Consider the following 108,013-nt stretch of genomic DNA (forward strand, 5'->3'; position numbering starts at 1 on the left):
GAAAGAGAGAGAGAGAGAGAGAGAGAGAGAGAGAGAGAGAGAGGAGGGTCTAGCCTGTCTGTGGTTTTTATATCCCTGATTTAGCTGCACACCATGAATCACATGATCACGCTGACATCTAAAGAGCCGTATTCAGCTCTCATCCTGAAACAAAGAGTTGAACTCCAGATGAATTCTCCTGTTGAAACACGTTTGAATCCTTTTTTCTTTCAGGTTTTCTTCCTCCTCTTCCTCCTCTTCCTCCTCTTCCTCCTCTTCCTCCTCTTCCTCCTCCTCCTCTGAGGCTCACACACATAAACACATCAGAAGCAGAGGTCAGAACAAAAGAGCAGAAGCCTGAGACCACCCAGTTATGAAATGAAGTGTCCCATATGCATGTCACCCAATCCAAACAAGTCCCAACAGTGATAGATCTGAAGTTAGGATTCACCGCAGTCACTCGTGAGAGGGTTCTGTGTTGATTTTGGCGCCTCCTGTGGACAGATGGTAACATCATCTCTGTGCTGGTTTTTGCTGTACACGTGGAAACATGTCAGCAGATGAAGCCTGTGTCTGCAGCATGTTGTTAATCACTTCTGTCCGGTCATTGTTTGACATTTTTTAAAAATTGCACTAACCTCAGACCTTTCTGGAGTCCCTGAGCTCCCTTGTCTCGTAGGTTCCTCTGGATCTCTGCTGCTGTGGACGTGGTCCAGACTCCAGCTGCTACAACTACTACTATCCGTCTCCCCACTATCATCTCTCTCTCTCTCTTCATCTCCCTCTATCCCTCTCTCCAACACGGTCTCAGATTCAGATGTGTGTCTAACATGAGTCTGGTCCTGCTGGAGGTTTCTGCCTGTTAAAGGAAGTTTGTCCTTGCCACTGTAACTTGCTAAATGCTGCAAAGTGCTCTGCTCATGGTGGATTAAGATGAGATCAGACTGAGTCCTGTCTGGAAGATGGGACTGGATGTGATCCGGTCTTGATGTTGGGTCTTTGTTAATAATAGAACATAGAGTACGGTCTAGACCGGCTCTGTTTGGAAAGAGTCTGAGGAGGACATTTGTTGTGATTTGGCGCTTTATAAATAAAGATTGATTGATTGATTGAGCAGGAGGTTAGGAGTATTTTCTGTCAGATATTGAACTTTTTATGACTCAGTTGTTCTTCTCACTTGTTAAATGTATTTTTCAAACTTTATTAAAATGTTTTTTTTTTTCTAACTCACCTTTTTTCAGTCCTGAGTAAACTTCAGATTGAAAACAGATGCAGGGACCGTATGCTGACAGCAAGCAGAACTTAAACACCTGAGCGATCCAGAGTTTCACAGAGGAGAGCTGAACACCTGCAGCAGCAGCAGGTGAGCAGGAGGTCTCTTCAATCAGTCTAAGTCCATGCATGTCAAAAAGGTGTGTGTACTTTAATAAGAGTGTGTGAGAGAGGAGAAAGGTAACAGTAATATTACTTTCCTTTTCTTCAGCTTTTCTTTGGATTGCACGTCAGAGATCACATGCATATCGTGTTGCTGCTGCTCGAGCAGAGAGCTGAACTTTAAAGATAAATCACCTTTTGAAGTGAAAATGACTGGAGGGAGAAAGACAAGAACCCACTGAGCCTTTCTCTTCTTCTTCTGCAGAGCATCAATCAGCAGCAGAGTGAGTCCGTGCATCTGGACCACAGATCACATTCATCTACATGTACTGCCAAACGTCTGAGGAGCTGAACCAGTTCACACCAGCGTGAAGTAGAAACTCTGCGAGTATGGGAATCATTTAGACTGTAAGTACGTCCAGTTAAAACATACTCATAAAGTTCAGGTAAAATCAGGGAGTTAAGATAAATGATAGAAGAGAAAATGTACATTAAGGCGTCTGACATCGTCCATAAAATAGTGCAAAGAGAATGAAACAGATTATACACATACTTAAAATAAATGTTTGTATATTCTGCAAGGCATACAACTCCCAGATATACTGTGTATACCAGATGACTCAAAAACAAAAATAAGTAGATAAGTGAATAAAATTGATTTGGGGAAAAAAAATATATATATAATATTTTCAAATAGAAAATAAATAAATAGAAAGAGAAGAGAAACAAAGAAACAATAATGTAAATAGAATAAAATGAAGAATGTAGCGTTACAAAAAGTAAAAATTAATAAATAAGAAAAGTAAAATTAATAATAGTTACCATCATTTCAAATACAAATAAATAAATAAAAAGAAAGAGAAGAAAAAATAAAGAATGATAATGAAAATAACATGTAAAATAAATGAGTTGGTATTCAATAATTATGTATAGTATGGACAAAGTTTGGCAAGTGGACCGGTGGCTGGAGAGGTGCTAGTTCACTTGCCTGGGCACTGCCGAGGTGCTCTTGAGCAAGGCATCGAACCCCCAACTGCTCGGGGTGCGCTGGTTGATGGCAGAAGTGCAAGTCCACTGCATGTTTGTAAAATTGCATGTTGAAACACCAAACTGTGTGTGTAGCATGACCACAAAAATAACACGAGTGGAAAAAATGTAATTTCCCCCATGGGGATTAATAAAGTACATTTCTTCTTCTTCTCTCTTTATATAAATAAATAAATAAATAAATAAATATATATATAAATAAATGAATAAATAAATATATAAATAAATAAATAAATATATAAATAAATATATAAATAAATAAATAAATAAATAAATAAATAAATAAATAAATACAGAAGGTAAAAATAATAATAATAATAACAATACTTCTGATAACTTGTGAGCTGTTTTATTTTTCTTGCTAACCTGTCTTTGTTATATAACACCCACAGATTGATATCTGAGTTTTCATCATTATAAACCTGATTTTTATGACGAGCTGTCGATACCTTTGAGATTATTCTTAATGTTGAAACTGGAGAAAACATTAAAATGAAGTCTCGAGAGCTGCGTTTCCTTCACGATGTTATTCTTGGAGTCTGCCATGCTGCTTAAAAACACATCTGCATGAGGTAACATTAAACATCTGCACAGAGACTAATGGATACTTAAATGTAATCGTGTTGGCTGGGTGTAAAATGTTTGGAGGAACTGCTGAGTTGGACTGTCGCTGCTGCTCTTTATAAAAGGAAAGCACACAAAGTTAAAATATATATATCAGAATTAAACCAACCCAGAAGTCAAAGATAAATGAGAACTTTTCTTCCATTGAGACCAAAAGGCAGATTTTGACTGTTAATGTGAGTTTCCCAGCTGTAAATCTCATGTAACTGGAAGACGAGCACAACATTTTCACTCTTGACTGCACATGAATCAGCTCTTCAGCCTCAACATTGACTCATAGGTCTTAATGTGGAGATGAGCTCATGTTTGCTTTAGTGATATCTGGAAAACCCCGGCACATCTGCGGATGGATCCAACATCGTGTCGTATTAACACAACTGTAATTACACAACCCTGTCATTTACACAGGGAGCGTTATATAAACTCAGACTGTGTGAATGGATAAGTTTGGTGTTCTCAGCAAACTTTCATGAACTGATCAGATTTTAGTTTGGGGATTTTTGGAATAAATTGAAGGAGAACTTGTTGTGATGATATCACTGAACCTGATGAAATATCAGGGTGTGTTTGGAGTTGCCAGTTTTGTGGGACAGGTGTTAGATAGGTGGAGTAATGCTGCAGGCTTTGTCAAGCTCCGTTTTAACCAACACATTTGCCTGCTCTGTAGGGTGGCTGGGAAATTCAGTCAATCCATCAATCTTAATTTATAAAGCACCAAATCCCAACAAACGTTCTCCTCAGACTCTTTCCAAACAGAGCCAGTCTAGACCGTCCTCTATGTTCTACTATTAACAAAGACCCAACATCAAGACCGGATCAGATCCAGTCCCCTCTTACAGACAGGACTCAGTCTGACCTCATCTTAATCCACCATGAGCAGAGCACTTTGCAGCATTTAGCAAGTTACAGTGGCAAGGACAAACTTCCTTTAACAGGCAGAAACCTCCAGCAGGACCAGACTCATGTTAGACACACATCTGCTGAGACCGAGTTATTCACTTACCAGCTCTTTAGACATCCTTTCTTTGAATTCTGGAGAGCTATTCCGGTCTGATTCGCTTTGAATTACATCTTTCAACCCCAACACGGTCTGTGCAGATGTGTGTCTAACATGAGTCTGGTCCTACTTGAGGTTTCTGCCTGTTAAAGGAACATTGCTGAGACCGTGAGAGAGGGATAGAGGGAGATGAAGAGAGAGAGAGAGATGATAGTGGGGAGACGGATAGTAGTAGTTGTAGCAGCTGGAGTCTGGCACGTCCACAGCAGCAGAGATCCAGAGGAACCTACGAGACAAGGGAGCTCAGGGACTCCAGAAAGGTCTATGGTTAGTAACTTTAATGGGACAGGAAGAGTTAAAGTGAGAGACAGGCAGAGAGAGGAGAGAGAGGGAAAGACAGGATCCCAGTGTGTCTCATCACTTTCTCACTTCTCACCCTTCACCTGCTACAGTTGCTTCATTGTTCTGCTCTCATTAGAAAGTCGTCATCACCAAATCAGGATCTCAACACAGTTCGACGTCTGTTTGTCATTTCTTTAACTCGTGCTTTAATCTCTCTGGGTTTATTCTTCTGAAATAAGCACATATAGGGCAGATATATCAATGTCAGTGACCTCACCACGCTCACTCTGTAGTTTAATGGTTGAGTCAGGCTTGTGTGGTATCCCATCATGCATCTGACACAGCAGCTCGGTACAGTAGTTCTCATACTCGGAGGCCAGCGGGCTGCCTGCCTGCCAATGACTGCACTTGTTTGCTTGGTGTTCCCATGGTTATCATTCCTGGGCGTGTGTGTGGGGGTGTGTGTTAGCGAGAGACTGCATGTGTTTTTATCCATGCACGTGTGTTTATGTCTTTACATGAACATGGCAGCTATATGTATGCAGATGCATGTGTGTGCATGCAGCGTGGGCTTGTCCTCATGCCTGTCCTGTCTGACCCACTGTGGATCCATTCACTGGCTCGTTAATCTGAAATCCCAATGACTCAATGCTTTCTGGTCGGTTCTGTTTGTCTATAAAGAGAACCACTGTGGTCGTTCATTTGTGATTCAGGCAGGGAATCAACCATGAACAGTTAGAACAGCTGGCAAAGCTTTAAGGCCATTTGTCAAAACATTCAGAGAGTAAAGTTGACTTCAGTGTTTTTGACTAACTTAGAGATTCTTTCAGGATTCATGGGCAGTGTCAACTTAACTTTCTGTTATTTATACAGCACCTCTCTTAAAAGCATGCAGCTCAAAGTACTTTAGAGCAAACAATTATGAAACTAAAGCCACAAGCAGCATGACCGGGCCTCTGCACCCTCTCGCATGTCAAGGCGTGGTAAAAGTCAGGGTGCAGAGCAGTCACAGTTTGCTGTCTTTAAGAGACTGATCAGCTGTTTCTGAAGTGTATCACTGTGCTTCTCTTCAGCACCATGGACAGTGATACGCGTGACCACTTTATCATTCAGTCGTCACTGTTCAGAGGAAAGAGGATCGCAAAGAGAGGAGGAGAATGGAGGGGGAAGATGCAGGGATACTGCAGGGAACTTTACACCATCACCAGAGTTTAATAACTGAGTATAGATCTGTGTTACCTCTTTTCAACCAATGTGAACCGGGTTGTATTTCTGGGCTGGTGCTCATGCTGGTTCGGAGCTGGTTGAACTCACGAACCAACACGGCAAGCCCGAGGAAGAGGCGCGTCATGACGTCAGATTTACATCACCGCTTTTCCCAGCAGCGCTAGCGCGAACTCTCCCTCACAACAACAACGATGGTGGACAACGACAGCTTGTCTCCTCGGCAGACTGCTGCTTTGCCTTGGAATCCATTAGTCTCTTTAATTTTTTCACTGCAGGCGGAAACACGTTTTTCCCGGCTGGGAGCCGGTTCACTAACAGTCGAAAAACTGGTTCTCAATTGAGTGCCAGCTCCAAACCGGCCCTGAAACTGCCTCGGTCAAAAAGGGGTATGAGGTCCTTTGGTCAGGGTTTTCTTTTCACATTTGTCCTCCTGGTTTCTCCAGCCCATCTCATCATGCAACTCAATGCACTTGAGCACATATAAGTATAGGTTTAAAAAGGGGTCTTACATGCCCTACCCTGTGGCAGGGGGTAGGGGTCTTACATGCCCTACCCTGTGGCAGGGGGTAGGGGTCTTACATGCCCTACCCTGTGGAAGGGGTAGGGGTCTTACATGCCCTACCCTGTGGAAGGGGTAGGGGTCTTACATGCCCTACCCTGTGGAAGGGGTAGGGGTCTTACATGCCCTACCCTGTGGAAGGGGTAGGGGTCTTACATGCCCTACCCTGCCCGTACCATGAGTCAAGGGTGAGAGGAAGCAGTCAGTAAGAAAGGGCAGGACATTTTTTTGATAGTTCTTTTAAATATCTTGCTTCCTGTCGACAACATTAATAGACCTTTTTAAGGATCTAGGAGACGGATTTGTGTACAAAAAGAATCATCTTACTCGGTTAAACTGCTTGCCTCACGCAGCCCATTAGGGGGAGCTATTGAGCCACATTCTCCCCGCCCATATCTGACATGGCAGCTCAGGCCATAATAAGGATACAAACAACCAACAATGATAAATAATTCTGTGATAATAAAGTATAACAATATTTAAAACATTAAAATGTTACAGATCAATAAATACAAATCGGTGAAAGTTGAACGAGACAAAGTGAAGTTAAATAAACCTTTTGTTATAACTTGAGGTAAAACTGGGACCTTGGCTGTAACGTGACTCCAAATTCAAAGCCACATCAAAAAGATTGGTCTTGTATTTCATTGCCTTTCTTTCCTTATCACTAAGTTTTATTATATTAAGCACTCACAGGCATTTCCCCTCTAAGTGCCTCTTAAATGGGTGTATCAGGGTGTTCACCTCCTTCAGCCGACCAAGGAGCCTTTGTCTGGAGATAAGAGTCTTCATTGTCTCAGTGACCCTGAGATTCTCACTGACATGAAGCCCGCTACTGTTCATTCCTAGAGTGAGTGAAACGACATTCATAAAAGAGTTCAAACACCTTGACCCTTAATTGACGTGTTTCCAATTGAGAACAAACTCCCAGCCGCCGTGTGAGAAGGTTCAGGAGACGCCCGGCCGGTATGGATTAGTGGGAAAGTTTCAGTTAATGAAGATACACTGCTCAAGGAAACTTGTTGCCACAACCTTGGCTCATGATGCAGCCATTGTTTGAAAAGTAGTTATGTGATGGTATCTGCTGCACTTGGACCTCTGATTTCATTAATATGTGATAGGGAGGGATTGTTGAGCTGTTGCTATACAAACATAACAACAAGAATGAACCTAAAAAGGGACTTTTTTCAGTTTGACAGGTGTCAAAGGAGGTAAACCAGAGACTCTAGTGTTTCAACAATAGCCCTTTATGTTGTTGGTGCACTCGTCTCCCTCTACTGGCAGTTTTATTACTGTATAGGGATAAAGGTGATGTAATCCTTTAGGACAATCATATCAGAAATATTATCACATACAACCTTTTCCCTGAGAAATAAAGCTCTAACAAACAAATCATTATTAATATTTTTAAAACAAGTATCAGGAATGCACCATGTGATCAACAATTAACTCACACTGTGATAACCTCTCAACACCACAAAGAGGAATAGGGATGCTTTTTATTTATTCATTTATTTATTTATTTATTCATTTATATATTTCCCTTTATGTTTATTTTCTGTGTCTTTCTGTATATTTACACTCCTTGTTATTATTTACCTTGTTTTCTTATGTTTATCTTCCTTTTTGTTTGACTGTTTATTTATTTATTTTCATTATTTGTATTTATTTATTTATTTTTTCTTTTCTTCTCATTCTTGTTTTTGTTTAACTTACATATAATTTGCGAATTTGTGGTGTACAAAGAACTACTGAAAAAAACGAAATAAAAAGTTGAATTACATTTTTTTTTTTAAAAGAAAATTAACTCACAATTTTTATTGTAATTTTTTAATAAAGGTTTCTACATATATATAATTATTGCGATAAGATACAAGGGTATTTTAATCTATTGACAAATATTTAAAACATAAAACGCACATAACTCATTGGAATTGTATTCCCGCGATATTTGACACTCTCGCGAGATCTTGGCAGAGCTAACGGCTCAGACCTAACGGCTCAGACCGGTCTTCACCTCTCTCACCTGTCTCTCACCTGGACCTACAGAGATGGAGGTAGTGTCGGTCGACAGCTCCAGGTAAGACATGTTAAAGTTACTGAACTGTTTTAGAAGTTGTAATTATGCTAACTGTTACATGTTACTATAAAAGTTAAGCTAACATGTTCAGTTTTCAGTTAGACTGCTAGCTTGAGTGCTATGATGAGTGACTCAGCTAATTAATGAGTTTTGGCTTAACTGCTGTTTTTATTTTATTAAACTAAATATGAATCTTCAAAATTTAAATACGACCACCCTTTATTCTGTTTACAAACTAACCCTTCACTGTATAAGTCCAAGTGTGATTAATTACACTGGAGATGCTAACTGACCATCATTAGCACAGTGAGGTAGACTGTCCACCTCCAGCTTAGACAGGCTGATAGAATGATCCACACAGCCTGCTGATGTTTTTCACCTGTTGAACAGTTTCCTGCTTTCAGACATTTTAATCTTTACATTTAAAAAAAATACTTTTTGAAATGTAAACTGAATTTAATTAATTTGACCTTGTTTTATTTTAATTTAATCTGCCAAAGTATCCCATGCCGTTCTTTAATAAAATATAATACAAAAAAATAAATATCAATGACAAAAAATAATAATAATGATAACAATAAAAGTAATAATAAAAATAATAGGAATAATAATAATGCAAACAATAAAATAATAATAATAATAAATAATAAATAGGAATAATGTTAACAATACAAAATAAATAAAATAATAATTAAAAAAAATGATGATGATATCAATTAAAATAATAATAAATATGATGATGCTATCAATTCAATTATAATAACAACCAAAAAATTTAATATAAATAGAAAATAATAATAATAATAATGATAATAATAATAATAATGATAAACAAAATAATAATGATAAAAATAATAACTATGACACATGAGGTTAAACATTAAAAATTAGAGTAAAATAATGAAATAAAAGCCTTATTATAAAGGTGTGTCTTGAGTAGCAGAATCAAATTAGGGACTGATTCTGCAAGTCTGATCTCCTCTGCAGGCTGTTCCACAGTCTGGGGTCTCTGACAGCAAACGGCCTTGCCAACCTTGGAACAGCTAGCAGAGCACTGCCAGAGGATCTCAGACTGGATCCTGGTTCAGACAGGGATACAAGCTCAGAGAGTATATGGAGGGGCAAGTCTCAAATATTAGAATCAATACTAAAAACAACAGGGAGACCATGTAGGGATGATAAAATTGGGGTGATGGGAAAATGAAGAGGCATCCAGTGCTTTGATAAACTATAATGAAGAAATCAGTCTTAACACATACTGATTTATATTTGGGACATTGTCTTGTCTTTTAATCTCCAACTGTGACATATTTAACTTCCTTTTTGGACTTAAAAACTAAAGTTGAGAGTTTAGACTTGAGCTTATTAAACCAACAGGAGATGGTTTTTGTCCACTCCAGATGCCAAAGTGATCAGAATATAATGTCCCTTATGGTAAAGAGTGAGAGAGGACCATATTGCTTTCTGAATGTGGGTCAGTATATTAACGCTCAGGCTGTGTTCCACTCTCTCACCTGGCTACCTGCCAGACCTATACAGTGAAATCCTGAGTCTGAATGGAGGATAAAAGCTACAGCTGTGGGAGCAGCAGGCGGTCCCACAGAGTCAATGGAGTCATTCTCTAAATCAAGGCCGACTCTTTGGACTGCTGCAGTCTCAACCCGCTTATTCCCAGGCTACATGTTCTGAATGCAGGGGTGTGAGAGGAAGGGGGAAGCCCTCCTTCTCTCCCAGAGAGAGAGAGAGAGAGAGAGAGGGGGGGGGAGAGAGTCATAACTGTTGTTCCATATGACCTAAGCCAGTTTCCAGTGTTGTGGCTGTAGGTTACGGTTGACATTTATTGTGCTACGCTGCTAATGGAAAGACAGATGGTGAACTGAGGAATGTGGGGTTTGGAGCATTGACAGCAGAGTAAATATTCAGGACTGAGTTTCCTGGTTTATGTTTCAGGCTTTTGTTTATTTTATGTCATTTAATGATTTAAGACTGTGAAAATAACTATACTCTGGAAGAGCAAGTTATATTTCTGGATGTTTCTGCCTCTATTAGATTAGATTGGAAAGCTGATGCGAGACAGGAAGTGTGGGGAGTAGAGAGCCAGGGAAGATGTGCAGCAAAGGGTTAAAGCCAGTGGTCTGTTGCAGCAGCTCTGCATAAGTTAAGCTTTAAGTTAGAGTGTAAAGTCGTCACTGAACCAAACCTTAAACGAGTCAGTTTGTAACTTCAGTTGTGTCGTTGTTTGATTTCACCACAGAGACGTACGGTGCATCTTAACGAGCAGACCATAATGTCCAAACTCATCTAAATATATGATTAGACAGCTAGGCTGACCGATTTTCAGTTTATCAATTCAATTGTAAAGGATGTTAAATCGCACAGTTAAAGACACAGTGTAAGAGAGATGATCAGCTGACAGAGATAGCAGACAATCCAGTGGAGCTGCTGTAGTCATCATGTGCTGCTGTGTTGCAGAAGAAGGATGTGGTTTGCACTAACGTGTACATTACAGAGTAATTAATGATCTGTGAGAGAGTAGATGTTACAGAGTTTACAGTCCTCTCCTTCTCTCCCTCAGTTCCTCCTCCGGGTCAAAGAGTGGAAGCTGTTTCTTCCATGAAGCTGAAGAAGTGAGGTCTTCTTGACGCTGCAGATGAGGTGAGTTTGAAAAAAAAACCCACATTTAGATCAGAATCAGAAGCCTTTATTGTCATTGTAGGAATACAATTAAATTAATATTGACACTCAAACCACATGATGCATTCCCAGACATAAACAAACATACATGCAAACGCTAAGAAACGTATGACATGATTCCTATTTAGACCTAACTTATTTCTTGTAACTAAAAGAGCTCTGTCAATGAACAAATGATTTCTGCATTAAAGAACCTTTAAAAAACTTTAAATCAAATTAAAAGGCTTTCAGAGGAGTCTAAAATACAAAATATTTCCTGTATGGGATTTTTTGGCATGTGGGTTCCACTGAATGAAGCCTTAGTTTTACCTGGAACCGTGTGGCTCCTCTCTCTCCTTGCCTAACTGCCACCTCATTAATACAAAAACCAAATCTTCTGCAGAGATTGAAGAACCTTAACAAGCATGCAATGATTCATCCACCCTTCCAACACATGACATTCTATGGCACCAATCCATATAAATGTAGATATTTATATGACTCCTTATAAATTAACTATATATGTAAATTATTACTTTGCACATGAACTTAAATTCTTACAGCATGATTATTGCATTTAGGCTCTTACGTAACATATTAAATAAAAACAGTTATTGCAAAAAAAATGTTTGAAAGTTATTGTCTGCATTTTTTTCTGTATAATCTGGTTCTTATAAAACACTCACAGCTCTCAACATAAAACATTCTGAATTAAAGCTAATGCCTCCAAAAAAATTTTTTTTGAATGTTATTGTCTGCATTTTTAAAATAAAAGAAATAAAGCTAATGCCTCAAAAAAAATTGAAGAAAATGTTTTAAAATTGAAATGGAAGCTCACAAAATCCAGAAAACAAATTTGAATGTCAGTAAAAGCAGCTTCAGTCCTGATTCTGAAGGACAAGTTAAATACTAAAGTTGGTAATTAAAGGCTGTTTTATGTTGACTATGATATCTATTTAATATTTGGGCTTGTGTTGTTGGCTGTGAATGATGCATCATTGTTCCTGATGTACAGATGTTTCTGAGGCCTGTGTTGACAGCAGTGTTTAGTTGTATGTTGTTGCCACCCTGTGGTCGAAGATTGAAAATCCATCCTGTATTTGCTCCCACTGTTTCACCCTTCCCTCTCTGTTTGCTTTAAGGAATCAGTTTATCACAAGGTTTCTCAGTTTTAGCCTCCACTTGTCACTAGAATATCCTTTTTGCAGGATTTAATTGTTTCTACATTATATGGACCTCATTATATGAAACCAATATAATAAAAAATTAATTAATTAAATTTCTAGCTTCGTTATGGTGAGTGACCGTAATAACACCTATCACCTATTTTTTATCTGCACGTCTTCATCGAGTCGTTTCACCTTTCTCTGACATTTTCTACTCGCAGCGTGGGTTTTCAGTCTACTCCTCTGGTGTTATTGTGGTTTTGAAGTCCAGGAAGTGGTTTCATTTTTCAGTTGAAGTGTTACCACGAAAAGAGGTATCTCTCATTCTTACGTTTGACCACGGTTAAAGAGAACTTCATCAACACTATGATTAATAGTAATCTTTATTTATGCTGCACTTTTCAAAACAGGGTTACAAAGAGCTTTACAGATAAGAAACTAAATACAATAAAAGAGCAATGTGAGGAAGAGGAATAAAAGGAGATAAAACAATGTTGGAAGAATAAAAACAACAAAAGATTAAAGATTAAAGCAATCAAATAATCGGAAATCAGAAATATATATAAAAAGAAATTAAACAAATAATATTTTTGTTTTGTTTTTTAGATATTTTTTATTCTTAAGAAATAAATTGATAAAAATCCTGTCAGGGATTCTGCCTGAAAAAGAATACTGAACGAATAAAAACAACAAAAAATAAAAGATTAAAACAATCAGAAATATAAAATATAAAAATGACCCTGAAATATAAAGATATAAAAATATAAAACTATTCAAATATGAAATATCTTACACAAATTATAATAATATTAAAGGATAAATCAAACTGATTAAATCCTGTCAGTGATACTCCCTGAAAAAGAATAAAAGCCTCTGGATTAAAAGATGCTCAGGTGACATCTCCTGTTAAAGCACATGTTTCAAAATGTGTTTTTAAAGGAGGATAAATATCTCTGATCTCCTCGGGGAGGTCGTTCCAGAGGGTCGGAGCTCTGACAGAAAAGGCCCTCTCACCTTTGGTCCTCAGCCTCGACTGTGTGACGGCGAGCAGAGCCTCTGGGCTGAGGACCTCAGGGTACCGGGCACGTTTGGAGGGAGGAGATCAGAAATGTACCTGAGCGTCTTTAAGAGTCAACAATAAAATCTTAAATTCTAAAATGTATCAGGAGCTGATGGAGGGAAGCTGAAACAGGAGGGATGTGGTCTCTGTTTTTGGATCTAGTGCAGAGTCTGGCTGCTGCGTTGAGGACGACCTGTATCTCTGTTTAAAGATGTGTACAGTGAGTTACAGTCATCCAGACGGGAGGTGATGAAAGTATGTATGACCGTCTCAGGGTCGGAGAGTCTCCTTAGTAGCATAAAACAAGTCTACACAACGAGGCTGACATGCATAGACTGGCTGTTTATTTTGGAAAGAGAAACCAGTATACTAAGATACATGTTTCATAAATTGTTTCCAGATTAACTTAATTTGAAAAGCATGTTTACGTCAGGAAATTACAGATTCAAAATAATAATAAGAAGAAGAAAGAAAAGAGTTTCCTGTTTAAACAGCCCATGACACAAAAACCCTTCAGCATTAGTTTTAAATGATTTCCTCCAAAGCCGGGGAAGAAAAGGAAGACACGGTCAGGCTTGTGACTGATACTGTTTCAGGAGGAGGTTCTGTAGAGTCCGGATCTGAGCCGGGTTCGGTTGTCCGTGTACGTTGGATCACTATGACGTCTGAGTAGATGATTTCCTCTTCGGGGTTTTCTGTAACAGCTGAAGGAAGAAGATGTTGATCAATGTAGATCTTTGTCCAATAAAAAGAACTCAAGACATGAAGACATCAGAGAAAGTCTTACCCTCGTTAGCCGGAGGGGATGCTGGTGTTTTAAGAAGGATGGTTAAACCACAGCCCAGAGCCACGAGGACGATAGCCAGGAAACTTGCTGTTACAGCCACAGCCACCACAGGAAAGGATGAGAACATAACTAGAAAGTAAAAGCATGCATCAAACCGAGGCAGGAAATGACACTGAGGTGTTCAAGATACAGAAACATCTACGGCTGAAGTTCATGTGTAAGCATCAAAAAATGTGACAGCAACATTTTACCAAAGGTAGTGGCACCAGATGTTTCTTCCCCAGATGTTTTTGCTTTGAAATAGAAGTTAAAAACCGGTAGTTAGAAAAGAAATCAAGCCTTGTCTTCTTTTTATGTTGCAGTAATCAAAATATACCCAGAGGTTTGTATGTTGTTACTTCTCTCATCTCTAATGTGAGGATGTTATGTTTCCAGAAAGGTTGTTAAAGATAAAACATTTCTAATAAACATGAGCTCCTTAGTTCACTTTCTTTGGATTAAAGAACAAATGTGAAGGAAATATGCTTCAATTAAGGAAATGTGGAGGTCTCATAGATTCATGGGTCTTATTCAATCAGAGTTAACATGCTGCAAGAGCTAGAAACAGTCGAAATGATTGCCGTGTTAGTTTTTGGGCCTGATTCATGAAGAGATTGTGCAACTTTTGTGCCATTAAACACGTGCAAGTGAGCCGAAAAGACGGCATCAAATTTACAAAGCATGCGCAGAGACAAACGGCCAAATTCCACTGGATCAATGTCCGGTCAGTCTCGGATCCATCACGGCACTGGATCCGTCAAGTCACTGGATCCGTCACAGCACTGGATCCATGTGTTAACTTCCACTGGATCCATGTGTTAACTTCCACTGGATCTGCTCCGTTGCGTTCCATCTGCGTCTCTGATCCAGCAGGTCAGAAGCCCCGGCTAAAACGCAACAACAGTTTTCTGTCTTCTGCTGAAAATATTTCTGTGTCCGGTCCGTGTCTGATCCATCACAGCACCAGATCTGATAGGTTTCTATTCTAGTCAATGTGTTAACTTGGATGCCGGAGCAGGAAGCATCAATCTCAACAGATGGATGAGGAGAGGAGGAGGAGAATCCTTGATTCAGTGATTACTGTGGGGAAATCTCGGTCACATGACTCCAGCTGCTCAGAGGTCCTGCTCTGTGCTGCGTTCTGAAAACACAACCAGTGGGTCTTGACGTCTTGACGGACGAGTGAGCATGGAGCCGGACCCCAGCAGATCTGAGACAGACCGGACACAGATAAGAGATTCCTTCATCTGATCATTATCTTGATCTGGTGGAAGTCCTGGTAAGAATCCCCACAAAGTGCAAGCAAATAGCTCCACTGTGTGTCAGTGTTGTTTGCCTACATTTCAATCAGCCACTATGCATTCATAGCAACTCATAGCAACATCATGGAAACTCTGCCATGATGCACGACGGACTGTTCCTTTGTTTGGTTTATCTGAACCAGCTCTGTTTTGCGGTCTCGCTCCAGGAAGGGGGCTTGAGTAATCTGTGTAATGAGTATCTAGTCCATCATGAATTGACTCCACCAATGATTAGGACTTCCTTCTGCATGTGTGTGGATAGGAGTCAGCGTTGTCAGGATGAGAGCACAGAGTGGAGATGCTCATCTCAGTCACAATCAGGTGCAAATCTTGAGCTAGCTGCAACAAGCTGCAGAGCTCTGAGTGTTTTTACTCTTGAAGGAGTGAAAACAGCTTTATGGATCAGACCTTGAGACAGAGCGGGCGCATTATGTGCATTTTGGTGCTATTAGCAAATCATTCCCAGTGAACTTCCCCCCTCAGAGTGAATCACTTTACCTTTGCAGATATTCAGGTGAATAACTGTTTCCTCCAAGCTGACGTTGTTCCAAACAGAACACGTCAAGTTTCCTGTCAGCTGACCAGGTAAGCCGATGGTGGCAATGTCTTGGTCTTGTTTAGTTTTAGTCCCCTGCATGTTTGCTGCCTTCCTGTTCAGGGACTGGCTTTGGTCTCTTGTATGCTTTAGTATCTCACCATCCAAAGTAAAAATAAACTCTACTTCCTCTCCTTCAGAGGAGCAGCTGATGCTCCTCTGCTCTGCTGATGAACACACCTGAGACACAGCTGGCTTTGACACTGGAGCTGGAAGACAAACACAACATGAACATACAGAACATTTAAACTTGTTCTTTTATCAGCCATGGATTTGTGTTTGCATTGTTGAACAAACATCTAAAAGCTTTTCTGGGTCAGAAAAAAAAGTTATTTAAAAAAAAAATTGAAATATGTAAAAAACTGAATGGAACAAACGCAAGAATCCTGCAACTTGCAAAATGAAAATAAGAATGAATAGCTTTTTTTGAATTTGGAAGTTGAACCCAGAAGAGTTTTTGAGTCAGAAAAATTAATAGTAATGAAAAAACATTTAAAACACGTATCAAACTGAAAGGCACAAACTGTAAACTTTTGCTTATTGTTAAAATAAATAAATATAACCTTATTTGTTTTACTCCAAACATACTAGTATTGCAAGAAACCTGAACAATGCAAAAAAATAATAAATTAAAATGTATATTTTATTTTATTTGGAAGTTGAACCTTGTGCAGGATTCTTGCAATTCTAATATCATGAGCTACTTCTCACTCCTCTCCTCCGCATATTGAACTTCTGATTGGTTAGCACAACTTATTCTGAATATTGTTCTGGATCAATGTTCTTCCAAAAGTCCAGTTAATAAACACTAAATAAGATCCTTACACTACAGGAGACACCTCACTAAAATACACAAAGTCTCTGTTTTGTCCAACCTACCTTGAATTTCTAGATGCAGGTTCACTGTTCTTATTAAAACCCCTCCTGACGTGTGTTCTTCCAACATGTAATCTCCAGAGTGGTTCTTTGTTGCTCTTCCCAGTATGAAGGATCCATTAGGGAAGACTTTCGCATCACTGGCATATTCTTTATGTTGGAACTCTATCTTCAGTTTTTTAATCCTTGTAATAACATATTTGTCGTCTTTCTTCAACCTCAGGTTTGAATCTGCTTTATCTGTGAGTTGAAAAATCAGCAGCCTCCCCTCAGCCCCGGAGCACTGCTGAGCTGCAGCAGCAGTAGACTCAGGGAACTTGCATTTATTAGGTCCTGAAACAAAACAAATGCATCACTTAGAAATGTGAACTCTATTTCTAAATGTGGTTAAGATAAACGGTTTCACTGTAAGGTCGAGGTTTACCTTGTGCCGCGCTGGCTGCTGCCAGAGCCGTGATGATCATGAGGACGGACTCCATTCTTTTTCCTGTTGTTACAAAAACATTACATTTATTTTGAATGTTTCGCCACTTTTATTGAAATATTTCTGAACTCTAGGTAGATTTTTAAACTGAAGTTAAGTTGTTAACTTTTCATTGAGTTTCATTGAAATGTAACATTAATTGAATTCATGAAGTCATGGGCCAAACTTTAAAATCATGAAAAGGTAAAGAAACACTTTGCTGTGCTTCCTTTCTTCATATAATATCAGCTGAAATGTTAAAAATCTTTAGTTCTCAGTCGTCACTTACCGACGTGTCAGTGGTGTGAAGTCTTCAAGAGGTGTTCCTTCACTGTCAGAGGACTAGCGTGCTCTCTTCTCATCATCTCGTTGTTTCGTTGCATGATAAGTCGAGGAAGTGGTTTTAGAGTTGTTACCCAACCTCGCCCTTTAACACAGCGCTCGGCTTCACAGCTTCCGCATCTGCAAACTCACTGAACCATCTCTGAGATTATTCAGACTGTGACCCATGTTAAAACTCCAACCCCTAATGAAGGTGTTCTTCATTATATCTGTCTCACCGTGTCTTATAAACGATGTTCCAGTATGAACAGCAACATTTCATACAACAATCTTTGTTGCAACAGGATGAAGCCAAACTTCAGGGCATGCTTTTGCACCAATTATCATGATTAATACATTTTTCATTCAGGTCACACATCTAAATGATGGTGATTGATTGTGCTTCTGCATTTATCCACCACCTGTACTTATTACCCCATTAGTAATAACACATGATAACCCCATCCTCATTATTATTATTATATCTACACATTTAAACCCTTTCAGCAAAAAGTAAGGTCACATTTCTGACTTTATGGGTTGTTTGAGTGGCAGCTGAAAGTGAACGCAGCGTCTCAACGTGTGAAAACTGAATATCACCTCTGGGTGACTTCATGTAGTTCTCGTGGTGATTGTTTCTGCCGTTATGAAATGTATGATAGTCGTCTGACACCTGTAGATGAATCATGAAGTTCAGCATGGTTGCTGCAAGTAAAGGTTATGCATCAGAATACTCAGGTAGACGATACCTGGTGGGCCTCTAATGTTAGCATTTGCCTCATTTTACATGCATTAGATTGCAATCTACCATCAGAAATAGATCAGTAAATAATATACTAGCCTTCTCTGTATTTCTTTTTTTCTCTCAACTCTTCTTTTTTTTTTAAACAATATGTTTATTGAGTTTTTTTTAAACATTTCCAAAGACACACAATTACAATTAAAGAAATTCAAAGGAAAAAAAAAAAAATTATATATACATACACATGCACATATATACACATATATAAAATAAAAACAAGCAAATAAACAAAAACAAAAATAAAAAAGAACTTAATTACAAAATTGTCTGTATTAACTAAAGATTCAACTCTTCTTCTTCTTCTTCTTCTTCTTCTTCTTCTTCTTATTATTATTATTATTATTATCATTATTACATTTTAATTTTAATTTAATACTAATTTATTTCTCTTTTTCTCTCAACTCTTATTATTATTCTTATTGTTATTATTATTATTTTTTTTTTTTACTATTATTATTTTTTTAATTTTAACTCTAATTCATATTTATATCTTATTGTATTCTTTCTTTCTATTAATATTTTCTTTCTTAAATCCTGTTTATAAGAGCATACTGTAATATAACTGAATTCCCCCCCAGGATATATAAAATATTTCTGATTCTGATAATAAATATACGTATCTTTCCTTTAAAAATAAATCAGGTGAAGTGAATGCAGCATTAATGTTTTTTTGCATCCCTCTTCATCAGTTAATGGTTAAACCAGGGTTGGTTATTGTACTCTTTACACAATTATGAACATAATGCCTCCGACTTCTGCAAACATCATGTTGAGAAAAAAATGATGCCATATGATTTAATAATTATTATCATGAACCTTATATTTTACTCTTAATACTCTTTCAACAAAGTGCATCATCTAGAGAAAGTCCAGTCACAGCAGCATATTTATTTAATGTTTATTTGACAGATGTTGCAGCTTCATGAGATCTTTACTTCATTTAAAAAGTTGTCTATTTATGAAGACCTGCTCACTGTAAGCCGGATGTGAGGGCATGTCGTCCTCTCTCACACACAGTATGGAAAATGTCACATATTAAAAGAAGCATGTACTTCGTATAACTAAGAACGCGCTGCACCTAAAAAAAACATTCTCACAAACAATTGAGGCGATGCAGAAATTAAACCTCTGAGAACCACTGTTTCAAACCACAGCCTCAGACTATTACTGTCGCTCTGTCACAGGGTCACCTCCTCTCTGCTGTGAACTCTGACGGCATCCAAAAATAAGATACGCAGATACACAACAGGATGATTTTATTCACTCTTACAAAGAAGAACAATGCAAAGATAACATTTTATCCACAAGAGCACAAAAAAAAACATTTTCAAGAAATTATGAGAAACAAAAAATTACATTTCCACAAATCTGAACGACATGATTTAGTTTTAAAGAACAATTACTGTAAGAAAGAAACCTTTGAGAGAACACTTATATACAAAAGTGCGTCCTTGAAAGTAACATAAATGGACTAAAGTCTTGCCTTTGGTGCTAGCTCTGCTATCCTTAGGTTTCTATGAATTTACAGGTATGTAGAAGTGGAAGGTAGTTAGCATAAAAGGCAAACCTCTCTACTCTGACCTTCAGCTAAATGTTTGATATTGTGCTGAACTGAAACACAGTTGTTGTACTTCTCCTTTAAATGTTTAATATGGGGCAAGATAAACATGTTCTATCAGTCGCAGCTTTAACAAATCTACATGCCTAGATTCACTCATGTCATAGTGCCACCTAGTGGTAAGACAAGGAAGCTTTTCCTTCTCACGTTGAGTCAAATTAAATTATATATTTCATATATTATAACATTGTAATATAACAGCATCTGCAGTGATGCGGACATTGTACCGGTCTGTCGTGGTGAAGAGAGAGCTGAGCCAGAAGGCAAAGCTCTCAGTGTACCGGTCAATCTACGTTCCAACCCTCACCTACGGTCACGAGCTGTGGGTAGTGACCGAAGGAACTACATCACAAATACAAGCGGCTGAAATGAGCTTTCTCTGCAGGGTGTCTGGGCTCAGCCTTAGAGAGAGGGGGTCAGTAACTCAGACTCAAAGTAGAGCTGCTGTGAGAGGAGCCAGATGAAGTGGTTCGGGCATCTGGTCAGGGTGCCTCCCGTACGTCTCCCTGGGGAGGTGTTTCGGGCAAGTCCGGAAGAACCCAGGACACGCTGGTGAGATTATATCTCTCAGCTGGCCTGGGAGCGCCTCGGTATCCTCCAAGAGGAGCTGGTGGAAGTGGCCGGGAGAGGAGTGTCTGGGCCTCCCTGCTGAGACTGCTGCCCCCGCGGCCTGGACCAGGATAAGTGGAGGAAGATGCATGGATGGAAGAATGGATATTTCATAATGAGCTGCTGACGTGATCTCGGATCATCTTCAGAGATTCAAATGTGAGTGCAGGGAGGCCTGCCACGAAGGGATTGCTGGAGTCAAAGCAGGATGTTGAGCTGCTCTGTCAGGTCGGGATCTCCTGGAGAAAGAGTTCGTTGGAAGCGTCTGCAAAAGAAAATGAGAAAAATGAAAATGTTCATCATAGTTGATATCTGATGCTCTGGAAGGACTAAGTTTACATCTCTGAAAGTTGTTTTATTCTGCTTTAACGTACGTAAGTTGGGTGATGTACATGACTTCATTAACTTCTCCATCCTCATAAAAGATGCAGAATAATCAAACCACCTGAACTCATCACTGACTTAAAGGGCTCTTAGTAACTTTTGCATTCAAGGAACCAAAAGAAAGACCATAAAAATAATTTCCTCTTACCTTCTGGAACACCAGTGCTCCTTGTTTTCCAATGCACAATGCAGACTGCAAGACACAAAGCCAGCAGAAGTACAGAACCCACACCATGTCTCACAGCCAAGAAACCAGGGTGGACGCCTGAAAGTTAAAAACATATCAGTCATCTTTGGATGCTACAAAGATGCACACATTCAATCATCAGACCTCAGAATCCACCGCAAAGACTGAACAAGAGCTGAGACTCAAGTTTGCATTAATCTGTCACTCGAGGTGAGCCCACACCTTTTCCTCCCGTGCAGCCCTGACACAGATCTGGTGAAGCTGATTTGGCAAAAGTCTGCAGCAAAATATTTCCCTATATAACCTGTAGTATTCCCTCAGGTGTTTCAGCTGCAAACACATCTACAGTTGCAGTTAGTGTGCCGTTATTAATAGAACATTTTACCTGAGGTATAGAAATAGTATTAGTGTAAACTCATTTACCTTTGCAGATATTCAGGTGAATAACTGTTTCCTCCCTGCTGACCTTGTTCCAAACAGAACACGTCAAGTTTCCTGTCAGCTGACCAGGTAAGCTGATGGTGGCAATGTCTTGGTCTTGTTTGGTTTTAGTCCCCTGCATGTTTGCTGCCTTCCTGTTCAGGGACTGGCTTTGGTCTCTTGTATGCTTCAGTGTCTCACCGTCCAAAGTAAAAGTAAACTTTACTTCCTCTCCCTCAGAGGAGCAGCTGATGCTCCTCTGCTCTGCTGATGAACACACCTGACACACAGCTGGCTTTGACACTAGAGCTGGAAGACAAACATAACATGTTATACTAAACAAAATGGAACAAACAATGAACTTTTACTTGTTAAAATAAAAAAAATGAATTAATAAATACAACTTTTTTTTTAAATCGAGACATTACAATTTAATAATCCTGTACACTGTCCAACTTGCAGAAAAAAAATATTAAATGGCTTTTATTTCATTTGGAAGTTGAACCCTTGAACAGTGTGCAGGATTATTGCAATGAGTCGCACCTGTCCTCTGAAGTAGATGTGTGGAGCCTTTTCTTCTCTCCAGACATATCAAACTTCTGATCTGTTAGCACAACTTGTTCTGCAAATTACCATTTTAAATTAGATCTTTAAGCTCACTGAAATACACAAAGTCTCTGTTTGTCCAACCTACCTTGAATTTCTAGGTGCAGGTTCACTCGTCTTAATAAAACCCCTCCTGTTGTGTGTTCTTCCAACATGTAATCTCCAGAGTGGTTCTTCGTTGCTTTTCCCAGTATGAAGGATCCATTAGGGAAGACTTTCGCATCTCTGGCATATTCTTTATGTTGGAACTCTATCTTCAGTTTTGTAATCCTTGCAATAACATATTTATCGTCTTTCTTCAACCTCAGGTTTGAATCTGCTTTATTTGTGAGTTGAAAAATCAGCAGCCTCCCCTCAGCCCTGGAGCACTGCTGAGCTGCAGCAGCAGACTCAGGGAATTTGCATTCAATAGGACCTGAAAACGAAACAAAAAAATCAACATTAAAGGATTTAAGCGATATACAATGGACATTTTTATAGGATAAGAAACAAGACCTTTGACCCATTTTCCATTATACTTTTATATTATATTTTGCTGCTGTTAAACTTTTTACACTTTTGTCTATGTCTATTGTATTTGTCCATTTATAAAAAGCAGGATGAGATCTTAAGCCAGAAATCACTCCTAGTTCGGGATACAATAAGCAAAGATATTTAAAGATATCACTTTGTCCACAAGAGGCGCTGAAGTTCCTCACTGTCGCTCAAACTGTTTTCAACCACTTTTATAAATGTGATTTTTTTTGGTAAACTTTGCTTCCCTTGCTTCAAATATTGAATAAATGTTTACAGAACTATTGCTTGAACCCTGTAACATACCTGTGCAATGAGCTGCGTTGGCCAGAAATGTGTTGATGATGATGAAGATAGACATCGCTTTTTTCCGTTGACCATGAAATCTTAATTCTAAGACTTCATGATTCAGCTGGCTTGTCAGGTCCTGCTCTCCACTGGTTCTCATCCTACATTAAAGAAAGCCAGTCTTACATTTCAATCGTCAATTTCAAATCTGCTGTGTTACAAGTTACCTCAGGGGTTCCACAAGGGTCAGTCCTTAGCCTGCTCCTCTTTAATTTAAACATGCTCCCGCTCAGTACAGTCATGAGAAAACACAACATTTCCTACCATTCATACACTGATGATGCAAAGTTTTATATCTCCCTCTCATCCAACGATCTTAGCCCTGTCAACATACTTTTGAACTGCATTCAGGATATCAACTGTTGGATGTCCTCAAACTTTTTAAAACTAAACTCAGACGGAACAGAAATACTTGTCATTGGCCCAAAAACCCAGAGGGAAAACATCCAATTACATCTGAGTTCAATTTCTGTAAAACACTGTGAGCAAGTCAGAAATCTTGGTGTAATTTCAGATTCTGAACTTCACTTTGAATACCACATTACCAATATAACAAGAACATAATTTTACCGTTCCATCCATCCATCCATTTTCTTCCGCTTATCCGGGGTCGGGTCGCGGGGGTAGCAGTCCAAGCAAATTGACCCAGACATCCCTCTCCCCGGCGACACTTTCCAGCTCCTCCTGGGGAATCCCGAGGTGTTCCCAGACCAGGCGGGAGATATAATCCCTCCACCGCGTTCTGGGTCTACCCCGGGGCCTTCTCCCAGTTGGACGTGCCCGGAACACCTCTAAAGGGAGGCGTCCGGGAGGCATCCTTATCAGATGCCCCAACCACCTCAGCTGACTCCTTTCGACGCGGAGGAGCAGCGGCTCTACTCCGAGCTCCCTCCGGATGTCCGAGCTCCTGACCCTCTCTCTAAGGCCGAGCCCAGACACCCTTCACAGAAAACTCATTTCAGCCGCTTGTATCCGCGATCTTATCCTTTCGGTCATGACCCACAGCTCATGACCATAGGTGAGGGTTGGAACGTAGACCGACTGGTAAATCGAAAGCTTTACCTTCCGGCTCAGCTCCCTCTTCACAACAATGGTCCGATACAACGTCCGCATCACTGCTGACGCCTCACCAATCCGCCTGTGGATCTCACGCTCCATTTTACCCCCACTCGCGAACAAGACCCTGAGATACTTAAACTCCCCCACTTGGAGCAAAGTCTCACTCCCCACCGAGAGAGAGCAATCCACCGTTTTCTGGCAGAGAACCATGGCCTCAGACTTGGAGGTGCTAACTCTCATCCCGGCCGCTTCGCACTCAGCTGCAAACCGCCCCAATGCCCGCTGGAGGTCCCCGCTCGAGGAAGCCAACAGAACCACATCGTCTGCAAAAAGCAGAGATGAGATTCCAAGCTCCCCGAACTGGAGACCCTCCTCCCCCCGGCTGCGCCTTGAGATCCTGTCCATAAAGATTACAAACAGGACCGGTGACAAAGGGCAACCCTGGCGGAGTCCAACACGCACCGAGAACGCGTCCGACTTTGTGCCAAGTATGCGGACACAACTCTCACTTTGGTCGTACAGGGACCGGATAGCTCGCAGTAGCGGCCCCCGAACCCCATACTCCCGCAGTACCCCCCACAAGAGCCCCCGTGGTACACGATCGTAGGCCTTCTCCAAGTCCACAAAACACATGTAGACTGGATGGGCAAACTCCCATGCCCCCTCCAGGAGCCTTGCAAGGGTAAAGAGCTGGTCCACTGTCCCGCGGCCAGGACGAAAACCACATTGTTCCTCCTGTATCCGAGGTTCGACCTCCAGCCGGAGCCTCCTTTCCAGCACCCTAGAGTACACTTTTCCCGGGAGGCTGAGAAGTGTGATACCCCTATAATTGGAGCACACTCTCCGGTCCCCCTTTTTGAAAATGGGAACCACCACCCCGGTCTGCCACTCCACAGGCACCGTCCCAGACCTCCACGCGACACTGAAGAGGCGTGTCAGCCAAGACAGCCCAACAATGTCCAGAGCCTTCAGCATCTCAGGGCGAATCTCATCCACCCCCGGCGCCTTGCCACTAGGGAGCTTTTTGACTACCTCAGTGACCTCTGCCAAGGAAATGGACAAGTCCTCCGCTGGGTCTTCAGACTCTGCCTCCTCCTCGAAGGACGTGTTGGCTGGATTTAGGAGATCCTCAAAGTGTTCCTTCCACCACCCGACGATATCCCCAGTCTGGGTCCGCAGTTCCCCACCCCCGTTTAAAAATCCAAACTATGATCATTCATATCCCAAACTGATGCAGAGAAATTAGTCCATGCATTCATATCGACCCGGTTCTCAAATCACTTCATTGGCTCACCGTTCAAACAGAATCACTTTCAAAATCCTATTATTAGTCCATAAAGCACTCACTGGTTCAGCTCCCCAGCACATCTCTGACTTGCTCACATTGTTTAACCTGACCCGGATCCTTAGGTCATCAGGTGGAAGACTTTTAAATGTACCCAGAGTACACTGAAAGTCCGGTGAAGGGGCCTTTAGTTTGTAACAAACTGCCTGCTGACCTCAGGTCCATCACAACTGTCTCCACTTTTAAAAGAACTCAAAACATATTTATTTTCTGAAGCGTATGAATGATGTAATGAGTGTTGTGACTGGCTGCATGTGTTTGTTTGCTGTATGCTGTGTTTAATGTATGTTGGGTGTATATATTTAGAATGATTGAATTTCTTTCATTTAAAAGAAATAACAACTGGATACAGTGATTGTAAGATTAAAGTGAAGATATTAAAATGTGACATCAGGTAACATTTGATTTTAATATAATGAACTTATATTAAAGGATTAATTATTTATTAAGAATTTTAAAGAGAAATATAAATGATGGTGTTTACCTGCTTCCTCTCTCCATCTCAGATCAGATAGATTTACACGCCGTCACTCAGCACCTTCACTCTGCTGTGAGATCTTCAAGACTGTTTCAGACTGACGTGATTTTCCCCTCAGAGGGCTGATTGTCTTCTTGTCTTCCACTTTTAATGATAACTCTACGAAGCACTTATTAAATTCTCCTCCACATATTTTGCTTTTAAGTGATCAGCAATCGATGAGCTTTACAACCATACTTGTGTAGATTTGGCGTCTCTTGTGCAAACCAGAAGCACGTTGCTAACGTGACTTCAGATGTTATGTTTCTAAAGAGTGTGAGAGAGAAAAACACTCATTTCACTTTCTGCCGTGTAGAGTAACAGCTCAGGTAAAAATAAACTGTGTGTGTGTGTGTGTGTGTGTGTGGGTGTGTGTGTGTGTGTGTGTGACTGAACCACAGTTTTATTCTGTCTCTGCAGCCGTTTCAGCCGCAGCGACTTAGCGAAGTTTCAGAAGCAGAGGAACTTATTATTTAAAGTTTCTTTGCTCATTAAGGGGAATTAAAAATAAATGTTTAATTTGATGTTACTGAGAACAAACAGAAGATTATAGTTAACAAGAGAAAGCCAAAGATATGTCATGTGTTTCAGGAAGGCTTTACTTCTGACTCTATTTTCATAATCACCTGGCGTCAGTCGTGTTAAATACAACCGAGCCTGATTGGAATTCTTCTTCTGTGACGTGAAAACAACATGCTGCTTATTAACCATGTGAAGCCACAATCCACAGATTTATTTAGCTGGTTTACACGGATCATAACATGTATGCAACTTTACTCCTGAACTACGTGAGTTTCGACCGGTGGACCCAGGGTCTAAATTTAGTTCAGGGGTAGATAATCTCCCCCCTAAAAAGCCCCTGCTAGGGGGGTAGTACTTTTCAAAGGTCCCGGGGCTTTCGGGGGCGGGGCCTGCAATGCTGAACGTGTCTGATTGGTAGATTAACCTCAGTGTTTTTATTCCTCCCTCCGTCCACAATAACATCACACACATCTGTGATTCACTTGATTTCTCTTTCTTTCATTAGTTTTTATTTGTTCTATCTTTTTTGTGTGTGTACAAAATTTTTTTTGTCAAAACAAATTTTTTTTTGTCAAAACAAATTTTTTTTTGTCAAAACAAATTTTTTTTTGTCAAAACAAAATTTTGTCAAAAAAAAAAATTGTCAAAATTTTTTTTGTCAAAAATTTTTTTGTCCAAAAACATTTTGTCAAAAAAAAAATTTCTCAAGAAAAATGTCAAAAATGTTTTTGTCAAAAAAAAAAATTCAAAGATTCAATTTTTTTTTTATTTTCAATTTTCCAAAAACCATTCACAGTCATTGTTTTTCCATCTGTGATTCTCTTGATTTCTCTTTCTTTCATTAGTTTTTATTTGTTCTATCTTTTTGTATGTGTGTGTACTTTTCAAAAGAAGAAGCTGTGATTCTCTTGATTTAGCAGCTTGTAACAGTAGTCTTCTTTCAGCCCACCGTGAATGCGTCTCTCCTCCCGGTGTTCCGGTTTTAAAAGTGACCCTGTAAACTGGAGACCTTCAGCTGAACGTGTCAGTGTTTGTGGAGTTTACACAGCTGTTGAAACACAGAGGGAATTCCTGGGAATGCAAACTAGTTTATTTTTTATTAAGATTTCAAAATATCCTCATCAGATATTTAATGATGGTCTAAAGACGTTTATGAGGGATGCATCTGGCTGAGAGTCTCCAGTTAACAGGGTCGCCATTTGAACCAAAACACCGGGCGATCTCTGCGATCACGGCTTTTTGAGTTCAAAAGGATTTTACAGCCGTGTTGAAACGTCTTTGCTACTCGCGCTTATCTCCTCTCACGTGTTGATTCAGTGAATCCATCTGTGATGAAATATAGCACCATCTAAAACAGACCAGCTGAGTCTCTTCATGCTAACAGGCTAAATTTTGGAGCACAATTTCTAATTTGAGGAAGATTATTTTTTTCGGCAGGCTCCAGGTCAACTTTTTGTCTATTTTTTTTGTCAAAACTTTTTTTTGTCAAAACTTTTTTTTGTCCAAACTTTTTTTTGTCAAAACTTTTTTTTCAAATTTTTTTTGTTTTTCCCCCCAAAAATTTTTTCAGATTTTTTTTTCAAATTTTCAATAAACCATTCACAGTCATTGTTTTTTCCATCTGTGATGAATGGCATTCATCTTTGTTTTATTGCCCTCTACTGGTCTGGTGGTGTAGTGCCAAAGGATTTTAAAGCCGTGTTGAAACGTCTTTGCTACTCGCGCTTATCTCCTCTCACGTGTTGATTCAGTGAATCCATCTGTGCTGAAATATAAACGCACACAGCAATGGGGGCACAGGAACCTTTTAGTTCCGGGTAAAGTAGTTCTGGGGGCTAAAAGACCCTGGAACTCTTGGTCGAAATACACCTTTGGTCTCAAAAAAGTAGCATTACAGTTGAGTGCTGCTCAGTGGAGCCCCCTGCTGGTTGAAGTCTCTATTTAAGGAGCACACTGAAGCAAAGTCACATTTGTCGTTTTCTTCTATATACTGCAGACCACAGCATCCAGGTTTGTCCGCTCCTCTGTGTTTCTGCCTTTCATTCATCCCCTCATCTTCCCCTCTCTGCCTCCTCTTCTCTCTGAATCCTCTCTCAGGGATCACGCCCGAGTCCTCCAGGGACGTTACTGCTCCGTCGTTTCCTTTGCAGCGCCGACCTGTGAACAAAACACCCAGCACATGGTAAGTTACTTATGAACAGTGACCACAAGGTGAGGAATCATCATTTGGCATACTTATATTGGTAAAGGTATTCTGACCTCCTCCCCGCCTGCACCACAGGGTCACCCTGGTGATGACATCATCAAGCGGCTGCAGAGACGTCAACCACACGGGAAGAAAAGTCCAGCTCTGCAGACCGTGCGGCAACCACTCAGGTCTGTGTGCCTGCATCATGTTTACCGCTGCACAGAACAAAATCACAGCAATGACTGGAACACCAACGCCGGTCATCACCTTCCACCCCGCCATGGAGAGCACGAACACGAGGGAGGGGAACAGCAGGAAGCAGAGGAGGAGGTACAGCACGGCAAACCAGCGATACCTGTGCACACGTGAGTCAGTTTAGTTAGTAGAAGTTGTGTTTTTACTGAAATAGTCCTTTAAAAAAAGAGACAGTGATGAGCGTACCTGGCAGTTTGTTTGCCGAGAGCGCGGGCCATATGTATGGGGAGGCGGGTGGCTGGTATGGGGAACCACAGCAGGATACCGAGGAGGTTAAAGAAGAAATGACACAAAGCGACCTGAGACAGGAGAACGAGGAGGTGAGGAACAATCATTTCAGCTTTAGGTGAGAGAAGGAAGAAACTACAGATACAGGTGCATAAACATGAAGAGGTTGGACTCCAGGGGGAGGTACCTGTGTGGCAGCAGCTAGCTTATCTCCGGGACTCGCTAAGGCTGCCAGTGTTGCTGTTGTAGTGGTTCCAAGGTTTGAGCCCAGGGTGAGAGGGTAGGCCCTTTCGATACTGATCACACCGATCCCTGACGGTTCATTAAATGAGGAACAAAAACAAAAATTTAAGAATTCATTCAATTAAACAAGTATTTGAAAACCACTCGATGGATGCATGAGTTGAAAGAGTTCTTGTGGGGCGTCTCGAATGTCGTGATTTATTCGTGCAAATTTGGAGATTTGAAAAATCGGAACTCCAGCGATTCATTCGGTTGTTTTAGGAAGTTAGCTCCGCCCCCTTTAGCATCACCGGCTTCCCCATTCACGTCGTCGAGCTCAACCTTGTTTGATGACGACAGACTGGAGTGGCGTTTGAAGTAGGGATGTCAATTTAAAGTATGCTCCGTGATCTACCTTTGGAAATTTTAGCAATCAATTATCAATTAATCATAAAAAAAAACAAACTTAGATGTGTGAACGTATTCCAATAATTGTATTTTATATAATACTATTTTGGCTTGAAACCTAAAACTCTGCCAAACCTTCTATCAAGGTTTTACACAGAGTAGAAGTCAAGAAACAAACTTTAACCCAAAAGCTTCTTAAAGTTTTACACAACACATTAAACTTATAATATATATCCATGATATTATGTTAAATACTAAAACATAGGGGTGCTGGTGGCCTACTGGTCTTAGCGCCCCACGTATAGAGGCTATAGTCCTCATCACAGAGGTCCCTGGTTCGACTCCTCGACCATTTCCTGCATGTGTCTGTCTCTCTTCAGCTGTCTTATCAATAAAGGCAAAAAAGCCCCAAAAATACAACTAAAAAAAAAAACTAAAAAACTAAAACATACTAAAATCAAACTGAAGAACAAACATTTGAAAATATTTTAAAACTACTTTTTCAGAAGTTTCCTGTATTGGCAAAATAATTCTGACACTTTTTTTAAACGCCAGGATGAATCTGAAAATGATCTAATCTGTCACACTCAGAGGATTTTAAACCAGCGTGTTTAATCTGTAACTCTCTGACTCCTGTTAATGCTGCACTGAGCTAACCTGAGGGGGATGTAACTATAAAAACACTCCTGTGGTCATTTATTCTCAGAGGAGAATGTGGCGAGAAGCTCTTTTTGGAGCTTATATTCAAGAGTGAAGATATCGGTGCAGATTCCGGCATCAGAATCAAGTGATGCTTACTATGTATGTGGGTGTGTGTGAGTGTGTGTGTAATACCTATGAGAGGAGTGATGGCAGAAGTGAAGACAGAACTGCTCTGAACCAAAAAGGTCATGCCTGCGCCGACCAGCAGAGCGAGGTAACCTGCCAGCCAGGTGAACGGGAAGGGGAAATCTACAGAGCACAGAAACGAGACCGTGCAGAAGACGAGAGGTTTTTAGAGACGTACTTTCTCCAGTCCCTGTCGGTGTTCAAGTTCAGATCAAGTCAAAGCATATTAGTACCTGTATTAACAACTTTATTGATCGCATTGGCCACTTGGCCCTTCAGGAGGGAGTTGAGCAGTTTAACCAGCAGTATCAGACAGCTGCACAGCACCAACAGAGAGCAACACAGCAGGATCAGACCAATGGCAAGGTCCGACAGAGAGCAGCCCACAAAAAGGTGCCGACCTGGGCAGAGACAGAGATGAAATATAGAGGACAAGACTGTTAGCGTGAGGAGGCAAGAAGCTGCAGCAAACATCAATCTATGTGATCACTTTGTTCCGTATGTGTGTGAATGATTGATTCGGAAGTTAGATGTCGTGATTTTAAATACACCTAGGAAAGAAAATAAATATTGATCAAAGGTGACTTAAGATAACATATCCTACATTTCTGTGTGTGATCTGAAAGGTTGTGTGTTCCCCAGGTGGTCTCATTGTCCTGTTAGCGATGATAAACAGGTAGAGACAAACATCCAAACAAAAGTTGTGTCACAGAGTAAGAGACACAGAAATGTGCAGTAATTTAACTTTAGTGTTTGGTACCGGGGCCTTCGTGGTCGTGGTTTGACACCATTGCTTCACCAGACTCTGGTTCCTCACACTCTGGTCTCCTGTAGCGATGGCTGTGATGACCGAGCGATCCAGCTGCACAGAGAGAATAAAGTAACGCTTTAAAAAGTAAAACTTAATATGTTTAATATTCTTATGGAAACTAGTGGACACAGCACCTGGATAATCATGTTTGTGAGAGGCTCTGTGAGGACTTTGAGGAGTTCAGGAGCTTCCTCTCCGGTGCTGAATTGAAGCGTTTCGACGACAGCTTGTGACGTTCGCCTCAGCAGCCCGCTCACAGCCTCCAGAGGGAGAAGCACCAAAACAGACAGCCAGTTAAAACAGTCGTGGACTGTCGCTCCAGCAAACGCCCTGAAGTAAACACAACAACCCATGAGTATATGTTAGATTGATGATTAGTATATTTTCATCAAATCATGTATACACTGCAAATATTGATCACAGCTCTACCTTTCAAACTCGTCCCTCTCTCCAGCCTGCATTAAAGCAACGATGGTGTTGGTGACGGATGTCCCGATGTTAGAGCCCATTATTATAGGAATAGCTGACTGAACATCCAGCACTGTGCAGAAATAACATTTAAAACAGGTTTATTATATATAATATTAAATATAATAACAGGTTTATAATATAATAATAATAATATATATAATTACAGGTTTATAATGTTATAATATATATAATAACAGGTGTATTATATCATAATAATAATATAATAAAGGTTTATAAAATATTAATAATATATAATTACAGGATTATAGTGTAAATAATATTTGTAATAACACATTTATTATATAATGATAATATGATAATAACAGATTGATAATATAGTAATAATAATATATATAACAGGTTTATAATTACATGATCATATATAAATTAGGTTTAAAATAAAATGATATATATGATAAAAGTTGTAATAAATTATATGTATTATAAAATGTTTATAATATAATAATACTATTGTAATAGCAGGTTTGTATATAATAAGAATATATAAAATAACAGTTTTATGATAATGATATAATAATAATAATAATAACAATAATAATGATGTAATAACAAGTTCATTATATAATAATAATAATAATATGGAATACTACATTTATGATATAATTATAATATATATAATAACAGGTGTATAATATAATTAAGATATGTGTAATAGCAGCTTTATAAAATATTAATAATATATAATAACAGGTTTATAATATGATAATGATATATTTAACAACAGGTTTATATAGGTTTCATTAGATTATTTATCGGTGCGCACATTAAAGTTAATTACATGTAACTTATTTATATTAAAAAAAACTGTTGAAACTTGAACTCACAGCCAGAGGAGACGAGGCTGACGATGATGGAGGTGGAGGTGGAGGAACTCTGAACTAACACCGTCACCAGTATTCCCACCACCAGCCCGGCCACAGGGTTCGACAGAAGAGCGTTTTCCTGAAAGATATCTCCCGCTACCCTGCCTGGAACAGAGAGCCAAAGACCCCGACCGCTTTCAGGCTTAGCATCGTGTAGAGCACTAGATATGACGCTGCTACCTACATTCAACCCTGTGAGGAATGCTTACCTCCAGCTAGCTGAAAGGCAGAGCTTAAGATGTCAAGTGAGCACACGAAGAAGTAGAGGAGCAGAAGGAGGAGAGGGACTCTGCAGAGAGCTGATACCACCGCTTTGAGCTGCATGGTCGGACCTGCAGGACATTACATATGAGTAAAACTAGAACTTCTATCAGTGCAGCTTCACAGACTCAGAGGAGATTATTTATCTTACCTGTGTGTTGGTGAACGATTCCTCTGCTTCAGATGGTGAAGGTGAGCAAAAGAAGAGAAAGAAGATATCATTTATACTTTTAAACAAATAAAAACAGATTTTATAAAGTTAAAGAGAGGGAAAAAGAAGTGTACCAGAGAGACGTGAGGCAGAAAAAGAAAGGGAGGAGTTTCTGTGAAGTGTAGATTAACTCAGGTAGTAGATCATAAACGACTGGAGCCTCAATGGAAAGTTAAATCTTTCCTTATTCTTTCTTTTCTTCAGTTCCTCTCCTCTTTATAAAACATTTCAACCAAATGATTTAACAGATTTCAGTTTGATAACTCTTTAATATTTAGGCGTCTGCAGAGCTGAAGTTAAAGTGAAAATTACAGAAACACTCTCAGCTGCTGCTCGAGTTAAATCTGCTGCCTTACATACAAGACAAACAGTGACATCTGGTGGTTCACCTGAGACTGTTCTCCATGTTTGCAGACTAAATCATCATCACTGCTTTTATTATACTGCATGTCTGATTTAACTCTTAGTTCATGCATGTCAGTGTTTAATTTATGGGTGCGTTCATGGACCTTGTGAATATATACACATCAGGTTTTACGATGTTCAAGGCTTTTTACCTGCTCAGGTCGTCTCCCATGGACAGAGTTCACCATCCTGGGGACAATGAAGTCTAAAGTCTAAAGTCTGTCTTTGTATCTGTCTCCCTTCTCATGTAGGAGATCATGACCTGCTGCAGCTTACTTTTTAAAGGACATGGAATCCGTCATCAGTGGCTCTGCCCGGCCTGCTCTACAGCCCCCTCTTGTGGTGAGTTCTCTTCACATCACACCTTCTTTATTTGGACTCTTGTTCTGTCTGTTTCTGGAGTCTCCTGAATGGTTGCTGTCTCAGGAGGCCGAGGCTGAAAGATTACAATGTGGGCTGAAAAAACAGGATTCAGGATCACACAAATAAAAAAAAAAATATATTTTATTATCATCATTTCTATAATTAATACTCTTTCTTTTAATGTTGCCCTTGAAATTAAGAGCCTGCACTAATCAATGAATGATCTAGATATCCTTTTCAATACTTGCACTTTTAATATCCCTTCATCCCTCACTTCCATTTTAAGTGAAGACAAAATTCCCAGTTATTTAATTTGAAAAGGAAAGTCTTATTAAAAAACACAGCTCAGTGCACTTTATGAAGGCGTCTTTTATTCCCAGAGTTAACATCATAAAGGGACAAAAGATAACACAAAGATATTTTTATGAATCAATTAAATGAAATGACTTCGGTCATGAAAGAACGACACAATCAGTAACATCAGAACCTTATCAGACAGTTTAACACACTTTTAATTACACACTGAATAACCAGTTATGGCCAAATTCCACCAGATCTGTCTCCGATCCGTCTCAGCACCGGATCTGATCGGTTTCTATTCTAGTCAATGTGTTAACTTCCACTGGATCCACTCCGTTGCGTTCCAGCTGCGTCTCTGATCCAGCAGGTCGGAGTCCTCCGGATCAGATACACAAGACTTCTATTTGTGCCGGATGCCGGAGCACGACGCATCAATCTCAACAGAGCAGATGGAGCGGGACAGGAAGTCAGGTTTCATCAAAACAAAATGAAAACATCCGGTTAATTTTCAGAATAAAACACTCTGTGTTATCACCAGATCGTATTTCACTTAACTACAACAACAAACCGTCACAAAAGCCATTTATCCTCAATATTAGATCATTTCCTGTTTTCTTTTTTTACCTAAAGGGTAAAAGAGAATAATCTCTTATTACATAATTAATAGACTATCTAGAACTCTGATGGGAGCGGGGTTCAGCTGTCCGTCTTCCTTGTGTCACCCTGACACTCGAATAGGTGATTTCCTCTTCCCGGTCACCTGAAACAACTACAGAGAGATGAGAAACGTTTGTATTCAATGAACCAAGAGGACTTCATGTCTTCTTTTTATTTAAAACAGTCTCTACAAAGTGCCTCTCATGGTATCTTAGACTCACCTTCATCAGCAGCCGTGGATGTCTGTTTGTTACGGAGAATGATGAAACCTAAGCCGAGAGCCACGAGGAAGAAGACCACAGCAGTTACTGTGACTGCCACAAGAGGGGGGGATGATTGAAGATCTGAAACAAACAAACAAACAAACAAACAAACAGACAAACAAACAAACAAACAAACAAACAAACAAACAAACAAACAAACAAACAAACAAACAAACAAACAAACAAACAAACAGACATTAACAAAGCTGTGGACAAGTACGTCAAATGTTTCTGTCTTCTTTCAGGTCTTCAGAAAACAGGTCAAACTTCAACAGTTTGAATTAAACGTGTGATAACTAAAACTATTTTTATTACTGCTTTGATTAATTAATATTTACTATTAATATTTCATGTTTTTTTGCTTCTTTAAAAAGAGGAACATGTGATATCAGTTCAGCCAAAAACAAGAAAGAAAACTTGATTCAAGTTGATTTTATTTAATAACTTCAGTAAAATATAATTTCATATGTAGAAAAGAAATGAAGTCTTCTTAAAGCTGAATCTTCTATAGATCAACAGCAGCAGTCTCTCTGACTGTTCTCTATTATTAACACAATTTAAATGAGAACATGTTCTTCCTCATGCAGTGAACATTAACCCTTTGTGTTTTGTTGTTTTGACGTGTAAACTCTCATCTCGTCGTGAGGAGAAGTGGAGGTCCTGTAGATTCAAAGGTGTTATTTAATCAGATAACGTGTTGTAAGAGCTGAAAACAGTCCTGGTAGTTTTACTGTAAACTTCTTTACCTTTGCAGCTGTTCAGGTGAATAACTGTTTCCTCCCTGCTGACGTTGTTCCAAACAGAACACTTCAAGTTTCCTGTCAGCTGACCAGGTAAGCTGATGGAGACAAAGTGCAGGTCTTGTTCACTTTTTGTCACCTCCATGTTTGCTGCCCCGGTATACAGGAACTGACTTTGGTCTCTCATCTGCACGAGTTTCACACTGCCCAAAGTAAAAATAAACTGTACTTCCTCTCCTTCAGAGGAGCAGTTGATGCTCATCTGCTCTGCTGATGAACACACCTGAGACACAGCTGGCTTTGAGACTGGAGCTGGAAGACAAACACACAGTGATATACCTTGTATTATATATGAATCACATAATGTAACTTAGATAATATGTCATGAAATCATGGATCAAAAGAAACACTTTAAGTTTGATGGTTGGAGCCCTACTCTCAAACAAGCCTGTAGTCGGCACTGTGCCAGTTCAGACTAAAAGTCTGAAAACACAGACTCAAATGAATTAGTTCATGTTCAGAGTTTATTTTAATTTTTATTTAAAATAAATTCTGTTACTAAAAAATGAAATAGTTCACGTTAAATATAGAAAGCTGTCTCTCTGCAGCTGTCTTATCCCTCTGGTTCTTTATTTCATTTTTTATTTGGTTATTTTAATTCAAATCCAAATTAAAAGTAGAAATGTTGAATTCTATAGAACATTTTCCATCAGTGATAACCAAACCATAACAACACAATGTCAACCTGTCCTAACTGCCTGTAGAATTACAACTATTACACCATGTGCAACATTTTATACACTTTTAAATTCTAATCTTATTTTATCTGTTTTTATTTCTAATTTATTAAACTTTTTTCTGTATTTGTGCTCTGTTATTTTACTCGTGCTGCTATGTCTGTGTTGCTACAACAACCGAATCCCCCCCCCAGGGATCATTAAAGTATTATCTCATCTTATCTTCAGGGTTAGTTAGACGGTTCAAACATTATAAACAATGACTTAAACCTGTATCCTTCAGTAGAGCCTCCTGAGCTTCAGTCCCTGACCCTCAATCATTCACATTTCCTAAACTACATGAATAACTGTATTCTACTAAAGATCATAGACAGATATTAAGTTTAAAAAACTGGAAAAAAATGCACTCCTTTAAAAACTTAGAAACATTTAACTCTACAATCTGTCAGCTGAACATTTGGCTAAAGGCTCCAACTTTAAAACAGAAAACATCTCCTAAATTAAAACAGCTTCGGGTAAGAATAAAGGTTTCATAAGATTCCTTCTAATGTTCACAACAGCTGGCTTCACAGGTACGCTCACTACATCTGGATAGCTAGACTCAGAACCTGAACACCCGTCGGGTGCTGTAAATCTGACTTCAGTAAATAATAATTAAATAAACATCTTACAGTTGAGGGGAAAATATCCAAACATGTTGGCACGCTTACTTATTGCTAAATAATGAAACCATTATATTTACTTATCAATCCATATTTGATATTTCAATGAATTAATAAAAAATTACACAAAATCTCTGTTTGTCCAACGTACCTTGAATAAATAGGTGCAGGTTCACTTTACTTTTTAAAACCCCGTCTGAGTTGTGTTCCTCCAACGTGTAATCTCCAGAGTGATTCTTAGATGCTGTTCCCAGAATGAATGATCCATTAGAGAGGAGTTTAGCATCACCGGCATATTCCTTATTCTGAACGGCTATCTTATTTTTCTTTATTGTTAAGATGATAACTTGGTTGTCTTTCCTCAGCTTTAAGTCAGTGTCTGCTGTGTTTCTCAGATGAAATCTTAATATTTGTCCCACGGCTCCAGAGCACTGCTGAGTTCCAGGCTCTTCAGAGAAAGTGCATTCAATAGAGCCTGAAAACAAAATAAAATAAAAATAACTTTTCTGTGTTTTTAGTGTTTTACTTCATTTTGTATTACAATGTATTTTGTTTTGCTGCCAAAGTAAAACTGAACGTTTGAAGTGCGTTTCTAAATTTGGTGAATTTACAGAATGATTGTCTGAACACCTCGACGTCTTTTTAAAGAAGCGTACCTTGAACTAGAGCAGTCGTTGCCAGAGCCATGATGATCAGGTAGATGGACGTCATTCTGTTCTGTTGTGACACATAAAATAAATGTGATTGATGAATTATCAGGTTATCAATATAATAACATAATGAAAGTTAAATTAATTGTTTGATCAAAGTTAAAGTAAAGCTATTTAAATGTAATTAAGCTTTAACACCTTCAGAAAAGGAACATTAAATACATCCTCAGATTAATGAACCTTCACAAAGTTTAAAATCATGTAAAATCCAAAAATAACCTTTACCTTCTTTCTTTCACCGCTCTCAGATTCTTTATTGTCACTTGTGCCTTCACAGTCGTGTGATGTCTTCAAAGTTATTTCAGACTGACGGGTGATTTTCCACTCAGGGTGGTCGTTGAAATCTCTTCCTGTGTTGCTGATGTCATTTTTGTGATAAACTCAAGGAAGCAGTTTGTTCAGTTAACAAACTGTAAAGATTCACACCTCCCCAAACAGTTAATGAATTCAATTCACATCATGAAGGATTAAATTATTAATTTCCACACTAAGTGCATTCTCAAAGGGTCAACACTTTCTGACCCTTCTTGTCAGTTCTACTGATTTTATTTTTAACATTTATATATAAACAAATGACTTTTCTCTGACATGTTGAACACATGCTTAAACGTACTCTGCATCAATGCTTGGCTGTCTTAAAATAAGTTAAGCCTGTGAGGTGAGTTTATCAATATTTGTATTAAATTCAGAGGTCTTTGTTCAAACTGGGGTTTACTGTATCTATGGTAGATATCTGGAGCACATCTAAATGTATGCTTTAAATAATAACTTCATCGTTAAACATTACGTCTTAAGTAAGGGAAAAGTACGGTTAGCAGGTGGTTATGGGAAATAGAATCCAAGGGGACTGAAGGAGACAAGACCCCTCCGCTTCACTAACCACACGTTATCCAGCTTATTACCCAGATACTAACTTAAGATACAAACACAGTAATGTTAATTAAAATATTATTTTATTGATTTAAAATTATTTATCTTTACAGTTTTTAAAAATAGTCCCAGAAGCTAAATGTGTCTGAACTCTTCTCTGTGGATTGATTTGACATGACGTGTGATCAGTTTGTCTCTGGTGTTGATCATGTTAGTGAAAGTTAATAACTGTAGTCAAGGGGTTTGACCAATCAGAATCAAGCATCTTACACAACCAGAAGATCAGACATTTTAACAAATAATTATTATTTGTATTTTATGTATGGATTTAAGAATAGTTATTAACCTTATTTAAAATAATAATTACCATCTGGAACTTTATCATTTTATTTAAAATAGTTACTCTCTTCTCTGAACACCGAGCTTCAGGAACATATTTTCAGTTAGACCGAGTCACCACAGTTTAATAAAATACATTTCCTTCACTTTGAGGTACGACTTTAAATTCAGCTACAGATATAACAACACTGGAACCTCCGGATGAACATGACACCCTTTGATTTTCTCCTTTGCTTCTCATTTTAAAAATGAACAGTTACAGGAATAACACACACCTGACCTGCCTTTGTTTGACTTCTGTAACAGTAGTGAATGCATATTGTAAACCTGATGAAGATAAAAAATACTACAAAGGTCACATGAGGACTCAACAGCTTCCTGTGTCTCACACATTGTATAGAAAATGTTTCATCTTAGAACCATGTGCGATTTGATTCTGAGTAAACTGGCGCCCTGCAAAACCCTCTCACAGTCCATCATGTGGTGTTAAAGCCACAGCCTGCACAGGGTTCTGACACCTTCTTAGCCACACTGCTCTCAAGTCCTGAAAGAGGTTCACCTCAACTCTGCTGTAGCATTAAAGACAGAATAAACAGAGTCTCAAAAACATTCAGGCAAAATAAATCACTTATACCATCAAAATACTTTCAGAGGCTGCAAACAAAGTAAAGAAATAAATGACATATTTCCATCGGCCTTTATAACATGGATCTGATACTGGTAATAAAAAAACTTTGGAATGGTTTTATATTCAAAAGAGCATCTTTATGATAAAACACTAACAGACCTCAGCCCACCTGAAAGCTCCTTTATTCTGAGCTCCAGCTTTTACTGTCAGTAATGACATATGCAGAAGTTTAGGAGGAACAACTCGGCTCAAAGACATGATGATGTGATTACTTACCTTAAACTAGCTGCAACGCAGAGTGCAAAATGTCAAGTGAGTACATGATGAAGAAGTAGAGGAGCAGAAGGAGGACAGAGACTCTGCAGAGAGCTGAGAGCTTTGAGCTGCATGGTCGGACCTGCAGGACATTACATATGAGTAAAACCAGAACTTCTATCAGTGCAGCTTCACAGACTCAGAGGAGATTATTTATCTTACCTGTGTGTCGGTGAACGGTTCCTCTGCTTCAGATGGTGAAGGTGAGCGAAAGAAGAGAAAGAAGATATCATTTATACTTTTAAACAAATAAAAACAGATTTTATAAAGTTAAAGAGAGGGAAAAAGAAGTGTGCCAGAGAGACGTGAGGCAGAAAAAGAAAGGGAGGAGTTTCTGTGAAGTGTAGATTAACTCAGGTAGTAGATCATAAACGACTGGAGCTTCAATGGAAAGTTAAATCTTTCCTTATTCTTTCTTTTCTTCAGTTCCTCTCCTCTTTATTAAACATTTCAACCAAATGATTTAACAGATTTCAGTTTGATAACTCTTTAATATTTAGGCGTCTGCAGAGCTGAAGTTAAAGTGAAAATTACAGAAACACTCTGCTGCTGCACAAGTTAAATCTGCTGCCTTACATACAAGACAAACAGTGACATCTGCTGGTTCACCTGAGACTGTTCTCCATGTTTGCAGACTAAATCATCATCACTGCTTTTATTATACTGCATGTCTGATTTAACTCTTAGTTCATGCATGTCAGTGTTTAATTTATGGGTTCATGGCCCTTGTGAATATATACAAATCAGGTTTTACGATGTTCAAGGCTTTTTACCTGCTCAGGTCGTCTCCCATGGACAGAGTTCACCATCCTGGGGACAATGAAGTCTAAAGTCTAAAGTCTGTCTTTGTATCTGTCTCCCTTCTCATGTAGGAGATCATGACCTGCTGCAGCTTACTTTTTAAAGGACTGGGAATCCTCCATCAGTGGCTCTGCCCGGCCTGCTCTACAGCCCCCTCTTGTGGTGAGTTCTCATCACATCACACCTTCTTTATCTGGACTCTTGTTCTGTCTGTTTCTGGAGTCTCCTGAATGGTTGCTGTCTCAGGAGGCCGAGGCTGAAAGATTACAGTGTGGGCTGAAAAAACAGGATTCAGGATCACACAAATAAAAAGATGGATATATTTTATACTAATGAATGAATGATCTAGATATTATTTTCAATACTTTCACTTTTAATATCCCTTCATCCCTCACTTCCATTTTAAGTGAAGACAAAATTCCCAGTTATTTAATTTAAAAAGGAAAGTCTTATTAAAAAACACAGCTCAGTGCACTTTATGAAGTCGTCTTTAATTTCCAGAGTTAACATCATAAAGGGACAAAAGATTACACAAAGATATTTTTATAAATCAATTAAATGAAATGACTTCAGTCATAAAAGGACGACACAATCTAACAAACATTTACTTTAATCTGAAGAGAACCAGTAACATCAGAACCGTATCAGAGAGTTTAACACACTTTTAATTACACACTGAATAACCAGTTACATTCATCACAGCACCGGATCTGATGGGTTTCTATTCTAGTCAATTTGTTAACTTCCACTGGATCCGCTCCGTTGCGTTCCGTCTGTGTCTCTGATCCAGCAGGTCGGAGTCCTCCGGATCAGATACACAAGACTTCTATTTGTGTCGGATGCCGGAGCACGACGCATCAATCTCAACAGAGCAGATGGAGCGGGACAGGAAGTCAGGTTTCACCAAAACAAAATGAAAACATCCGGTTAATTTTCAGAATAAAACACTCTGTGTTATCACCAGATCGTATTTCACTTAACTACAACAACAAACCAAAGTCATGATGAGCGGAGCCAGGCCTGGAGTCAACAGGTCAGAGGTTTTCAGAGGACCAGAAAGACAACATGGATGAGGAGAGGAGGAGGAGGAGAATCCTTGATTCAGGGATTACCAAGGGGAAACCTCGGTCACATGACTCCAGCTGTCCGGCGGTCCTGCTCCGTGCTGCGTTCTGAAAACACAACCAGTGAGTGTTGACAGACGAGAGCGCATGGAGCCGGACTGCAGCGGACCGGACATGGATCTGGTGGAAGTCCCGTGTGAGTCCTGTCTGTATAATGGAACTGGATCTTATCATGTCTTGATGTTGGGTCTTTGTTAATAATAGAACATAGGGGGAGAACATTTGTTCTGATTTGGTGCTAAATACATAAAGATTGATTGATTGATTAAGAGTCCTGTTGTGATGGGTGCACCCGGCATCTTTCAGTTTGATGTGAAACTAGTGGTGAGAAACGAACAGCGGAGTGACGTGTGCTACTTTGAGTTGCTGCTTCTGCATTCTGGATCATCTGCAGAGGTTCAAATGTGAGTGCAGGGAGGCCTGCCACGAGGGGATTGCAGGAGTCAAAGCAGGATGTTGAGCTGCTCTGTCAGGTCGTGATCTCCTGGAGAACGTATTCGTTAGAAGCGTCTGCAAAAGAAAATGAGCAAAATGAAAATGTTTTCAACATAGTTGATATCTAATGCTCTGGGAGGACTAAGTTGACATCTCTGTAAGCTTTGACAGATTGTTTTATTCTGCTTTAACGTACGTAAGTTGGGTGATGCACATGACTTCAATAACTTCTCCATCCTCATAAAAGATGCAGAATAATCAAACCACCTGAACTCAACACTGACTTAAAGGGCTCTTAGTAACTTTTGCATTTAGAAAACCAAAAGAAAGACCATAAAAATAATTTCCTCTTACCTTCTGGAACACTGGTGCTCCTTGTTTTCCAATGCACAATGCAGACTGCAAGACACAAAGCCAGCAGAAGTACAGAACCCACACCATGTCTCACCGCCATGACAGGGAAACCAGGGTGGACGCCTGAAAGTTAAAAACATATCAGTCATCTTTGGATGCTACAAAGATGCACACATTCAATCATCAGACCTCAGAATCCACTGCAAAGACTGAACAAGAGCTGAGACTCAAGTTTGCATTAATCTGTCACTCGAGGTGAGCCCACACCTTTTCCTCCCGTGCAGCCCTGACACAGATCTGGTGAAGCTGATTTGGCAAAAGTCTGCAGCAAAATATTTCCCTATATAACCTGTAGTATTCCCTCAGGTGTTTCAGTTGCAGACACATCTACAGTTGCAGTTAGTGTGCTGTTATTAAAAGAACATTTTGCCTGAGGTACATGGTGTTTCCTCCTCAGATGTTTGGACTGTGAAAGTGAAGCAAAAAGTTGCTATTTAGAAAAAGAATTGAGCTGTCGTGAAATATTCAAACTACTAGATTCAGTGGTGGCTGTTGAGGTCATTCTAAATTTGCACACAAATAAAAATCAGAATAAAATCTAACAGAAACAGTGTTTAGAGTAAACTCATTTACCTTTGCAGATATTCAGGTGAATAACTGTTTCCTCCCTGCTGACCTTGTTCCAAACAGAACACGTCAAGTTTCCTGTCAGCTGACCGGGTAAGCTGATGGTGGCATTGTGTTGGTCTTCTTCAGTTTTAGTACCCTCCATGTCCAGTGCACTGCTGTTCAGGGACTGGCTTTGGTCTCTTGTATGCTTCAGTGTCTCACCGTCCAAAGTAAAAATAAACTCTACTTCCTCTCCTTCAGAGGAGCAGCTGATGCTCCTCTGCTCTGCTGATGAACACACCTGAGACACAGCTGGCTTTGACACTGGAGCTGGAAGACAAACACAACATGAACATACAGAACATTTAAACTTGTTCTTTTATCAGCCATGGATTTGTGTTTGCATTGTTGAACAAACATCTAAAAGCTTTTCTGGGTCAGAAAAAATAATCGTAATCCTTTAAAAAAAAAAAAAAATCTATACTAAACCAAATCGAACAAACTGTGAACTTTTAGTTTTTGTTAAAATAAATAAATAAATAAATATATATATATATATTTTTTAATTTGGAAGTTGAACCTTGTGCAGGATTCTTGCAATTCTAACATCATGAGGTTTTTCTCTCCTCTCCTCCACATATTGAACTTCTGATTGGTTAGCACAACTTATTCTGAATATTGTTCTGGATCAAAAGTCCAGTTAATAAACACTAAATAAGATCCTTACACTACAGAAGACACCTCTCTAAAATACACAAAGTCTCTGTTTGTCCAACCTACCTTGAATTTCTAGGTGCAGGTTCACTTTTCTTATTAAAACCCCTCCTGACGTGTATTCTTCCAACATGTAATCTCCAGAGTGGTTCTTTGTTGCTCTTCCCAGTATGAAGGATCCATTAGGGAAGACTTACACATCACTGGCATATTCTTTATGTTGGAACTCTATCTTCAGTTTTTTAATCCTTGTAATAACAGATTTATCGTCTTTCTTTAACCTCATGGTTGAATCTGCTTTATCTGTGAGTTGAAAAATCAGCAGCCTCCCCTCAGCCCCGGAGCACTGCTGAGCTGCAGCAGCAGTAGACTCAGGGAACTTGCATTTATTAGGTCCTGAAACAAAACAAATGCATCACTTAGAAATGTGAACTCTATTTCTAAATGTGGTTAAGATAAACGGTTTCACTGTAAGGTTGAGGTTTACCTTGTGCCGCGCTGGCTGCTGCCAGAGCCGTGATGATCATGAGGACGGACTCCATTCTTTGTTTCTGTCGTTACAAAAACATTACATTTATTTTGAATGTTTCGTCACTTTTTTTGAAATATTTCTGAACTCTAGGTAGATTTTTAAACTGAAGTTAAGTTGTTAACTTTTCATTGAGTTTCATTGAAATGTAACATTAATTGAATTCATGAAGTCATGGGCCAAACTTTAAAATCATGAAAAGGTAAAGAAACACTTTGCTGTGCTTCCTTTCTTCATATAATATCAGCTGAAATGTTAAAAATCTTTAGTTCTCAGTCGTCACTTACCGACGTGTCAGTGGTGTGAAGTCTTCAAGAGGTGTTCCTCCACTGACAGAGGACCTGCATGCTCTCTTCTCATCATCTCGTTGTTTTGTTGCATGATAAGTCGAGGAAGTGGCTTTAGAGTTGTTACCCAACCTCGCCCTTTAACACAGCGCTCGGCTTCACAGCTTCCGCATCTGCAAACTCACTGAACCATCTCTGAGATTGTTCTCAACCGTTCTTCAACATACCGTCCGGCCCTTTATCATTTTATTTAAAATAGTTACTCTCTTCTCTGAACACCGAGCTTCAGGAACATATTTTCAGTTAGACCGAGTCACCACAGTTTAATAAAATATATTTCCTTCACTTTGAGGTACGACTTTAAATTCAGCTACAGATATAACAACACTGGAACCTCCGGATGAACATGACACCCTTTGATTTTCTCTTTGCTTCTCATTTTAAAAATGAACAGTTACAGGAATAACACACACCTGACCTGCCTTTGTTTGACTTCTGTAACAGTAGTGAATGCATATTGTAAACCTGATGAAGATAAAAAATACTACAAAGGTCACATGAGGACTCAACAGCTTCCTGTGTCTCACACATTGTCTGCAAAATGTTTAATCTTAGAACCATGTGCGATTTGATTCTGAGTAAACTGGCGCCCTGCAAAACCCTCTCACAGTCCATCGTGTGGTGTTAAAGCCACAGCCTGCACAGGGTTCTGACACTAAAGACAATAAAGAATCTGAGAGCGGTGAAAGAAAGAAGGTAAAGGTTATATTTGGATTTTACATGATTTTAAACTTTGTGAAGGTTCATTAATCTGAGGATGTATTTAATGTTCCTTTTCTGAAGGTGTTAAAGCTTAATTACATTTAAATAGCTTTACTTTAACTTTGATCAAACAATTAATTTATCTTTCATTATGTTATTATATTGATAACCTGATAATTCATCAATCACATTTATTTTATGTGTCACAACAGAACAGAATGACGTCCATCTACCTGATCATCATGGCTCTGGCAACGACTGCTCTAGTTCAAGGTACACTGCTTGTTTGTTTTAGATATTTTCCCAAATGAAGTAAGACACTAAAAACACAGAAAAGTTATATTAATTTTTTCACAGAGCCTTATTTATTTATTTTGTTTTCAGGCTCTATTGAATGCACTTTCTCTGAAGAGCCTGGAACTCAGCAGTGCTCTGGAGCCGTGGGACAAATATTAAGATTTCATCTGAGAAACACAGCAGACACTGACTTAAAGCTGAGGAAAGACAACCAAGTTATCATTTTGAAAATAAAGAAAAATAAGACACTCGGTCAGAATGAGGAATATGCCGGTGGTGCTAAACTCCTCTCTAATGGATCATTCATTCTGGGAACAGCATCTAAGAATCACTCTGGAGATTACACGTTGGAGGAGCACAACTCAGACGGGGTTTTAAAAAGAAAAATGAACCTGCACATATTTATTCAAGGTACGTTGGACAAACAGAGATTTTGTGTAATTTTTTATTAATTCAATGAAATATCAAATATGGATTGATAAGTAAATATAATGGTTTCATTATTTAGCAATAAGTAAGCCTGCCAACATGTTTGGATATTTTCCCCTCAACTGTAAGATGTTTATTTAATTATTATTTACTGAAGTCAGATTTACAGCACCCGACGGGTGTTCAGGTTCTGAGTCTAGCTATCCAGATGTAGTGAGCGTACCTGTGAAGCCAGCTGTTGTGAACATTAGAAGGAATCTTATGAAACCTTTATTCTTACCCAAAGCTGTTTTAATTTAGGAGATGTTTTCTGTTTTAAAGTTGGAGCCTTTAGCCAAATGTTCAGCTGACAGATTGTAGAGTTAAATGTTTCTAAGTTTTTAAAGGAGTGCATTTTTTCCTGTTTTTTAAACTTAATATCTGTCTATGATCTTTAGTAGAATACAGTTATTCATGTAGTTTAGGAAATGTGAATGATTGAGGGTCAGGGACTGAAGCTCAGGAGGCTCTACTGAAGGATACAGGTTTAAGTCATTGTTTATAATGTTTGAACCGTCTAACTAACCCTGAAGATAAGATGAGATAATACTTTAATGATCCCTGGGGGGGGATTCGGTTGTTGCAGCAACACAGACATAGCAGCACGAGTAAAATAACAGAGCACAAATACAGAAAAAAGTTTAATAAATTAGAAATAAAAACAGATAAAATAAGATTAGAATTTTAAAAGTGTATAAAATGTTGCACATGGTGTAATAGTTGTAATTCTACAGGCAGTTAGGACAGGTTGACATTGTGTTGTTATGGTTTGGTTATCACTGATGGAAAATGTTCTATAGAATTCAACATTTCTACTTTTAATTTGGATTTGAATTAAAATAACCAAATAAAAAATGAAATAAAGAACCAGAGGGATAAGACAGCTGCAGAGAGACAGCTTTCAATATTTAACGTGAACTATTTCATTTTTTAGTAACAGAATTTATTTTAAATAAAAATTAAAATAAACTCTGAACATGAACTAATTCATTTGAGTCTGTGTTTTCTGACTTTTAGTCTGAACTGGCACAGTGCCGACTACAGGCTTGTTTGAGAGTAGGGCTCCAACCATCAAACTTAAAGTGTTTCTTTTGATCCATGATTTCATGACATATTATCTAAGTTACATTATGTGATTCATATATAATACAAGGTATATCACTGTGTGTTTGTCTTCCAGCTCCAGTGTCAAAGCCAGCTGTGTCTCCGGTGTGTTCATCAGCAGAGCAGATGAGCATCAACTGCTCCTCTGAAGGAGAGGAAGTAGAGTTTATTTTTACTTTGGGCAGTGTGAAACTCGTGCAGATGAGAGACCAAAGTCAGTTCCTGTATACCGGGGCAGCTAACATGGAGGGGACAAAAAGTGATCAAGACCTGCACTTTGTCTCCATCAGCTTACCCGGTCAGCTGACAGGAAACTTGAAGTGTTCTGTTTGGAACAACGTCAGCAGGGAGGAAACAGTTATTCACCTGAACAGCTGCAAAGGTAAAGGAGTTTACAGTAAAACTACCAGGACTGTTTTCAGCTCTTACAACACGTTAACTGATTAACCCTCCTGTTATGTTCGTTTCTCTGGAACAGCAAAAATGTTCCTGGGTCAATTTGACCCCGGGACATATTCAATTATCCAAAAGTGTCAGAACCCAAAAAAATCCTAATAAACATTTTAATCATAATTTTTAACTCCATGACTAACCATTTAAATCAATATTTAGTCCACTAGTGTCCTTTAATTCTCACAGATCAATGAGGATAACTCACTCGTTTATCATTTAAATTAATGTTAAAACTATTTTTAATGTACATTGGAAAGACCTAAATATAAATACAATAGTTTTACATGACTTAGATTTTTGTTTATTTTGTTTTAAATTTTCTATTTTTTATTATTATGAAGTGATGTTGATAAATGAACACGACTCCTCTTCTGTCACATGCTGCCCAGATTTGTATGCTGCATGTATCTGGTTTGGAAGCATATATTTCCTAAAATAGACTTTTAAAAGGGTCAATTTGACCCGCAAAATAACAGGAGGGTTAAATAACACCTTTGAATCTACAGGACCTCCACTTCTCCTCACGACGAGATGAGAGTTTACACGTCAAAACAACAAAACACAAAGGGTTAATGTTCACTGCATGAGGAAGAACATGTTCTCATTTAAATTGTGTTAATAACTTTTGCCAAATCAGCTTCACCAGATCTGTGTCAGGGCTGCACAGGAGGAAAAGGTGTGGGCTCACCTCGAGTGACTTCAAACAGATTAATGCAAACTTGAGTCTCAGCTCTTGTTCAGTCTTTGCAGTGGATTCTGAGGTCTGATGATTGAATGTGTGCATCTTTGTAGCATCCAAAGATGACTGATATGTTTTTAACTTTCAGGCGTCCACCCTGGTTTCCTTCACATGGCAGTGAGACATGGTGTGGGTTCTGTACTTCTGCTGGCTTTGTGTCTTGCAGTCTGCATTGTGCATTGGAAAACAAGGAGCACCAGTGTTCCTGAAGGTAAGAGGAAATTATTTTTATGGTCTTTCTTTTGGTTTTCTAAATGCAAAAGTTACTAAGAGCCCTTTAAGTCAGTGATGAGTTCAGGTGGTTTGATTATTCTGCATCTTTTATGAGGATGGAGAAGTTATTGAAGTCATGTACATCACCCAACTTGCGTACGTTTAAGCAGAATAAAACAATCTGTCAAAGCTTACAGAGATGTCAACTTAGTCCTCCCAGAGCATTAGATATCAACTATGTTGAAAACATTTTCATTTTGCTCATTTTCTTTTGCAGACGCTTCTAACGAATACGTTCTCCAGGAGATCACGACCTGACAGAGCAGCTCAACATCCTGCTTTGACTCCTGCAATCCCCTCGTGGCAGGCCTCCCTGCACTCACATTTGAACCTCTGCAGATGATCCAGAATGCAGAAGCAGCAACTCAAAGTAGCACACGTCACTCCGCTGTTCGTTTCTCACCACTAGTTTCACATCAAACTGAAAGATGCCGGGTGCACCCATCACAACAGGACTCTTAATCAATCAATCAATCTTTATGTATTTAGCACCAAATCAGAACAAATGTTCTCCCCCTATGTTCTATTATTAACAAAGACCCAACATCAAGACATGATAAGATCCAGTTCCATTATACAGACAGGACTCACACGGGACTTCCACCAGATCCATGTCCGGTCCGCTGCAGTCCGGCTCCATGCGCTCTCGTCTGTCAACACTCACTGGTTGTGTTTTCAGAACGCAGCACGGAGCAGGACCGCCGGACAGCTGGAGTCATGTGACCGAGGTTTTCCCTCAGTAATCCCTGAATCAAGGATTCTCCTCCTCCTCCTCTCCTCATCCATGTTGTCTTCCTGGTCCTCTGAAAACCTCTGACCTGTTGACTCCAGGCCTGGCTCCGCTCATCATGACTTTGGTTTGTTGTTGTAGTTAAGTGAAATACGATCTGGTGATAACACAGAGTGTTTTATTCTGAAAATTAACCGGATGTTTTCATTTTGTTTTGGTGAAACCTGACTTCCTGTCCCGCTCCATCTGCTCTGTGGAGATTGATGCGTCGTGCTCCGGCATCCGGCACAAATAGAAGTGTGTAATTAGAAGTGTGTTAAACTGTCTGATAAGGTTCTGATGTTACTGGTTCTCTTCAGATTAAAGTAAATGTTTGTTAGATTGTGTCGTCCTTTTATGACTGAAGTCATTTCATTTAATTAATTCATAAAAATATCTTTGTGTAATCTTTTGTCCCTTTATGATGTTAACTCTGGGAATTAAAGACGCCTTCATAAAGTGCACTGAGCTGTGTTTATTCATAAGACTTTCCTTTTCAAATGAAATAACTGGGAATTTTGTCTTCACTTAAAATGGAAGTGAGGGATGAAGGGATATTAAAAGTGAAAGTATTGAAGAGAATATCTAGATCATTCATTCATTAGTATAAAATATATCCATCTTTTTATTTGTGTGATTCTGAATCCTGTTTTTTCAGCCCACACTGTAATCTTTCAGCCTCAGCCTCCTGAGACAGCAACCATTCAGGAGACTCCAGAAACAGACAGAACAAGAGTCCAGATAAAGAAGGTGTGATGTGATGAGAACTCACCACAAGAGGGGGCTGTAGAGCAGGCCGGGCAGAGCCACTGATGACGGATTCCATGTCCTTTAAAAGGTAAGCTGCAGCAGGTCATGATCTCCTACATGAGAAGGGAGACAGATACAAAGACAGGATGGTGAGAAGACCTGAGCAGGTAAAAAGCCTTGAACATCGTAAACTTCTGCATATGTCAATATTGACAGTAAAAGCTGGAGCTCAGAATAAAAGAGATTTCAGGTGGGCTGAGGTCTGTTAGTGTTTTATCATAAAGATGCTCTTTTGAATATAAAACCATTCCTAAGTTTTTTTATTACCAGTATCAGATCCATGTTATAAAGGCCGATGGAAATATGTCATTTATTTCTTTACTTTGTTTGCAGCCTCTGAAAGTATTTTGATGGTATAAGTGATTTATTTTGCCTGAATGTTCTTGAGACTCTGTTTATTCTGTCTTTAATGCTACAGCAGAGTTGAGGTGAACCTCTTAGAGCAGTGTGGTGAAGAGGGTGTCAGAACCCTGTGCACACTGTGGCTTTAACACCACATGATGGACTGTGAGAGGGTTTTGCAGGGCACCAGTTTCTCAGAATCAAATCGCACATGGTTCTAAGATTAAACATTTTCTATACAATGTATGAGACACAGGAAGCTGTTGAGTCCTCATGTGACCTTTGCAGTATTTTTTATCTTCATCAGGTTTACAATATGCATTCACTACTGTTACAGAAGTCAAACAAAGGCAGGTCAGGTGTGTGTTATTCCTGTAACTGTTCATTTTTAAAATGAGAAGCAAAAGAGAAAATCAAAGGGTGTCATGTTCATCCGGAGGTTCCAGTGTTGTTATATCTGTAGCTGAATTTAAAGTCGTACCTCAAAGTGAAAGGAAATGTATTTTATTAAACTGTGGTGACTCGGTCTAACTGAAAATATGTTCCTGAAGCTCGGTGTTCAGAGAAGAGAGTAACTATTTTAAATAAAATGATAAAGTTCCAGATGGTAATTATTATTTTGAATAAGGTAAATAATTATTCTTAAATCCATACATAAAATACAAATAATAATAATTTGTTAAAATGTCTGATCTTCTGGTTGTGTAAGATGCTTGATTCTGATTGGTCAAACCCCTTGACTACAGTTATTAACTTTCACTAACATGATCAACATCAGAGACAAACTGATCACACATCATGTCAAATCAATCCACAGAGAAGAGTTCAGACACATTTAGCTTCTGGGACTGTTTTAAAAAACTGTAAAGATAAATAAGTTTAAATCAATAAAATAATATTTTAATTAACAACACTGTGTTTGTATCTTAAGTTAGTATCTGGGTAATAAGCTGGATAATGTGTGGTTAGTGAAGCGGAGGGGTCTTGTCTCCTTCAGTCCCCTTGGATTCTATTTCCCATAACCACCTGCTAACCGTACTTTTCCCTTACTTAAGACGTAATGTTTAACGATGAAGTTATTATTTAAAGCATACATTTAGATGTGCTCCAGATATCTACCATAGATACAGTAAACCCCAGTTTGAACAAAGACCTCTGAATTTAATACAAATATTGATAAACTCACCTCACAGGCTTAACTTATTTTAAGACAGCCAAGCATTGATGCAGAGTACGTTTCAGTATGTGTTCAACATGTCAGAGAAAAGTAATTTGTTTATATATAAATGTTAAAAATAAAATCAGTAGAACTGACAAGAAGGGTCAGAAAATGTTGACCCTTTGAGAATGCACTTAGTGTGGAAATTAATAATTTAATCCGTCATGATGTGAATTGAATTCATTAACTGTTTGGGGAGGTGTGAATCTTTACAGTTTGTTAACTGAACAAACTGCTTCCTTGAGTTTATCACAAAAATGACATCAGCAACACAGGAAGAGATTTCAACGACCACCCTGAGTGGAAAATCACCCGTCAGTCTGAAATAACTTTGAAGACATCACACGACTGTGAAGGCACAAGTGACAATAAAGAATCTGAGAGCGGTGAAAGAAAGAAGGTAAAGGTTATATTTGGATTTTACATGATTTTAAACTTTGTGAAGGTTCATTAATCTGAGGATGTATTTAATGTTCCTTTTCTGAAGGTGTTAAAGCTTAATTACATTTAAATAGCTTTACTTTAACTTCGATCAAACAATTAATTTAACTTTCATTATGTTATTATATTGATAACCTGATAATTCATCAATCACATTTATTTTATGTGTCACAACAGAACAGAATGACGTCCATCTACCTGATCATCATGGCTCTGGCAAAGACTGCTCTAGTTCAAGGTACACTGCTTGTTTGTTTTAGATATTTTCCCACATGAAGTAAGACACTAATAACACAGAAAAGTTATATTAATTTTTTCACAGAGCCTTATTTATTTATTTTGTTTTCAGGCTCTATTGAATGCACTTTCTCTGAAGAGCCTGGAACTCAGCAGTGCTCTGGAGCCGTGGGACAAATATTAAGATTTCATCTGAGAAACACAGCAGACACTGACTTAAAGCTGAGGAAAGACAACCAAGTTATCATCTTAACAATAAAGAAAAATAAGATAGCCGTTCAGAATAAGGAATATGCCGGTGATGCTAAACTCCTCTCTAATGGATCATTCATTCTGGGAACAGCATCTAAGAATCACTCTGGAGATTACACGTTGGAGGAACACTACTCAGACGGGCTTTTTAAAAGAAAAGTGAACCTGCACCTATTTATTCAAGGTACGTTGGACAAACAGAGATTTTGTGTAATTTTTTATTAATTCATTGAAATATCAAATATGGATTGATAAGTAAATATAATGGTTTCATTATTTAGCAATAAGTAAGCGTGCCAACATGTTTGGATATTTTCCCCTCAACTGTAAGATGTTTATTTAATTATTATTTACTGAAGTCAGATTTACAGCACCCGACGGGTGTTCAGGTTCTGAGTCTAGCTATCCAGATGTAGTGAGCGTACCTGTGAAGCCAGCTGTTGTGAACATTAGAAGGAATCTTATGAAACCTTTATTCTTACCCAAAGCTGTTTTAATTTAGGAGATGTTTTCTGTTTTAAAGTTGGAGCCTTTAGCCAAATGTTCAGCTGACAGATTGTAGAGTTAAATGTTTCTAAGTTTTTAAAGGAGTGGATTTTTTCCAGTTTTTTAAACTTAATATCTGTCTATGATCTTTAGTAGAATACAGTTATTCATGTAGTTTAGGAAATGTGAATGATTGAGGGTCAGGGACTGAAGCTCAGGAGGCTCTACTGAAGGATACAGGTTTAAGTCATTGTTTATAATGTTTGAACCGTCTAACTAACCCTGAAGATAAGATGAGATAATACTTTAATGATCCCTGGGGGGGAATTCGGTTGTTGTAGCAACACAGACATAGCAGCACGAGTAAAATAACAGAGCACAAATACAGAAAAAAGTTTAATAAATTAGAAATAAAAACAGATAAAATAAGATTAGAATTTAAAAGTGTATAAAATGTTGCACATGGTGTAATAGTTGTAATTCTACAGGCAGTTAGGACAGGTTGACATTGTGTTGTTATGGTTTGGTTATCACTGATGGAAAATGTTTTATAGAATTCAACATTTCTACTTTTAATTTGGATTTGAATTAAAATAACCAAATAAAAAATGAAATAAAGAACCAGAGGGATAAGACAGCTGCAGAGAGACAGCTTTCTATATTTAACATGAACTATTTCATTTTTTAGTAACAGAATTTATTTTAAATAAAAATTAAAATAAACTCTGAACATGAACTAATTCATTTGAGTCTGTGTTTTCTGACTTTTAGTCTGAACTGGCACAGTGCCGACTACAGGCTTGTTTGAGAGTAGGGCTCCAACCATCAAACTTAAAGTGTTTCTTTTGATCCATGATTTCATGACATATTATCTAAGTTACATTATGTGATTCATATATAATACAAGGTATATCACTGTGTGTTTGTCTTCCAGCTCCAGTGTCAAAGCCAGCTGTGTCTCAGGTGTGTTCATCAGCAGAGCAGAGGAGCATCAACTGCTCCTCTGAAGGAGAGGAAGTAGAGTTTATTTTTACTTTGGACAGTGTGAAACTCGTGCAGATGAGAGACCACAGCCAGTTCCTGAACAGCAGAGCAGTGAACATGGAGGGGGCAAAAACTGAACAAGACCTGCACTTTGTCTCCATCAGCTTACCTGGTCAGCTGACAGGAAACTTGAAGTGTTCTGTTTGGAACAAGGTCAGCAGGGAGGAAACAGTTATTCACCTGAACAGCTGCAAAGGTAAAGAAGTTTACAGTAAAACTACCAGGACTGTTTTCAGCTCTTACAACACGTTATCTGATTAAATAACACCTTTGAATCTACAGGACCTCCACTTCTCCTCACGACGAGATGAGAGTTTACACGTCAAAACAACAAAACACAAAGGGTTAATGTTCACTGCATGAGGAAGAACATGTTCTCATTTAAATTGTGTTAATAACTTTTGCCAAATCAGCTTCACCAGATCTGTGTCAGGGCTGCACGGGAGGAAAAGGTGTGGGCTCACCTCGAGTGACTTCAAACAGATTAATGCAAACTTGAGTCTCAGCTCTTGTTCAGTCTTTGCAGTGGATTCTGAGGTCTGATGATTGAATGTGTGCATCTTTGTAGCATCCAAAGATGACTGATATGTTTTTAACTTTCAGGCGTCCACCCTGGTTTCCTTCACATGGCAGTGAGACATGGTGTGGGTACTGTACTTCTGCTGGCTTTGTGTCTTGCAGTCTGCATTGTGCTTTGGAAAACAAGGAGCACCAGTGTTCCAGAAGGTAAGAGGAAATCATATTTATGGTCTTTCTTTTGGTTTTCTAAATGCAAAAGTTACTAAGAGCCCTTTAAGTCAGTGATGAGTTCAGGTGGTTTGATTATTCTGCATCTTTTATGAGGATGGAGAAGTTATTGAAGTCATGTGCATCACCCAACTTACGTACGTTTAAGCAGAATAAAACAATCTGTCAAACTTACAGAGATGTCAACTTAGTCCTTCCAGAGCATTAGATATCAACTATGATGAACATTTTTCATTTTGCTCATTTTCTTTTGCAGACGCTTCTAACGAATACGTTCTCCAGGAGATCACGACCTGACAGAGCAGCTCAACATCCTGCTTTGACTCCTGCAATCCCTTCGTGGCAGGCCCCCCTGCACTCACATTTGAACCTCTGCAGATGATCCAGAATGCAGAAGCAGCAACTCAAAGTAGCAGACGTCACTCCGCTGTTCGTTTCTCACCACTAGTTTCACATCAAACTGAAAGATGCCGGGTGCACCCATCACAACAGGACTCTTAATCAATCAATCAATCTTTATGTATTTAGCACCAAATCAGAACAAATGTTCTCCCCCTATGTTCTATTATTAACAAAGACCCAACATCAAGACATGATAAGATCCAGTTCCATTATACAGACAGGACTCACACGGGACTTCCACCAGATCCATGTCCGGTCCGCTGCAGTCCAGCTCCATGCGCTCTCGTCTGTCAACACTCACTGGTTGTGTTTTCAGAACGCAGCACGGAGCAGGACCGCCGGACAGCTGGAGTCATGTGACCGAGGTTTCCCCTTGGTAATCCCTGAATCAAGGATTCTCCTCCTCCTCCTCTCCTCATCCATGTTGTCTTTCTGGTCCTCTGAAAACCTCTGACCTGTTGACTCCAGGCCTGGCTCCGCTCATCATGACTTTGGTTTGTTGTTGTAGTTAAGTGAAATACGATCTGGTGATAACACAGAGTGTTTTATTCTGAAAATTAACCGGATGTTTTCATTTTGTTTTGGTGAAACCTGACTTCCTGTCCCGCTCCATCTGCTCTGTGGAGATTGATGCGTCGTGCTCCGGCATCCGACACAAATAGAAGTGTGTAATTAGAAGTGTGTTAAACTGTCTGATACGGTTCTGATGTTACTGGTTCTCTTCAGATTAAAGTAAATGTTTGTTAGATTGTGTCGTCCTTTTATGACTGAAGTCATTTCATTTAATTGATTCATAAAAATATCTTTGTGTAATCTTTTGTCCCTTTATGATGTTAACTCTGGAAATTAAAGACGCCTTCATAAAGTGCACTGAGCTGTGTTTATTCATAAGACTTTCCTTTTTAAATGAAATAACTGGGAATTTTGTCTTCACTTAAAATGGAAGTGAGGGATAAAGGGATATTAAAAGTGAAAGTATTGAAAATAATATCTAGATCATTCATTCATTAGTATAAAATATATATATTTTTTAATTTGTGTGATTCTGAATCCTGTTTTTTCAGCCCACACTGTAATCTTTCAGCCTCAGCCTCCAGAGACAGCAACCGTTCAGGAGACTCCAGAAACAGACAGAACAAGAGTTCAGATAAAGAAGGTGTGATGTGATGAGAACTCACCACAAGAGGGGGCTGTAGAGGAGGCCGGGCAGAGCCACTGATGACGGATTCCATGTCCTTTAAAAGGTAAGCTGCAGCAGGTCATGATCTCCTACATGAGAAGGGAGACAGATACAAAGACAGGATGGTGAGAAGACCTGAGCAGGTAAAAAGCCTTGAACATCGTAAACTTCTGCATATGTCATTACTGACAGTAAAAGCTGGAGCTCAGAATAAAGGAGCTTTCAGGTGGGCTGAGGTCTGTTAGTGTTTTATCATAAAGATGCTCTTTTGAATATAAAACCATTCCAAAGTTTTTTTATTACCAGTATCAGATCCATGTTATAAAGGCCGATGGAAATATGTCATTTATTTCTTTACTTTGTTTGCAGCCTCTGAAAGTATTTTGATGGTATAAGTGATTTATTTTGCCTGAATGTTCTTGAGACTCTGTTTATTCTGTCTTTAATGCTACAGCAGAGTTGAGGTGAACCTCTTTCAGGACTTGAGAGCAGTGTAGTCAAGAGGGTGTCAGAACCCTGTGCACACTGTGGCTTTAACACCACATGATGGACTGTGAGAGGGTTTTGCAGGGCACCAGTTTCTCAGAATCAAATCGCACATGGTTCTAAGATTAAACATTTTCTATACAATGTGTGAGACACAGGAAGCTGTTGAGTCCTCATGTGACCTTTGTAGTATTTGTTATCTTCATCAGGTTTACAATATGCATTCACTACTGTTACAGAAGTCAAACAAAGGCAGGTCAGGTGTGTGTTATTCCTGTAACTGTTCATTTTTAAAATGAGAAGCAAAAGAGAAAATCAAAGGGTGTCATGTTCATCCGGAGGTTCCAGTGTTGTTATATCTGTAGCTGAATTTAAAGTCGTACCTCAAAGTGAAAGGAAATGTATTTTATTAAACTGTGGTGACTCGGTCTAACTGAAAATATGTTCCTGAAGCTCGGTGTTCAGAGAAGAGAGTAACTATTTTAAATAAAATGATAAAGTTCCAGATGGTAATTATTATTTTAAATAAGGTAAATAACTATACTTTAATCCATACATAAAATACAAATAATAATAATTTGTTAAAATGTCTGATCTTCTGGTTGTGTAAGATGCTTGATTCTGATTGGTCAAACCCCTTGACTACAGTTATTAACTTTCACTAACATGATCAACACCAGAGACAAACTGATCACACGTCATGTCAAATCAATCCACAGAGAAGAGTTCAGACACATTTAGCTTCTGGGACTATTTTTAAACACTGTAAAGATAAATCATTTTAAATCAATAAAATAATATTTTAATTAACAACACTGTGTTTGTATCTTAAGTTAGTATCTGGGTAATAAGCTGGATAACGTGTGGTTAGTGAAGCGGAGGGGTCTTGTCTCCTTCAGTCCCCTTGGATTCTATTTCCCATAACCACCTGCTAACCGTACTTTTCCCTTACTTAAGACGTAATGTTTAACGATGAAGTTATTATTTAAAGCATACATTTAGATGTGCTCCAGATATCTACCATAGATACAGTAAACCCCAGTTTGAACAAAGACCTCTGAATTTAATACAAATATTGATAAACTCACCTCACAGGCTTAACTTATTTTAAGACAGCCAAGCATTGATGCAGAGTACGTTTAAGCATGTGTTCAACATGTCAGAGAAAAGTCATTTGTTTATATATAAATGTTAAAAATAAAATCAGTAGAACTGACAAGAAGGGTCAGAAAATGTTGACCCTTTGAGAATGCACTTAGTGTGGAAATTAATAATTTAATCTGTTATGATGTGAATTGAATTCATTAACTGTTTGGGGAGGTGTGAATCTTTACAGTGTGTTAACTGAACAAACTGCTTCCTTGAGTTTATCACAAAAATGACATCAGCAACACAGGAAGAGATTTCAACGACCACCCTGAGTGGAAAATCACCCGTCAGTCTGAAATAACTTTGAAGACATCACACGACTGTGAAGGCACAAGTGACAATAAAGAATCTGAGAGCGGTGAAAGAAAGAAGGTAAAGGTTATATTTGGATTTTACATGATTTTAAACTTTGTGAAGGTTCATTAATCTGAGGATGTATTTAATGTTCCTTTTCTGAAGGTGTTAAAGCTTAATTACATTTAAATAGCTTTACTTTAACTTTGATCAAACAATTAATTAAACTTTCATTATGTTATTATATTGATAACCTGATAATTCATCAATCACATTTATTTTATGTGTCACAACAGAACAGAATGACGTCCATCTACCTGATCATCATGGCTCTGGCAACGACTGCTCTAGTTCAAGGTTCACTGCTTGTTTGTTTTAGATATTTTCCCACATGAAGTAAGACACTAATAACACAGAAAAGTTATATTAATTTTTTCACAGAGCCTTATTTATTTATTTTGTTTTCAGGCTCTATTGAATGCACTGTCTCTGAAGAGCCTGGAACTCAGCAGTGCTCTGGAGCCGTGGGACAAATATTAAGATTTCATCTGAGAAACACAGCAGACACTGACTTAAAGCTGAGGAAAGACAACCAAGTTATCATCTTAACAATAAAGAAAAATAAGATAGCCGTTCAGAATAAGGAATATGCCGGTGATGCTAAACTCCTCTCTAATGGATCATTCATTCTGGGAACAGCATCTAAGAATCACTCTGGAGATTACACGTTGGAGGAACACTACTCAGACGGGCTTTTTAAAAGAAAAGTGAACCTGCACCTATTTATTCAAGGTACGTTGGACAAACAGAGATTTTGTGTAATTTTTTATTAATTCATTGAAATATCAAATATGGATTGATAAGTAAATATAATGGTTTCATTATTTAGCAATAAGTAAGCCTGCCAACATGTTTGGATATTTTCCCCTCAACTGTAAGATGTTTATTTAATTATTATTTACTGAAGTCAGATTTACAGCACCCGACGGGTGTTCAGGTTCTGAGTCTAGCTATCCAGATGTAGTGAGCGTACCTGTGAAGCCAGCTGTTGTGAACATTAGAAGGAATCTTATGAAACCTTTATTCTTACCCGAAGCTGTTTTAATTTAGGAGATGTTTTCTGTTTTAAAGTTGGAGCCTTTAGCCAAATGTTCAGCTGACAGATTGTAGAGTTAAATGTTTCTAAGTTTTTAAAGGAGTGGATTTTTTCCAGTTTTTTAAACTTAATATCTGTCTATGATCTTTAGTAGAATACAGTTATTCATGTAGTTTAGGAAATGTGAATGATTGAGGGTCAGGGACTGAAGCTCAGGAGGCTCTACTGAAGGATACAGGTTTAAGTCATTGTTTATAATGTTTGAACCGTCTAACTAACCCTGAAGATAAGATGAGATAATACTTTAATGATCCCTGGGGGGGGGATTCGGTTGTTGTAGCAACACAGACATAGCAGCACGAGTAAAATAACAGAGCACAAATACAGAAAAAAGTTTAATAAATTAGAAATAAAAACAGATAAAATAAGATTAGAATTTAAAAGTGTATAAAATGTTGCACATGGTGTAATAGTTGTAATTCTACAGGCAGTTAGGACAGGTTGACATTGTGTTGTTATGGTTTGGTTATCACTGATGGAAAATGTTCTATAGAATTCAACATTTCTACTTTTAATTTGGATTTGAATTAAAATAACCAAATAAAAAATGAAATAAAGAACCAGAGGGATAAGACAGCTGCAGAGAGACAGCTTTCTATATTTAACGTGAACTATTTCATTTTTTAGTAACAGAATTTATTTTAAATAAAAATTAAAATAAACTCTGAACATGAACTAATTCATTTGAGTCTGTGTTTTCTGACTTTTAGTCTGAACTGGCACAGTGCCGACTACAGGCTTGTTTGAGAGCAGGGCTCCAACCATCAAACTTAAAGTGTTTCTTTTGATCCATGATTTCATGACATATTATCTAAGTTACATTATGTGATTCATATATAATACAAGGTATATCACTGTGTGTTTGTCTTCCAGCTCCAGTGTCAAAGCCAGCTGTGTCTCAGGTGTGTTCATCAGCAGAGCAGATGAGCATCAACTGCTCCTCTGAAGGAGAGGAAGTACAGTTTATTTTTACTTTGGGCAGTGTGAAACTCGTGCAGATGAGAGACCAAAGCCAGTTCCTGTATACCGGGGCAGCAAACATGGAGGGGACAAAAACCAAACAACACCTGCACTTTGACACCATCAGCTTACCCGGTCAGCTGACAGGAAACTTGAAGTGTTCTGTTTGGAACAACGTCAGCAGGGAGGAAACAGTTATTCACCTGAACAGCTGCAAAGGTAAAGAAGTTTACAGTTAAACTACCAGGACTGTTTTCAGCTCTTACAACACGTTAACTGATTAAATAACACCTTTGAATCTACAGGACCTCCACTTCTCCTCACGACGAGATGAGAGTTTACACGTCAAAACAACAAAACACAAAGGGTTAATGTTCACTGCATGAGGAAGAACATGTTCTCATTTAAATTGTGTTAATAATAGAGAACAGTCAGAGAGACTGCTGCTGTTGATTTATAGAAGATTCAGCTTTAAGAAGACTTCATTTCTTTTCTACATATGAAATTATATTTTACTGAAATTATTAAATAAAATCAACTTGAATCAAGTTATCTTTCTTGTTTTTGGCTGAACTGATATCACATGTTCCTCTTTTTAAAGAAGCAAAAAAACATGAAATATTAATAGTAAATATTAATTAATCAAAGCAGTAATAAAAATAATTTTAGTTATAACACGTTTAATTCAAACTGTGGAAGTTTGACCTGTTTTCTGAAGACCTGAAAGAAGACAGAAACATTTGACGTACTTGTCCACAGCTTTGTTTTTGTCATCAAATATTTAGTTTTGATGTTTGTTTGTTTGTTTGTTTGTTTGTTTGTTTGTTTGTTTGTTTGTTTGTTTCAGGTCTTCAATTATCCCTCCCTCTTGTGGCAGTCACAGTAACTGCTGTGGTCTTCTTCCTCGTGGCTCTCGGCTTAGGTTTCATCATTCTCCGTAACAAACAGACATCCACGGCTGCTGATGAAGGTGAGTCTAAGATACCATGAGAGGCACTTTGTAGAGACTGTTTTAAATAAAAAGAAGACATGAAGTCCTCTTGGTTCATTGAATACAAACGTTTCTCATCTCTCTGTAGTTGTTTCAGGTGACCGGGAAGAGGAAATCACCTATTCGAGTGTCAGAGTGACACAAGGAAGACGGACAGCTGAACCCCGCTCCCATCAGAGTTCTAGATAGTCTATTAATTATGTAATAAGAGATTATTCTCTTTTACCCTTTAGGTCAAAAAAGAAAAAAATGTATGATCAGTGGCTTTTGTGTGATGAAATCTTTGATCACTTCTATCCTTCCCCATGCTTTTTTTTTACAACAAATACTTTTTGGGTTTATTACATTTTTCAAATTTAATGCATTTAACTTCAAAACTGAATATGCTTGTAAATGTTATGAGTATTGTAATTTTGGGACAGTTAAAAAACATGTATCAACATTTTCTGACCCTTCTTGTCAGTTCTACTGATTTTATTTTTAACATTTATATATAAACAAATGACTTTTGTTGGAAATTTTGAACACATGCTTTAACGTACTCTGCATCAATGCTTGGCTGTCTTACAATAGGTTAAGCCTGCGAGGTGAGTTTACCAATTAAATTAAATTCAGATGTCTTTGTTCAAACAGGGGAATACTGGATCTGTGGTATTTATGTATATTTGGTTTTTGTTTGACTTCTGTAACAGTAGTGAATGCATATTGTAAATATTTCTGATGATAACAAATACTGCAAAGGTCACATGAGGACTCAACAGCTTCCTGTGTCTCACACATTGTCTGGAAAATGTTTAATCTTAGAACCATGTGCGGTTTGATTCAAAGAAACTGGCGCCCTGCAAAACTCTCTCACGGTCCATCGTGTGGTGTTAAAGCCACAGCCTGCACAGGGTTCTGACACCCTCTTCACCACACTTCTCTAAGAGGTTCACCTCAACTCTGCTGTAGCATCAAAGACAGAATAAGCAGCGTCGAACAACATGATTTTATTTGCTCTTGTCAAGAACATTCAGGCAAAATAATGACTCTATTCTATCCGTCAAAATACTTTCAGAGGCTGCAAACTAAGTAAGAAAATAACTGATGACATATTTCCATCAACCTTTATAACATGGATCGATTTTATTCTGATACTGGTAATAAAAACAACTTTGGAATGTTTTTATATTCAAAAGGGCGTCTTTATGATAAAACACTAATACTCAACTCAACTTTTATTATAAAGCACCTTTCATACATATAAACATGCAGCCCAAAGTGCTGCACAAAACAACAGAGACAGAAAACAACAGCAAGGGTCAAATTATAAAAGGCATTATTATAAATACAATACTTAAAACTAAAATAAAATCAATACAGTAAAATTAATAAAATAAGTAAGAGTGGAAAGAAAAGTTAAAAATAAGGTAGAGTGAAAAAGATCAGAAGAATGTAAGAAATAAATAGATAAATAAATGTTAAAGCAATGATTATAATAATAATGTAGTCCAGGGTTAAAAATAAATTACTCCAAATTAAAATGGTAAAATTATGAAATTATAAAAGGCATGATTTTAAATGAAATAGAATCAATACAGTAAAATTAATAAAATAAGTAAGAGTAGAAAGAAAAGTTAAAAATAAGGTAGAATTAAAATGATCACATGAATCCAAGAAATAAATAGATACATAAATAAGATCAATAAATGCTAAAGCAATGATTATAATGATGCAGTCCAGGGCTAGAAATAAATTACTCCAAATTAAAATGGTAAAATTATGAAATTATAAAAGGCATGATTTTAAATTAAATAGAATCAACACAGTAAAATAAGTAAGAGTGGAAAGAAAAGTAAAAAATAAGGTAGAGTGAAAAAGATCAGATTAATACAAGAAATAAATAGATAAATAAATAATTAAATAAGATAAATAAATGTTAAAGCAATGGTTATAATGATGCAGTCCAGGGCTAGAAATAAATTACTCCAAATTAAAAGCCAGATTAAAAAGATAAGTCTTAAGTTTACTTTTAAAACACACCCAGAGAGCTGAGGCAGAGAGTTCAGAGTTTAGAGGCATAAAAAGCTGAATTAAAGTGAAGTTACAGAAACACTCTCTGCTGCTGCTCCAGTTAAATCTGCTGCCTTACATACGACACAAACAGTGACATCTGCTGGTTCACCTGAGACTGTTCTCCATGTTTGCACACGAAATCATCATCTCTGCTTTTATTATCCTGCATCTGTAATCAATTCAAACCTCTACGTTGTATTTAAATACATTCGTTCTCTGGTTAATGCATGTCAGTGTTTAATTTATGGCTGCGTTCATGGCGGTTATGGGTGTGTTCACTTCAGGTTTTACAAGCTGCTTATTTCCTCGTCTCTGGAAGAATGATGCTGAAATACACGCTGGACTTTATTGCCGTGAGAAAAACAAATGTTATCCATCAGGTTAAAGTCTGGTTTTACTGTATGGTTTTTTTCTTTTTAATGTATTTGATGTATTGATTGATTTTCGGATATAAAGTAAATCTCATTTAACTTAAACACTTGAAATGAATGTCTTTCTCCGGCTTTCAAAGAAGGCACTAGTCCTTTTATTCTCACCACATTTGCATCCAGTATTTCAAACATTAGGTCTAATATAAACACAGAGAGAGGTACTGCAGAGTTCCCATCTGTATTTGGGAATACTCAAGTAATAAGGAAGTCTGTATTTCTCAGTCATGACAGTTCAGACCGTTTGTTTCCTCCCTTTAATGGACACTGTTCACTATGTTTTAATATTTCTCTCCTCATGCAGGATTGGAGATGAAGCCTGGTTCTCTACGATGAGGCGTCTCTTGGAAATCTCTGCTGAGTGTCTCTGCCTGGCCGGCTCGATAACCTTCTCTGGGGGTGAGTTGAACTCATCACATCACGTTACTCCAGTCTTTGTTTGGACTCACTTCTACTATTGAATATAAATAACTTGACTGAACCTCCAGGTCTGATCTCTGAACGCTGCTCACACTAACAGAAAGTGTTTGCCTCAGCTTCAAGGCATTAAGACAGAAATAACTCCTCCATTAACATTTTATGAAGGCTTCAAGTCACACATATTTAGGGTCAATTATTGTGAGTGGCAGGTAAGTGCTTCTAGCTGTTGGCACCCCCTCAGCTAATGAAGTCATTCTACTTTAACTGTGTTTATGTAACTGATGTGAGTTGGAGCACCCTCCAAAGCTCAGGCTCCTGCTAATCCCTGAATCAAGGATTCTCCTCCTCCTCCTCTCCTCATCCATGTTGTCTTTCTGGTCCTCTGAAAACCTCTGACCTGTTGACTCCAGGCCTGGCTCCGCTCATCATGACTTTGGTTTGTTGTTGTAGTTAAGTGAAATACGATCTGGTGATAACACAGAGTGTTTTATTCTGAAAATTAACCGGATGTTTTCATTTTGTTTTGGTGAAACCTGACTTCCTGTCCCGCTCCATCTGCTCTGTTGAGATTGATGCGTCGTGCTCCGGCATCCAGCACAAAGAGAAGTCTTGTGTATCTGATCTGGAGGACTCCGACCTGCCGGATCAGAGACACAGCCGGAACGCAAAAGAGCGGATCCAGTGGAAGTTAACACATTGACTTGAATAGAAACCTATCAGACCCGGTGCTGAGACGGATCACAGATGGCTCTGGTGGAATTTGGCTGTAAAACAAGAGGTTGCATATTAGTCTGATTTCCAGGATAAAGGATTGGTAACCTCATATTGAGATTTAGTAAAGACTGAACCACTGCAAGCAGCTAGGTGTCGGACAAAAACAGGCCTTTTTTTTAACATTCCCCACAACAAATATCCACAGGGAGCGATCCGTTTGACGGTTAAAAGAAAGCAGGATGAGATGTTTTTGGGAGAAAACAAACTGAGCAAAGGGATATAATTTTGTCCACAGGGGGCGCCAAAATCAGAGAGTTCCTCACAGGAGCTTTAAGAAAGAAGCATTTACAGAAGGAAGAGTGCAAACACATAAATTAAAGATGTTTCTCATAATTAAGATCCTGAAGGTTGAATCTTAAGGACGTAGATAATCCTCAGACTTTTAATCTACAGTCAGGTACAAATGTTACAGTTCTATATTGTTCCATATCTTCTTTAAGAACAGACATCCACAGAACTTTTGCAGCTTTAGTCTATTTAGAAAATGCTAAGTAGCTCGTACACTGAACTAGCGTTGTATCTGTTTCAACCTGTTAGAGTTTTTATTGAGCTTAGATTCAGGGATCTCTCTCCTGAAAATACAAACTAAAACATGAGGTTGCATATTTGTCTGGTTTCCAGGATGAAAGATGAAAAACATGAATAACATGAATAACATGAACAACATGAACAACATGAACACAGCTGAGAGCTGGAGTCCAATGAGTTGAGTTAGCTGAGGTGGCGCATCGCCAACAGCTAGAGGCACTTACCTGCCAATCAAATTAATTACTCTATAATTATGTCTGACTTTGAGCCTTTGTTAAATTTCAATAGGGACGTTTTTTTTTATGAATTTATTTCCAAGCAGAGCTGAGAGCAGGTTGCGTAACACTGACACACTGGAAAGTATCAGAACTAGTCAAACAAGGTAATTTAATTAACCGGTCTTTACTTCCTTTAAAACCACAGAGTTTTTGGACGCCTGATTGAAGCACGTTCTGTCTCCAAAGCTCTGCCAGATGGCTCTTTCTCAAAGACCTGAGTTAATTGCACGTATCGTCGATGTGGACGGAGTTTCCACTGGAGCACGTCACAAACACCATCCACTAGCCACGCTCACAGCTGATGCAGAGCTCCACTCCCCCTTACAAAAGTTGTCCTGTTGCAAACTATCCAGCGGGCCTTATTTTCCCCATGTGATGAGAGACAGCTACACTGTGTGAGATTATTTGTGTTACGTGTTTAGGACCGACGAATGATGGAAATGTAACTGACTAGTATTACATACGGCCAAGATCTGACTCTGATCCGTCACGGCACCGGATCTGATCGGTTTCTATTCTAGTCAATGTGTTAACTTCCTCTGGATCCGCTCTGTTGAGTCAACAGGTCAGAGGTTTCCAGAGGACCAGAAAGACAACATGGATGAGGAGAGGAGGAGGAGGAGAATCCTTGATTCAGGGATTACAGAAGGGGAAACCTCGGTCACATGACTCCAGCTGTCCGGCTGTCCTGCTCTGTGCTGCGTTTGGATGACGCAACCGGCGTGTGTTGATGGATGAGAGAACACCGAGCCAGACCGCAGCGGGTTTTCATTTGAAGTGATTTAGGTCAAGTCATTTAAAACCAGTATTAAAGAGTATTATTCAGGAATGTCTCAGCACCTGAAGAAACAAAGACGTCTGCTGATATAATATTATAAGAACTTGACAGTAAATTTTAAATGGTTTGTTTTGTTTCTTAATTTAGTCCAACAGTCGTCTGTAAATCATGTTGAACCTGAAGCCATGTGAATAGGTCGGTATGAACTACACAGACGTGCAATTTACGGCCATGTCGCACCTCAAACTCCCAGAGGCACTAAGTCTGATGTCTTGATTCAACTGAACTGAGACTTTCAAGAATAACCAGAAGCCATAATATGATGGTTAAGATATAAAATGAAGGGTTAGTAGTTTCAAATATGTCAGAAGCCTTTACCTGTGAGCTCTCCTGTCGGGCAAAAAGACTATTTTTGGTTTCCTATGAACTTTATAACATTAATTCAGCCTGAGTATCTTAAGTACTAAAAAATGTAAGTCCTTTTTCTACTTTACTTTTAATTTTCCATTTTTCCTGTGAGAGTTCTCAGCAGAAAAGAACACCAGTTCTATAAAAATGTGTTCTTGCTTGAACTTGCAGCGTGACACAGAAGCCCTGAAGGTGTTCACGGACCCGGCGGTTAGAGATCAAGTTTTTCTGCAAATACTCCGAGTTGAAAACTGAAACCGAAAGCTCAATCAGAACACAAAACAGCCCCAGAGGAAGAACTTTACACGGAACCTTTCAAATATCTCCAGAATACGTTCTCAGTAAATATTCCACCGTGCGTGTCGGCTGGTGGTGCAGACATTGGTAACATACAAGGCGTGGCCAAAAAAAAAAGATATATATCTCTTTATTTAAACTCGAAAATCATTGAGGGCAAGCCCTCATTTACAATGACGACGAGTATATAAAAGAAACATTAAAATGCATGACAAGCAAAATAAAAGATATAACCCTAAAAGAATGATGATCAATTAAAAACAGACGACAGTTAAAAGTAATGTTACAACCATTGAAAAAATAATGTTACACAAAGTTAGTGAAAACAGGTACAATCAGAGGTTAAACATTTTAAAACTAATGATTTAAAATGATTAAAAGAAACCAGTGCATTTATTTTTAAAGTGCTTTGCAGGGAGTTCCATGCAGATGGTGCAAATACGCAAAAGGCAGATTTTCCCAGCTCAGAATTAACTCTGGGAACCTGGAGAGTGAGCCAACCAGTTGATCTGGTATGTTTTGCCCCAGAAGACCAAACTAGCATTGAAGATAAATATGACGGTAGCATTCCAATAAGTGCTTTATAAATAAACAGGTAAAAATGCAAATCACGTCTTTCTGCCAGAGAAGACCATCCCACCTTTTGGTAAAGTATGCAATGATGAGTGCTGTAACTATCACCAGTAATAAAACGTAGGGCAGAGTGAAATACAGCATCAAGTGGCTTTAATGTAGAGGCTGAAGCATGCCTGTACAATATGTCACCGTAATCGAGGACTGATAAAAATGTTGCCTCTATCAGAGTTTTCCTGCAGTGGAGAGGAAAACAGGACTTGTTTCTGTAAAAAAAGCCAATCTTTTGTCGAAGTCTACTTGACAAATTTAAAATATGACTTTTAAAAGTTACTTTCTCGTCGATCCAGATGCCGAGATATTTGTAAATCTTCACCCTTTCTATTTCGGTGCCTGCATTGGAATTGATGATGAATTTACTCAGATTAATATGTTTGGACCTGGAAAAGAGCATGAATTTTGTTTTCTCAGCATTTAAGACCAAATGATGACTCATGATTTTGATTTTATGACTTTATTTTGAACATTTGAAAGTAAAAATACAAAATAAAAGCATACAAGTAGAAAAGAAGAAAGAGTTAAACAAACATACAAGGAAAAAAGAAACAGTTATACAAAAGAGACAAAATCAATATTAACAAGCAGTGAAACAATTTACTTTACATGTGTGAAAAGGAGGAGGAAGAAGTTAAAACTTATCTAACGCTCCCCTTCTATTCACTGATTTCTGCCCTGATACGAGTGCAATCCCACACGACAAATCTTCATATATTATCTTCATATTTACACCAACAAGCAAAAGTGAACCCTCGTGATTCTCATGATCGGTGTGACGTCTATCCCATCAGATAAAAACTTTAGGACGGAGTAACCAACAAAAAGGAAGCAGGGGGGAATCTCAGGCGTCTATCCTACTCCTGTTTCATTTCAATTTGATGTGTTTATGATAATAATAATAATACTACTACTACTAATAATAATAATAATAATAATAATAATAATAATAATTATTATTATTATAATTATAATTATAATAATTATAATAATAATTATAATAATAATAATAATAATAATAATAACTAATAATTATAATAATAATAACAATAATAATAATAATAATTATAATAATAATAATAATAATAATAATAATAGTAATAATAATAATAATCTTTGTTGCTATAGCACTTTTGTAAACAAAGTTACAAAGTGCTTCACAGAAAAATAGAAGAATAAACAAAGAAAAATATATATATTAAAAAATATATATATTAAAAAATAAATAATAATTAACACAATACATAAAAAAAAAATAATAATAATACGTTTTTTTCTAAAGCACTTTTGTAAACAATGTTACAAAGTGCTTCACAGAAAAACATAAAAATAACAAAGAAAAACTAATAAAAATAAATTTATAATATTAAATATAAATACAAAATATTAGAAATAAATAAATAATATAAAAATAAATCAATATTAAAAATAAATAATAATAATAATAATAATAATAAAGGAGCTCCAAAGTACTTGATTGCATAACAATACATCAATGTATTTATGTAAGCAGAGCAAACACAGATGAAGAGCTTCTCCTGGGATTGGGCGGTGGCTGGAGGCACGTCCTTTCACCACTACTGGTTTTTACGCAATGATCACTTTGTAGTGAAAAGAATGAAAGCATTCATAATGTGACGGTGCAGTTCATGGTAGCCGGGATATTGAAAAGAAGCATCCTGTAAAGGTCTGAGGATGAAAGACTTTGCTGAATGCATTGCCTTTCTGGGTCAGTGGGGACTTTTCCAGCAGGTTGTCTTCTTCCTGCTCTGTGCCAGCATCATGCCAAATGGATTCGGTGCCTTCACGCTCGTGTTTCTGAATGACGCTCCAAGTCACCACTGCTTTATTCCTGATGTTAACCTGACTGAAGAGTGGCAGGAAAACATCATACCCTCAAAGGTGAGATTTACAGAACTCTTCCTGAAAAACTCTTCCTGTTTGTTTTGTGTGCCAAAAAACGATCACACTGAAAGTTATTTATATTCATAGGTTCTGCCTCCTGTAGTTCACAACAACACATCCATTATGAAACAAACTTAGACAGGAATGTTAAATATTCCTGCAATATTTTGATTACAGCTTGCATGTAAGTCGTGACTGTCTAACATGTATCATGCAGAATACAGTGGGAGTATAACAGCGATCATTCCCGACTTGTTTAAAAAAGCGTACAGCGCTTGCTTAAAGCTTGAGAAAATAAGATTCTCACTCCAACATTCAAATGCACAGTTTATTGAAATTTGGGGACCCTTTCTGGACCCTTTCTGGACCCTTTCTGGACCCTTTCTGGACCCTTTCTGGACCCTTTCTGGACCCTTTCTGGACCCTTTCTGGACTCTGTATACAAACCTTTTAAACCATGATTCAGATGCAGCTTCATCATCTCTCTCTTTCTGATGTAGAATTAGGTCTTTAATGGGACTGGGAAAAGTATTTCAAGATACCACTGGCAGTGACAGGGTAGGGATTGTTTTATAATGGTTGTTGTTGTTGTTTCTGTTTGTTTATTGTTTTGTTTTTTTTTGTTTACCTTTATATTTTCTCTAACCTAAAAAGCAAAAAAGTAACACAAGCTGTTGTTGTCCATGCTTCATTTACTTACCATGTGCAGTTACTGGTTCGTTCCCTTTGCATGTGTCTCTCACTTTTCCCATGTAGACGTTACTGCTAACTGCGTTTGGTGTTTATTTATAACATCCTCTAATATCATTGGCTGATCAACACTGCACTTAATGTACACCCTGTTTGTGTCTCAATAAAAAGATTTTGATGAAAAAAAAAAAGCGTACAGCCTCAATACTCCAGGATTAAAGTTGCGTGATGAGAAACACAATTAAAGGATCAAGTTAAGTGCATCTGAATACAATGCAGTCACTGTGATGGACTTGTGTGGGCATGTAATATCTACCGGCTTGCACAATCATAATTAAGATGCTCTCTTTGTTTGTTTGTTTTATCTATAAGATAAGCATCAAGCTAATTTAACATTAAGGTTTTTATAAGATAAGTTTATGAGATACAAAACAAGATTCCTCTTTTTGTGTGACCCTGAGGTGGTGGATGGGAAACGGGAGCAGAGCAGCTGCAGCAGGTACCGGCTGGATGTGGTCCAGAACCTCTCCGCTCAGGGATTCCTTCCTGGCAGGGACGTGAACCTGACGGAGCTGCAGCAGGAGGGCTGTGTGGACGGGTGGAGCTACAGCAAAGACATCTACCAGTCTACCATCGTCTCTGAGGTGCGTGTTCATGCCTGAAACTGATGATACTCATGATATCATTAGTGTGATTCTCTCTCAGTCTCTACATTATCACAGCATCTCCCTCCTCCTGTATGGAGCGACGTTTGTAAAGTTGAGCACACCGAAGATAACAGCAACATTTCTCCACTTTGCTCCAAATCTACTCCCCACATATCCTGTCTCTCTTCAGCTGTCCTGTCCAATAAAGGCAAAAAGACCAAAAAATATAACTTAAAAAACTAAAAAACTAAAAAAAAATGTAGAGGAATATTTGTGATCTTCACATTTAAAAAATATTAAGTTAAAACCAAATGTTAAATATAAATCTAAATTTTAAATACAAATATTAAGGATAGATATAAATGTTCAACGTTCAACGTTAAATCTAAATTTTAAATCTAAATCTAAATGGTAAATATAAATAAAAATATTAAATGTTGCTCCATGAATCTAAATATTTAGCTGATATGCAAATTCCCAATAAATATTAAATATATATTAAACATAAAAATAAATATTAAGAATAGATATAAATGTTAAATATAAATGTTCAAGATTAAATCTAAATTTTAAATCTAAATCTAAATGATAAATCTAAATATTAATATAAATATTAAATATAAATATAAATGTTAAATGTTGCTCCGTGATTCTAAATATTTAGCTGATATGCAAATTCCCAATAAATATTAAATATATATTAAACATAAGAATTAGATATAAATATAAATATTAAGGCTAGATATAAATGTTAAATATAAATGTTCAAGATTAAATCTAAATTTTAAATCTAAATCTAAATGCTAAATATAAATATTAATATAAATATTAATATAAATATTAAATATAAATGTTAAATGTTGCTCTGCGATTCTAAATATTTAGCTGATATGCAAATTCACAATAAATATTAAATATATATTAAACATAAATATAAATATAATTATTAAGAATAGATATAGATGTTAAATATAAATGTTCAAGATTAAATCTAAATTTTAAATCTAAATCTAAATGCTAAATATAAATATAAATATTAATATAAATATTAATATAAATATTAAATATAAATGTTAAATGTTGCTCTGCGATTCTAAATATTTAGCTGATATGCAAATTCACAATAAATATTAAATATATATTAAACATAAAAATTAAATATAAATATATATATTAAGGATAGATATAAATGTTAAATATAAATGTTCAAGATTAAATCTTAATTTTAAATCTTAATCTAAATGCTAAATGTAAATATTAATATTAATATAAATATTGAATATAAATAAAAATGTTAAATGTTGCTCCGGGATTCTAAATATTTAACTGATATGCAAATTTACACTGCCGCCTAGAGGAAATACCAAAATAAAAGCATCATAAAGCGATACAGATTTCTCAATCATAGTCAGTACTGACTCCTACAGGTTACAGCCGGACTGATTTATATGTAATGTTTTTAACATTTAGATTTAGATTCAAAATTTAGATTTAACGTTGAACATTTAGTTTAATATTCAGGATTTGGATTTAACAATCATTTTAACTTTTTATATTTTTCATCACAAAATTAAATGTGAAGAAGATCACAAATATTCCTCTAAATGTGATTTTAAAAAAATGACTTTTAAAAGTTCACTTTACATTTTTAGACTTAGACTTTAGACTTTATTGTGCCCTTGGGGAAATTCCTTTTCCACAGCACCTTTGTACATTTCCACAGACACAGACAAACACAAGAACACACACCTTAGGCTCCACAAACAGTCCACCCAGACATCAACACTCAGACAGAGTCGTATCATTCAGTGAGGCCTGTTATTCAGGCTCACTATAACAGCAGGGATCAGGCTCTTGCCGAGGCGAGCCCCTCTGCACCTCAGAGCTCTGTACCTGCGTCCTGAGGGGAGTGGGATGAGGTGGGTGTTCAGTGGATGTGTGATGTCCTGTTCTATTGAGGTTGCGATGCATCTGATGGCCCTGTGGTTTAAGTCTGAGAGGTTTGGTGTGGGGAGACCGATTATTGTTTATGACGTTTTGAAGCTAAAGCTGGAGAAGTGTTGCTGTTATTTTATATTAATGTGCCGGTGTGCACAACCTTACAAACGGCGCCCCCTCCTCCAGCCTGTGTTTGTGGTTTACTTGTTTACTAAGGGTTGAGCTTGTCTCTTTGTCTCTCCTTTGGATAGCTCTGAATCTATGCTGTGCCAAGCCAAATGTCAAGCTGCAACAGCTCCACTGCACCGTACACACCTGCAGTCAGTCACCACACCTCATCACTGCTAATTATTCAAATTTATTGTTGTCATGGCAGCCGTTGGATTCTGTTCTGATCAAACTAGTGCGACCTGCCCTTCATTGATTCGTCTTCATTATGGAATGTGGAACTACTCCTCATGCGTCCTGCTTTCGGTCATGTGACTTGTATTTGTCTGAGCATGAAATAAGACCATGGGTGCTCGAGTGTGAAGTTAGACTTAGCTTCATGCAGAACTACCAGCAGAGAATGCATTAAAGATGTGGTCAGTCAGAAAGTGAACATTGAAGTTTTTCCTCAGTTGAAATGTTTTGATGTTTCAGTTCGACCTGGTGTGCAGCGAGCAGTGGAAGCAGCCGTTCACCTCCACAGTTTTCTTTATTGGAGTTCTGTTTGGATCCTTCTTCTCAGGACAGCTCTCAGACAGGTACTCAATGACACCCTCAACTCAAAACTACACACAGGAAAATGTTCCACTTTATACACAACTCATCTTTATTAATGAATCACCTTTCATACATTCAAGCATGCAGCGCAAAGAGCTTCACTAAAGAACAGAGACAGAAATAACAGCAACAGGTAAAATGGTACGAGACTAAAACAAGATACAGAAAAATAAAATAAAATAGTTCAAAATAGAAAGAAAATAAAATCACTACAATAAAATCAATAAAATTAAATTAGATAAATATCAAAAAATAAAATAAAAGCATTACAATAAAATACATGTTAAATAAAATCTGTTAAATTCCCAAAAATAATAAAACAATTCTAATAAATTAGATTAAATTAAATTAAATCAGCTAAATATGAGAAAAATAGAATAAATTCATTACAATAAATATCAGAGGAAAAAAAATTACAATAAAGCTAATTAAATTAAGTTAGATAAATACCAGGAAAAATAAAATACATTAAAATCATTATAATAAAATCTGTTAAATATCAGGAAAATGAAATAAAACAATTACAATAAATTCAATAAAATAAAATCAGATAAATAGCAGAAAAATAAAATGTAGTAAAATCATCTCAATAAAATCAATAAAATAAAATGTGTTAAATACCATAAGATAGAATAAAATAAAAATGTTAATATTGCAGTCCAGGGCTAAAAGAAATGACTCCAAGTAAACAGCCAGATTAAAGAGGTAAGTCTGCTTCAATAGAACATCTGCATCTACCTCTTCCACTTCTATACATCATTGTGTGTCACTACAAAGTGCATTCAAGGTGTTTTATGTCCACACTTTACATTTGCAGCCTGTTGCTTTTCGTATTGATTTTAAAATGATTTTACTAGTTTTTAAGGCGCTGCATGGCGTTGCACCAGACTACATCTCAGAGATGCTTTTAGTATATAAACCAGGTAGGTCTCTCAGATCCTCCGGCTCCTCTCTTTTAGCTGTTCCTAAGAGCAGAACTCAAACATTTGGTGACGCTGCTTTCAGCCACTACGCTCCCAAACTATGGAACAGCCTGCCGGAGGATCTGAGAGGCGCTGATGGAGATATTGAGACTTTTAAACGTAAACTAAAAACATATTTATTCAGTCTGGCTTTTATGTAGAGTTTAACAATCTTATTACCAACCTTTTACTATAATATTGATTTAAATGGTGCTTTATTATTTTAGTAATTTTAACTGTTATCTTATTCTATTTTTATGTATTTATTTATTCATTTATTTAATTTTATTTATCTACTCAGTTTTATTGATATTTTTAGCCTTAGTTTTATTTTTCAACTCTTATCCTTACCTTTTAAATCTATTATTTAAACTATTTTTATTCTTAATTTTGATGCTTTAACTTATTTTTATTGCACATATTTTATTTTGGTTTGCATTAGTCTCTATTTAAGTCTTTATTTTATTTTATGTTGTTCTTGTTTTTAATTTGTATTCTTATTATTTTCATTATTATCATTATTATTATCTTCCTCTAATATGTCTTGCCATTGTTTCATTTCTGCTTCTTTCTTGTTTTCTATCACTGTAAAGCTCTTTGGGTTGCATTTGATTTGTATGAAAGGTGCTTTATAAATAAAGATTGATTGATTGATTGATTGACACATGTGGTTGTTTCTGTAGCAGCTCAGACATCCTGTTCTTATGTTGTACTCTTCTGAAAGACATGTTAGGATTTATTTCACAAAAGAATGATTAGTATGTAACTTCAACAGCAACAAAAGTGAAGGATCAAAGAGATGCCGAGCCGTCCACAGGGTGAGAACAGGGCGTGGACAAAACATGCTGCTCTGTGAACCACAGTTTAAATAAGCTTCATGTTAACAGACTACAATACAACACAGCTTTCATTTGAGCGTATCAGGAATGATGTGTGGATGTGTTTTATATGAAGCCCTTTGAGTCTGAAAAGGTTGTTTATCCACACCGTGTAGCTCAGAGTGTTGTTAGTTCATGTGCATCCTTTAAAGGTGGCATATCACGCTTTTTTCATCAACATATATTGGTCTAAGAGGTCCCCAAAACATGTCTTTAAAGTTTATGCTCAAAAAAACACTTTGAAATCAGATTTTGGCATGCCTGAAAAGTCCTTTTCTTCAGTCCTCCTCAGAACACTCTGTTTTCTCTCTGACCACGCCCCCTCAGGAAGTGGATGTGCCTCGGCTCTCCAGCACGTTGATCTAATGTTTACATGTTGGCTGAATATACACGGCTGCTCAGAGATCGCGTTACTTCAACCCTCTGAATCTGATCCTGACGGAGAGGCGCCTGCAGCAGGACCTTTCTGAACGATTGGTCACAGATTTAGTGTTTCTTGTTGTTTCATTTATCAGTATGTAGACGTGTGTCTTGGTACACAGCTACGAACATGTAGCTATGTGGCTATGCTAACTAGCGCTAGCACTTATCCATGATAAATAAAAATCATCCACTAGATCTTCAAATCTGCAGACGTGGGGAGTAAAACCGACCTCTGCCAGAAAGGCAGCGGGACCTTTCTGAACCATTGGTCACAGATTTAGTGTTTCTTGTTGTTTTATTTGTAAGTATGTCGACGTGTGTCTTGGTACACAGCTACAGCTACAGCTATGAACATGTAGCTATGTGGCTATGCTAATTAGCGCTAGCACTTATCCATGATAAATAAAAATCATCCACTAGATCTTCAAATCTGCAGACGTGGGGAGTCAAAGCGACCTTTGTGTTTATTAAGACAGCCTACAACTAGCATGCCTCCCTCCTAAGCTCCTTGTTAGCACACATTTGTGCAGGGAATGAAAAACGGAGGAGGGGTTGAGTTGTATTTTATACAGTCTATGGGCTGAACAAGCTCCGAGCTCTGACTTCCTGTTACAGACCGGATATTGTTGTTACGTAACAAAAACACGGAAGTCTGAAACGGCTGGTTTCAGCACACATTTACAGAAAGGTGGAGAAATCAGAACAGGGGCAGAATGGATTCTTTTCATTCTCGGGGGGTTTGTAGACAGGGACACAGATTTCAGGTAAAGAACCATTAAAAAGTCAATTTTGCATGATATGTCACCTTTAAGAGGTCTCGTTCATATGATGTCATTTCAGTGCACACAGTGTAATTCAGCTCTAATATTACTCTCTGTTCTGTATTTCTTCATCTCTTTTTTATCTTCTCTTCTCAGATTTGGGAGGAAACCGGTCCTTTTTGCCACCATGGCCGTTCAGACCTTTTTCACCTTCATTCAGGTCTTCTCCGTCTCGTGGACGATGTTCACCGTCCTCCTCTTCTTCAACGGTTTGGGACAGATGTCCAACTTTGTAGGTGCTTTAGTGCTGGGTACATATGATCATCCTGTTCTTTGAATACTTGCCTCCATAGTTTACCTCATTTATCAGATTTTGAATACATGCAAACCTTTATTGTCTCTGGTTTGTTGATGACATGACCCTGCCTTCTCTGCAGGAGCGGAGACCTTCACTGGAAACGTGCGAGTCCTGTACTCGTCTTTGGGAACATGTTTAGGCTTCGCCCTCGGCTACATGCTGCTGCCTCTCTTTGCTTACTTCCTGAGGGATTGGAAGTCTCTGCTGTTGGTTATGTCCGTGCCTTGTCTGGCCTACATCCCCTTCTGGTGGTAAGACACTTTTGTTGTGACTTCAAATGTTTATTAAGACTTTGTATTGTAAAGTTAAAACCAAGTGCAACAAGGAGACAAAGCTGAGAATCAAAGCTTTTGTTTTTACAGTTCTCATGTCTGCGTTTCAGTGTCAAAAAAAACAAGTCAGACTGTCCTGCATGCTGTCCTAAATGCAGTTAGACGTGTAAATGAGGTGACTCTGTGGAATCTAAACCCAGGTTTAAACTTCAAAGATTTAGATGCATTTCAACTGCAGAGTGCAGACTGTGCAAGGTGAAAATGTCGTAGATTTGATGCAGAAGTATTAACCAGGCTTAAGTTAATGAAACAATCAGAGTCTGAATCTCCTCAACTCATCAACTCCACTCACTGGATCTCCTCTGTGTCACACAGGTTCATCCCAGAGTCTCCTCGCTGGCTCCTCTCTCAGGGGAGAGTGGAGGAGGCGGAGGCCATCGTGAGAAAGGCGGCAAAGTGGAACAAAGTTCAGGCTCCAAGCGTCATCTTTCAGGGTCACAGTGTAAGATAACTCCGACTTCCATGTTGTGGATCTAAAGACACACGCTGGGCTGAAGGTTTAAATCACATTAGGAGAGCTGCAGAAAAAGAAGAAAGAATGAACAAAACAAAAATATCTCAAATCTAAAAACTGTCAGAACAGAAGTGAAGTGTGTCCTCAGTCTCTTTTATGTCTTTAAGTAGATTGATTAGCTTTCATTATTTAAGAAACACATTAGACTTTAAGACAATGAAAACATCAGAATACTACACACACATTAAATTGACTTTTATGAGTATCTGTTTAAATGAATCTTCTCTAACAGGAGACCAAACCCGGCCCTAAAGAACGAGCCAGTGTGCTGGACCTGCTGAGGATCAGCCACATCAGAGTCATGACTCTCAGCCTTTGCTTTGTGTCGTGAGTACAACTTCATTTAGTTTAAACTAGGGGTGAGCCCCACTAAGGATTTACTTAGTCGAATCTGATTCTTCAGATTTTGCCCATAGTCGACGAATAGTGGAGTGTTTGTTGTTTTTCCTTATTGACCCAAAGTCTGCATGATGGTGACCGCATGACAATATTACACATAACCCTTTACAATTAAGAGACTCAGAGCTTAAAGTAAAAGGGACAACAGAATATTAGAAGTATAAAACTTAGATTTTTTAAAGCTATATTGTAAAAACAACGAGGTGATGAAGGAGGGAAAACTCAAATAAGACCACCATCAGTTAAACATGGAACAACGCTCCACAGATATTTAAACAGTGTTCACACAGCAGAGAGCAGCACTGCAGAGGGTAGTCTGTCCAACTTAAGACTAAACATTTGTATAATGTTCAAAATCAAACCTGAACCAGCTAAAGGGTTTTTAAATCTCTGAACAGAACCTTTTAAAACAGTCTTTCATCTCGTCTTTGTCCGCTTGAGTCTTTTCAAACTGTACGTGAGGAAAACCATCGTGTGTACGGGCAGAAGTGCGCTCCTGTCTTTGTTGACTGTAAATCCTGTCTTTGAGAATATCCTCTCTGATGGTGTGGAGGTGGATGGGATGCTGTGGATTGTTTTTGAGGCTTCAGACAGCTTTGGGTATCCCTCCTGGTTCTTTTGACCCCGTACAGTTTTTGTGTGGTCCGGTAATCCTTGATCTCACAGCCCTCTTCATGAAGCTGCTCCTCATCTTCATCACTAGTTTTTAGGATCAACTGAAGTTTTATTTCCTGACATTTTGAGCTGCCATGAACGTAGAAAGATTTAAAGACCAGCTGAGGTACGTCTGCTCCACAGGTCCTGCTAAATGGGAGAGTCCACCTTTAATTACCAGGGGAGATTTAATTACCACTTTAAGGAGATTTAACACTTCAAGAGCTGTTCTCAGAATTACATTCAATAAGTCTATAATTATATCAAAATAGGATATATGAGGCACTATTTTTACAGGAAAATAATGTAACATTAGACATTGAGCACCCCCATGGTTTGAATGGAATGATCCATGTTTCATATGCAAATATTCAACTATGAGATTGGCAGTCGACTAAGACTCGTTAGAACCAATCATCAAATATTCCAGTATTTGGGGTCACCCCTAGTTTAAACTCTCACTCATGATGGAGCAGCCAAGAACACAGCAGTGCCAAGTCTGCCACATTTTCTAGATTTGTAAGATTAGAACTTTCTTTGCAGAATATTGTCACAGACAGGGTTTGTGTCAGGCCCTCTTCTGAGTGTCTTTACATCCTGTTTGATCACGAGGAAGAGGCTACATGCTAACGCTAACTGGTGTTAGCGAATGAGTTCTCATATTTCTGTTTTAACTCTGGATCCTGTCCTCTGTCTTTGTGTCTGCGTATCAATCATGGAGCTGTGAAGTGATCATAATCTGTCAGATTATCAAGGTGACTGCGACCCGGCCGTGACATTAAGGTCTAACCTGATTTACTTTGGACTGTCGGAGCTTATCTGACGTGTGATGTTGTAAAGATATATGAGGAAACTCTTATCACAAACTGTTCCTGGAGAGAATGTACACACCTGAAGACATGTTGTTCTTCAGTGTAACATCACAACACGTGCACAGGGACGCTCGAGCGTCTCTTAGAAATCATCACAAATAATAAAATAATCTGAGCTGCTCTAATTCATGTATCAGTCTGTGTCATTAAATGTGTTTCCTCTGCTGTGTGTCTGTGTCCTCATCTCTTTAAGGTTCACGATGACTTTTGGATATTATGGATTATCCTTCAACACGTCCCGGCTCCACACCAACCCGTACATCAGCTGTTTCTTCTCAGCAGCCGTGGAGGTTCCTGCTTACATCTCCAGCTGGCTGGCTTTGCTCTACCTCCCTCGGCGGATTTCTGTCATCAGCACCTTGCTGCTTGGAGCTGTGCCACTTTACTTTATCCAACTTGTGCCTCCAGGTGAGCACACAAACATACGAGTGATTTATTACAGATATCCTCAGGCGGGGGACCTCATTTCAAACTTTACAACCAAAAGTGACGAGCGTTTCCTGTTCGACTCCTCGACTGTGAAACTTCCCGCCTGAGGATGTCAGGGAGGCTCCATCACTACTTCTGAAAACAAACATCTTGTAATGTTTTATCCATGATGTTATATTTATTTTAATAAATATTTTAGTAATGGTTTTCTTTTATTCAATCCTTGTTTTTATTCATTTTACTGCCTTTTTATTTTTATATTTTTAGTATGTTCTCTTTTATTCAGCTGTTGATTTAAATTGTTATAAATTCAGTCTGTGTTGATGCTATATAAATAGATTTTATTATTATTATAATTGTTATTATTATAATAATTATTATATGTATATTATTATTATTATTTTCATGTTATTATTATTATTTTTGTATTAGTATAATTTTTTTAAATTGGTATGTTTTAGATTTTTTATTATTGCTATTAGTGTTATTATTATTTTGAAATTATAATTATGTATATATCATAAAATCTATATTATTGTAATTATTATTATTATTGTGATTACTCCTATTATTTTTTAATTATGATTTTTAATTATTATGTATTATTGTTGTAAGTGTTATTATTATTTTGAAATGATTATTTGTATATTTTTATTATTGTTAGTTTTATTATAATTATCTTGAAATTATAATTATTTGTATCATCAATTCTATATTATACTAATTATTATTATTGTGATTACTACTATAATTTATTTATATTATCATTATGTTTTATATTAACATTTTTTATTATTATTCATTATTGTTGTTAGTGTTATTAATTAATATTTATTTTATTATTATTATTATTTTGAAATGACTATTATTTGTATTACTATCAATTCTATATTATTAATACTATTATTAATAATAAATTGGGACATTGAGTTTTCAATATTAGAAGCAAAACAGATTCCTCAGACAGACCCGTCCCTGCTCTGCTCTCTCTGTTGAGCACCAGGACTCTGTTCATGTGTTAGAAAATGTTGCTCCTTGTTGTGAACTTCTTAAATTTTACTGCTCAAAGAACAAAAACAAGAAGAACTTGTCGGTACAAGAATTGAAGACACATTTTGAATCCCCTCGTTCATAAAGTTTTAATACGTCAGGAGTCAGCAGAGGCAAAGATTGAACTTTAACAATGTGCCTCCATGGCAGCCGGTCCTCTCTCTTATACCAAACTTTCCCATTGTGTTAAAGACAGCGATACTTCAGTGTGTGAATGGGATTGATTACTAGATGGTACTTTACATGGCCTCCTCCTCCTTCAGTGTATGAATGAGGTGTGACCCGGTCTGTGGATCTTCAGGAACGTTTCATTTATTTTTCAGGTCATTCAAATCTGTCTCTCGCTCTGGAGATGTTCGGTAAATACGCCATCACCACCGGATCCTCGTTGATGTTCGCCTACATCGCAGAGCTCTACCCGACCGTGCTCAGGAACACAGCCACCGGGACCTGCACCACAGCTTCCAGACTGGGCTCCTGCTTGGCACCGATACTGGTAGAGCTGGGTGAGTTATCTGACTGTAGATACACTCACACAGGAGACAGACTTTACTGCTGAGCCAGGCAAAGGATCTGCAACGAACCAACAACCTCCTTCAGGAGAAACATGCTGACGATTCTCAAATGATACAAAAACACATGCAACGAAGGAAACGTGTTCTGTCCCTCCTCTTCTTTCAGGTACATACTTTAAGTTCCTTCCGTACATCACACTGGGAACTATGGCCATCGTGGCGGCCTTCACTGCTCTCTTCCTTCCAGAGAGTTTTGGACTACCTCTTCCTGAAACTATGCAACAAATACATCGAAGAAAAAGGTACGCTGCTTCAGACACATATGTTTTAAACAGCTGATTTAATACCTATACTCACTACTCTATGTTCTATTATAAACAAAGACCCAACATCAAGACCGGATCAGATCCAGTCCCATCTTACAGACAGGACTCAGTCTGATCTCATCTTAATCCACCATGAACAGAGCACTTTGCAGCATTTAGCAAGTTACAGTGGCAAGGACAAACTTCCTTTAACAGGCAGAAACCTCCAGCAGGACCAGACTCATGTTAGACACACATCTGCTGAGACCGTGTTGGAGAGAGGGATAGAGGGAGGTGAAGAGAGAGAGGTAGCAGAGTCAACTCACAGCTGCTATAAGGATCAACTATTAGAATTATTTATTATTATTATTATTATTATTATTGTTTATTTTTAACTCAATTTCTTACTTGCCTACTCAGCTATTTTTCATTATTAATAATTCAATTGATTAATTAATTATTTTTGATTTAATATTTGGTCAAACTGTTTATTATTTTTTGAGCTCAATCCCTTCCTTAGATTTGTTTCCAGCATTTTCTCCCACTCAGTTAATCTCAAACCACTGTCCTGTTGGCGACCCTTAAACATACAAAGAGACACACACACACACACACACACACACACACACACACACACACACACACACACACACACACACACACACAGCATCCTCAACACTCAGTATTACAGTATGTTGTTAGTTCCTGCTACTCTCTGTTTGGTGTCTTCCCCGTTGCAACGCTACAATAAAGATTCCCTGTCCTCCCAGGTCAACATGAAAATCTGAGATGAAGTGATCGTGTTACAGCTGTTTAAGTTTATTACATCAAACACCTTTGTTTACATTTTCAGTCCTCTATAATCCTGCGTCACTTTGAAACATGCAAACATGTTTGATTTGTTTGTCTCCTCCTCGTGTGACAGATTGAAGTGTCCGTGCCTCTCTGGAAAAGAAACCCCCAAAACCGCCGTGTTCCTGGACGGTCCGCTATGATCAAGCATTCACACTGATGTCAGTTTTGTTTGATTCATGGGGCGGCTGTGCATCAGGGGTAGAGTGGGCCGTCTCAATCAGAAGGTTGAGGGTTCGATCCCAGGTCCCCGGGGCGAGAGACTTTATCCTAAACTGCCCCGGTGGCTGCTCTCTCTGTCTGTGTGTGAATGATTAGTTGATACTGATGGTGCTTTACACAGCAGCCTCTGCATCAGTGTGTGAATGGATGAATGTGACATGCAATTTGAAAGCACTTTGAGTGGTCAGGAGACGAGATAATGCACTAATTAAAAGTCTGTTTGTTTACCAAAGATGACTTCCAAGTCCAAGAGCCTTCTTCTGTGGATCAGAGACTTTTTGTCTGACCGGCCGCAGAGAGTATTGTCAAATGGTTATGTGTCAGATATATATTAAATAAGTCATCTTTTGAAACAAGGACGTCTTCTGTTTCATTATATTCAAAAACAAAATTACTCCACGGCAAAGATTTAAAGGGTCATCTGTCTTGTTCTAACAATGGTGTCATGATCCTCATCATGGCAGCCCTCCCCTCTCCCTCTTTGAAGCTGTGTCTCAATTCAGGGGCTGCATCCTCCTGAGGCTGCATTTTGAAGGCCGATTACGTCACAACGCTGCGCGAAGGCTGTCCCATTTCGAAGGCTCCTTCAAAAACACCCGGATGTAGCCCACAAATGCAGCCTTCTTTTCCCTGTTCTAGAAGGACACATCGCTACTATCCTTCGCGGCCTCATACATCCCAAGATCCTTTGCGCCGCTGCTCATTCATGAAAATTACTATCCAATATGGCGGCACCTAGCGGGGAAGAGAGAGACTGAGTGGAATTCACTTTTAAATGTAAGGATTTGGGTTTTACACTTTTGAACATCCAACGCCAGATATGTGAAGCTTCAAGGGACCTTAACACTTTAATGTTTCTGTTAAATTACGTGACGTTAGTAATGCTTACATGTAGCCACGGGACTAGACTGTTATACTTCATATTACATATAAATGGACTAAGATGACCACATTTAGATGAGGTTGTGAGCCCTGCGTTATTTCCAGACTGTAAAACTGTAGGTAAAGGTTTGCATTGAATACAGAGCTGACTTCAGGATTATTACAATTTTTATTATTATTGTTATTTCGCCATATAAGAATCCTTGTGTCTGTTGACATGACAAAACGTGCTTTACATTTCTTTTGTTTTTTAGGGAGCAAGGATCAAACCGAGAGATTCATAAACCTGAGGGATCAGAACGATCATTACGGGTGTTAAACATTCAGCCACTGTTAGATGGAGGTAAGTTAATAATTATGGAAACACTTTATAATAATGGAACAGCTTTCTTAGTGGAATATTGCTGAAGTCATGTTGTAGTAATGCATGACTCAGGATGAATTTCTGTATGAATTAATAATGAATTCCTGTTGTTCACCATGAACTAATGATCCTGTCTGACTTCATGTAATGACAAAGTGTTTAATACATCATTAGTTAAGGTATGTTAATTAACAATTACTTCATACATCAGTTCAGATTTCACCAAATTTGCTGGACATACAAGTTTTTATTTTTAGGATGACTGAATATGAACAGCCTCTCAGGCAGAATTTTAAAATGTCATATTTCTGAGAACATACTGAATGGTGTGTGTATATATACATATACATATACATATACATATACATATACATATACATATATATACAATATATGTATATATACAGTATTTACACACATATGTGTGTTTATTTAACATGTGTCTTGGCCAGCAGGCCAAAACAAATGGGACAACCTGAAAATAAAATACAAAGTGTATACAGACATGGATGATGATATTGAAGCTACTATGTTTTTTAAGATGTTTTGTTTTTCAGAGCTGGCAAAGAGAAAATCAACACTTCTGAAAAGGTGTATGACAACATTCACATCACATAGTCAGATTTTCAAATCTCCTGTCAGCTTTTAGCACTGACTTCATGTAGCATCTACGGACAGCAGAAACCTTGACGTAAAGGTGAGGGCGCGAACAATTGGTGACGCAACCCGGAAATCCGCCGAAGGCCAGACCGTCTCATTTCACAACGGTTAATGCGACCCTCGAACGTGCCTCCGAAGGACTCGCCTCCGAAGACCGCGTAGGCTGCGTCCTCCGAAGGATGCAGCCCCTGAATTGAGACACAGCTTGTGTGTGTGTTTTGTCATTTCCCTGTCTGTTACTCCTCCTCCTGTGTCTCTTCCCCTTGGTTGTGTCTTGTGGGTGAATGTGGGCGGGGTTTCCAATCAACAGGCAGCACCAGGTGAAGCCCATTCACTAATCAACCCTCTACTATAAATCCTCTGGATTTCCTTATACTCATCGCCAGATCGCACTTCAGTTTTCAGTGAGATTGCCGTGCATGATCGCTTCCCTGTCTGCTGCTGAAACTGCCTGCCTTTGCCTGAGCTCCTGTTTCCCTCTGTGGGAGTATGCCGGAGAGAGGGACTGCTCCGCTCTGTACCCACGGCGCCATTACCACAGGGTGGACTCCAAATAAAAGACTTGTATATTCACAATTCATCTTTGCCTGAGTTCTGCTTTTGGGTCCAGTCCTGGTTACAATCCATAACAAATGGCCACATTAAAAGGTATTTAAATCAGCAAATGAATGTGCACTTTTTTATTTTGATACCTGCCTACATTGTTGTTTCAGAGAGAGCGGTTGTTGTTGAAGGAGAAATAGAGAGAGTGGTTGTTGTTGAAGGAGAAAAAGGGAGAGCGGTTAATGGAGGAGAAGAAAAGAGAGCGGTCATTGATGAAGGAGAAGAGAGAGTGGTTGTTGTTGAAGGAGAAGAAGAGAGAGTGGTTGTTGTTGAAGTAGAAGAAGAGAGAGCGGTTGTTGTTGGAGGGGAAGAAGAGAGTGGTTGTTGTTGAAGGAGAAGAAGAGAGAGTGATTGTTATTAAAGGAGAAGAGAGAGCGGTTGTTGTTGTTGAAGGAGAAGAAGAGAGAGCGGTTGTTGTTGGAGGAAAAGAAGAGAGAGGTTGTTGTTGAAGGAGAAGAAGAGAGAGCGGTTGTTGTTGGAGGAGAAGAAGAGAGAGTGGTTGTTGTTGAAGGAGAAGAAGAGAGAGCGGTTGTTGACGGAGAAGAAGAGAGAGCGGTTAATGGAGGAGAAGAAAAGAGCAGTTGTTGAAGGATTAGAGAAGAGAGAGTGGTTGTTGTTGGAGGAGAAGAAGAGAGAGTGGTTGTTGTTGAAGGAGAAGAAGACAGAGCAGTTGTTGTTGAAGGAGAAGAAGAGAGAGCGGTTGTTGAAGGAGGTGAAGAAGAGAGAGTGGTTGTTGTTGAAGGAGAAGAAGAGAGAGCGGTTGTTGTTGAAGGAGAAGAAGAGAGAGCGGTTGTTGAAGGAGAAGAGATAGCGGTTGTTGAAGGAGGAAAAGAAGAGAGAGTGGTTGTTGTTGAAGGAGAAGAAGAGAAAGCGGTTGTTGTTGAAGGAGAAGAAGAGAGAGTGGTTGTTGGAGAAGAAGAGAGAGCGGTTGTTGAAGGAGAAGAGATAGCGGTTGTTGAAGGAGGAGAAGAAGAGAGAGTGGTTGTTGTTGAAGGAGAAGAAGAGAGAGTGGTTGTTGTTGGAGGAGAAGAAGAGAGAGCGGTTGTTGTTGAAGGAGAAGAAGAGAGAGTGGTTGTTGTTGAAGGAGAAGAAGAGAGAGTGGTTGTTGTTGAAGGAGAAGAAGAGAGAGTGGTTGTTGTTGAAGGAGAAGAAGAGAGAGTGGTTGTTGTTGAAGGAGAAGAAGAGAGAGTGGTTGTTGTTGGAGGAGAAGAAGAGAGAGTGGTTGTTGTTGAAGGAGAAGAAGAGAGAGTGGTTGTTGTGTTGGCTCGAGTTGTCTTCTAGTTGTCTAGAAGAATAAACACAATGCAGGTTTATGATGGATCAGTTGGGACGCTTCCAGCAGGTTGTCTTCTTCACTGACATTCCCAGACACCACTTCCTGTTTCACTGAAGACTCCCAGTAAACAAGTTTTAACATAACTGGATCCCCTAGATCTCTCACAGTGTGTGGAAGTATATCAGACTCCAATCACTCACTCCCCCACACGAGAACAAGACGCTCCTGTTTTGCCTGCTGTGTTCGATCCTTTATCTGTCAAGCTTTTACAACCACAAACGTCTCACTACAAACACTTTGGTGCACAACAACTTCTCTCTTGCTCTTCATCTTCCAACTGCTGCAAGTCACACAGTCACTCACTTAGTCAGTCACCTGCTAACATGTATGATTACTTCAGAATCTGATACAGCTCCTGTAGCTGCAGATGGAAGGATAGAGTGTTTGAAAAGCACTGCAGAAAAATCTAAACACTCACCTGACAGCTGTTAATGAATGTCTAGAAAAAGTTCCAAGGTTGTTAAATGTGTTGACACAAAGGTTTTTTTTTATCAGTCAGCAACTTGATTTGTAGATTCTTGACCTTCTGTGATCCTGGGACTAACTCTGAGTCAGGTAAGAAGAACACCTGATCCGATTAGTTTTCTCTTCTGTTCATACTCATCATTTTTGATTTGTTCTGTTTCAGTAAAGCTAAAAGAGGCGAAAGAAGAAGTAATAAACCCTGCTTGTGTCTCTGCTCAGTGAATGAAAAGGAGTGTCTAGAATAGCTCAACATTTTAAAGCACTGTGATCCTCCACCCTCTCCCTTCAGTAACCATGTGATAGCTTGTACAATAAGGTGTGGCAAACCTGTCTGTGGTTATTAAGGAACATACATCAGCAGGACGCAGACGGGCTGACACCATGCAGGATTATGATGAGACTACAGCGTTCCTGGGTCAGTGGGGACGCTTCCAGCAGGTGGTCTTCTTTGTGCTCGTAGCCAGCATCATACCCAACGGATTTGGAGCTTTTTCTGTCGTCTTCTTTGCTGACATTCCCAGACACCACTGCCTGCTTCCTGATGTGAACATCACTGAAGACTGGCTCCATGTCATCATCCCAGTAGAGGTAAACGAGCGTTTGAATGAGCACATTTTGCAAACCTTGCCTTCCTTACACACATGTTACTCATTCACAATCTCTACCCTCTGTTACCCAGTGGAGCTCCATTCTAGTGATTGTGTACCTGTATGCAGGTTTAGGTTATTTAACACTCTCATATTCTGAATACAGTTTGTGTCCTTGTGACTGTGAGGTGATAGATGGAGAAGAGAAGCGGAGCAGCTGCAGCAGGTACCGGCTGGATGTGGTCCAGAACCTCTCCGCTCAGGGATTCCTTCCTGGCAGGGACGTGAACCTGACGGAGCTGCAGCAGGAGGGCTGTGTGGACGGGTGGAGCTACAGCAAAGACATCTACCAGTCTACCATCGTCTCTGAGGTGAGACTCTGATCTACTTTATGGGAGTGTTTGTTGGTGACGTTCAAGCCCAAGAAGCAGCTCCAGTTATGAGCTTTAACTTGTTAAGTTTTCAAAGTATAAGAAACAATCGAGTAAGTGACTGAGAAAGCAGTTGTAGAAGAAGAAGAGAGAGTTTGTTGTTGAAGGAGAAGAAGAGAGAGCGGTTGTTGTTGAAGGAGAAGAGAAAGCGGTTGTTGTTGAAGGCGAAGAGAGAGTGGTTGTTGTTGGAGAAAAAGAGAGAGTGGTTGTTGTTGAAGGAGAAGAGAGAGCAGTTGTTGAAGGAGAAGAGAGAGTGGTTGTTGTTGAAGGAGAAGAAGAGAGCGGTTGTTGTTGAAGGAGAAGAAGAGAGAGCGGTTGTTGTTGAAGGAGAAGAAGAGAGCGGTTGTTGTTGAAGGAGGAGAAGAGTGTTTAGTGGAGGTGAAGAAGAGAAGGCGGTTGTTGAAGGAGAAGAAGAGAGAGCGGTTGTTGTTCGAGAAGAAGAGAGAGCGGTTGTTGTTGAAGGTGAAGAAGAGAGCGTTTAATGGAGGTGCAGAAGAGAAAGCGGTTGTTGTTGAAGGAGAAGAAGAGTGTTTAGTGGAGGTGAAGAAGAGAAGGCGGTTGTTGAAGGAGAAGAAGAGAGAGCGGTTGTCGTTGAAGGCGAAGAAGAGAGAGCGTTTAATCGAAGTGAAGAAGAGAAAGCGGTTGTTGTTGAAGGAAAAGAGAGAGAGTGGTTGTTGAAGGAGAAGAAGAGAGAGAGGTTGTTGTTGAAGGAGTAGAAGAGAGAGTAGTTGTTGTTGGAAGAAGAAGAAGAAAGAGCAGGAGAGTCTGGAGCTGAGTGTCGTCTCCTCTGGATGTTCACACCTCAGAGTGATGAAGTCAAACTGAAGTTCTGAATGAATCCTGAATCTGTTTAATCACTCGTGTCTGGATTCTCTAGTTTGACCTGGTCTGCAGCGAGCAGTGGAAGCAGCCCTTCACCTCCACAGTTGGCTTTCTTGGTGTTCTCTTTGGATCCCTGGTCTCAGGACAGCTCTCAGACCGGTACCTAATCCAGGATCTCTCTTTGTACATGAAACATGATCCTTTACTTGCAGTGTATGCTCTTATTCCATTCTCTCCTTTCACTGATATACTTTACCTCCAGGTTTGGAAGGAAGCCAGTCCTCTTTGCAACCATGGCAATCCAAACAGTTTTTACCTTTGTGCAAATCTTCTCCTCTTCGTGGGCGGTGTTCTGCGTCCTCCTGTTCTTTGGTGGAATGGGACAGATCTCAAACTATGCGTCTGGCTTCGTGCTGGGTAAATGTGAACATTTCATGCATCTGTCATTATTTACACTTCAGTTCTTTAGAACAGTATGCATCCACCGGCTCCTCTGACATGAAGTCTTCTCTCCTCCCTCTGCAGGCTCTGAGATTCTGACCGGGCATGTGCGAGTCCTGTATTCATCGATGGGCGTGTGTCTGGGCTTTGCTGTGGGCTACATGACGCTGCCTCTCTTGGCTTTCTATTTCAGGGACTGGAAATCTCTCCTGTTGGCTTTGTCTCTGCCCGGCCTGGTCTACTTACCTCTCTGGTGGTAGGTTGAACCGTCACCATGAGTAATGACCTGATGTTGTTTTGATGCAGGGTGACCTCAGATCCATGTTGTGTTCACCGGGGCAGGGTCATCCCAGAGTCTCCCAGATGGCTGCTCACTCAGGGACGAGTGGAGGAGGCTGAGTCCATCGTGAGGAAGGCTGCTAAGTGGAACAAAGTTCAGGCTCCACAGGTCATCTTTAAGGATTACAGCGCACATGTAAGTCTGTTTGTTCAATTCACCAAATAAAAACCTTTAAGAAGGTGAGACTGAGACTTTGTGTCTTACAGGTTGATGAGAAGAAGACTCCCTCAATAGAGCGTCACAGTGTCTTCAGCCTGCTGAGGACCAAGACCCTCAGAAGCCCGACTCTGATCCTGTGCCTACTGTGGTAAATATCCAGCTAGGGACGTCAGTCACCATTTTTCTCCAGTAGAGACAAGGAAAGGATTATTTAACGTTTCAATAGTCTCAATATTTACATCTGGAGTTTGATTATTCGCTCTATCTGAAGAGGTTCATTCGGTCGGACAAAGAATCACTCCAGTAACTGTATAACTCTAATGTTCCCTCTGTCTGTATTCTCCCAGGTTTACTCTGAGTACTGCATACTGCGGCCTGTCCCTGAACACATCACGGCTTCATGCTAACCCCTATCTCAGCTGCTTCATTTCAGCTGCTATAGAGGTACCAGCTTACATTACTGCCTGGCTTGCTCTGCGATATATACGACGAAGAGTGTCTATCATCTGTGTCTTGCTCCTTGGAGGAGTGTCTCTGTTCTTAATTCAACTGGTACCAAGTAGTAAGTACAATGACACAACTTCAGCAACAAGCTAGCTTCAGAGTGTGGGTGTTCCCCAAAGAGAGGGACTATAAGGTGTGCATGCAGCCTTTACCAGGAGTTGTGTTGCACGCTCTGCCAGTTAGGGTCAGAGCCTCCTGATGTGGTCCCGACTGAGCGGTCGAGGCCACATAGGCCTTAATGAGATCAGCTCTTCATCAATCATGACACCCAGACTTGAGCCTGCCCCATCACATCCTACTTCCTACCTTTCAGGTATTCCTAGCCTCTCTGTTGCGTTGGAGATGCTGGGTAAGTTTGGTATTACCATCGGCACGTCCCTGATGTATGCATACACAGCAGAACTTTACCCGACAGTCATCAGGAACACAGCGACCGGAACGTGTTCTATGACGTCCAGAGTGGGAAGCTGCATCGCACCGTTCTTATTAGAGCTGAGTGAGTAAACGAGACTTCAGTAGTGTGTTATCATTTTGTGGGTTTAGTGAAAGGCTCTGCAAACACTTTTAAATTCACATGTTGCACACCACAGGGTTTATTTCATCCTACTGTTCCCTCCTTGTACAGGTAACTTCTTTAAATTCCTTCCATATATCATCCTGGGGACTCTGGCTGCTGTGTCTGCTGCAGCTGCTCTCTTCCTGCCAGAGAGTTTTGGACACCCTCTACCTCAAACTATTGAAGAGATGTGTCAGGGACAAAGGTAGGTCTCTATACAATCAATCAATCTTTATTTATAAAGCACCAAATCACAACAAATGTTCTCCTCAGACTCCAAACAGAGCAGGTCTAGACCGGACTCTATGTTCCATTATTAATAAAGACCCAACATCAAGACTGGATCAGATCCAGTCCCATCTTCCAGACAGGACTCAGTCTGATCTCATCTCAATCCACCATGAGCAGAGCACTTTGCAGCATTTAGCAAGTTACAGTGGCAAGGACAAACTTCCTTTAACAGGCAGAAACCTCCAGCAGGACCAGACTCATGTTAGACACACATCTGCTGAGACTGAGTAACTCACTTACCAGCTCTTGAGACATCCTTTCTTTAAATTCTGGAGAGCTATTCCAGTCTGATTTACTTTGAATTACATCTTTCAACCCCAACACGGTCTCTGCAGATGTGTCTAACATGAGTCTGGTCCAGCTGGAGGTTTTTGCCTGTTAAAGGAACATCTGCTGAGAGCGTGTTGGAGAGAGGGATAGAGGGAGATGAAGAGAGAGAGAGATGATAGTGGGGAGACGGATAGTAGTAGTTGTAGCAGCTGGAGTCTGGACCACGTCCACAACAGCAGAGATCCAGAGGAACCTACGAGACAAGGGAGCTCAGGGACTCCAGAAAGGTCTTTGGTTAGTAACTTTAATGGGCAGGAAGAGTTAAAGTTGTTGTGGTTCTCAATTCAAACCCTCCCCACACACACACCACATCTAAACACAGTTTAGAAACAGTGCCTTGGGGGATGTGTCAGCGGCATCCTCATCAGGGAATAATATCATCGCTACATGTGTGGAAAAAGTTCAAATACAGCTCAGTTTTTTTCCTCTTCCTCCAAATTAAAATAGATGAGGTTTGATTTTTCTTTTGTCCTGACAGGTTGAAGTGTCCGTGCATCCCTCGAAAACAACATCCAAAACGTGGGGTGCTTCATGAAAGTAAACTTTGAACGACCAAATCATTTCTTACTATTGTGAAGAAGTTATTACTAACTTATAACTTAATAAATGATATACACTCAAACACAGAATTATGAACTATCACCTGATAAATCTCTGTTGTTTGTTGAATATCTGCTACACACTACACTGCACTGTTTGAGTAAAGTAATTGTTGTTTGTATATTTAAAGACACCTTTGTATTGTTTGAATAAATGTGAAGCTCCTCATTGCATCATTTCACAGATTCAGTGACGACTTGGACAGACACGTGATTTTTGTAGTTATCCACCTCAGACAGGGTATCAGAGTGTTATTTGACCTCCAGAGATCCAGAGTTATAAATCACAGTTACTCTAAAGTTTTGTCCTGGATAGTTGTACGGTACAAAAAAACATAAAACGTAACTCTTATAAATCTTTCATGTTTCTTGTGCGATCTCCCTCTCCCTTTGCATCCATCTCTGCCCCCCCCCTCTCAAGGATTATCTTATCTCTCTATCTTAATTCCTGATTAGACCAACCCCTCAACATCCGAAAGCATTCTCTGATAAGTACAAGAATGTACATTAGACTCATCAAGGTGAATCATTTTACTGATCCAATAACATCAAGAGGGAAATACATCCTGTACAATCTCTCATCCCTGCTCCTCTCTCAAAGAAACGATTGCAGTGATAACGCTAAAAGCTACATACAGAACTGACCTGAACTGAACCAGACCACCTGATGGGAAGACTCTTTCCAAACAGAGCAGGTCTAGACCGTACTCTATGTTCTATTATTAACAAAGACCCAACATCAAGACCGAATCAGATCCAGTCCCATCTTCCAGACAGGACTCAGTCTGATCTCATCTTAATCCACCATGAGCAGAGCACTTTGCAGCATTTAGCAAGTTACAGTGGCAAGGACAAACTTCCTTTAACAGGCAGAAACCTCCAGCAGGACCAGACTCATGTTAGACACACATCTGCTGAGACCGTGTTGGAGAGAGGGATAGAGGGAGATGAAGAGAGAGAGAGAGATGATAGTGGGGAGACGGATAGTAGTAGTTGTAGCAGCTGGAGTCTGGCACGTCCACAGCAGCAGAGATCCAGAGGAACCTAAGAGACAAGGGAGCTCAGGGACTCCAGAAAGGTCGATGGTTAGTAACTTTAATGGGACAGGAAGAGTTAAAGTGAGAGACAGGCAGAGAGAGGGAAAGACAGGATCCTAGTGTGTCAGTTCCCTGGCAGTTTAACTAGTACTTCCTTTAACAGGCAGAAACCTCAAGCAGAACCAGACTCAAGTTAGACACACATCTGCTGAGACTGATTTGGGGTTGGATAGAGGGATAGAGGAGCTCAAACTATAAGCATTATCAAAAAGCCAACCTCCTCACCATCACCCAACACCAGCTGAGGTGGACCAACCAAGTTACAGTGGCAAGGACAAACTGCTTTTAACAGTCAGAAACCTCCAGCAGGACCAGACTCATGTTAGACACACATCTGCTGAGACCGTGTTGGAGAGAGGGATAGAGGGAGATGAAGAGAGAGAGAGAGATGATAGTGGGGAGACGGATAGTAGTAGTTGTAGCAGCTGGAGTCTGGCACGTCCACAGCAGCAGAGATCCAGAGGAACCTACGAGACATACCTATGAACAGAAACATACTGCATGTGCTTAAAGAATGTTTACATCTATTAAAGGAGGTGGGGCCTTTCCCATTTCTAAAACACAACCTCTGTCTCTATTTGAACAGCTTTTCACCAGCATCAGTGTCATTCAGAACCACGTCCTGTTCGATCAGACGTGTCGCCCACGAGAGGAAAGTTATAATGATTTTTGGCACATGCAAAACGGTGATGAAGACAGTCGTCACAGCAGACACATGCAGGGAGATAAACCTGAAAGACCGGGGTGGGGCACGCAGGGATAAGAGAACGCAGGTGCAGGGAGGGAGAAGATTTTCAATGTGCAAGAGAGAAACATGGTGAAAGTGTCCCTGTAATGCGATCCTTCTTACATGATTGATTCAACAATTAACTGAAAAGTCAAAACGCTTGCCTGACAGCTGTTAATGAATGTCTTCAGAAGTTCCAAGGTTGTTAAATGTGTTGGCACAAAGGTTTGTATTTTTATCAGTCAGCAACTTGATTTGTAGATTCTTGACCTTCTGTAGAATAACTGAGTCAAGTAAGAAGAACATCTGGAGAAGAAGGAGAAGAAGAGAGAGCGGTTGTTGTTGAAGGAGAAGAAGAGAAAGCTGTTGTTGTTGGAGGAAAAGAAGAGAGAGCGGTTGTTGTTGAAGGAGAAGAAGAGAGCGGTTGTTGTTGAAGGAGAAGAAGAGAGAGCGGTTGTTGTTAGAGGAAAAGAAGAGAGAGGTTGTTGTTGAAGGAGAAGAAGAGAGAGCGGTTGTTGTTGAAGGAGAAGAAGAGAGAGCGGTTGTTGTTGAAGGAGAAGAAGAGAGAGGTTGTTGTTGAAGGAGAAAAAGAGAGAGTGGTTGTTGTTGAAGGAGAAGAAGAGAGAGCGGTTGTTGTTGAAGGAGAAGAAGAGAGAGTGGTTGTTGTTGAAGGAGAAGAAGAGAGAGGTTGTTGTTGAAGGAGAAGAAGAGAGAGTGGTTGTTGTTGAAGGAGAAGAGAGAGAAAGGAGAAGAAGAGAGAGCGGTTGTTGTTGAAGGAGAAGAAGAGAGAGCGGTTGTTGTTGAAGGAGAAGAAGAGAGAGTGGTTGTTGTTGAAGGAGAAGAAGAGAGAGGTTGTTGTTGAAGGAGAAAAAGAGAGAGTGGTTGTTGAAGGAGAAGAAGAGAGAGCGGTTGTTGTTGAAGGAGAAGAAGAGAGAGTGGTTGTTGTTGAAGGAGAAGAAGAGAGCGGTTGTTGTTGAAGGAGAAGAAGAGAGAGCGGTTGTTGTTGAAGGAGAAGAAGAGAGAGTGGTTGTTGTGTTTGCGGTCCATCACAGCTGGGATTCATGGACCAGTTTTAGGGGCGTCACCTCGTTGTAAAAAGCGATTATAAACTCTGCGAGTTTCCCGTCTCAAATAGTTAAAAGGCAGAGTCCCTGTCGTGATTTATTGGCCTGAATCCGCCCACTTTAGTTATGCTTTCACTGAGTAATAAGGCGTCAAATCTAAACACTCACCTGACAGCTGTTAATGAATGTCTTGAAAAAGTTCCAAGGTTGTTAAATGTGTTGGCACAAAGGTTTTTTTTTATCAGTCAGCAACTTGATTTGTAGATTCTTGACCTTCTGTGATCCTGGGACTAACTCTGAGTCAGGTAAGAAGAACACCTGATCCGATTAGTTTTCTCTTCTGTTCATACTCATCATTTTTGATTTGTTCTGTTTCAGTAAAGCTAAAAGAGGCGAAAGAAGAAGTAATAAACCCTGCTTGTGTCTCTGCTCAGTGAATGAAAAGGAGTGTCTAGAATAGCTCAACATTTTAAAGCACTGTGATCCTCCACCCTCTCCCTTCAGTAACCATGTGATAGCTTGTACAATAAGGTGTGGCAAACCTGTCTGTGGTTATTAAGGAACATACATCAGCAGGACGCAGACGGGCTGACACCATGCAGGATTATGATGAGACTACAGCGTTCCTGGGTCAGTGGGGACGCTTCCAGCAGGTGGTCTTCTTTGTGCTCGTAGCCAGCAACATACCCAACGGATCTGGAGTCTTCTCTGTCGTCTTCATTGCTGACATTCCCAGACACCACTGCCTGCTTCCTGATGTGAACATCACTGAAGACTGGCTCCATGTCATCATCCCAGTAGAGGTAAACGAGCGTTTGAATGAGCACATTGCAAACCTTGTCTTCCTTACACACATGTTACTCATTCACAATCTCTACCCTCTGTTACCCAGTGGAGCTCCATTCTAGTGATTGTGTACCTGTATGCAGGTTTAGGTTATTTAACACTCTCATATTCTGAATACAGTTTGTGTCCTTGTGACCCTGAGGTGATAGATGGAGAAGAGAAGCGGAGCAGCTGCAGCAGGTACCGGCTGGATGTGGTCAGAAACCTCTCCGCTCAGGGATTCCTTCCTGGCAGGGACGTGAACCTGACGGAGCTGCAGCAGGAGGGCTGTGTGGACGGGTGGAGCTACAGCAAAGACATCTACCAGTCTACCATCGTCTCTGAGGTGAGACTTCAAGCCCAAGAAGCAGCTCCAGTTATGAGCTTTAACTTGTTAAGTTTTCAAAGTATAAGAAACAATCGAGTAAGTGACTGAGAAAGCGGTTGTAGAAGAAGAAGAGAGAGTTTGTTGTTGAAGGAGAAGAAGGGGAGGGAGCAGGAGGGCTGTGTAGACGGGTGGAGCTACAGCAAAGACATCTACCAGTCTACCATCGTCTCTGAGGTGAGACTCTGATCTACTTTATGGGAGTGTGTGTTGGTGATGTTCAAGCCCCAGTCTAGGGTCCATGAGGACTTAGAGCTGTCCCAGGGTCAACTCTTTGAGGGCATGAGGGATCTCACAGACTTCAGTGATTAACCCCTTATTGACATTTTATCTCTTAGTTTTTTATCGCTTAAAAAAGTGGGATAATAACTGAGTCTTACCAATACATGTGTACATGTGTATATATATATGTATATATATGTAAATATAAATGTATATATGTATGTATATATTTATATATATTTGTATGTATATATCTATATATGTATATATATTTATATATGTATGATAAAATGTATATATGCATTTATATGTATTTATTTATATATGTGTATATATATGTTTTATATATATACGTTCTGTATATGTACTGTATATATATTCTAGTTTTGAAAAAGGGATAATAACTGAGTTTTATTAATACATGTACACACATACATATGTATCGATATATGTACAGTATGTGTGTGTATATACAGTATATCAACATATATCAAGATATGTATATAGTTGTTTTAAATAGTGGGATAAAAACTGAGTTTTAGTAATATATCTGTATACAAACATATGTACAGATTATTCATATACACACACACACATATATATAGATACACATATATTACACTGTATATTTATTTATATTAAATAGCTTTAAATAGTGGGATAATAAATGAGTTTAAATAATACACACTTATATACATATATATAGTGTATAATTGTATCTATATATATTTATATATATACATACATATCTCTTAATTGTATATCTATTTCTGTTACACATATATATTCATATATATACAGATACAGATATGTATGAATGTATTACTAAGTGACGTAGAGACATAATGTCAATAAGGGGTTAATCCATGAAGCCATAGGCAGTTTTTCATGCTGTCATCAGGCAGTAAATAAAACATGATGTAATGTCTCGTATGGATTTTCCAGTTTGACCTGGTGTGCAGCGAGCAGTGGAAGCAGACGTTCACCTCCACGGTCTTCTTCCTCGGGGTGCTTGTTGGATCCTTAATCTCAGGACAGCTCTCAGACCGGTACTGAACCTGTCGTCTCTGTTTGTGACTCTTTATTGCAGTTTGTTTTTGAACTCATCTATTGTTTAAATCTGATTCCATGCGCTCCTTTCACTGATATACTTTACCTCCAGGTTTGGGAGGAAGCCAGTCTTCTTTGCAACCTTGGTAGTTCAAACAGTTTTTGCCTTTGTGCAAATCTTCTCCTCTTCGTGGGCGGTGTTCTGCGTCCTCCTGTTCGTCGTTGGATTGGGACAGATCTCAAACTATGTGTCTAGTTTCGTGCTGGGTAAATGTGAACCTTTCATGCATTCGTCATTATTTACACTTTTTGAACTATTTAGAACAGTATGCATCCACCGGCTCCTCTGACATGAAGTCTTCTCTCCTCCCTCTGCAGGCTCTGAGATTCTGACCGGGCATGTGCGAGTCCTGTATTCATCGATGGGCGTGTGTCTGGGCTTTGCTGTGGGCTACATGACGCTGCCTCTCTTGGCTTTCTATTTCAGGGACTGGAAATCTCTCCTGTTGGCAGTGTCTCTGCCCGGCCTGGTCTACTTACCTCTCTGGTGGTAGGTTGAACCGTCACCATGAGTAATGACCTGATGTTGTTCTGATGCAGGGTGACCTCAGATCCATGTTGTGTTCACCGGGGCAGGGTCATCCCAGAGTCTCCCAGATGGCTGCTCACTCAGGGACGAGTGGAGGAGGCTGAGTCCATCGTGAGGAAGGCTGCTAAGTGGAACAAAGTTCAGGCTCCACAGGTCATCTTTAAGGATTACAGCGCACATGTAAGTCTGTTTGTTCAATTCACCAAATAAAAACCTTTAAGAAGGTGAGACTGAGACTTTGTGTCTTACAGGTTGATGAGAAGAAGACTCCCTCAATAGAGCGTCACAGTGTCTTCAGCCTGCTGAGGACCAAGACCCTCAGAAGCCTGACTCTGATCCTGTGCCTAGTCTGGTAAATATCCAGCCGGGGACGTTCTCTGTATTTAGACATGAAGTTTGATTGTACCCCTTATTTCTGCTGTTTGTATCCTCCCAGGTTTACTCTGAGTACTGGATACTACGCCCTGTCCCTGAACACATCACGGCTTCATGCTAACCCCTATCTCAGCTGCTTCATCTCAGCTGCTATAGAGGTACCAGCTTACATCACGAGCTGGCTCGCTCTGCGATATATCCCAAGAAGAGTTTCCACCATCTGTGTGTTGCTCACTGGAGGAGTGTCTCTGTTCTTCATTCAGCTGGTTCCACAGAGTAAGCAGAGCTGTGTTGTGTTAGGTCACTGTCATATTTCAAAGCAAATATTTAATAACCATCTCCTACCTTTCAGGTATTCCTAGCCTCTCTGTTGCGTTGGAGATGCTGGGTAAGTTTGGTATTACCAGCGGCACGTCCCTGATGTATGCATACACAGCAGAACTTTACCCGACAGTCATCAGGAACACCGCGACCGGAGCGTGCTGTATGGTGTCCAGAGTGGGAAGCTGCATCGCACCGTTCTTATTAGAGCTGAGTAAGTAAAATAGACTTTAAGGAGAGAGCCTCTGACTTCTCATTTTAAAGCTCTTTAAAGATTGTCAACCCCTGTGCCTCACTGAAGTTTTCCGCTCTGGTCATAGGATCGATTCCCCCTCTCTCCCCCAACATGTCCTGACTCTCTCAAGCTATCCTTTCAAAATAAAACAAAAAGACCAAAAAAATGCCTTTAAAAAATAAACCAAACCTATTATGACTGCAACTCATCTTAATCCACCATGAGCAGAGCACTTTGCAGCATTTAGCAAGTTACAGTGGCAAGGACAAACTTCCTTTAACAGGCAGAAACCTCCAGCAGGACCAGACTCATGTTAGACACACATCTGCTGAGACCGTGTTGGAGAGAGGGATAGAGGGAGATGAAGAGAGAGAGAGAGATGATAGTGGGGAGACGGATAGTAGTAGTTGTAGCAGCTCGAGTCTGGACCACATCCACAGCAGCAGAGATCCAGAGGAACCTACGAGACAAGGGAGCTCAGGGACTCCAGAAAGGTCTAAGAAAAGAGAGAAGAGAGGGAGACCAGAAGAAAGAAAAAGAGGAGAATAAATGGAGAAGGAAAGGAGGGGATAAGAAAAGGAGACAAAGGATGAAGAAACATGAAAAGAAGAAAGAAAGAAAGAAAGAAAGAAAGAAGAAAAAGGAAGACAGAAGAAGAGAGAGAGGTGAAGAAAGGAAGGAAGAAAGAAAGAAAGAAAGAAAGAAAGAAAGGATGAATAACAGACCCCAAAAAAGGAATCTACAGCAGAGATCCAGAGGAACCTACGAGACAAGGGAGCTCAGGGACTCCAGAAAGGACTATGGTTAGTAACTTTAATGGGACAGAAAGAGTTAAAGTGAGAGACAGGCAGAGAGAGGAGAGAGAGGGAAAGACAGGATCCCAGTGTGTCAGTCTAAGCCTATAGCAGCATAACTAAGACCTGGTCCAAGCCTGATCCAGCTCTAACTATAAGCTTTATCAAAAAGGAAAGTTTGAAGCCTACTCTTAAAAGTGGAGAGGGTGTCTGCCTCCCGGACCCTGACTGGTAGATGATTCCAAAGGAGAGGGGCCTGATAACTGAAGGTTCTACCTCCCATACTACTTTTAGAGACTTTAGGTAAGATTAGAGAGAAGCAGAAAAATCAAGTCAGATCAGGATATTGCGTTTCTTTCATCCAAATTCTCTTTGTGAGAATCAGCCTGCATCTCTTATGTGTTTGCAGCGTGTTAAATCTTTATCTTTAAAGAGTTGTAGCCGCCATGACGCTGTGGGTTCCTTCATGATTTCAAAGCAACTTTACGTTCTGCCAGTCCTGCCTTCAGTTTAAGTTCAGTTCTCCCAAAATCCTTCAAATGGACGCTCGGAGCATCAGGAAGACAGCGTCCTCATGAAGTGTACTTCATAGCACAAACAGGACCCGGGGTTCAGTAAAGAGTTCTCTTAGAGAGGCTCTTCAGGATTACTGGTACTGAAGGAAAAAGGTTAATTTAATTTGTTGCTCTTCAAACTCTCTCTCATCCTTATTTCTCCTCCTTCTTGTTCAGGTACTTTCTCTAAATTCCTCCCATATATCATCCTGGGGACTATGTCTGCTGTGTCTGCTGCAGCTGCTCTCTTCCTGCCAGAGAGTTTTGGACGACCTTATCCTCAAACTATTGAAGAGATGTGTCAGGGACGAAGGTAGGTCTCTACACAATCAATCAATCTTTATTTATATACCACCAAATCACAACAAATGTTCTCCTCAGACTCTTTCCAAACAGAGCAGGTCTAGACCGTCCTCTATGTTCTATTATTAACAAAGACCCAACATCAAGACCGAATCAGATCCAGTCCCATCTTACAGACAGGACTCAGTCTGATCTCATCTTAATCCACCATGAGCAGAGCACTTTGCAGCATTTAGCAAGTTACAGTGGCAAGGACAAACTTCCTTTAACAGGCAGAAACCTCCAGCAGGACCAGACTCATGTTAGACACACATCTGCTGAGACCGTGTTGGAGAGAGGGATAGAGGGAGATGAAGAGAGAGAGAGATGATAGTGGGGAGACGGATAGTAGTAGTTGTAGCAGCTGGAGTCTGGCACGTCCACAGCAGCAGAGATCCAGAGGAACCTACGAGACAAGGGAGCTCAGGGACTCCAGAAAGGTCTATGGTTAGTAACTTTAATGGGACAGGAAGAGTTAAAGTGAGAGACAGGCAGAGAGAGGGAAAGACAGGATCCTAGTGTGTCAGTTCCCCGGCAGTTTACCTAAGTACTTCCTTTAACAGGCAGAAACCTCAAGCAGAACCAGACTCAAGTTAGACACACATCTGCTGAGACTGATTTGGGGTTGGATAGAGGGATAGAGGAGCTCAAACTATAAGCATTATCAAAAAGCCAACCTCCTCACCATCACCCAACACCAGCTGAGGTGGACCAACCTAGTTACAGTGGCAAGGACAAACTTCCTTTAACAGGCAGAAACCTCCAGCAGGACCAGACTCATGTTAGACACACATCTGCTGAGACCGTGTTGGAGAGAGGGATAGAGGGAGATGAAGAGAGAGAGAGAGATGATAGTGGGGAGACGGATAGTAGTAGTTGTAGCAGCTGGAGTCTGGACCACGTCCACAGCAGCAGAGATCCAGAGGAACCTACGAGACATACCTATGAACAGAAACATACTGCATGTGCTTAAAGAGTGTTTACATCTATTAAAGGAGGTGGGGCCTTTCCCATTTCTAAAACACAACCTCTGTCTCTATTTGAACAGCTTGAACAGAGAGAGAGAGAGAGAGAGAGAGAGAGAGAGAGAGAGAGAGAGAGATGATAGTGGGGAGACGGATAGTAGTAGTTGTAGCAGCTGGAGTCTGGCACGTCCACAGCAGCAGAGATCCAGAGGAACATACGAGACAAGGGAGCTCAGGGACTCCAGAAAGGTCTATGGTTAGGAACTTTATTTATTTCACCAACATGAAAATCTGATCCTCATTTATAGTTTCTACAGGGAAGCATCAACGTCAGCCTCATCAGGGAATCATGAGTTTGATAATGTGGTCACTAAAACATCGTTTTGTTTCTTCTTCTGTCCCGACAGATTAAAGTTCCCATGCCTCCCCCCAAAACAACGCTCCAAACTTTCCTCCAGGGAGCTTTTTGAAAGTAAACTGTGAAAACATTTCAAACCATCAAGAACAAAGTTATTAGTAATCTAAAAACCATGAAAACATTAAAAACAGAATAAAAAACGACTCCTTTGAAGAAGTGAATTCATAAAGAGGTTAAAGCTCGGCACAGATTTACACTTGAACATTTTGGAGTAAATTAAATTGTGCTTGAATTCTGTGCATGTCATCATGATCACAACATTTCTTTATTGAGGGTAACAGCGAACACAGACGTGTTTGAGGCAGAGACAATGTTCCACCTGTCCTTTTACAGACAGATCAGAACTGTGTTTTTGAGGAGTCATTTGAAGGCCCCGTCGTGTTCGCCCTGCTGAAGACAAGTCACAGATTCACTCCCGCCTCAGACCGGATATCAGATCCTCATTGAACCAGAGTCTTCTGTTCTGCTGGGTTTCCCTTCTCCTCAGCTCCGGTGAGTGTGTTCATTTTCTTCTGACAACATCTGAGGAAAAAAACACATTAGTATAATTTATTTATTCACATATCACAGAGAAGAACAACTTCTCATCAGGCTTGGTGTTAATACTGCTTTAGGCATACTCTGCAGGCTCTGGCGCCCTCTGCTGGACAACAGGAAAACACATGTTTTAAAATGTTGATTTAATGCTCCTCCTCTGCTAAATGTTTTCTGAAGTGTGACTGAATGACTAATATAAATATCTTCTACTTACTTTACATCAATATATTTTATGAATTTAATCCTGACATAAAATGAATTGAAATAGAAAAATCCTCAAATGAGTTAAAATGTCTTCCACACTCATCTTTGCTTTAACAGTAAATATTGTGGCTCTAGTGTTTAATATAAATCAAAGTGTTTCTGTTCATGTGAGATCTGAATCTGGTCCACAGGTGTCCTCACTCATCAGCAGACATTGGGAGCACCTGTGATGATCTCCCTCAGGTGTTGGCGATCAGCTGAGAGAGGTGATATCAGGAGGCTGAGTCTCTGTGTTCAGATGGCTTTCTGTGCACACGGTTAAAGAGAGTTTGGATGCATGAGTTCCTCCTCTTTGGCAACCATTTTCTTCACCCCTGATCGATGAATCTCATTTCCTTTTTTGTTTTGGAACAAATTAGACACATTGCTGAAAATTAAATCCTCATTGATTTGTTGAAATAAACAGCAAAGTGCCTCTTGCAGAGATGCGTGTTTCCCTGCATGTTTGAGACGTGCAGCTGTCGCTCTGTTGGGTTTGCTGCCATCATTATAACCTCAATCTGAGCTTGACAATAATCTGACCTACAGCCTGTGTGTGTGTGTGTGAGGAAGCTGAAGTTCCCCTGCTTAATGTGAGAGATGGTAATAAATAAAAAACTCTGGATATGTTCGATTCTTAATCCCCAAAGCACCCGAACATTTCCCTCCTCCTCTCTTTGAGCTGTTCCTCAGAGCAGAACAAAAACATTCAGTGACGCTGCTTTCAGACACGACGCTCCTGAACTATGGAACAGTCTGTCTGAGGATGTGAGGGGAGCTGACAGAGATATTCAGACTTTTAAAGGCTTTTACATTTTCAGCCCCGTTTACCTGGAATGATGTGCAGAAGGACTTGAAACTGACACCTCTTGTAACTCTGGGGGAATTCAAGTCACTCATAAAAGACAGAGAAACATGCTCCATTGGATCTTGTGATTTCACTGTGTAATCATGTAACCATGTGAAACTGTGACCGTGTTCTATTTGTGTTGTTTTGTGTGTTGTAACTTATTTTGTGCTGCCGTCTCGGCCAGGTCACTCTTGAAAAAGAAGTTTTAAATCTCAATGAGTCTCTCACCTGGTTAAAGAAAGAAAGAAAGAAGGAAAGAAGGACAGGAAGAAAGAGAGAAGGAAGGAAGGAAGGAAGGAAGGAAGGAAGGAAGGAAGGAAGGAAGGAAGGAAGGAATACAAGAAAGAAAGAAGGGAGGAAGGAACGAAGGAAGGAAGGAAGGAATACAAGAAAGAAAGAAAGAAAGAAAGAAAGAAAGAAAGAAAGAGAAAGAAAGAAAGCAAACATAAACTAAAAACGTCTTTATTCAGTCTGGCTTTTTTCTACTCAGTTTATTTATTGATATTTTTAGCCTTAGTTTTATATTCAACTCTTATCCTGACCCTTTTTAAATCTATTTATTTTAACTATTTGTATTCTTAATTTTGATGCTTTAACTTATCTTAATTACACATATTCTATTTTTGGTGTGCATTAGTCTCTAGTTTAGGGCTGCACGGTGGTGCAGTGGGTAGCGCTGTTGCCTCACAGCTAGAAGGTTCCTGGTTCGAATCCCCTGCCGGGCGGGGTCCTTCCTGCCCGTGCATGCTCTCCCCGTGCATGTGTGGGTTCTCTCCGGGTTCTCCGGCTTCCTCCCACAGTCCAAAAACATGCTCAGGTTGATTGATCACTCTAAATTGCCCGTAGGTGTGAATGTGTGCATGAATGGTTGTCTGTCTCTCTGTGTTGGCGACCTGTCCAGGGTGTACCCTGCCCTCCGCCCGAAGCCAGCTGGGATAGGCTCCAGCCCCCTGGGATAAGCGGTCAAGATAATGGATGGATGGATAGTCTCTATTTTATTTTATGTTATTCTTTTTTTATTATTATTATTATTTTCTTCCCCTGATATGTCTTGCCATTGTTTTATTTCTGCTTCTTTCTTGTTTTTCAATCGCTGTAAAGCTCTTTGGGTTGCATTTGATTTGTATGAAAGGTGCTTTATAAATAAAGCTTGATTGATTGATTGTTATGTAGTGCTTTTATTTAAAGACGATGTTGAGCATCATGTGAACACAGTTATCAGCTGCCTTGCAGAGTTAGATGCAAAAGAATAATACCCCTTGAAGCTGCACAGTGGCATGTGCATCATAGTTAATGCTGCACAGATGAGAGCAACGGACAAGTGTGTGTGTGTTCCTGAGTATTGTTTCCTGCTTGTTTGATTGTGATAATTCTCATAATAGGGAAAGAAGGAAGCTCTAAAACACAGTTAGCTGAAATAAAATCTGAACCAAGCCCGTCTGAAGCTACCATAACCCTCCCTGCAGATAAAGCCTTACCCGGGGAAGCGTTGCATGTGAGTGATGGTGTCAGGCAGGGGCATTCCTTGGGTGTCAGGCAGCAGGAGACTCAGCAACCCCACCAGAGACGTAAGACTTCCCATGAGGATGTAAGGCAGTGAAATGGAATAGCTTCCTGTGGCAACACATGAAAGGAGACGGCAATGAAAAACCAGCCTGGCCATGATGACGACCAGAGAGCAGTTAAAGACCCAAAGAAACAAAGAGCAGAGAGAACAGAGCAGATGTGACGTTTAAATCCACTCCACTTCATCTCTAAAGAAACGTGTAAATTCTTCAGGGCAGCTTTTGGACTTTAAGAGGACCGGTCTATCCCGTCTGAGTGCTAATCGAGCCTGCCTGAGAAATGTGTTCACGTTTTGTTTCTCCAGAGGCACCAGCTTCTGGTTAGCCTCTTGTTCACGTCTTGTTTTGCACATCAGAAGAGACAGAGCTTTTACTAAACAGCATGCAAATATTTACATTCTGACTCCTTAACTAGTTCATTAAAAACATGTTTATGCAACAAGACCATCAAGACTGAACTTCAAAATAAAAGTCTGCTGTGCATTTTCTCATACTGAGTTTTAAGCTGAGAGGACTTGAAGAGAGAGCAGTTGTTGTTGGAGGAGAAGAGAGAGTGGCTGTTGTTGAAGGAGAAGAAGAGAGTGGTTGTTGTTGAAGGAGAAGAAGAGAGCGGTTGTTGTTGAAGGAGAAGAAGAGAGAGCGGTTGTTGTTGAAGGAGAAGAAGAGAGAGCGGTTGTTGTTGAAGGAGAAGAAGAGAGAGCGGTTGTTGTTGAAGGAGAAGAAGAGAGAGCGGTTGTTGTTGAAGGAGAAGAAGAGAGAGCGGTTGTTGTTGAAGGAGAAGAAGAGAGCGGTTGTTGTTGAAGGAGAAGAAGAGAGCAGTTGTTGAAGTAGAAGAAGAGAGAGTGGTTGTTGTTGAAGGAGAAGAAGAGAGAGAGGTTGTTGTTGAAGGAGAAGAAGAGAGAGAGGTTGTTGTTGAAGGAGAAGAAGAGAGTGGTTGTTGTTGAAGGAGAAGAAGAGAGGGTGGTTGTTGTTGAAGGAGAAGAAGAGAGTGATTGTTGTTGTTGAAGGAGAAGAAGAGAGAGCGGTTGTTGTTGAAGGAGAAAAAGAGAGAGTGGTTGTTGAAGAAGAAGAGAAAGCGGTTGTTGTTGAAGGACAATAAGAGAGAGCGGTTATTGAAGGAGAAGAAAAGAGAGCGGTTGTTGAAGAAGAAGAGAGAGTGGTTGTTGAAGGAGAAGAAGAGAGAGAGGTTGTTGTTGAAGGAGAAGAAGAGAGAGAGGTTGTTGTTGAAGGAGAAGAAGAGAGTGGTTGTTGTTGAAGGAGAAGAAGAGAGGGTGGTTGTTGTTGAAGGAGAAGAAGAGAGTGGTTGTTGTT

At 39.2% G+C, this 108,013-nt stretch overlaps 9 protein-coding genes and 2 long non-coding RNA genes across 16 annotated transcripts; 5 read left to right on the plus strand and 6 right to left on the minus strand.

Annotated features, from left to right (window-relative positions):
* Positions 1-12,879: 12,879 nt before the first annotated feature.
* On the minus strand, positions 12,880-17,201 carry LOC117812458. Its single transcript, XM_034683201.1, has 6 exons — positions 17,151-17,201; positions 16,730-17,059; positions 15,754-16,059; positions 14,167-14,208; positions 13,916-14,044; positions 12,880-13,832 (listed from the first exon to the last, which is right to left on the minus strand). The coding sequence occupies exons 1-6, from the start codon at positions 17,188-17,190 to the stop codon at positions 13,654-13,656; spliced, it is 1,026 nt and encodes a 341-aa protein (XP_034539092.1). The 5' UTR covers positions 17,191-17,201; the 3' UTR covers positions 12,880-13,653.
* Positions 17,202-20,622: 3,421 nt separating this feature from the next.
* Positions 20,623-24,689, minus strand: LOC117812645. The gene is made up of 5 exons (XM_034683546.1): positions 24,566-24,689; positions 22,225-22,551; positions 21,534-21,839; positions 21,072-21,188; positions 20,623-20,804 (listed from the first exon to the last, which is right to left on the minus strand). Exons 1-5 carry the CDS (start codon positions 24,687-24,689, stop codon positions 20,764-20,766), a joined length of 915 nt encoding a protein of 304 aa, XP_034539437.1. The 3' UTR covers positions 20,623-20,763.
* Positions 24,690-28,331: 3,642 nt separating this feature from the next.
* LOC117812646 (sodium-dependent phosphate transport protein 2A-like) lies at positions 28,332-33,059 on the minus strand. Its single transcript, XM_034683547.1, is given in 11 exon segments — positions 28,332-28,597; positions 28,700-28,983; positions 29,070-29,182; positions 29,299-29,423; positions 30,576-30,692; positions 30,803-30,970; positions 31,266-31,431; positions 31,515-31,710; positions 31,810-31,921; positions 32,697-32,840; positions 32,945-33,059. Coding segments are annotated over 11 exon segments (1,806 nt in total).
* On the plus strand, positions 28,847-56,138 carry LOC117812457. The gene is made up of 9 exons (XM_034683199.1): positions 28,847-28,993; positions 33,864-33,954; positions 41,069-41,159; positions 52,531-52,685; positions 52,904-52,964; positions 53,076-53,399; positions 54,636-54,941; positions 55,349-55,471; positions 55,749-56,138. The coding sequence occupies exons 2-9, from the start codon at positions 33,901-33,903 to the stop codon at positions 55,787-55,789; spliced, it is 1,155 nt and encodes a 384-aa protein (XP_034539090.1). The 5' UTR covers positions 28,847-28,993; positions 33,864-33,900; the 3' UTR covers positions 55,790-56,138.
* LOC117812456 lies at positions 34,782-61,573 on the minus strand. Its single transcript, XM_034683198.1, has 10 exons — positions 61,252-61,573; positions 57,073-57,163; positions 54,855-54,884; positions 50,687-50,777; positions 38,270-38,424; positions 37,991-38,051; positions 37,486-37,809; positions 35,942-36,247; positions 35,154-35,276; positions 34,782-35,044 (listed from the first exon to the last, which is right to left on the minus strand). Exons 2-10 carry the CDS (start codon positions 57,124-57,126, stop codon positions 34,944-34,946), a joined length of 1,245 nt encoding a protein of 414 aa, XP_034539089.1. The 5' UTR covers positions 57,127-57,163; positions 61,252-61,573; the 3' UTR covers positions 34,782-34,943.
* LOC117812462 lies at positions 44,462-45,107 on the minus strand. The gene is made up of 3 exons (XR_004631224.1): positions 45,050-45,107; positions 44,721-44,784; positions 44,462-44,629 (listed from the first exon to the last, which is right to left on the minus strand). It is a non-coding gene; the product is annotated as an uncharacterized LOC117812462 (long non-coding RNA).
* On the plus strand, positions 58,869-61,561 carry LOC117812459. The gene is made up of 5 exons (XM_034683202.1): positions 58,869-59,081; positions 59,300-59,360; positions 59,472-59,795; positions 61,033-61,338; positions 61,425-61,561. Exons 2-5 carry the CDS (start codon positions 59,306-59,308, stop codon positions 61,451-61,453), a joined length of 714 nt encoding a protein of 237 aa, XP_034539093.1. The 5' UTR covers positions 58,869-59,081; positions 59,300-59,305; the 3' UTR covers positions 61,454-61,561.
* Positions 61,574-70,171: 8,598 nt separating the features above from the next.
* LOC117812453 (solute carrier family 22 member 4-like) lies at positions 70,172-84,530 on the plus strand. 3 transcript variants are annotated; one of them, XM_034683196.1, is made up of 12 exons: positions 70,513-70,605; positions 71,109-71,166; positions 71,760-71,942; positions 74,526-74,629; positions 77,829-77,983; positions 78,110-78,281; positions 78,678-78,804; positions 79,109-79,203; positions 80,995-81,209; positions 82,604-82,786; positions 82,962-83,097; positions 84,026-84,530. In XM_034683196.1, exons 2-12 carry the CDS (start codon positions 71,122-71,124, stop codon positions 84,093-84,095), a joined length of 1,485 nt encoding a protein of 494 aa, XP_034539087.1. In that variant the 5' UTR covers positions 70,513-70,605; positions 71,109-71,121; the 3' UTR covers positions 84,096-84,530. The 3 variants fall into 3 exon arrangements, with proteins under 3 accessions (XP_034539086.1, XP_034539085.1, XP_034539087.1); XM_034683195.1 differs by lacking the exon at positions 71,109-71,166 and having other exon boundaries at positions 70,172-70,605; positions 77,829-77,968; XM_034683194.1 differs by lacking the exon at positions 71,109-71,166 and having other exon boundaries at positions 70,384-70,605.
* Positions 84,531-86,201: 1,671 nt separating this feature from the next.
* On the plus strand, positions 86,202-92,258 carry LOC117812455 (solute carrier family 22 member 5-like). Its single transcript, XM_034683197.1, has 10 exons — positions 86,202-86,728; positions 88,843-89,072; positions 89,260-89,442; positions 90,380-90,483; positions 90,587-90,741; positions 90,850-91,021; positions 91,108-91,240; positions 91,312-91,412; positions 91,612-91,708; positions 92,082-92,258. The coding sequence occupies exons 1-10, from the start codon at positions 86,713-86,715 to the stop codon at positions 92,148-92,150; spliced, it is 1,260 nt and encodes a 419-aa protein (XP_034539088.1). The 5' UTR covers positions 86,202-86,712; the 3' UTR covers positions 92,151-92,258.
* Positions 92,259-92,427: 169 nt separating this feature from the next.
* On the plus strand, positions 92,428-104,419 carry LOC117812452 (solute carrier family 22 member 4-like). 4 transcript variants are annotated; one of them, XM_034683190.1, is made up of 12 exons: positions 92,428-92,529; positions 96,993-97,235; positions 97,421-97,603; positions 98,810-98,913; positions 99,027-99,181; positions 99,293-99,464; positions 99,551-99,683; positions 99,755-99,855; positions 99,940-100,154; positions 100,231-100,413; positions 101,960-102,095; positions 103,497-103,650. In XM_034683190.1, exons 2-12 carry the CDS (start codon positions 97,029-97,031, stop codon positions 103,570-103,572), a joined length of 1,665 nt encoding a protein of 554 aa, XP_034539081.1. In that variant the 5' UTR covers positions 92,428-92,529; positions 96,993-97,028; the 3' UTR covers positions 103,573-103,650. The 4 variants fall into 4 exon arrangements, with proteins under 4 accessions (XP_034539081.1, XP_034539082.1, XP_034539083.1 ...); XM_034683191.1 differs by lacking the exon at positions 92,428-92,529 and adding an exon at positions 96,318-96,737; XM_034683192.1 differs by lacking the exons at positions 92,428-92,529; positions 103,497-103,650 and adding an exon at positions 103,841-104,419 and having other exon boundaries at positions 96,318-97,235.
* Positions 103,339-106,777, minus strand: LOC117812461. The gene is made up of 2 exons (XR_004631223.1): positions 106,616-106,777; positions 103,339-104,029 (listed from the first exon to the last, which is right to left on the minus strand). It is a non-coding gene; the product is annotated as an uncharacterized LOC117812461 (long non-coding RNA).
* Positions 106,778-108,013: the final 1,236 nt, after the last annotated feature.

The sequence above is a fragment of the Notolabrus celidotus genome, chromosome 5, assembly GCF_009762535.1.
Source record: "Notolabrus celidotus isolate fNotCel1 chromosome 5, fNotCel1.pri, whole genome shotgun sequence".
Taxonomy (NCBI): domain Eukaryota; kingdom Metazoa; phylum Chordata; class Actinopteri; order Labriformes; family Labridae; genus Notolabrus; species Notolabrus celidotus.

What these genes read in the sequence shown, in the direction of transcription:
- LOC117812458 (XM_034683201.1), bottom strand. Translation starts at nt 17,190, where the DNA reads ATGATCATCACGGCTCTGGCAGCAGCCAGCGCGGCACAAG. An exon ending in CCTGCATCTAGAAATTCAAG is followed by an intron (nt 16,060 to 16,729) that starts GTAGGTTGGACA and finishes TTTGTCTTCCAG; the next exon opens with CTCCAGTGTCAAAGCCAGCT. An exon ending in TCACCTGAATATCTGCAAAG is followed by an intron (nt 14,209 to 15,753) that starts GTAAAGTGATTC and finishes TCTATTTCAAAG; the next exon opens with CAAAAACATCTGGGGAAGAA.
- LOC117812645 (XM_034683546.1), bottom strand. Translation starts at nt 24,689, where the DNA reads ATGTGTTTTGTGGACTTGGAGAAGGCCTACGATCGTGTACCACGGGGG. An exon ending in CCTGCACCTAGAAATTCAAG is followed by an intron (nt 21,840 to 22,224) that starts GTAGGTTGGACA and finishes TTTGTCTTCCAG; the next exon opens with CTCTAGTGTCAAAGCCAGCT. An exon ending in GAGCACTGGTGTTCCAGAAG is followed by an intron (nt 20,805 to 21,071) that starts GTAAGAGGAAAT and finishes TTTCTTTTGCAG; the next exon opens with ACGCTTCCAACGAACTCTTT.
- LOC117812457 (XM_034683199.1), top strand. Translation starts at nt 33,901, where the DNA reads ATGGAATCCGTCATCAGTGGCTCTGCCCGGCCTGCTCTACAGCCCCCT. An exon ending in CTCTACAGCCCCCTCTTGTG is followed by an intron (nt 41,160 to 52,530) that starts GTGAGTTCTCAT and finishes TGCTTCCTTGAG; the next exon opens with TTTATCACAAAAATGACATC. An exon ending in AGAGCGGTGAAAGAAAGAAG is followed by an intron (nt 52,686 to 52,903) that starts GTAAAGGTTATA and finishes GTGTCACAACAG; the next exon opens with AACAGAATGACGTCCATCTA.
- LOC117812456 (XM_034683198.1), bottom strand. Translation starts at nt 57,126, where the DNA reads ATGGAATCCGTCATCAGTGGCTCTGCCCGGCCTCCTCTACAGCCCCCT. An exon ending in GTTTCCTGTCAGCTGACCAG is followed by an intron (nt 50,778 to 54,854) that starts GTAAGCTGATGG and finishes CTTCTCATGTAG; the next exon opens with GAGATCATGACCTGCTGCAG. An exon ending in AACGACTGCTCTAGTTCAAG is followed by an intron (nt 37,810 to 37,990) that starts GTACGCTTCTTT and finishes TTTTGTTTTCAG; the next exon opens with GCTCTATTGAATGCACTTTC.
- LOC117812459 (XM_034683202.1), top strand. Translation starts at nt 59,306, where the DNA reads ATGACGTCCATCTACCTGATCATCATGGCTCTGGCAACGACTGCTCTA. An exon ending in CCTGCACCTATTTATTCAAG is followed by an intron (nt 59,796 to 61,032) that starts GTACGTTGGACA and finishes TTTGTCTTCCAG; the next exon opens with CTCCAGTGTCAAAGCCAGCT. An exon ending in TCACCTGAACAGCTGCAAAG is followed by an intron (nt 61,339 to 61,424) that starts GTAAAGAAGTTT and finishes TTGAATCTACAG; the next exon opens with GACCTCCACTTCTCCTCACG.
- LOC117812453 (XM_034683194.1), top strand. Translation starts at nt 70,399, where the DNA reads ATGAAAGACTTTGCTGAATGCATTGCCTTTCTGGGTCAGTGGGGACTT. An exon ending in GCCTACATCCCCTTCTGGTG is followed by an intron (nt 78,282 to 78,677) that starts GTAAGACACTTT and finishes TGTGTCACACAG; the next exon opens with GTTCATCCCAGAGTCTCCTC. An exon ending in CAAATACATCGAAGAAAAAG is followed by an intron (nt 83,098 to 84,025) that starts GTACGCTGCTTC and finishes CTCGTGTGACAG; the next exon opens with ATTGAAGTGTCCGTGCCTCT.
- LOC117812455 (XM_034683197.1), top strand. An exon ending in TGCGTCTGGCTTCGTGCTGG is followed by an intron (nt 90,742 to 90,849) that starts GTAAATGTGAAC and finishes CTCCCTCTGCAG; the next exon opens with GCTCTGAGATTCTGACCGGG. An exon ending in TCATTTCAGCTGCTATAGAG is followed by an intron (nt 91,709 to 92,081) that starts GTACCAGCTTAC and finishes CCTACCTTTCAG; the next exon opens with GTATTCCTAGCCTCTCTGTT.
- LOC117812452 (XM_034683190.1), top strand. Translation starts at nt 97,029, where the DNA reads ATGCAGGATTATGATGAGACTACAGCGTTCCTGGGTCAGTGGGGACGC. An exon ending in ATGTCATCATCCCAGTAGAG is followed by an intron (nt 97,236 to 97,420) that starts GTAAACGAGCGT and finishes TGTGACCCTGAG; the next exon opens with GTGATAGATGGAGAAGAGAA. An exon ending in TGTGTCTAGTTTCGTGCTGG is followed by an intron (nt 99,182 to 99,292) that starts GTAAATGTGAAC and finishes CTCCCTCTGCAG; the next exon opens with GCTCTGAGATTCTGACCGGG.